This window comes from Bos taurus, chromosome 18, assembly GCF_002263795.3.
Source record: "Bos taurus isolate L1 Dominette 01449 registration number 42190680 breed Hereford chromosome 18, ARS-UCD2.0, whole genome shotgun sequence".
Taxonomy (NCBI): Eukaryota; Metazoa; Chordata; class Mammalia; order Artiodactyla; family Bovidae; genus Bos; species Bos taurus.
In genome coordinates this window covers 16,963,205-17,107,383 of record NC_037345.1, presented here as the reverse complement: position 1 = coordinate 17,107,383, position 144,179 = coordinate 16,963,205, and the positions used below count along the sequence as shown (strand labels likewise).

At 42.4% G+C, this 144,179-nt stretch overlaps 1 protein-coding gene, 1 long non-coding RNA gene and 1 pseudogene across 3 annotated transcripts; 1 reads left to right on the top strand and 2 right to left on the bottom strand.

Annotated features, from left to right (window-relative positions):
• Positions 1 to 23,943: 23,943 nt before the first annotated feature.
• Positions 23,944 to 24,358, bottom strand: LOC104974836 (ubiquitin-conjugating enzyme E2 variant 1-like; annotated as a pseudogene).
• A 56,553-nt stretch (positions 24,359 to 80,911) lies between these two features.
• LOC132342800 (uncharacterized) lies at positions 80,912 to 85,820 on the bottom strand. The gene is made up of 2 exons (XR_009491294.1): positions 85,667 to 85,820; positions 80,912 to 83,789 (listed from the first exon to the last, which is right to left on the bottom strand). It is a non-coding gene; the product is annotated as an uncharacterized lncRNA (long non-coding RNA).
• Positions 85,821 to 85,893: 73 nt separating this feature from the next.
• Positions 85,894 to 143,694, top strand: N4BP1 (NEDD4 binding protein 1). 2 transcript variants are annotated; one of them, XM_059876886.1, is made up of 8 exons: positions 85,894 to 86,279; positions 87,678 to 87,698; positions 122,099 to 123,792; positions 130,305 to 130,435; positions 131,991 to 132,087; positions 134,410 to 134,517; positions 136,450 to 136,557; positions 138,339 to 143,694. In XM_059876886.1, exons 1-8 carry the CDS (start codon positions 86,082 to 86,084, stop codon positions 138,694 to 138,696), a joined length of 2,715 nt encoding a protein of 904 aa, XP_059732869.1. In that variant the 5' UTR covers positions 85,894 to 86,081; the 3' UTR covers positions 138,697 to 143,694.
• Positions 143,695 to 144,179: the final 485 nt, after the last annotated feature.

Genomic DNA, 144,179 nt, shown 5'->3' with positions numbered 1-144,179 from the left:
CAGCGGAGCTGTTTCAAATCCTAAAAGATGATGCTATTAAAGTGCTGCACTCAATACACCAGCAAATTTGGAAAACTAAATAGTGGCCACAGGACTGGAAAAGGTCAGTTTTCATTTCAATCTTTGGAATCTGATCTTTGTTTGATAAGAAAGGACAATGCCAAAGAAAGTTCAAAACTACTGTACAATTGACCTGATTTCACATGCTAGCAAGGTAATGCTCAAAATCCTTCAAGGTAGGCTTCAACAGTATGTGAACCAAGAACTTCAAGATGTACAAGCTGGGTTTAGAAAAGCCAAGGAACCAGATATCAAATTGCCAACATCTGTTGGATCATAGGAAAAGCAAAGGTAGCATTTTGAAGCAATGCTTCTAAAACATCTGCTTCATTGACTATGTTAAAGCCTTTGACTGTGTGGATCACAACAAACTATGGGAAATTCTTTAAAAGTTGGAAATATCAGACCACCTTATCTGCCTCCTAAGAAACCTGTATGCAAGTAAAGAAGCAACAGTTAGAACCGGACATGGAACAACAAACTGGTTCCAGACTGGGAAAGGAGCACATTAAGGCTGTATATTGTTACCCTGTTTATTTAACTTATATGCAGAGTACATCATGTGAAATCCCAGTCTGGATGAATCACAAGCTGGAATTAAGATTGCCAGGGGAAATATCAACAACCTCATATATGCAGAAAACACCACCCTTATGGTAGAAAGCAAAGAGGAACTAAAGAGCCTCTTGATGACAGTGAAAGAGGAGAGTGGAAAAGCTGACTTAAAACTAAACATTCAAAACACTAAGATCATGGCATTCGGTCCCATCACTTCATGGAAAACAGATAGGGGAAAAAAAATGGAAACAGTGGCAGATTTTATTTTCTTGGACTCCAAAATCACTGCAGATGGTCATTGCAGCCATGAAATTAAAAGATGCTTGCTCCTTGGAAGAAAGGCTATGACAAACCTAGACACGTATTAAAAAGCAGAGATATCACTTTGCCAACAAAGATCCATTTAGTCAAAGCTATGGTTTTTCTAGTAGTCATGTTTGGATGTGAGAGTTGGACCGTAAAGAAGGTTGAGTGCTGAAGAATTGATGCTTTTGAACTGTGGTGCTGGAGAGGACTCGAGAGTCCCTTGGACAGCAAGGAGATCAAACCAGTTAATCTTAAAGGAAATTAATCCTGAATTGGAAGGACTGATGCTGAAGCTGAAGTTCCAATACTTTGGCCACCCAATGCGAAGAGTTGACTCATTGGAAAAGACCCTGATGCTGAGAAAGACTGAGGGCAGGAGGAGAAGGGGACGACAGAAGATGAGATGGTTGAACGGCATCACCGACTCAATGCACATGAGTTTGAGCAAACCCCAGGAGATAGTGAAAGAAAAGAAATCCTGATGTGCTGAAGTCCAGGAAGTCATGAAGAGTTAGACACAACTTAGCAACTGAACAATGAACAAGAGACGGTAAAATCCATGGTCTGCTGCACCAGACTCTGAACAACTGTGGTGAGCAGAGAGAACAGGCAGAGTAGGCAAAGCTGACCACCAGGCCCACTCAGAGAAACCACCCATAGGAGTCCACACGGCTGTGCACACACTGGGTCCTGGCTCTCCTCTGTCCTGGCACACACTAAGAGCATGCTTTCTGGCCTCCTTATGACCAGAGATCTTCCGTCCACAATGAGTGGAGTTCCCCCAGCCCTCAACCTGCAAGTGCCATGTGCCATAGTAGAAAAATAAAACTGGAGATTTGGCAGTTGTTTGTTTTGCAGAATAACCTAGTCCATTATGACTGACTTATCACCTAAGCTCACAGGTTGAGAACTTTCTACTTAGTAGAATGTTGACATTCAAAGAGGAATTGTGATATCATATCTGACAAGCCATGGCTTAGCTGCTTCTTAAATTATTTAGAACAAAAGTTAGACGGATGTTGCTGTTGGTTTGGTGGGAGACGTCCCTGCCTTTTGCACATCTTGTCACATGTGGAAAATGTTAATATGCATATGGCATCTGAAGGTAAACTAAAGGAAAACTGGGAATATCTATATAAGATTTGGTAAAAACTTCATTTTGTTTTTTTTTCTTTTTTTTAATCTGCCAATTTATTTTTTAATTTATTATTTAATTGGAAGATAATTGCTTTATAATGTTGGTTTCCACTGGACAACATGAATTAGCTATAAGTATAAACATGCCCCTTCCTCTTGAGCCTCCCTTCCCCCCATCCCACCCTCTAGGTCATCCCAGAGCGCCGAGCCGAGCTCCCCGTGTTATGTAGCAGCTTCCTACTGTGCTGTGCTGTGCTGTGCTTAGCAGCTCAGTCGTGTCCGACTCTTTGCAACCCTATGGATTGCAGCCCGCCAGGCTCCTCTGTCCATGGGAATTCTCCAGGCAAGAATACTGGAATGGGTTGCCATGGCATCCTCCAGGGGATCTTCCTGACCCAGGGATTGAACCCAGGTATCCCGCACTGCAGGCAGATTCTTTACACTCTAAGCCACCAGGGAAGCCCAAGAATACTAGAGTGGGTAGCCTATCCCTTCTCCAGGGTAACTTCCCAACCCAGGAATAGCTATTTATTTTTATTCACGGTAGTTGTATATGTTTCAATGCTACTCTCTCCATTTGTTCCACTTTCTCCTTCCCCCAGTGTGTCCACGAGTGCATGCTCTATGGCTGTGTCTCTATTGCTGCCCTGCAAATACCTTCATCTGCACTATTTTTCTAGATTCTATATATATGCATTAATATGTGATATTTGTTTTTCTGATTTACTTCACTGTACAATGGGCGATTTTATTTTCATAATGTTATATAATTATAATATGAGAAGATTTAGGGAACATGTTTATTATTAAATTTGACAAATCTTCCCTTTAAAATCTTTTTAAATATTTTAATAAAGAAACTTGGGCTTGATTCGGTAAATATAACTTTTCTGCATTATATTTTATGCTTGAAATGGCCACACACTATTCCTGATAAAGACTAGCTGATGATCATCTCTTCAAAGTCTCGTTATTCACCATGAGAAAACTTGTGTAACAAGTAAACAGGTAATGACGAAAAAACAGGTAACATTTTAAATTATCTTTACAATTCCAGATGGTTGAAATTATACTTCTCGAATCAAATGACTTTTGAATGTTGAAATGTCTTGTAATAATACAAATGGGTTTTTTTCCATCCAATGCAGCTTTTTCAACATCATTTTATTTCCAAAGTGATAAAACTTTCATTTGCAGAACACAAAACACGTGAATTGTTGAAGTTGTCACCCTGTATCTAGCATGGATACCACAGAGTGCATCAGAGTTCTGTCCACAGATGGACAGAAATATTCAAGATCCTTGATGTTTCCATGTCAGGGTTCCCACCAGGAGCTGTGCCCTCAGGGAAGCCCCATCTTAAACTCTTCATCGTCATTTCATTCTTCTTATAACAAAAGCCAGTCTCCTCCCTGCCCAGCTGACAAGGCCCTCCATTCTGGCCCGAGGACCTTCACACAAGCTCTCTGTTACCTCTGCCTAGAACACTCTTGCCCTGTTTTCTCCAGATAGCCCCTGTTGGTACATCTAATTGTTCAGAATCCCTTCTCTCACCCCCAATCACAATAAAGTCTCCCAGATGGAGCCTGGAATCTCAGTGGTCCATTAGACTAGCTTTATGTTTAGGTTTTAAATGAACTACAAGGAGATTGTCCACTCCCACTGGATTAGGGGAGCATCAGGGTGGAGATTTGGGGGGGATCTTTGAAATCATAAGAAGAAATTTCCTCCAAGCTGAAGGGTGGTGGTGGGCGAGTTCCATGTCCATCCTCTCATTTATCTAATTGAATGATCCATCCATTGGTCCATCCATCCAATATTGTAGCATTTTTTCAGTATATATTTAATGTGCACTTCCTGCATACCACATGCCACATTATTGACTTACTGCTTTCTATTTCAGTATCTTTTACTTTTCCTTTATGATCCATATTACAATTATAAATAGATATTTATTTAGGCATATTTGTTTCCCACTAGACTGTAAATTCCATAAGGCCAGAGAGTGTGTCTTTTCTTTATCTACTGCTGCTGCTGCTAAGTCACTTCAGTCGTGTCCAACTTTGTGCGACCCCATAGACGGCAGCCCACCAGGCTCCCCCGTCCCTGGGATTTTCCAGGCAAGAACACTGGAGTGGATTGCCCTTTCCTTCTCCAATGCATGAAAGTGAAAAGTGAAAGTGAAGTCGCTCAGTCGTGTCCGACTCTTAGCGACCCCATGGACTGCAGCCTACCAGGCTCCTCCGTCCATGGGATTTTCCAGGCAAGAGTACTGGAGTGGGGTGCCATTGCTTTCTCCATCTTTATCTACTGCTGTATACCAAAGCCTGACACAGTCCCTGTATCAACATATATTTGTTAAATGAATAAATGAATTCATCCAAGAATGCATTTGGCCATGGAAATTCTATATAGCAGAAAATCCACATAAAATAATCAGAGGGACTTCCCTGGTGGTTCAGGGGTTAAGAATTCGCCTTCCAGTGCAGGGGACTCTAGATGGATCCCTGGTCAGGGAACTAAGATCCCACGTACCATGGGGTAGCTACTGAGCCCACGTGCTCTGGAGTCTGCATGCCACAACAAAGATCCCTCATGATGCGACTAAGACCCAAAGTAGCCACATAAATAAATATTTTACAAATAATAATTAGAGAGTGAGATGAATGAGATCACATTTTAGAGAGCATTGGCTTACTTCCTCTTGTTAGTGACCTACTTCCCTAGCACCACTCTGCCCTCCCACCTTCCCTTGTCCACCATATCCCTTTCTGTTCCTAAATCTGCTTCTCTGGCATTCTGTTTCTCCATTCCCTGTGCCATTCACATCTGTCATCTGGTACCCAGCAAGTTCTCGTTAAATATATACTGAATACATACTAGGATCATTGGATGGATGGATCATTCAATAGATAGATGAGAGGATGGGCATATTACGCTCCACCCCTTAGCTTGGAGGAAATTTCTTCTTGTGATTTCAAAGATTCCTCCCCAAATCTCCAACCTGATGTTCCAGTGGAAGAGGACACCCTCCTTGTAGCTCATTTAAAACCTAATATGAGTCTGATCTGATGGGCCCATGACACTCCAGGCTCCATCTGGGCAACCCCTCCATTACTTCTAATGACCAGACTTGAAACAGAATTACTTCATTCTTCAGAGGAGCATGTGGGGAGTTTCTCGCTCTCTCAACAGCAAGCACATACTGCAAAGACATTCTGCTTCTATAAGTATGCTTTTCTAAATGTTAAAGGGTTAGAGCAATTTCCAAAGGTCTCTGCCGCAAAGGAGCCCTTTGATGATATTTAATTGAACTACTTTTTGCTTTGAGAAGTGAAGAAACTAAAATGTAAGGATTGGAAATGCTTCTTGGTTTTATGTCAAAATACAGGTTTATAGATAAAATAATGGAAAGAGAATTCTCTGTTACTAAAGTCAGGAAAATGAAGATAAACAGATCATCCAAGGAGAGCAAAGCATGTATGTGGTTTCTGTAGGTTGGTTAGAGGAAATCAATCTCTCCTTTTTTTAATTTTTATTGGAGTATAGTTGCTTTACAATGTTGTGTTAGTTTCTGCTCTGCAGCAAAGCAAATCAGCTACATGTATACAAATGTCCCATCTGTTTTGGATTTCCCTCCCACCTAGGTCACCACAGAGCACTGAGTAGAGTTCCCTATGCTATAGGGTTCTCATTAGTTATATATTTTATACATGATGTGGAATTTAGAAAACAACCTCCTTTAGATTCTGTTTTCAAACCCTTAACAACTACTGAAGGCACATTAGCTGAGCAAAATCACTAGAAATCTCTCTCCCTCTTTTGGCATTCAAAAGTGAACATTAAATATAAACATGTCTACAGCAAGTTTAAATATTAACTTCTTTCATAATATCCCTGTGGTGTTTCCAGAGTAAATTCCTTTGAATAGAGGAAACCGAATTTTGTAAAGGTCGAAGAGAGATTACCTAAGTGAAGCAAACTCTCTGAAAATGGGCAAATGATCCGTTTGTCATTTTGTATTTGTGAAAACGTTTGAATGACAATTTGCATATTTTAAACCAAGTCACATCACATCAAGGAGGCAGGAATTAAATCCTCGCTCCTGTTCGATGTATTCAGAATGTTCATGTAATTCTGAATTTGACATGATGTTCTTTGAAGACAAAGAGAACTGGGGGCTGCTGGATCAGTCTTCACAGTATGCTGAGAAGAGAAGGTGAGTGTGTGCACTGGATTTGGTTACAGCAGAGTGGAATTGGCTATGTACACAGAACCTGGAGACACCGTTCATTCAGACCACAATGCAGATGGCTCCCCCTAGCTTCTTCAGAGAACAACCCGCATTCTGTACTTGGCACAGGCTGTAGTTAGGCTACCTGGCATGAAAGTGTCCCCTTAAATTGAGAGGCACCCAAACCACAGGACCCCAAATCCCATTATGGGAGCCAGAGGGTAACCACAGTTCCCCTTCCCCACAGCTTGGCTCTGGACCAGGCTCAGTCAAAGTAAGCCAAAATAAACCAGAGCTCTTGCCCAGAACTCTAAATCTAAAAGCAGTAATACAAGAAGAAAGCAAAAACATTAATTTGAAAATAAATATGCACCCCAGTACTTATAGTAGCACTATTTACAATAGCCAAGTTATGGAAGCACCCTAAGTGTCTGTCAACGATGAATGGATGAAGAAGATGTGGTATACATATACAATGGAATACTTCTATTGCTGCTGCTGCTAGGTCACTTCAGTCGTGTCCGACTCTGTGCGACCCCACAGACGGCAGCCCACCAGGCTCCCACGTCCCTGGGATTCCCCAGGCAAGAACACTGGATTGGATTGCCATTTCCTTCTCCAATGCATGAAAGTGAAAAGTGAAAGTGAAGTTGCTCAGTCGTGTCCGACTCTTAGCGACCCCATGGACTGCAGCCTACCAGGCTCCTCTGTCCATGGGATTTTCCAGGCAAGAGTACTGGAGTGGGGTGCCATTGCCTTCTCCAACAATGGAATACTACTCGGCCATAAAAAAGAATGAAAATTTTTCCATTTGCAACAACATGGATGGATGTAGAGGGCATTATGCATAGTGAAATAGCAGACAGAGAAAGACATACTGTATGACATCACTCACATGTGGAATCTAATATAGAAAAAGCTAATGAATATAACAAAAAAGAGACTCACTGATACAGCAAACAAATTGGAGGCTACCAGTGGGAAGAGGGAAGAGTGGAGATGCAAATAGGGGTAGGAGATTAAGACGTATGAACTACTATGTATAAATAAGCTATAGGATATATTGTACAGTACAGGGAATATATCCAATATTTTACAATAATTACAAATGGAATGGACTTCCCTGCTGCCTCAGGGGTAAAGAATCCACTTGCCAAAGCAGGAGATGCAGGTTCGATCCCCAGGTCCGGAAGATCCCCTGAAGAAGGAAATGGCAACCCACACCAGTGTTCTTGCCTGGGAAATCCCATGGACAGAGCAGCCTTGTATGCAATAGTCCACAGGGTCACAAAAGAGTCAGACATGACTTAACAACTAAACGACAAATAAATAGAATATAACCTTTAAAATTATGAATCACCATTCTGTATACCTGAAACTTATTATATATCAGCAATACATTATTTTTAAGTATTAATTTATAAAAAAAATATCAATTTAAATAAATAAAAGTGGTCATACAAAAAATGCAGGCTAAGTGGAAATCATCAAAGACATTAGCAGTGGAGTTGAGAAGTCAATATTAATGGGTCGGGTGGGTTGGCACTGACCCCCTGCTCTAGGGTGGCCCCTGCCTGCATAACAAGGACACGTAGCAGGGCTGAGTCCAATCCAAAGCAAAGAAATAGAGGAAAGCAATAGAATGAGAAAAACTAGAGATCTCTTCAAGAAAATTAGAGATACCAAGGGAACATTTCATGTAAGGAATAGCATGATAAAGGACAGAAATGGTAAGAACCTAACAGAAGCAGAAGAGATTAAAAAGAGGTGGTAAGAATACACAGAAGAACTATACAAAAAAGTCTTAATGACCTAGATAATCATGATGGTGTGGTCACTCACCTAGAGCCAGACATGCTGGAGTGTGAAGTCAAATAGGCCTTAGGAAACATTACTACAAACAAAGCTAGCAGAGATGACAGAATTCCACCTGAGCTACTTAAAATCCTAAAAGATGATGCTTTTAAGTGCTGCATTCAATATGCCAGCAAATTTGGAAAACTCAGCAGTGGCCACTGGACTGGAAAACGTCAGTTTTCATTCGAATCCCAATGAAGGGCAATGCCAAATAATGTCCAAACCACTGTACAATTGCACTCACTTCACATGTTTATAAGTTTACACTCAAAATCCTTCAAGTTACACTTCAGCAGTATGTGAACTGAGATCTTCCAGATGTACAAGCTAGGTTTAGAAAAGGCAAAGGAACCAGAGATCAAATTGCCAGCATTCATTGGATCATAGGAAGGAAGGGAATCCCAGAAAAACACCTACTTTTGCTTTATTGACTATATTAAGACTTTTGGCTGTGTAGATCACAACAAACTGTGGAAAATTCTTAAAGAGATGGGAATACCAGACCACCTTACCTGTCTCCTGAGAAACCTGTATGCAAGTCAAGAAACAAGAGCTAGAACTGGACATGGAACAACTGACTAGTTCCAAATTGGGGAAGGAGTACAACAAAGCTGTATACTGTCATCCTGTTTATTTAACTTATATGCAGAGTACATCATGCAAAATGCCGGGCTGGATGAATCACAAACTGGAATTAGGATTCCCAGGAGAAATATCAACAATATTAGATATGCAGATGATACCACTCTAGTGGCAGAAAGCAAAGAACTAAAGAGCCTCTTGATAAAAGTGAAAGAGGAGAGTGAAAAAGCGGGCTCAAAATTCAATATTTGAAAAACAAGGATCATGGCATCCGGTCCCACCACTTCCATGGCAGATATTAATTGAAGGCAGAAAAGTAGAAGCAGTGACAGATTTTACTTTCTCGGGCTCCAAAATCACTATGAACAATGACTGCAGTCACTAAACTAAAAGATACCGCTCCTTGGAAGGAAAGCTATGACCAACCTAGACAGCATATTAAAAAGCAGGGGCATCACTTTGTCAACAAAGATTAGTATAGTCAAAGCTAGAGTTTTTCCAGTAGTCACATATGGAAGTGGGGGTTAGTCCATAAAGAAGGCTGAGTGCTAAAGAAGTGATATTAGAGAAAATTCTTAAGAATCCCCTGGACTGCAAGGAGATCAAACCAGTCAATCCTAAAGGAAATCAACTCTGAATACTCATTGGAAGGCCTGATACTGAAGCTCCAGTACTTTGGCCACCTGATAAGAAGAGCTGACTCATTGGAAAAGATGCCAATGGTAAAGAACCTGCCTGCCAATGCAGGAGACATAAGAGTCGCAAGTTTGATCCCTGAATCAGGAAGATCCCCTGGAGAAAGGGCATGGCAACCCACTCCAGTATTCTTGCCTGGAGAATTCCATGGACAGAGGGGCCTGGCAGGCTGTAGTCCATAGGGTCGCACAGAGTCGGACGCTACTGGAGCGACTTCACACGCACACACTGACGCTGTAAAAGAGTAAGGGCAGGAGAAAGGAGTGGCAGAGGATGAGATGGTTAGGTAGCATCACTGACTCAATGGACATGAATTTGAGCAAACTCTGGGAAATAGTGAAGAACAGAGGATCCTGGCAGGCTATAGTTCATGGGGTCACAAAGAGTTGGACAAGACTTAGGGACTGAACAATAACAACAACCACAGGGGCTGAATCCAGTCCACACTCTGCTCACCGGGCTGGTCCTCGAGAGGGCGGTGACAAAGCAGGCTCCTTTCTAACCCACACAGGTGAAGAGCAGAGGTCCTGACAGGTTCAGTGAAAAAGTGAAAATCACTCTGACTCTTTGTGACCCCACGGCCTATACAGTCCATGGAATGCTCCAGGCCAGAATAATGGAGTGGGTAGCCATTCCCTTCTCCAGGGGATCTTCCCAACCCAGGGATTGAACTCAGGTCTCCCTCATTGCAGGTGGATTCTTTACCGGCTGAGCCACAAGCGAAGCCCAAGAATACTGGAATGGGTAGCCTATCCCTTTTCCAGGGATCTTCCCGACCCAGGAATTGAACCAGGGTCTCCTGCATTGCAGGCAGATTCTTTACCAACTGAGCTATCAGAGAAGCCAGAGGAATAAGCAGTTTATTCCAGGGCATAACTCTGGCTGTGTTCTGAGTTACCCAGCTTCCCCTGTCTCTGGTCTCCAGTCTTCCTGTGGATCCCGCAAGCTCCTCATTACGTTTCCAGAGTTTCATTTTTCTCCTTAAGGTTGTAGGAGTCAGTCTCTGTTGTTTGCACATCTGGTGTCAGTCTAGCAGAATCCTGACCACACACCCTTCTTACCAATTTATCCCAACATGCTTTGTCACATACAAGTGCCTGGCAAAGGACAGACTTAATCAGGTGCATGAAATCAGAAGAGAAATAGGATGTTGGATGGGCTTATCACTCTGTTACTCAGATAATAGGAATTCCATATACTGAATTTTTTAATGTTTATTTCTGGAAGAGGGCATGGCAACCCACTCCAGTATTCTTGCCCGTAGAATCTCATGGACAAGGGAGCCTGGTAAGCTATGGTCCTTTGGGTTGCAAAGAGTCGGAGGCAACTGTAGTGACTGAGCACGCATGCATGCATTTATTTATTTGGCTGTACCAAGTCCTAGTTGCAGCAAAATGGAATTTTTAGCTGCAGCAAAGCAAACGCTTAGTTGTAGCACGTGGAGTCTGGTTCCCTGACCAGGAATTGAACCCAGGCCCCCTGTTTTGAGAGTTCAGAGTTTTAGCCACTGTAGTTTTTTAAACAGACAGCGATGTTAGAGAACATCTTTCCCAAATCGTTCATTTGGCAGATGAAATCCAGAGAAGGTAGGTGAGTTGTGGAAGGTCACCTAGCTAGTTAAGAGCAGCTTCTACAAGCCTGTCTTATCTTGGCTGCTCAACTGTATTATTTCTGTGGGCACCAGGATGTGGCTGGAGTTAAGTCTAAGACGGGCAGTCCTTCCACTCACCAAGCTGGGCCCAAACGCTCACAAGAGGCTTTGCTGAAATCAGTCTGCCTTCAAACTTTTAGTCCTGGACCAGAAAGCTGAAGGACAATGTTGTGAGACATTTTGAACATTAAAAAATTAAGATTTACAATATGGAGCTGCCTCCACATGTGATTCTCAGAAGAAACAACGAGGACCTAGAGGGAGAGTGGGAGATGTGCGCATGAGAGAGGCAGTGAGCCGCCATTCAGTCAGGTGTGCACCTTCTCTCCAGAACAGAAAGAACCTTTGTCCCACACGTGCTGCAAAAGGTGTGGGGGAGGAGCAGCACTGGAGAACGGAGGGGCTGGTCCAAGAAAGGTTTGGTTTCAAGCGCCTCATTAGTCCTCCGCTTGGTTCACAGGATGCAGGACCTCAAGGAAAGACAAAGCAAATCGCATTTTCTCAGTTACTGAGTGTGTGCTTGTTAGTGAGAAAATACAAAAATTCCTCCAACAGGAATCTCCCTGGCGGTCCAGGGGCTAAGACTCCAAGCTCCCAATGCAGGGGACCCGGGTTCGAGCCCTGGTCAGGGAATTAGATCCTACATGCCGCAATTTTAGTTCACATGCCGCAACAAAAAATCCCACATGCTGCAACTAAAACCCAGTGCAGCCTAAATAAATAATAAATATTCTTTAAAAAGTCATCAGGCAATGTTTCAACTGTTATACCTCATACAGCATTCTAAGACACAAAGGGTAGGACGGTTTAGCCCCATTACAGAGCTCTAGAAACGGAGGCCTGGACAGACCACAGAAGTCGCAGTCCCTCTCCCAGAGCTTCGTCCAATACACCAGGGGTCTCCAGTGCCCAGGCCAGCACCAGTCCAGCACCTGTTAGGAACCGGGCTGCACAGCAGGAAGTGAGCAGAAAGCGAGTGGGGAAGCTTCATCTGTGGCTCCCCATTGCTCACATTACCGTGCTCACATTACTGCCTGAGCCTTCCCCACCCACCCCCACCCCTAGTCTGTAGACAGATTGTCTTCCATGAAACTGGTCTCTGGTGCCAAACAGGTTGAGGACCACTGTAAGATCACAAAGTCCCTACAGTTCAGAGGTCAGCAAACTTCTCGGTAAAGAGCCAGATGGCAAATATTTTAGGCCGTGCAGGCTATACAGTCAATGCAACTCAACTTAAAAAAAAAAAAAAACTATTCAACTCTGACTGTGGTAAACATAACCTAATGTAAACATAACTAATAGGAGTGGGCATGGTCCAGTGGAGATTTATTTAAGGAAATAGTGACCCAGATCTGGCCATGGTCTTGCTTTGTTACAGCAGATCAGAGTGTGCCCTCTGATACCCACACATTTCCTCATCACAGACTCTAATGCAACTGCCAGCATTTTCAGAGAGTAATATCATCTCTCAGATCCAGAGGTGGTAATTACTGCCGTAAGAGGGAACATCTTTGGATTCTCGCAAACAATAGAAGGCAGAGAACAGTGTCAGAGGAAGGTAGACCTTCCGGGCATATCCTTGTTGCCGAAAGGATCTTCACTTTCCAGGAGGCCAAAAGTCCCTCTCGTTGCCCCCGGTGGGTCTCTCCATCATGTGCAACATCACAATTCGATGCACAGAATTAATGTGCAACAGCCCCTCTCTCTCAGGCAGCAGCATTTTTGCCTGAAAAACGGGGCGGCAGTCTCACCGTGACAGCATAAGAATAACTTGTCATCCTGGTAATGGCCTAACTGCATATAAGTGTCTGTCATAATGAAAATTGGTCTCTTCCATTTCAATTTATTTTGTCAACAATCCAAATGGAACCCGAATATATCTTCCAACACCACCGCACCCAGACCAAATAGGAAGAGAACTTTAAAAGGGACCTCATCATCATATGGCTAAATATTTACATTAAAAAAGAGTCTCTCTTCTGGAAGACATCCCAGCTCCACAGCTCTCGCCTGCCAGTACACCTGCAGTTTTTTGTAACTAATTAAGGAACTTCAGAAAACACATTCAAAAGGGCCTGAGCAAACAGATGCCCACTCCATTAATTAAACAAGCCGGAGCAATCACCAGGCTGTAATTGGAAAATGTGCTTCTTTCCCCCATTTTAAGGCAATCAGTTATTTGCAAATGTTTTCTGATAGTTTCTCAAAAGAGAAAGTGGGCTAGCAGCAGGTGCTGGCCTCCTCTAGCAGGGGGGCAGATGTTTGGGAAAGGTTAGAGGTAGGAGGCAGTCACCCAAGTTCACTAATTAGCTCTTCTGCCCCTTCCTCTCCCTCCAGAAGACTGTGCTAATGAGAAAAGGAAGTTTAAGTGCTAAAAAAAGAAAGCAAGCTTGCTAATGCTACTTAAAGGCACAAAAATGTTCCCATGCAGTGCGCTCTTCAGAGCTCTAATTGGGATGCACGCGGTCCAGTTTGGGCAGAAAGTAACCACACCCCAGCGGTCTTTCATTTAGCTGAGTTCTCAACGGTGTTGGGAGCAGGAGGAAGGTGAAGAATGTCACTGAGGGGAGGAGGAGGAAATACAAGTGTGGAGTCTCTCCTACTATCTCCTCCTTGGGTTCCAGACAATGTTTTAAGGGAGTACTGGTCTTAAGTAAAATTCCCTTAGTTGTGGGTTATCCTTCAGCATCTCAGTCAGGGCTTAGACATGCCATGGCTTGCAGGAGCCAGTTCAGGTTATTAAACTATTGTTCTCAGCAACAAACCCACCCATCTACACCGTCCTCCGTGGTGTGGGGCTTTGTTGCTGTTTTAGTCACTCAGTCTCCGACTTCCTGGACTCTAGCCCACCAGGCTCTTCTGTCTGTGGAATTTTCCAGGCAAGCATACTGGAGTTGGTTGCTATTTCCTACTCCAGGGGGTCTTCCCATGCCAGGGACTGAACCTAAGTCTCCTGCAGTACAGGTGGATTTTTACCACTGAGCCACTGGGGAAGCCCTGGTGTGAGGCTTCAATGCTACAAACTCATTTCTCCTTTCCCAGCTGGGTTCCTGTTATGTGCCACTGATGGAGGGCACTAAAGGGAGACTGGAAAGCTGCAGGACGATGAAAGGACTTTCTCTTTCCTGTTTTGCTGTTTCCTGTCGGCATCAACAAGAGAAGGCCTTTCCCCTCAGCAACAACAATCGGCCCCATTTCCCAGCTCCTTCTAGCCCTCCCAGATAAAAACTCACCACATCCTCTCCTCCCACACCAGCTGGTAGCCCTTCCTTCTCAGAGCTGTGAGTCCCAGTTCCATAGTGTCCCTCCTCCAGGCACCTAGGGTTCCAATAGCCCCACGTTCTTGTTTCTAAAGCCTTAAGAATAATTACTATCGTTTGATACTTCTTTTCATTCCCTTTTTGCCCTTTCAGTTCAGTTCAGCCACTCAGTCATGTCCGACTCTGCAACCCCATGAATCACAGCACACCAGGCCTCCCTGTCCATCACCAACTCCCGGAGTTCACTCAAACTCATGTCCATCGAGTCAGTGATACCATCCAGCCATCTCATCGTCTGTCGTCCCCTTTTCCTACTGCCCCCAACCCCTCCATCCCTTTAAAAGAGAGAATTTAAAATAGAGGAAGCTGGACTCCCTAGCGGCTCAATGGTTAAGACTCCCCCTTCCAATGCAGGAGGAGAATGTTCAATCCCTGGTCAGGGAACTAAGATCCCAGATGCCTCACAGCAAGGTCAATAATACTTTTTTAATAAATTAATTAAATTAAATAAAACAAAGAAAGCTAGTGAGGTTTTTTTTTTTTTTTTTCCATTTTGACTAATCCAATATTTGATACCAAAAGTAGTCCTATAAAGTTGATTCTCAGAGATGGGATCTGGGATTGGCTTAGTCATCATGTCCTTGGTCTTGAAAACAGTGCTGTGGTCCTTGAGAAGTCAGATATTAGTAATAGTTGCCTCTAGTGAGCAGTGACACCATGATTAATCACATTATCACCTGTAATTGACCATGATGGAGCACCCACTGAAGCAGTTGCCTTGGTGACAAAAGGGCTCCTGCCCTTGACTATTAGAGGAGTGATAATCACTCCAAAGACCCTACAGCAGGATAATTGCTTCTAACTACACTGGAGAGATTAGAAAGAAAATGATAAACTCGGGGCTTTAAATGCTCAGCTTAAGTTGTGGTCAGAGAACTAGAAAGCTTTGATGGTATCCCTAAAAGAAATTCTTATTTTTTGCAGCTGCAGGTCTCACCTCAATAAAAAGCAAACCCAAACTTAATTGTCTGAGTTGTAGAATTACAACTTGGTTTAATTCTCAGGTTCACCAAGTCTCATATGTAAAAGTTTAGGCATTGATTGGAAATGGGTGGGACCCTGGACTTAATACAGGGATATCTGGGCGGATCCAGATGAAGTTCAAAATCTTAAAACCCGAGGTCTTTCTGGGCCTCTTTTTCACTGAAAGGAGCAGCACTTCCTCCTATTTTTGGAGACTCAAAGGCCTTGTAATAACTTAACCTTGTCTTGTTTGGACACGCCTATTTTCCTTAAGACTCAATATTAGTTAACAACAAATTCCTACAAAACTTAGCGGCCTAAAGCAACAGTCAACTTTTATTACCTCTCACAGTTTCTGTGAGCAAGAAATTCAAGGAGCAGCTTAGCTGGGCAATTATGACTCAAGGCCTCTTAGGAAGTTGCCATCAAGATTTCAGTTGGGGCTTAAGCTGAGGGAAGGCTTGACTGCGTCTGGTGAACAGCTGGTGCTGGCTGTCAGCAGGAGGCTCAGCTCCTCGATAAATGGACCTCTTCACAGGGCTGCTTGAGTGTCCTCACAAGATGGTGGCTGGGTCTCCCAAAAGTGAGTGACCCACGACAGTACAGAGAAGACATGGCCCCATCCCCCAGCCACAGGGGATTGAACCAGGGTTAGACCCTGACTCATGCAGTGTCCTGGAGGGAAAAACTCTGCTAAGAGAGAGAAAATGGAGACAGTGGAGCCTCAGGAATTCGATCAGGACTATTTGGTGATCAGAGCCTAGTTCCTAAGGGTACACAGTGCAGGGATGACCTGAAGTAGCAGGGGCTTCTGAATTTATGCAAAAGCAACAGTCATCCAGAGGAGAAAAATATCTGCAGGGGCGTTAGGAGGGGAGGGACAGTGACTCAGGAGACCAAAAAGAATGATGTCAGTAATGGCAGGAATGGTAAAAGCAAATATTATGAGATGTTACATTACCTTAAGGTGGCATATCTGCAAATTCCAATGAAGGAGCCAAATAGAACCTCGCTGGTACAAAGGCCTCGGAACATTCCAGTTTGTGAACTATGCCTCACTCTGACTCTCTGACAGTTCTCAGGATACGTCCAAGTCTTATCTCTTTTTTGCCACATGTATCCTTTTGGTAAAATCTCATTCTGCAGCCATCTTTGTAAGGTCCTCATCACTATATCAAAGCATCCTAATGAGCCAGGGCTTTTAATCAAACAATGCGTCTGAGGGTTTACACAGCTCTTTCCAGCCCACTAGCACCAAATCCTCACAGTAGCTCAGAGTGGGAGGCAGCAGAGTGACCACTCCATCCCCCAGATGTGGAGACTGAGGCTCACAGAGGCTGAAAGAACTGATCGAGTTCACCCACCTAATAAGGTAAGTCAGGGCAGAGCTCAAATCCTATTCTACCTGCCAGCCCAGTGCTACCTACGAAAAGGAATAGCAGAAGAGACACCAAGCCACTGAGGACCCTCCATATGACAAGCACTGTGCTAGCAGGGTTGGAAACATGAGGAAACAACAACAAAGATTTCTGCCTCACTGAGCTTCCGTTCATATGTAGCCATGTGACGCACACTGTAGATGGAAGGTGAATTCCAGAAGCCCACCATGCAATCTGCCTCGTTTTACTGCAACTTCAGCACTTCAGGCCTTGTATATAACTGTTAAGTACACTCAGGGACTTCCCTGGTGGTCCAGTGGTTAAGAATCTCCTTCTAATTCAGGGGACATGGGGTCAATCCCTAGCTGGGCAGCTAAGATCCCACATGCCAGGGGGCAACTAAGCCTGCTCCAGCCAACTACAGAGCCCACGTGCTCTGGAGCCCACATGCTGAAACTAAAGCCCGATGCAGCCAAAAAGACAATAAATAAATATTTTTAAATAAATACACACACACACACACAGAGAGAGACGTATTTGTTTATACCTGTAATTGCTATAATTGCAAGATTCCATCATTATTATCCAGACAGTTTGGGCAATTCAAGCCAGGATCCACTTACTAGATTCAAAACTTCCAGCCCAGCTGCCTCATCCGAAGAGTGGGGATAACAATAGCACCTGCCTCACAGTTGGGTATGAAGATTCAACTAGTATAAATATGTAGGGTATTTTTATTATCTTTTTGGCTGCGCTGGGTCTATTAGCAGCATACAGGACCTTTGGTTCTCCTTTTGGCACGTGGGATCTTTAGTTGCGGCATATGGGATCTAGTTCCCAGACCAGGGATCAAACACAGGAGCCCTGCATTGGGAGTGCAGCATCTTAGCCACTGGACCAGCAAGGAAGCCCCTGTAAAGTATTTAGAATGGTATCTGGCATATAAATTTGTGCAATGTTAGTAGAATTAGTAGGATTGTGAGTATGATTATTAAAATTCTTACTATTGAAAGTTAAAATTGTGTTTTCCTCAAGGGGGCAAGGGAAGGAACTAGAAATGTAAACCCTAATTTAAGTCGGGCCCTGTCTATCACTTGCTGTGTGTCTTTAGGTGAGCCGCTTCACCTCTGTAAACTCCAGTCCACCTACCTACAAAATGGAGTGCAGTAACATCCATGACTTTTGGTCTGTTGTGAGAATTCACTGGTGTGTTGCACTTAGCACTGTGACTGGCACATATTCAACACTGAATAAGCAGTACCCACTGCTATAAGTACAACTGTACTCATCTCACATGCTAGTAGAGTAATGCTCAAAATTCTCCAAACTAGACTTCAATGTACGTGAACTGAAAACTTCCAGATGCTCAAGCTGGATTTAGAAAAGGCAGAGGAACCAGAGATCAGATTGCCAGCATCCACTGGATCATAAAAAAAGCAATGGAATTCCAGAAAAACATCTGCTTCTTTGACAATACAGAAGGCTTTGACTGTGTGGATCACAATAACCTGTGGGAAATTCTGAAAGAGATGGGAATACCAGACCACCTTACCTGCCTCCTGAGAAATCTGTATGCAGGTCAAGAAGCAACAGTTAGAACCAGACATGGAACAACAGACTGGTTCCAAATTAGGAAAGGAGTACGTCAAGGCTGTATATTGTTACCCTGCTTAATTAATTTATATCCAGAGTACATCACGCAAAATGCAGGGCTGGAAGAAGCACAAGCTGGAATCAAGATTGCTGAGAGAAATATCAATAACCTCAGATATGCAGATGACACCACCCTTATGACAGAAAATTAAGAGGAACTAAAGAGCCCCTTGGTGAAGGTGAAAGAGGAAAGTGAAAAAGTTGGCTTAAAACTGAACATTCAAAAAACTAATATTATGGTATCCTGTCCCATCACTTCATGGCAAATAGATGGGGAAACAATGGAAACAGTGACAGACTTTATTTTCTTGAGCTCCCAAATCACTGCAGATTGTGACTGTATCCATGAAATTAAAAGATGCCTGTTCCTTGGAAGAAAAAGTATGGAAAACCTAGACAGCAATATTAAAAAACAGAGGCATTACTTTGCCAACAAAGGTCCATCTAATCAAAACTGGTTTTTGCAATAATCACATATGGATGTGAGAATTGCACCATAAAGAAAGCTGAGCTCCAAAGAATTGATGCTTTTGAACTGTGGTATTGGAGAAGACTCTTGAGAGTCCCTTAGACAGCAAGGAGATCAAACCAGTCAATCCTAAAGGCAATCAGTCCTGAATACTCATTGGAAGGACTGATGCTGAAGCTGAAGCTCCAATACTTTGGCCACCTGATGTGAAGGACCAATTTATTGGAAAAGACCCTGATGCTGGGAAAGATTGAAGGCAGGAGGAGAGGGGGATGACAGAGGATGGGATGGTTGGATGGCATCACTAACTCGATGGCAATGAGTTTGAGTAAGCTCCAGGAGTTGGTGATGGACAAGGAAGCCTGACGTGCTGCAGTCCATGGGGTCGCAAAGAGTCGAAACTGAGCGACTGAGTGACTGAACTGAACTGACTGCCACCTAGCATCATTGTTGTCATTACCTCTGAACTTCAATGAGTGGCAGCAAAGCAAATTTAATTTTGAAAATATGCATATTTTATTAGGAAAATTAATAGTGTGGCCTATTATATAATTAGATATTTCCTATTTGACCCTAGTTCTGATATGACAACTGGGAGGAATGTTTGACCCATGGGTGCTATTCAACACAATTTTTAATTTAATTGACTAGTATGTTGTCTTGAATTAATTAATATTCAAGATCCATTTCCTCTTTGCATCCTCTTCTTCACTTGTCCAGGAAGGAAGGATCTCCAAGGACTGGATAGATCTGTGAACATTATTGGACTAAAGAGTGGAGACACTCCGTATTAGGTGGTGAGAGGGGTAAGGAGGCCAGCTCTGATACCCAGCCCCCTCCTCACCTCCTGCCACCTCACCTCCTCCTCAGCATCCCACATGGCACCAGCCCTGACACAGGACTAGGTCAGCCTGGTGCCAGGCACTGGAGACTAGTGTTTTCTTTTTTCACTGCCAGTCCCTCTTGCCAGTCTTCTGGCTCTGGATGGAGGGGATGGGTCAGCCTTTCTTCTTTATATTAAAAACTGATCAGGCTTCCCTGGTAGTACAGTGGTTGAGAATCTGCCTGCTGATGCAGGGGACATGGGTTCAATCCCTGTTCTGGGACGATCCCACATGCCTCGTGGTGACTACACTAGTGAGCCCACACGCAGCAGCTACTGAAGCCCATGCACCCAGGGTCCATGCTCCACAAGAGAAGCCACCAGAATGAGTAGCCCATGCATCACAGCTAGAGAGTAGTCCCTGCTTCCTGCAACTAGAGAAAGCCTGCACAAATCAATGAAGACCCAGTGCAGCCAAAAATAAATAAATAGTTTAAAAGAAAAGAATTAAGCCTTCAGTCTTCACACTGAGGGACCACAGAGGCAAAGCAAGACCCACACTGCCCTCCATTTCCACGGTGTCTGTGCGAAAGGGCTGGCCTGTGTTGTCCAGCTCAGCTTGCCAGAGTCCTCTGCATTGGGAGGTAGTGCCAGTTCCCATCTCATTGTTCATTTCCTCAGGGTTCCTGGTGGCTCTGACAGTAAGGAGTCTGCCTGCAATGCAGGCGACCTGAGTTCAATCCCTGGGTCGGGAAGATCCCCTGGAGAAGAAAATGACAACCCACTCCAGTATTCTTGCCTGGGAAATTCCATGGATGAGCCTGGTGGGCTACAGTCCATAGGGTCACAGAGTCAGACACAACTGAGTGACTTCACTTCCACTTCACTTTTCTGGGGGGGAAGGAGCAAGTGGAATTTGGGTTTTCTTGTCTTCTTGGCCAAACTTCACCTTCACACTATCTCTCATTAGGCTATATGACAGAATGAATAAACAGACGAATATTTATACATTTATCACAGTGCCGACCTCAGGTAGCGTATCCTCTGACTTCGGGGGCACACCAGGCACTCTCCAGTGCTCTCTTTTCACTTAGAGACAGAGAGGACCACAGGGTCCACGTGATGCAGCTACAAGAAAGTGGTGACTCTGGCTCCCTGAGTGTCTGTGTGGAGGAGCCCCTTCCAGCCCACACGGCCCAGGGTTGGTTATTAACACAGCATAGCTCAGACCATCCGGACTCTGTGGCTCAGGTGTGAAAGCAACATGGCTTAATTTCAAAGACATGCTGCACGTTGAGTATCAATAATCAGTATCAATCTCCTGAGAGTCAAAATGTCTAGTTTGTTTTAACTTCTTAACATATAGATATATGTATTTATTTGGCTGTGTTGGGTCTTAGTTGGGGCATGAGGGATCTTTCATCGTGGCGCTCGGGGGTCTCTCTAGTTGTGGGGCACAGGCTCCAGAGCGCGTGGCCTCAGTAGTTAAAGCAAGCAGGCTGACTTTCTCAGTGGCACGTGGAGATCTTGGTTCCCTGACCAGTGATCAAACTCTGCATTGGAAGGTGGGTTCTTAGCCACCAGGCCACCAGGGAAGTCCCAAGGCTGTCTTAATTTCTTAAATTACATTGTTCTAGGATCCTAGGGATCATGACTGCTGAAGAGATAGGTCCTAGCAATCAAAATATAGCAGTCAGGAGAGGGGGGGAAAAGTGGATATCACCAAAAAAAGAGAAGCAACATAATAAAAATTGTATTCTTGGAAGACATTTTTGTTGTAACATGAAGATATATTGGAGGAGGTAGTGACTTGAAGGGCGGAGAACAAATAAGGCTAGGAATAAGAAAGATACAGGGGGAAGAGGCCATAAAATGGTGGCACTATGAGAATCACGGAAGATGATGGGAAGGGGGCCCTGGAGACTCCAGGCAGCCACGTGAACTTTGACCTTCCCTTTGCCCGTAGTCCTAGTGTCCCCAAATTACTTAGCTTCTCTTTATCTTCGCTTTCCTTGCCATCCCCACAAATGTAAGCAAGCCTAACCATTTTAAGCAAAGCACCACCTTTCTCAGCTGATAAAAAAAAAAAAAAAAACAAACTTGTTACTCATCATAGATCCACCTAGTCTTGGATCCTATCTCCTCCTCTTTTATTAAAACATATATATTAGTGCACAGTTTTTTATTACATTAAAATCAAGTAATGGTCTGACAATAAAAAGATTGTTTATGGAATACTGTTATGTTCATCTTTACTTATAGGATGTTAAACCCTTAGAACTAAGGTTTTTTCCCAGAAAAAGATTCATGGAAACATCAATTGTTTTTCAGACTTGACAGTTGTTGCTTCAAAAGGTAATTTTACACAAATACTAAATTAAAAAAAAAAAAAAAACCCTTAGAACACAACGAATCACTTTTATTTCGATATGCATCCACATTTTAGAATTTCACGGTCCTAAACAGAAAATTGAAAAACACAGCAATTTACCAGGAATTTCAGGGATCTGCCATGCACACTGGGTTCTTTTTTCATCTATGCTGAGGACCATGAGAAGCAGCAGCACCAAAACGAAAAAGTATGCACTGAATTCAAGGCTCTTTTTGTTCCAGTTGTCAGATTCCAAACTAAACCCAAATGGATTGCAAGTATGACCATACAAGAGCACTGTTTAAAACATCTTCAATTTTTAAAAGCAAAAGCCATTACTGGAAAAGAAAACAATGCATTCAGAGGGATCATGTGTGCTTACGAGTGTCTTCTGTGGCCTTTCTTCCAGTTTAACCACCAAGGACTTTGAGAGCTGGCAGGTCTGAGTAACCCTGGTGACTATTCTTCTCACTTTATCAAAACCTGAGCTAGAAAAACCTGCATCAGCGGATGATGACAGCAGAGGGTGGCAGGGCTGAGAACCTAACATTCATTTCCCAGGCTGGTGGAGAGTAAATAAGTGTGGTTCCAAAATTAAATGAGGGAGGTCAGAGACTCTTTCCAACCTTACCTGATGGTGTCCATCCAAAGCAAGGAGGTGTCATGGAAAGTGTTGGGTGGCGACATTGCCAAAAGGGAACTTGAGGAGGAGGAAGGAAAAGTCATCACCCCTCATAAAAGTTGGGGGAGGAGATATGGAGAAAGCTAGCACAACTGAGAGACTTCCCTTTCACTTTTCACTTCCATGCTTTGGAGAAGGAAATGGCAACCCACTCCAGTGTTCTTGCCTGGAGAATCCCAGGGACAGGGGAGCCTGGTGGGCTGCCGTCTATGGGGTTGCACAGAGTCGGACATGACTGAAGCGACTTAGCAGCAGGAATTCCTGAAGGGAGCAGAGGGGGTAACAGTCTATGCTTTGCCCAAGGGTGATAGTACAGAGTGGGGAAAAGGATGATGGCTCAGAAGAAGGAGCATCATTTAAGACAAAGAAAGAAACCAGGGGTGCAGAAGAAGCACACACACACACCCAGCAGCAGTCACACAGGCTATGACCTGAAATCTTCACCTCTACTCTAACAAGCCACCCCAAGCTGGAGGGCTGTTGCAGGGAGGGAAGGAAGTAGGGGAAGGGAAGGGAGAGAAGGCAGAGACCCTAGGCCAGGTAATCAACAGCAAGGGGATTATGTGATGTGTCTTTTCACGGTTGAGTCAGATGTGCCTCACCAGTTATAATGAGAATCAGTGTAAATATACCTTCTTGATCCCAGAAGTTCAACTATGTGGAAAGTGGTTACACTTGACAGGATGATACTTTATAGCACAACTTCAGTTCAGTTCAGTTCAGTTCAGTCGCTCAGTCGTGTCCGACTCTTTGCGACCCCATGAATTGCAGCATGCCAGCTTAGGTATTTCAAATCAACAAAAAATTAGCATCATTTGCAGTAACTTAAGACAAACTGCCTTTGAATGGGGGTTTCCTTTCCAGTGGACTTCCCTGGTGGCTCAGATGGTAAAGAATCTGCCTGCAGTGCAGGAGACCCAGGTTCAATCCCTGGGTCGGGAAGATCCCTGGAAAGAAAATGGCAGCCCACTCCAGTATTCTTGCCTGGAGAATTCCATGGACAGAGGAATTCTTTCCAGTACTTTGAGGTCTGTAAGACTTATCTAGAAAATTTACTCCTATGGAAAATGTTTGCAACCCTATGAACTGTAGCCCACCAGGCTCTTCCGTCCATGGAATTTTCCAGGCAAGAATACTGGAATGGGTTGCCATTTCCTCCTTCATGGGTTGGGAATCTTCCCAACCCAGGGATCAAACCCGCATCTCTTGCACTCCTGCCTTGGCAGGTGGATTCTTTCCCACTAGCACCACTTGTGGAAAATGAAGACTGCTTCAATCAAATAGGGGTTATAGGGGAGGGCCTGTGGTTTTTCTTTTTGATTAATTGCTGTAACACTGTCCTTCAAGGGGCTGAGGGAGTTTCACATTTTCTTTAGACATCATTAGACGCTGAGGCTCTTGCAGGACAACTTTGATGCTCTATGAATTCTGCCATTTTGCTAGCAGGGATATGACTCTTGGGCCCACCACTCCATTAGAAATATTAACTCCATTCATATTTTTGCTATAAATCTTACAAAAGGGATAGTGCTTTGGGTATTTATGTACACATTCTATTTTAAGGCTGTATATTCACGTTTCATAGAGTCCGAGCTCATGGTGGCTGCCATCTTGCATTGCTGTTGCTCTCTCCTCCTCTTTACTGGAGATTCTGAGAGCTTTCAACTTTCTATTTTGACAGATTCTGCTAACAGAGGTGAATAATAGTAGGAAGGGAAAGCTCCCTTCTGAGAGGAAAAAAAATTTCCAACATAGAGAAATGCCTATCTTTTCCCTCAAACCATTTCTCCTGGTACCTGAGTGGGAATAATATATGGAGTCTGAATCATAGGTCCAGCTGACTTCAATAAAGACAGGAATACTTTTAGAATTGAAGCCACATGTTATAATGGTGGAGGAAAAGAGGGTAAGAAGTGACTCCCTCCTGACTTTGTGAAGCTTGCATATTTACCACCAGATTTAATTTACTGATACATGAGAAAGAAACTTCTATAATATCTCTTCAAAGTATTCTTATCTTCGGTTTTCAGTTATTCGTGGATAAGTCTAATTTTTATCAGTACCATGGGGCTTCCTACTTTCCCCACTCTTTATTGAAGACGGAAGTGAAATATATGAACTGACCTTTCATATCACACAGTTAATAGGAAGCAAAACAGCATAAACCCAGATCTCTCTGACTCTGAGCCTAAGCTCTTTCCACAGTACCACAGAGCTGCTCTGCCTAGCATTTTGATAAGCAAAGAACAGCACACCTGAGGTGAGCACAAAGTACCAAAAGCAGGGAAATCTCCTGGGGTTAGTGAGTAGCTTTTGTAAAGCTATAATCTATTATAAAAACAAAGGGAAAACTGCCCTAAATGAAATTCTTTCAGATATAAGTAAGAGAATTTCAACTCAAACTCTATTAAGCAAAAGGAAACTAATTACTCCAATGAACTGGTTAGTGTCGGGATTTGCCACCTTCATGCACATGTGAATCAAGGGACTTAATGCTCTGTCTTGCATCTTCTCTATCTTTATCTCTGTCTCTTTGTCCTTCACCTATCGGGCTGATTTCATTTGCTCCTACAGCAGTAAATCTTTCTCCATTAGGCAAAGGAAGATGGTCCTTAACAGTCCCAAATTTACATTCTCCCAGCCTAACACACTTAGACAAAAGAGCATCCCTTTGTCTCAGTATCTACATATCAGTCCCAAAGAAGACCATGATTGACATTATCTACCTCTGGAACAATCACTATTGCTGTGAAATGAGGTACCAAGACTGGCCAGCCAGGGTGGGTGAGTAGGAATGGAGTAAAGGGTAGAGAGGTATATTTCCATTAGAATGTAGTGGGGGGAGATGGTTTCCAAAAGAAAAAACATAAGAGCAGGAAAAACATCATATATTCACTCCAGGAGTCACTAAATATTTTTGAGCAAGGGAGTAACAAAATGAAACAAGAAATAAATAAATAAAAATAAACATGAATGCCCTGAACAGATGGGTTGGTGGGTAAAAAGAAGGAAGCTTTTAGAATAATCAGGAAGAGAGTAATGAAGGGCTTAGCCAGAGGAATGTGAAAGTGAAGTGAAGTGAAGTGAAGTCACTCAGTGTCCGACTCTTTGCGACCCCATGGACTGTAGCCTACCAGGCTCCTCCCTCCATGGGATTCTCCCGGCAAGAGTCCTGGAGTGGGTTGCCATTTCCTCCTCCAGGGGATCTTCCCGACCCAGGGATCGAGCCCAGGTCTCCCACATTGGAGGTGGACGCTTTAACCTCTGAGCCACCAGGGAAGCCCAACCAGAGGGATGGTAGTACACAATAAAAAATGTCAGCCCCATTTCTACTTCCAGTTGTGAGGGAATAACAGTCTAGACTAACCCCTCATCACAAACAATTGGGAAACTATACAAAATATATTTTCAGATATTGGACACAGGCAACAAAACACTGTGATCCCTGAGAGAAGGGAAATAAACAAGGTAAATTCCACCATCACCCTAACTTCCTGTCTGGAGTCAATTTCTGGATTGTGGTGAAGGGAAGGGGAACCTAAATAGAGAGAACAGAGGGTATTATTGAATTGAGGAGTCAAAGATCAGCATTTGAGGGAGCTGAGTTATCTAAAATTTGTAGGGCAGAATGTCAAAAAAGAGGAAACTATCACAAAATGAGGTCTAAATATCTGCACAGAGATTCCCTTGATTCTTTGTTCAAATAACAACCTATATATGGTGAAACTCGATAAAGCTGGGCAAAGGATAAACTCTGGGGAAAGAATAATCATTAAAGAGCTATAGGCTAAATAATTTGCAGAGCTCACTTTGGACCTGGAATCATTCAAGTTCTCACCAGCAATAGTGGAGAGACCTTACTGAATCACAGAATCTTTAGTAGAAGGCAAAAAAAAAAAAAAGGTGTCTTAGTAGTGGAGCTAAACTAACCCTGGAGGAAAGGTCAGTGTTAAGTCACCCTTAAATAGTTCAAAAACAAGCATCAAAACAATCAAGCTAACCTGGAGTAACTTAACTGCCTTCCAGAAAAAAGTCCAAAACTCTTTAAGAGATTACAGAAAATGCACCACTCAATGCATAATATGCAACATCTAGCATTCAATAAAAAATTACTAGACATCTGTAGAAATGTGATCCATAAAGAAAGAAAAAAATCAATAAAAACATATGTATAAATGACAAAAATTACATATTTAACAAGTTCCTAAAACAATTCTTGAAAATACATTCAGAGTGCTTAAGTAGTTAAAGAAAAACATTAACATGGTGAGAACTGAGTGGAAATTATAAAAAAAGAATCAAACGGACCTACCAAACATGAAAACTACAAATCACAATAAGAAAAACTTCACTGGATGGAAATAAGTGCATACTAGACACTGCAGAAGAAAAGAACTATGAAGTTGAAATCATAATAATAGAAACAGAAATGGTAAATATTAAAGGCTTTTTTCTCATTTTTAAAATTTCTTTAAAGGTAATTGTTTGAACCAAAAATAATAATATATTTGGGGATTTATAACATATATAGAGGTAAAATATCTGTGCAAAGAATGGGAGGAGGAGAGGGAAGTATAGCGTTGTAAGATTCTTACATTGTACATAAGTCTGCAATGTTACTTTTGTTCATTTAATTTTAAATACTAAAACAACCACATAAAAAATATCTAAGGGACATCCCTGGTGGTCCAGTGGAAGCCCAGGTTCAATCCCTTGTTAAGGAACAAGATTCCACACGTACAACTAAGAGTTTGCATGCCATAACTAAAGATTCCACATGCCACAAGTCTAAAAAGATCCCATGTGTGCGTGTGTGCATGCTAAGTCACTTCAGTCATGTCTTTGCAACTCTTTGCAACCTATGGAGGTAGCCCACCAGGCTCCTCTGTCCATGGGATTCTCCAGGCAAGAGTATTGGAATGGTTTGCCATTTCCCTCTGCAGCAGATCTTCCTGACCCAGTGATTGACCCCAGGTCTCCAGCACTGCAAGCAGATTATTTACCATCTGAGCTACCAGAGAAGCCCAAAAGATCCCACATGCTGCAACAAAGATCCAGGAAAGCCAAACGAATAAATAATTTTTTTTTAATATGTAAAAGATGTTTAGCTAATTAGCCAATACAGTGGAAGTGAGAAATAGATTTAAGGGCCTAGATCAAATAGATAGAGTTCCTGATGAGCTATGGCATGAGGTTCGTGACACTGTACAGGAGATAGGGATCAAAACTATTCCCATGGAAAAGAAATGCAAAAAAGCAAAATGGCTGTCTGGGGGGAGGCCTTACAAATAGCTATGAAAAGAAGAGAAGCGAAAAGCAAAGGAGAAAAGGAAAGATATAAACATCTGAATGCAGAGGTTCAAAGAATAGCAAGAAGAGATAAGAAAGCCTTCTTCACCGATCAATGCAAAGAAATAGAGGAAAACAACAGAATGGGAAAGACTAGGGATCTCTTCAAGAAAATCAGAAATACCAAAGGAAGATTTCATGCAAAGATGGGCTCGGTAAAGGACAGAAATGGTATGGACCTAAAAGAAGCAGAAGATATTAAGAAGAGATGGCAAGAATACACAGAAGAACTGTACAAAAAAGATCTTCATGACCCAGATAATCACGATGGTGTGATCACTGACCTAGAGCCAGACATCCTGGAATGTGAAGTCAAGGGGGCCTTAGAAAGTATCGCTACAAACAAAGCTAGTGGAGGTGATGGAATTCCAGTGGAGCTAGTCCAAATCCTGAAAAATGATGCTATGAAAGTGCTGCACTCAATATGCCAGCAAATTTGGAAAACACAGCAGTGGCCACAGGACTGGAAAAGGTCAGTTTTCATTCCAATCCCAAAGAAAGGCAATGCCAAAGAATGCTCAAACGACCACACAATTGCACTCATCCCACACGCTAGTAAAGTAATGCTTAAAATTCTCCAAGCCAGGCTTCAGCAATATGTGAACCGTGAACTTCCTGATGTTCAAGCTGGTTTTAGAAAAGGCAGAGGAACCAGAGATCAAATTGCCAACATCCGCTGGATCATGGAAAAAGCAAGAGAGTTCCAGAAAAAACATCTATTTCTGCTTTATTGACTATGCCAAAGCCTTTGACTGTGTGGATCACAATAAACTGTGGAAAATTCTGAAAGAGATGGGAATACCAGACCACTTAATCTGCCTCTTGAGAAATCTGTATGCAAGTCAGGAAGCAACAGTTAGAACTGGACATGGAACAACAGACTGGTTCCAAATAGGAAAAGGAGTACGTCAAGGCTGTATATTGTCACCCTGTTTATTTAACTTTTATGCAGAGTACATAATGAGAAACGCTGGATTGGAAGAAACACAAGCTGGAATCAAGATTGGCAGGAGAAATATCAATAACCTCAGATATGCAGATGACACAACCCTTATGGCAGAAAATGAAGAGGAACTAAAAAGCCTCTTGATGAAGGTGAAAGTCGAGAGTGAAAAAGTTGGCTTAAAGCTCAACATTCAGAAAACAAAGATCAAGGCATCCGGTCCCACTACTTCATGGGAAATAGATGGGGAAACAGTGGAAACAGTGTCAGACTTTATTTTTCTGGGCTCCAAAATCACTGCACATGGTGACTGCAGCCATGAAATTAAAAGACACTTACTCCTTGGAAGGAAAGTTATGACCAACCTAGATAGCATATTCAAAAGCAGACACATTACTTTGCCAACAAAGGTCTGTCTAGTCAAGGCTGTGGTTTTTCCAGTGGTCATGTATGGATGTGAGAGTTGGACTGTGAAGAAAGCTGAGCACCGAAGAATTGATGCTTTTGAAGTGTGGTGTTGGAGAAGACTCTTGAGAGTCCCTTGGACTGCAAGGAGATCCAACCAGTCCATTCTGAAGGAGATCAGCCCTGGGTGTTCTTTGGAAGGAATGATGCTAAAGCTGAAACTCCAGTACTCTGGCCACCTCATGCGAAGAGTTAACTCATTGGAAAGACTCTGATGCCGGGAGGGATTGGGGGCAAGAGGAGAAGTGGACGACAGAGGATGAGATGGCTGGATGGCATCACTGACTCGATGGATGTGAGTCTGAGTGAACTCTGGGAGTTGGTGATGGACAGGGAGGCCTGGCGTGCTGTGATTCATGGGGTCGAAAAGAGTCAGACATGACTGAGTGACTGATCTGATCTGATCTGAGAATAAAATGGAATGTTAGAAGACAATCCAAAAGAAGTTAAGAAAGGAGGGGAGAAGGAATAAAGAGTAGATGAGGGAAATAGAAAATAAATATCAAGCTGGTAGACTGAAATCCAGTTTTTTAAATTACTACATTAAATTGAAACAGTATAAGCATTTCAATTAAAGGCAGTTTGCCAAATTGGATTTAAAAAACAAAAACAAAGAAAAACATAATCCAACTATATGATGAATTCAAGAAACTCACTTTAAATACTAAAATACAAAGTGTAAGTGTAAAAAGTATAGTAAAATATATATAGTGTAAGCAATAATAATAATAAAAGTTAGAATGGCTTTGTTAATATCAAACAAAGTAAACATCAGATCAAAGACTATTCAGTTCAGTTCAGTTGCTCAGTCGTGTCCAACTCTTTGTGACCCCATGAATCGCAGCACGCCAGGCTCCCTGTCCATCACCAACTCCTGGAGTTCACTCAGACTCACATCCATTGAGTCAGTGATGCCATCCAGCCATCTCATTCTCTGTCGTCCACTTCTCCTCCTGCCCCCAATCCCTCCCCGCATCAGAGTCTTTTCCAGTGAGTCAACTCTTCACATGAGGTGGCCAAAGTACTGGAGTTTCAGCTTTAGCATCATTCCTTCCAAAGAAATCCCAGGGCTGATCTCCTTCAGAATGGACTGGTTGGATCTCCTTGCAGTCCAAGGGACTCTCAAGAGTCTTCTCCAACACCACACTTCAAAGGCATCAATTCTTCAGTGCTCAGCTTTCTTCACAGTCCAACTCTCACATCCATACATGACCACAGGAAAAACCATAGCCTTGACTAGACAGACTTTTGTTGGCAAAGTAACGTCTCTGCTTTTGAATATGCTATCTAGGTTGGCCATAACTTTTCTTCCAAGGAGTAAGCGTCTTTTAATTTCGTGGCTGCAGTCACCATCTGCAGTGATTTTGGAGCCCAGAAAAATAAAGTCTGACACTGTTTCCACTGTTTCCCCATCTATTTCCCATGAAATGTTGGGAACTTACCAGGGATTAAAAGGAATAGTTCATAATGATAGTCAATCTATCAAGAATATGTAACAATACTCAATTTAAGTACAAATTGATAATAGAGCTTCAAAATATATATAGCAATAACTAACAGAATTAAAAACAGAATAATCCATGATTACAACTGGGTATTTCAACACAGCTTTTCTCAGTAATTAATAGAACTGGACAGTAAATCAATAGGGCCACAGAACACTTAACACTTTCAATCAGCTTGACACAGTTGACATTTACAGGGGAAAACAATAGAATGGGGAAGACTAGAGATCTCTTCAAGGAAACTGGAGAGATCGAGGAAACAGTTCATGCAAAGATGGTCACAACAAAGGATAGAAATAACAAGGACCTAACAGAAGAGAAGAGATTAAAAAAGAGATGGCAAGAATACACATAAGAACTATACAAAAAAGATCTTCATGACCCAGATAAACACAATGGTGTGGTCACTCACGTAGAGACAGACATCCTGGAGTCTGAATTCAAGTGGGTCTTAGGAAACATTACTACGAACAAAGGTAGTGGAGGTGATGGAATTCCAGCTTAGCTATTTAAACCCTAAAAGATGATGCTATTAAAGCGCTGGACTCAATATGCCAGAAAACTTGGAAAATTCAGCAGTGGACACAAGACTGGAAAAGGTAAGTTTTCATTTCAATCTCAAAGAAGGGCAATGGCAAAGAATGTTCAAATTACCTCACAATTGTGTTCATTTCTCATGCTAGTAATGTTTAAAATCCTTCAAGCTAGCTAGGCTTCAGATTCATGAAACAGAACTTCCAGATGTACAAGCTGGGTTTAGAAAAAGCAGAAGAACCAGAGATCAAATTGCCAACATGTATTGGATCATAGAGAAAGCAAGGGAATTCCATAAAAATATCTACTTCTGCTTCTTTGACAACACCGAAGCCTTTGACTGTGTGGATCACAACAACCTGTGGGAAATTCTTAAAGAGATGGGACTACCAGACCACCTTACCTGTCTCCTGAGAAACCTGTATACAGGTCAAGAAGCAACAGAATCTTACATGGAACAACTGACTGGTTCAAAATTTGGAAAGGAGTATGACAAGACTGTATATTGTCACCCTGTGTATTTAATTTCTATGCAGACTTGTTGGTCAGTCACGTCCAACTCTGTGCGACTCCATGGACTGCAGTATGCCAGGCTTCCCAGTCTTTCACTATCTCCCAGAGTTTGTTCAAACTCACATCCTCTGAGTCAGTGATGCCATCCAACCATCTCATCCTCTGTCTCCCCTTTCTCCTCCTGCCTTCAATCTTTCCCAGCATCAGGATCTTTTCTAATGAATCAGCTCTTTGCATCAGGTGGCCAAAGTATAGGAGCTTTAGCTTCAGCATCAGTCCTTCCAATGAATGTTTAAGGTTGATTTCCTTTAAGATTAACTGGTTTGACTTCTGTGTGCAAAATGATGTCTCTGCTTTTTTAATATTCTATATAGATTTGTCATAGTTTTCCTTCCAAGAAGCAAGTGTCTTTTTAATTTCAAGGCTGTAGTCACTGTCCTCAGAGATTTGGGAGCCAAATAAAATAAAATCTACCACTGCATCCATGTTTTCCCTTTATATTTGCCATGAAGTGGTGGAACTGGATGCCAGTTTTTTGAATGTTAAGTTTTAAGCCAGCTTTTCACTCCCCTTTTTCACCCTCATCAAGAGAATCTTTGAGAATCTGGAGTGGTGGCTGTGCTGTGCTGGAGCAGCTGTGAGGAGATACCCCACATCCAAGGGCAAAGGAGAAGCCCCAGCAAGACAGTAGGAGGGGCAAAATCATGTTTAGAATCAAACCCCATACCTGCCAGAGACACTCAGAGGGCTCAAACAAACCTTGAGCACACCAGACCCAGAGACCACACAGAGACTAAGACAGAGCTGTATTTGTGCATCTCCTGTGGAGGTACGGGTCAGCAGTGGACTACCACAGGGTGGGGGCTCTGGGTGCAGCAGACCTGGGTATGGCATAAGCCCTCTTGGAGGAGGTCTCCATTAACCCCAACATAGAGCTGCCAAAACTTACACAGGACTGGGAAATAGACTCTTGGGGGGCACAAACAGAACCAGAACCCAGAATAAAGGAGCAATGACCCCACAAAAGACTGACCCAGACTTGCCCATGAGTGTCCAGGAGTCTCTGGTGGAGGCATAGGTCACTATGCCTATGTGCTGCAGCATGGTGGGGCACTGAGTGTAGCAGTGCGTGCTTGGGACCTTTTGAAGGTTGCCATTATCTTCATTACCTCCACCATAGTTTGGCCCCAGGTAAATAACAGGAAGGGAACACAGCCTCACCCATCAACAGAAAATTCGATTAAAGATTTACTGAACATCAGAACAAGAACTAGTTTCCCCCTCAGTTAGTCTCTCCCATAAAAAAGCTTCCATAAGCCTCTTATCCTTCTCCATCAGAGGGCAGAAAGACTGAAAACCACAATCACAGAAAACTAACCAATCTGATCACATGGACCACAGCCTTGTCTAACTCAATGAAACTATAAGCCATGCCATGTAGTGCCATCCAAGATGGACGGGTCATGGTGGAGAGTTCTGACAAAACGTGGTCCACTGGAGAAGGGAATGGCAAATCACTTCAGTATTCTTGCCTTGAGAACCCCATGAACAGAATGAAAAGGCAAAAAGATAGGACCCTGAAAGATGAACACCCCAGATCAGTAGGTGCCCAGTATGCTACTGGAGATCAGAGGAGAAATAACTCCAGAAAGACTGAAGAGACGAAGCCAAAGCAAAAACAACACCCAGCTGTGGATATGACTGGTGGTGGAAGTAAAGTCCAATGCTGTAAAGAGCAATATTGCATAGGAACCTGGAATGTTAGGTCCATTAATCAAGGCAAATTGGAAGCAGTCAAACAGATGTCAAGAGTGAATGTTGACATTTTAGGAATCAGCGAACTAAAATAGACTGCAATGGGTGAATTTAACTCAGCTGACCATTATATCTACTACTGTAGCCAAGAATCCCTTAGAAGAAATGAAGTAGCCATCATAATCAACAAAGAGTCTGAAATGCAGTACTTGGAGGCAATCTCAAAAATGACAGAACGATCTCTGTTCCTTTCCAGGCAAGCCATTCAGTATCACAGTAATCCAGGTCTACACCCCAACCAGTAATACTGAAGAAGCTGAAGTTGAATGGTTCTATGAAGACCTACAAGACCTTCTAGAACTAACACCCAAAAGGGATGTCCTTTTCATTATAGGGGACTGGAATGCAAAAGTAGGAAGTCAAGAGATACCTGGAGTAACAGGAAAATTTGGCCTTGGAGTACAGAATTAAGCAGGGCAAAGGCTAATAGAGTTTTGCCAACAGAACACACTGGTCATAGCAAACACCCTCTTCCAACAACACAAGAAAAGACTACACATGGACATCACCAGATGGTCAATACCAAAATCAGATTGATTATATTCTTTGCAGCCAAAGATGGAGAAGCTCTATACAGTCAGGAAAAACAAGACCAGGAGCTGACTCTGGCTCAGATCATGAACTTCTTATTGTCAAATTCAGACTTAAGTTGAAGAAGGTAGGGAAAACCACTAGATCATTCAGGTATGACTAAAATCAAATCCCTTACGATTATACAGCAAAAGTGACAAATATATTCAAGGGATTAGATCTGATAGACAGAGTGCCTGAAGACTATGGATGGAGGTTAATGACACTGTACAGGAGACAGGGATCAAGACCATCCCAAAGAAAAAGAAATGCAGGGAGGCCCTAAGATGGCAGAGAAATAGGACTAGGAGATCACTTTCTCCACCACAAATTCATCAAAAGATCAAGTGAACACTGAGAAAATTCCACAAAACATCTCTGAATGCTGACAGAAGACACCAGGCACCCAGAAAGGCAACCCATTCTCTTTGAAAGGAGGTAGGACAAAATATAAAAGATAAAAAGAGAGACTAAAGAGTTAGGTAGCAATACAGGCATACCTCAAGAAACAAGAAAAAAGTCAAATAAATAACCTAACTCTACACCTAAAGCAACTAGAAAAGTAAGAAATGAAGAACCCCAGGGTTAGTAGAAGGAAACAAATCTTAAAAATTAGGGCAGAAATAAATGCAAAAGAAACAAAGGAGACCATAGCAAAAATCAACAAAGCCAAAAGCTGGTTCTTTGAAAGGATAAATAAAATTGACAAACCATTAGCCAGACTCATCAAGAAACAAAGGGAGAAAAATCAAATCAATAAAACTAGAAATGAAAACGGAGAGATCACAACAGACAACACACAAATACAAAGGATCATAAGAGACTACTATCAGCAATTATATGCTAATAAAATGGACAACGTGGAAGAAATGGACAAATTCTTAGAAAAGTACAACTTTCCAAAACTGAACCAGGAAGAAATAGAAAATCTTAACAGACCCATCACAAGCACGGAAATTGAAACTGTAATCAGAAATCTTTCAGCAAACAAAAGCCCAGGTCCAGACGGCTTCACAGCTGAATTCTACCAAAAATTTAGAGAAGAGCCAACACATATCCTACTCAAACTCTTCCAGAAAATTGCAGAGGAAGGTAAACTTCCAAACTCATTCTATGAGGCCACCATCACCCTAATACCAAAACCAGACAAAGATGCCACAAAAAAAAGAAAACTACAGGCCAATATCACTGATGAACATAGATGCAAGAATCCTTAACAAAATTCTAGCAATCAGAATCCAACAACACATTAAAAAGATCATACACCATGACCAAGTGGGCTTTATCCCAAGGATGCAAGGATTCTTCAATATCCACAAATCAATCAATGTAATACACCACATCAACAAATTGAAAAATAAAAACCATATGATTATCTCAATAGATGCAGAGAAAGCCTTTGACAAAATTCAACATCCATTTATGATAAAAACTCTCCAGAAAGCAGGAATAGAAGGAACATACCTCAACATAATAAAAGCCATATATAACAAACCCACAGCAAACATTATCCTCAATGGTGAAAAACTGAAAGCATTTTCCCTAAAGTCAGGAACAAGACAAGAGTGCCCACTTTCACCACTACTATTCAACATAGTTTTGGAAGTTTTGGCCACAGCAATCAGAGCAGATAAAGAAATAAAAGGAATCCAGATTGGAAAAGAAAAAGTAAAACTCTCACTGTTTGCAGATGACATAATCCTCTACATAGAAAACCCTAAAGACTCCACCAGAAAATTACTAGAGCTAATCAATGACTATAGTAAAGTTGCAGGATATAAAAATCAACACACAGAAATCCCTTGCATTCCTATACACTAATAATGAGAAAACAGAAAGAGGAATTCAGGAAATAATCCCATTCACCATTGCAACTAAAAGAATAAAATACTTAGGAATATATCTACCTAAAGAAACTAAAGGCCTATATATAGAAAACTATAAACACTGGTGAAAGAAATCAAAGAGGACACTAATTGATGGAGAAATATACTATGTTCATGGATTGGAAGAATCAATATAGTGAAAATGAGTATACTACCCAAAGCAATCTATAGATTCAACGCAATCCCTATCAAGCTACCAACGGTATTTTTCACAGAGCTAGAACAAATAATTTCACAATTTGTATGGAAATACAAAAAAATTCAAATAGCCAAAGCAATCTTGAGAAAGAAGAATGGAACTGGAGGAATCAACCTGCCTGACTTCAAGCTCTACTACAAAGCCACAGTCATCAAGACAGTATGGTACTGACACAAAGACAGAATATAAATCAATGGAAGAAAATAGAAAGCCCAGAGATGAACCCATACACCTATGGATACCTTATCTTTGACAAAGGAGGCAAGAATATACAATGGAGAAAAGACAATCTCTTCAACAAGTGCTGCTGGGGAAACTGGTCAACTACTTGTAAAAGAATGAAATTAGAACACTTTCTAACACCATACACAAAAATAAACTCAAAATAGATTAAAGATCTAAACATAAGACCAGAAACTATAAAACCCTTAGAGGAGAACATAGGCAAAACACTCTCCTACATAAATCACAGCAGGATCCTCTATGACCCACCTCCCAGAATATTGTAAACAAAAGCAAAAATAAACAAATGGGACCTAGTTAAAATTAAAAGCTTCTGCACAACAAAAGAAACTATAAGCAAGGTGAAAAGACAGCCTTCAGAATGGGAGAAAATAATAGCAAATGAAGCAACTGACAAACAACTAATCTCAAAAATATACAAGCAACTCCTACAGCTCAATTCCAAAAAAATAAACGACCCAATCAATAAATGGGCCAAAGAACTAAATAGACATTTCTCCAAAGAAGACATACAGATGGCTAACAAACACATGAAAAGATGTTCAACATCACTCATTATCAGAGAAATGCAAATCAAAACCACTATGAGGTACCATTTCACGCCAGTCAGAATGGCTGCAATCCAAAAGTCTACAAGCAATAAATGCTTGAGAGGATGTGGAGAAAAGGGAACCCTCTTATACTGTTGGTGGGAATGCAAATTAGTACAGCCACTATGGAGAACAGTGTGGAGATTCCTTAAAAAACTGGAAATAGAACTGCCATACGACCCAGCAATCCCACTGCTGGGCATACACACCAAGGAAACCAGAATTGAAAGAGACACGTGTACCCCAATGTTCATCGCAGCACTGTTTATAATAGCCAGGACATGGAAGCAACCTAGATGTCCATCAGCAGATGAATGGATAAGAAAGCTGTGGTACATATACACAATGGAGTATTACTCAGCCATTAAAAAGAATACATTTGAATCAGTTCTAATGAGGTGGATGAAACTGGAACCGATTATACAGAGTGAAGTAAGCCAGAAAGAAAAACACCAATACAGTATACTAACACATATATATATGGAATTTAGAAAGATGGTAATGATAACCCTGTATGCGAGACAGCAAAAGAGACACAGATGTATAGAACAGTCTTTTGGACTCTGTGGGAGAGGGAGGCGGGGGAGATGATTTGGGAGAATGGCATTGAAACATGTATAATATCATATAAGAAACGAATCGCCAGTCCAGGTTTGATGCAGGATACAGGATGCTTGGGGCTGGTGCACTGGGATGACCCAGAGGGATGGTATGGGGAGGGAGGTAGGAGCGGGGTTCAGGATTGGGAACACGTGTATACCCGTGGCAGATTCATGCTGATGTATGGAAAAACCAATACAATATTGTAAAGTAATTAGCCTCTAAATAAATAAATTTAAATTTTAAAAAATAAATAAATAAAGAGTTAGGGATGGAGGCCTGTCCCGGGGAGGGAGTCGTGAAGGAGGAGAAGTTTCCAATCACCGGGAAACCCTCTCACCAGCAGGTCTGTGAGGAGTTTCAGAATCTCAGAAGGCAACATAACTGGGAGGGAAAAACAAAAATCCCACAGAATACGCGCTTAACTACAACTTCCAGTGGAGAAGTAGCCCAGACGCTCACGTCTGCCAGCAGCAAGCAGGGGCTGAACAGGGGCTGAACAGGGAAGCGCGGGCTGCATGCTTAGGGTAAGGACTGGGCCTGAATACCCTGAGGACAATCTGAGGGAGCTAATGTGAAATAGCAACCCGAACTGTGGGACAGCCAGAGAGAGAGGAGGAAAAAAAAGGAAAGAATTTTCCTGTGAAAAGCTCTAACCTAAGGCACTTCGGGGCCTGCTCACAGAACAAAGGACTGAGCAAATACCAGAGGAGAGCTAGCTGACTTTGGACTGGCCCCTCCCCCTGCAGGAGGCAGAGAGGCAGGCAGCGGCAGAACCGGAAGGCAAGGGGTCCTCTCCGCCCCAGAGATGGCATCCTCAACCAAACTGCGAGCAAGCTCCCAGTTGCTAACCAAGTCTTCTTGGGACCCTGGATGGTTGACATCTGCCAGGAGGGTCACAGTCAGAGATGAGCTTCCCAGAAGAGACACATGGCACAAGTGAGACAGCGCTCTTGCTGCGCACCAGGAAACCGAGCGGCCGGGACCCGGGAGGTGATAAGAGGCACTGCATGCCTGGGAGAGTGCGCTCACCAACCACCTGGTCGGATGAGCTGCTCGGACCTGGGAAGGGCACAAAACACAGACCCAACCGAGTCTGTGCCTTTGTGGAGTACCCAAGAACCTGAATCTCAGCAGTTTAGACCTGGGAAGTGCATGAAACACAGGGCCTGCTTTGGACAGTTCCCCTGCAGAGCAACCTGGAAGCCTGAGCAGTGTAGACCGGGAAAGCACACACATCATGAGCAGGGGCAAACCCAGTGTGGCCCAGACACTGCAAGCACTCCCCACACATGCCATGATATTAGTTTGCAGTGTTCCTCTCCCTACCCCTCCACAGCACAACTGAACAAGTGAGCCTAAATAAGTGACCACTTTTGTCCCCTTGTGTCAGGGTGGATATTAGACATTGAAGAGACTTGCGAAACAGAAGAAGCCAAAATAAACAAAGAAGAGGGAACCGCTTTAGAAGTGACAGGTGCAACAGATGAAAACCCTGTAATTAGCACTGACTACATTGTAAGGAGCCTATAGAGCTTGAGAAGAAGTATAAGCTGGAACAAGGAACTATCTGAAACTGAACTGACCTCACACTGTCCGCAACAGCTCAAGAGAAATTCCTGGGTTATATTTTGCTATTATCATTAAAAAAAATTTTTTTTAAGTTCTTTATTACTCCTTTAATTTTCATTTTTATAACCTACTATTACCTTTCCCAAAAAAAGACCCTATTTTTAAAGCAAATTTCATATATATATTTTTTATAATTATGTGATTTTGCTTTTTTTTTAATATTGTATTTTCAAGAGTCTAACCTCTACTGTAGATTTTTAATCTTTGCTTTGTGGTATTTGTTAGAATTCTGTACCTTTAAGAATCCAATCTTCAGTACCCATTTTTACTTAGGAGTGTGATTACTGGCTTGATTGCTCTCTCCCCTTTTGACTCTCCTTTTTCTCCCTCAGATCACCTCTATCTCCTCCCTCCCCCTTCTCTTTTCCACCTACCTCTGTGAATCTCTTTGGGTGTTCCGAGCTGTGAAGAACACTTAGGGAATGGATTGCTGGCTAGATTTGTCTCCTTTTGACTCGCCCTCTTCTCCTCCTATGATTTTTCCAGTGGTCATGTATGGATGCGAGAGTTGGACTGTGAAGAAAGCTGAGCGCTGAAGAATTGATGCTTTTGAACTGTGGTGTTGGAGAAGACTCTTGAGAGTCCCTTGGACTGCAAGGAGATCCAACCAGTCCATTCTAAAGGAGATAAGCCCTGGGTGTCCTTTGGAAGAAATGATGCTAAAGCTGAAACTCCAGTACTTTGGCCACCTCATGCGAAGAGTTGACTCATTGGAAAAGACTCTGATACTGGGAGGGATTGGGGGCAGGAGGAACAGGGGACGACAGAAGATGAGATGGCTGGCATCACTGACTCGATGGACGTGAGTTTGAGTGAACTCCGGGAGATGGTGATGTACAGGGAGGCCTGGCATGCTGCGATTCATGGGGTTGCAAAGAGTCAGACACGACTGAGTGACTGAACTGAACTGAACTTCTCCTCCTGGTAACCTCTATCTCCTTCATCCCTCTTCTCTTCTCTGTGTAACGCCGTGAACCTCTCTGAGTGTTCCAGACTGTGGAGAGTACACAGGGAATTGATTACTGGCCAGATTTCTCTCTCCCCTTTTGATTCCACCTCTTCTTCTCCTGGTCACCTCTATCTCCCTCCTCCCTCTTCTCTTCTCCATGTAACTCTGTGAAACTCTCTGGGTGTCCCTCACTGTGGAGAATCTTTTCACCATTAACCTAGATGTTTTATCATTGGTGCTGTATGAATGGAGAAGTCTTGAGGCTACTGTAAGAATAAGAATAAGACAGAGGCAGGAGGCTTACCTCCAAAACTTGAGAACATCAGAGAACTCCTGATTTCACGGAATATTAATCGAAAAGAGCTCATCCAAAAGCTTCCATACCTACACTGAAACCAAGCTCCAAGAGCCAAGAAGTTTCAGAGCAAGACATACCAAGCTAATTCTCCAACAACGCAGGAAGATAACCCTGAGCATTAAAATACAGGCGGCCAAAAGTCACACCAAAGACATACACACATAGACACCGCAAAACTCACTACTGGACACTTCATTGCACTCCAGAGAGAAGAGATCCAGCTCCACCCACCAGAACATTGACACAAGCTTCCCTAACCAGGAAATCTTGACAAGTCACTCATTCAACCCCACCCACAGGGAGGAACCTCCACAATAAAGAAGAACCACAAACTTCCAGCATATAGAAATGCCACCCCAAACACAGCAATCTAAACAAGATGAAAAGGCAGAGAAATATTCATCAGGTAAAGGAACATGATAAATGCCCACCAAATCTAACAAAAGAGGAGGAGATAGGGAGTCTACCTGAAAAAGAATTCAGAATAATGATATGAAAGATGATCCAAACCTTGAAAACAAAATGGAGTTACAGATAAATAGTCTGGAGACAAGGACTGAGAAGATGCAAGAAATGTTTAACAAGGACCTAGAAGAAATAAAAAAGAGAGTCAATCAATAATGAATAATGCAGTAATTGAGATCAAAAGCATTCTGGAGGGAACCAACAGAAGAATAACTGAGGCAGAAGATAGGATAAGTGAGGTGGAAGATAGAATGGTGGAAATAAATGGAGCAGAGAGAAAAAAAGAAAAAAGAATTAAATGAGCACAACCTCAGAGACTTCTGAGACAATGTTAAATGCCCCAACATTCGAATCATAGGAGTCCCAGAAGAAGAAGACAAAAAGAAAGGTCATGAGAAAATACTTGAGGAGATAATAGTTGAAAACTTCCCTAAAATGGGGAAGGAAATAGCCACCCAAGTCCAAGAAACCCAGAGAGTCCCAAACAGGATAAACACAAGGCAAAACACCCTAAGACACATTTTAATCAAATTAATGAAGATCAAACACAAAGAGCAAATTTTAAAAGCAGCAAGGGAAAAGCAACAAATAACACACAAGGGGATTCCCATAAGGATAACAGCTGATCTTTCAATAGAAACTCTTTAGTCCAGAAGGGAATGGCAGGACATACTTAAAGTGGTGAAAGAGAAAAACCTACAACCCAGATTACTATACCCAGCAAGGATCTCATTCAAATATTAAGGAGAAATCAAAAGCTTTACCAACAAGCAAAAGCTGAAAAAATTCAGCACCACCAAACCAGCTCTTCAACAGATGCTAAAGGATCTTCTCTAGACAGGAAACACAGAAAAGGTTTATAAACTCAAACCAAAAACAACAAAGTAAATGGCAACAGGATCATACTTATCAATAATTACCTTAAATGTAAATGGGTTGAATGCCCCAACCAAAAGACAAAGACTGGCTGAAAGGATACAAAAACAAGATCCCTATATATGCTGTCAACAAGAGTCCCACCTCAAACCAAGGGACACATACAGACTGAAAGTGAAGGGCTGGAAAAAGATACTTCATGCAAATGGAGACGGAAAGAAAGCAGGAGTAGCAATACTCATATCAGATAAAATAGACTTTGAAATAAAGGCTGTGAAGAGAGACAAAGGAGGACACTACATAATGATCAAAGGATCAATCCAAGAAGAAGATATAACAATTATAAATATATATGCACCCTACACAGAAGCATCATAATATGTAAGGCAAATGCTAAGAAGTATGAAAGGGGAAATTAACAGTAACACATTAATAGTGGGAGACCCCACTCACACCTATGGATAGATCAATTAAACAGAAAATTAGCAAGGAAACACAAACTTTAAATTATACAATGGACAAGTTAGACCTAATTGGTATCTGTAGGACATTTAACTCCAAAACAATGTATTTCACCTTTTTCCAAGTGCACACAAAACATTCTCCAGGATAGATCACATCCTGGGCCATAAATTTAGCCTTGGTAAATTCAAAAAATTGAAGTCATTTCAAGCTTCTTTTCTGATCACAATGCAGTAAGATTAGATGTCAACTACAGGGGAAAAAAAACTATTAAAAATACAAACATATGCAAGCTAAAAACATGCTTCTGAATATCCAACAAATCACAGAAGAAATCAAAGAATAAATCAAAATATGCATAGAAACGAATGAAAATGAAAACACAACAACCCAAAACCTATGGGATTCAGTAAAAACAGTGCTAAGGGGAAGGTTCATAGCAATACAAGCTTACCTCAAGAAACAAGAGAAAAATCAAATAAATAATCTAACCCTACACCTAAAGCAACTAGAAAAAGAAGAAATGAAGAACCCCAGGGATAGTAGAAGGAAAGAAATCATAAAAATTAGAGCAAAATAAATGAAAAAGAAACAAAGGAGACTATAGCAAAAATCAACAAAACTAAAAGCTGGTTCTTTGAGAAGATAAATAAAATAGACAAACCATTAGCCATACTCATCAAGAAAAAAAGGGAGAAGAATCAAATCAACAAAAGTAGAAATGAAAATGGAGAAATCACAACAGACAACACAGAAATACAAAGGATCATAAGAGACTACTATCAGCAACTATATGCCAATAAAATGGACAACTTAGAAGAAATGGACAAATTCTTAGAAAAGTATACATTTCAAAACTGAACCAGGAAGAAATAGAAAATCTTAATAGACCTATCACAACCACGGAAATCAAAACTATAATCAGAAACCTTCCAAAAATAAAAGCCCAGGACCAGATGGCTTCACAGCTGAATTCTACCAAAAATTTAGAGAAGAGCTAACACTATCCTACTCAAACTTTTCCAGAAAATTGCAGAGGAAGGTAAATTTCCAAACTTGTTCTATGAGGCCACCATCAGCCTAATACCAAAACCAGACAAAGATGTCAAAAAAAAGAAAACTATGGGCCAATATCACTGATGAACATAGATGCAAAAATCCTTAACAAAATTCTAGCAAACAGAATCCAACAACATATTAAAAAGGTCATACATCATGACTAAGTGGGCTTCATCCCAGGGATGCAAGATTTCTTCAATATTTGCAAATCAATCAAAGTAATACACCACAATAACAAATTGAAAGAGAAAAACCATATGATTATCTCAATAGATGCAGAGAAAACCTTGACAAAATTCAACATCCATTTATGATAAAAACCCTCCAGAAAACAGGAATAGAAGGAACATACCTCAACATAATAAAAGCTATATATGACAAACCCACAGCAAACATTATCCTCAATGGTGAAAAATTGAAAGCAATTCCCTTAAAGTCAGGAATGAGACAAGGGTGCCCACTCTCACCACTACTATTCAACATAGTTTTGGAAGTTTTGGCCACAGCAATCAGAGCAGAAAAAGAAATAAGAGGAATTCAGATTGGAAAAGAAGAAGTAAAACTCTCACTATTTGCAGATGACATGATCCTCTACATAGAAAACCCTAAAGACTCCACCAGAAAAATACTAGAGCTAATCAATGAATATAGTAAAGTTGCAGGATATAAAATTAACACACAGAAATCCCTTGTATTCCTATACACTAACAATGAGAAAACAGAAAGAGAAATTAAGGAAACAATTCCATTCACCATTGCAACAAAAAGAAAAAATACTTAGGAATATATCTACCTAAAGAAACAAAAGACCTATATATAGAAAACTATAAAACACTGATAAAGGAAATCAAAGAGGACACTAATAGATGGAGAAATATACAATGTTCATGGAAGAATCAATATAGTAAAAATGAGTATACTATCCAAAGCAATCTATAGATTCAACGCAATCCCTATCAAGCTACCAACAGTATTTTTCTCCAAACTAGAACAAAGAATTTCACAATTTGTAGGGAAATACAAAAAATCTTGAATAGCCAAAGCAATCTTGAGAAAGAAGAATGGAACTGGAGGAATCAACCTGCCTGACTTCAGACTATACTACAAAGCTACAGTCATCAAGACAGTATGGTACTGGCACAAAGACAGAAATATAGATCAATGGAACAAAATAGAAAGCCCAGAGATAAATCCATGCACCTATGGACAGCTTATCTTTGACAAAGGAGGCAAGAATATACAATGGAGAAAAGACAATCTCTTTAACAAGTGCTGCTGGGAAAACTGGTCAACCATCTGTAAAAGAATGAAATTAGAACACTTTCTAACACCATACACAAAAATAAACTCAAAATGGATTAAAGATCTAAACATAAGACCAGAAACTATAAAACTCCTAGAGGAAAACATAGGCAAAACACTCTCTGACATAAATCACAGCAGGATCCTCTATGGCCCACCTCCCAGAGTAATGGAAATAAAAGCAAAAATAAGCAAAGGGGACCTAATTAAACTTAAAAGCTTTTGCACAATGAAGAAAACTATAAGCAAGATAAAAAGATAGCCTTTAGAATGGGTGAAAATAATAGCAAATTAAGCAACTGACAAAGAATTAATCTCAAAAATATACAAGCAGCTCATGCAGCTTAATTTCAGAAAAATAAATGACCCAATCCAAAAATGGTCCAAAGAACTAAATAGACATTTCTCCAAAGAAGACATACAGATGGCTAACAAACACATGAAAAGATGCTCAACTTCACTCATTATCAGAGAAATGCAAATCAAAACCACAATGAGGTACCATTTCACACCAGTCAGAATGGCTGCTATCAAAGTCTACAAACAATAAATGCTGGAGAGGGTGCGGAGAAAAGGGAACCCTCTTACACTGTTGGTGGGAATGCATACTAGTACAGCCACTATGGAGAACAGTGTGGCGATTCCTTAAAAAACTGGAAATAGAACTACCATATGACCCAGCAATCCCACTGCTGGGCATACACACCAAGGAAAATAGAATTGAAAGAGACACACATACCCCACTGTTCATCACAGCACTGTTTACAAATAGCCAGGACATGGAAGCAACCTAGACGTCTATCAGCAGACAAATGGATAGGAAAGCTGTGGTACATATACAGAATGGACTGTTACTCAGCTATAAAAAAGAATGCATTTGAATCAGTTCTAATGAGGTGGATAAAACTGGAGCCTTTTATACAGAGTGAAGTAAGTCAGAAAGAAAAACACCAACACAGTATATTAATGCATATATATAGAATTTAGAAAGATGGTAATGATAACCCTATATGGGAGACAGCAAAAGAGACACAGAAGTAAAGAACATTCTTTTGGACTCTGTGGGAGAAGGCGAAGGTGGGATGATTTGAGAGAATAGCATTGAAACATGTATATTATCATATGTGAAATAGATCACCAGTCCAGGTTCAATGCATGAGACAGGGTGCTCAGGGCTGGTGCACTGGGATGACCCAGAGGGATGGGATGGGGAGGGAGGTGGGAGGGGGTTCAGGATGGGGAACACATGTATACCCAAGGCTGATTCATGTCAATGTATGGCAAAAAAAAAAACACTACAATATTGTAAAGCAATTATCCCTCAATTAAAATAAATTAATTTTGTAAAAAACTTTACATTCAGAAAACGAAGATCATGGCATCTGGCCTCATCACTTCATGGCAAATAGAAGGGGAAACAGTGAAAAGAGTGACAACTTTATTTTTGGAGGCTCCAAAATCACTGTAGATGGTGACTGTAGCCATGAAATTAAAAGATGCTTGCTCCTTGGAAGAAAAGTTATGACCAACCTAGACAGCATATTAAAAAGCAGAGACATCACTTTGCCAACAAAGGTCCATCTAGTCAAAGCTATGGCTTTTCCAGTAGTCAGGTATGGATGTGAGAGTTGGACTATAAAGAAAGCTGAGTGCTGAAGAATTGATGATTTTGAACTGTGGTGTTGGAGAAGACTCTTGAGAGTCCCTTCTACTGCAAGGACATCAAACCAATCAATCCTAAAGGAAATCAACCCTGGTTATTCATTGGAAGGACTGATGTTGAAGCTGAAGTGCCAATACTTTGGCCACCTGATGTGAAGAGCCGAATGACTGGAAAAGACACTAATGCTGGGAAAGATTGAAGGCAAAGGAGAAGAGAGTGGCAGAGGATGAGATGGTTAGATAGCATCAGTGACTCCGTGGACATGAATTTGAGCAAACTTTGAGAGATAGTGAAGGACAGGAAAGCATGGCATGCTGCAATCCATTGGGTCACAAAGAGTCAGGACTGAGCCACTGAACAACAATCACCCAACAGCTGTGGAATACAGTCTTTTCAAGGGTATATGGAATTTGCAACAAGATAACATGTACTAGTTTGAGCATTCTTTGGCATTGCCTTTCTTTGGGATTGGAATGAAAACTGACCTCTTCCAGTCCTGTGGCCACTGCTGAGTTTTCCAAATTTGCTGGCATACAATTGCACTCATCTCACACGCTAGTGTGAAAAAGTAATGCTCAAAATTCTCTAAGCCAGGCTTCAGCAATATGTGAACCGTGAACTTCCTGATGTTCAAGCTAGTTTTAGAAAAGGCAGAGGAACCAGAGATCAAATTGCCAACATCCGCTGGATCATCAAAAAAGCAAGAGAGTTCCAGAAAAGCATCTATTTCTGCTTTACTGACTATGCCAAAGCCTTTGACTGTGTGGATCACAATAAACTGTGGAAAATTCTGAAAGAGATGGGGATACCAGACCACCTGATCTGCCTCTTGAGAAATTTGTATGCAGGTCAGGAAGCAACAGTTAGAACTGGACATGGAACAACAGACTGATTTCAAATAGGAAAAGGAGTTCATCAAGGCTGCATATTGTCACCCTGTTTATTTAACTTATATGCAGAGTACATCATGAGAAACGCTGGACTGGAAGAAGCACAAACTGGAATCGAGATTGCCGGGAGAAATATCAATAACCTCAGATATGCAGATGACACCACCCTTATGGCAGAAAGTGAAGAGGAACTAAAAAGCCTCTTGATGAAAGTGAAAGTGGAGAGTGAAAAAGTTGGCTTAAAGCTCAACGTTCAGAAAACGAAGATCATGGCATCCAGTCCCATCACTTCATGGGAAATAGATGGGGAAACAGTGGAAACAGTGTCAGACTTTATTTTTCTGAGCTCCAAAATCACTGCAGGTGGTGACTGCAGCCATGAAATTAAAAGATGCTTACTCCTTGGAAGGAAAGTTATGACCAACCTAGATAGCATATTCAAAAGCAGAGACATTACTTTGCCAAAAAAGGTTCGTCTAGTCAAGGCTATGGTTTTTCCAGTGGTCATGTATGGATGTGAGAGTTGGACTGTGAAGAAAGCTGAGCGCCGAAGAATTGATGCCTTTGAAGTGTGGTGTTGGAGAAGACTCTTGAGAGTCCCTTGGACTGCAAGGAGATCCAACCAGTCCATTCTGAAGGAGATCAGCCCTGGGTGTTCTTTGGAAGGAATGATGCTAAAGCTGAAACTCCAGTACTTTGGCCACCTCATGCGAAGAGTTGACTCATTGGAAAAGACTCTGATGCTGGGAGGGATTGAGGGCAAGAGGAGAAGGGGACGGCAGAGGATGAGATGGCTGGATGGCATCACTGACTTGATGGACGTGAGTCTCAGTGAACTCAGGGAGTTGGTGATGAACAGGGAGGCCTGGCGTGCTGCAATTCATGGGGTCGCAGAGAGTCGGACACGACTGAGCAACTGATCTGATCTGATCTGAACATGTACTAGGGGCTATCCTGGTAGCTCAGCCGGTAAAGAATACACCTGCAATGCAAGAGACTCTGGTTCAATTCCTGGGTCAGGAAGATCTTCTGGAGAAGGGATAGGCTACCCACTCCAGTATTCTTGAGCTTTCCTGTTGTCTCAGATAGTGAAGAACCCACCTGCAATGAGGGAGACCTGGTTTTGATCCCTGGGTTTGGCAGATCCCCTGAAGGAAGGCATGGCAACCCACTCCAGTATTTCTGCCTGGAGAATCCCCATGGACAGAGAAGCCTGGTGGGTTACAGCCCATGAGGTCACAAAGAGTTGGACATGACTGAGCAACTAAGCACAGCACAAAAGCAACATGTACTAGGTCATAAAACAAATTTCACGAAGTTTAAATGTATTGACATTATACAAAATATGTTCTCTAATCACAATGAAATTAAATCAGAAATCAATAACAATATGTGGAAAATTCCCAAAATGTTTTAAAATTAAAGAACAGATTTCTCAATAACATATGAGTAAAAAAAGAAATAAAAATAGTAATAAAATTTTGGATCTAATGAAAATAAAACCACAACATATGAAAATGTGGAGGGTACAGCTAAGACAATACTGAGAAGGAAATTTATGGTTTTAAATGCTTTAAAGTTAACTATCTAAGATTCTACTTTAAGAATTTGGAACCCCACTTCTTATTTGCTACAGGACTTAAAAGACAAATGCATTAAAAAATTATAAATATATGTGATGGGTACACAATATACAAAGATATAATCTGTGACATTAATAATATATAAAGTAGCAGGCAAAACTGTAAGGAAGTAGTCTTTGTATGCAACTGAAATTAAATCTGTACCAATTTAAAATCGATTGTTATAAATTTAGGATGTTATTTGTAATCTCCACAGTAATTCAAAGAATGTATCTATAGAATATACACAAAGGAAATAAGAAAATCAAATGTTTCATTATAAAAAAAATAAACTAGGGGCTTCCTTGGTGGTTCAGTGGTTAACACACCATGCTTCCACTACAGGGGCACAAGTTTGATCCCTGGTCAGGGAATTAAGATCCCACATGCCATGCACTGTGGCCAGAAAACAGAAAAAAATAAAAAGCAAATAAACTAAACACAAAAGAAAACAATAATGAAAAAAAGAGGGATGGAAAGTCATAAGACATACAGAAAGCATAACAAAGTGGCAAAAGTAAGTCCTTTCCTATCAGCAATTACTTTAAATGTAGATGAATTACACTCCTCAGCCAAAAGTCATAGAATGAATAACTGATTGAAAAATGATCCAATTACATGATATCTACAAGAGACTCACTTTAGACATAATGAATACATAGAATGAAGGTAAAAAAGATAGAAAAAGATAATTCATACAAATAATAACTAAAGGAGAATAGTGATGACCACATTAATATCAGACAAAATAGACTTTAAGTCTAAATATTGTTACAAGAATCAAGGAAGGACATCATTTACAGATAAAAGGGTCAATTTCCCAAGAAGATATAACAATTACCAAATATAAGAGCTCAAAAATATAGGAAGCAAATGTTCAGTTCAAATGAACTGAAAGGAGAAATAGACATTCTACAATAGAAGAGATTTCAATACCCCCACTTTTAATAATGGATTTAACAGCTGACAGAAAATGAAAAAAGAAATAGAGGACTTAATCAGCACTATAAACCAATGGAACCTAATAGTCATATACAGAATACTCCACCCAATAGTGGAAGAATATATATTTTTCTCAAGTATACATGGAGCATTCTCCACAATAGATAATATATTATGGCCAAAAAGTCTTAAAATTTAAAAGATTGAAATACTACCAGATATTTTTACCAATTACAGAGGAATGAATCTAGAAATCAATAGCAAAGAAAAAACCAAACAATTCACAAATATGTGGAAATTAAATAACACATTCTTGATGGCACCCCACTCCAGTACTCTTGCCTGGAAAATCCCATGGACGGAGGAGCCTGAAAGGCTGCAGTCCATGAGGTCGCGAAGAGTCAGACATGACTGAGCAACTTCCCTTTCACTTTTCACTTTCATGCATTGGAGAAGGAAACGGCAACCCACTCCAGTGTTCTTGCCTGGAGAATCCCAGGGATGGGGGAGGCTGGTGGGTTGCTGTCTATGGGATCACAGAGTCAGACATGACTGAAGGGACTTAGCAGTAGCAAACAACCAATGGCCTAAAGAGGAAATCAAAAGGCAAATTAGAAAATATCTCAATTCAAATGAAAGTGAAAACACAACATACCAAAACACAGGATGTGATGAAACCAGTGCTAAGGGGAATCTTTATGGCTGTACAAAAGACAAAAGGATCTCAAATCAAGAACACAAGTTATACCTTGAGGAATGAATAAAGAAAAGAGCAAATTAAGCCAAAAGAAGCAGAAAGGAAATAATAAGGATAAACAATACCGAGATAAATAAAATAGAGAACAGGAAAACAACAAGAAAATTAATGGTACCAAAAGCTGGTTCTTCAAAAATATCAACAAAATTGACAACTCTTTAGCTAGATTAAACAGAAACAAAGAGAGAGGTCTCAAATTACTAAAATCATAAGTAAAAATGGAGTCATTACTATCAATTCTACAGAAACAAAAAGGACTATAAAAGAGTAACATGAAAAATTGTATACCAGGGAATTCCCTGGTGGTCCAGTAGTTAGGGGAGCCTGGCAGGCTACACCCATAGGGTCGCACAGAGTCAGACACGACTGAAGCAACTTAGTACACTCATACACCAGTAGTTCACACTCCATGCTCTTACTGCAGAGGGCTTGGGTTTGATCCCTAATCAGGGAACTAAGATCCCACACGCCACACAGTATGACGAAAAAGCAAAAAACTGTATATCAAGGAAATGAATAATCTCAATGTAAAGGACAAAGGCCTAGCAACACACGCACTACCAAAGCTGAATATTAAAGAACAAGAAAATCTAAACAGATCTACACCTACTAAGGAACCTGAATGTATAATTTAAAACTTGAAGGCGATGGCACCCCACTCCAGTACTCTTGCCTGGAAAACCCCATGGACGGAGGGTCCTGGTGGTCTGCAGTCCATGGGGTCGCTAGGAGTCGGACACGACTGAGAGACTTCACTTTATTTTTTCATTTTCATGCATTGGAGAAGGAAATGGCAACCCACTCCAGTGTTCTTGCCTGGAGAATCCCAGGGACAGGGGAGCCTGGTAGGCTGCTGTCTATGGGGTCGCACAGAGTCAGACACAACTGAAGGCACTTAGCAGCAGCAGAAGCAGCAAATAAAACCCCTGAGCCAAGTGGCTTTAATGGTGAGTTCTATGAAATATTTAAAGAACTAACAACTGTTTTCAAATTCTACCAAAAAATTTAACAGAAGGGAACACTTCCTCAATCATTCTATGAGGCCAGCATTACCATGATATCAAAGCCAAAGACACTACCAGAAAAAATAAATAAATAGTATCTTTTATAAATACTGATATAAAAATCCTCCGCAATACGTAAACCGTGAACTTCCAGTTGTTCAAGCTGGTTTTAGAAAAGGCAGAGGAACCAGAGACCAAATTGCCAACATCCGCTGGATCATCAAAAAAGCAAGAGAGTTCAAGAAAAACATCTATCTCTGCTTTATTAACTATGCCAAAGCTTGTGACTGTGTGGATCACAATAAACTGTGAAAAATACTGAAAGAGATGGGAATACTAGACCACCTGACCTGCCTCTTGAGAAATTTGTATGCAGGTCAGGAAGCAACAGTTAGAACTGGACATGGAACAAAAGACTGGTTCCAAATAGGAAAAGGAGTACGTCAAGGCTATATATTGTCACCCTGCTTATTTAACTTATATGCAGAGTACATCATGAGAAACGCTGGGCTGGAAGAAGCACAAGCTGGAATCAAGATTGCTGGGAGAAATACCAGTAACCTCAGATATGCAGATGACATCACCCTTATGGCAGAAAGTGAAGAGGAACTAAAAAGCCTCTTGATGAAAGTGAAAGAGGAGAGTGAAAAAGTTGGCTTAAAGCTCAACATTCAGAAAACGAAGATCATGGCATCTGGTCCCATCACTTCATGGGAAATAGATGGGGAAACAGTGGAAACAGTGTCAGACTTTATTTTTGGGGGCTCTAAAATCACTGCAGATGGTGACTGCAGCCATGAAATTAAAAGACAATTACTCCTTGGAAGGAAAGTTATGACCAACCTAGATAGCATATTCAAAAGCAGAGACATTACTTTGCCAACAAAGGTCCGTCTAGTCAAGGCTATGGTTTTTCCAGTAGTCATGTATGGATGTGAGAGTTGGACTGTGAAGAAAGCTGAGCACCGAAGAATTGATGCTTTTGAAGTGTGGTGTTGGAGAAGACTCTTGAGAGTCCCTTGGACTGCAAGGAGATCCAACCAGTCCATTCTGAAGGAGATCAGCCCTGGGTGTTCTTTGGAAGGAATGATGCTAAAGCTGAAACTCCAGGACTTTGGCCACCTCATGCAAAGAGCTGACTCATTGGAAAAGACTCTGATGCTGGGAGGGATTGGGGGCAGGAGGAGAAGGGGATGACAGAGGATGAGATGGCTGGATGGCATCACTGACTCGATGGACGTGAGTCTGAGTGAACTCTGGGCGTTGGTGATGGACAGGGAGGCCTGGCATGCTGTGATTCATGGGGTCACAAAGAGTTGGACACAACTGAGTGACTGAAATGAATTGAACTGAAAAATCCTCAACAAAACACTAGCAAACCAAATTCATCAACATGTTAAAATGATTAGAAAAAATTATATAACATGACCAAGTGGGATTTATTCCTGAAATGCATAGATGGTTTAACATATGCAAAACAATGAATGAAGTGGGGAAACTATCACACAACAATCCTCTCAATAGTGACAGATAAAGCATTTGGCAAATCCAGTACCCTTGTATGGAAAAAAAAATAATTCAGCAAACTCAGAATAGAAGAAAATTACCTCAGTATCAAAAAGGTCATATACATACAGCTAATGTCATATGCAGAGTACATCATGAGAAACGCTGGGCTGGAAGAAGCACAAGCTGGAATCAAGATGGCTGAGAGAAATATCAATAACCTCAGATATGCAGATGATACAACTCTTATGGCAGAAAGTGAAGAGGAACTAAAAAGCCTCTTGATGAAAGTGAAAGAGGAGAGTGAAAAAGTTGGCTTAAAGCTCAACATTCAGAAAACGAAGATCATGGCATCTGGTCCCATCACTTCATGGGAAATAGATGGGGAAACAGTGGAAACAGTGTCAGACTTTATTTTTGGGGGGCTCCAAAATCACTGCAGATGGTGACTGCAGCCATGAAATTAAAAGATGCTTACTCCTTAGAAGGAAAGTTATGACCAACCTAGATAGCATATTCAAAAGCAGAGACATTACTTTGCCAACAAAGGTCTGTCTAGTCAAGGCTATGGTTTTTCCAGTGGTCATGTATGGATGTGAGAGTTGGACTGTGAAGAAAACTGAGCACTGAATAATTGATGCTTTTGAAGTGTGGTGTTGGAGAAGACTCTTGAGAGTCCCTTGGACTGCAAGGAGATCCAACCAGTCCATTCTGAAGGAGATCAGCCCTGGGTGTTCTTTGGAAGGAATGATGCTAAAGCTGAAACTCCAGGACTTTGGCCACCTCATGCAAAGAGTTGACTCATTGGAAAAGACTCTGATGCTGGGAGGGATTGGGGGCAGGAGGAGAAGGGGACGACAGAGGATGAGATGGCTGGATGGCATCACCGACTTGATGAACGTGAGTTTGAGTAAACTCCAGGAGTTGGTGATGGACAGGGAGGCCTGGCATGCTGCAATTCATGGGGTCGCAGAGAGTCGGACATGACTGAGCAACTGAACTGAACTGAATGTCATACTCAATGGTGAAGGATGAAAAGATTTTCCTCTAAGATACAGAAACAAAGCAAAGATTCCCACTTTCATAGCTTCTATTCAAAATAGTATTGGAAATACTATAGAAGTATTGGAAATATTAACCAGAGCAATCACATAAGGAAATGAAATACAAGGCATCTAAAGGAAGTAGGGGAAAAGTACATTTATCTCTGTTCACAGATGACATAATCTTATAGTTCAGTTCAGTTCAGTTCAGTCGCACAGTCGTGTCCGACTCTTTGTGACCCCATGAATCACAGCACGCCAGGCCTCCCTGTCCATCACCAACGCCCAGAGTTCACTCAGACTCACGTCCATCGAGTCAGTGATGCCATCCAGCCATCTCATCCTCTGTCATCCCCTTCTCCTCCTGCCCCCAATCCCTCCCAGCATCAGAGTCTTTTCCAATGAGTCAACTCTTTGCATGAGGTGGCCAAAGTCCTGGAGTTTCAGCTTTAGCATCATTCCTTCCAAAGAACACCCAGGGCTGATCTCCTTCAGAATGGACTGGTTGGATCTCCTTGCAGTCCAAGGGACTCTCAAGAGTCTTCTCCAACACCACACTTCAAAAGCATCAATTCTTCGGTGCTCAGCTTTCTTCACAGTCCAACTCTCACATCCATACATGACTACTGGAAAAACCATAGCCTTGACTAGACGGACCTTTGTTGGCAAAGTAATGTCTCTGCTTTTGAATATGCTATCTAGGTTGGTCATAACTTTCCTTCTAAGGAGTAATTGTCTTTTAATTTCATGGCTGCAGTCACCATCTGCAGTGATTTTAGAGCCCCCAAAAATAAAGTCTGACACTGTTTCCACTGTTTCCCCATCTATTTCCCATGAAGTGATGGGACCAGATGCCATGATCTTCGTTTTCTGAATGTTGAGCTTTAAGCCAACTTTTTCACTCTCCTCTTTCACTTTCATCAAGAGGCTTTTTAGTTCCTCTTCACTTTCTGCCATAAGGGTGATGTCATCTGCATATCTGAGGTTACTGGTATTTCTCCCAGCAATCTTGATTCCAGCTTGTGCTTCTTCCAGCCCAGCGTTTCTCATGATGTACTCTGCATATAAGTTAAATAAGCAGGGTGACAATATATAGCCTTGACGTACTCCTTTTCCTATTTGGAACCAGTCTTTTGTTCCATGTCCAGTTCTAACTGTTGCTTCCTGACCTGCATACAAATTTCTCAAGAGGCAGGTCAGGTGGTCTGGTTTTCCCATCTCTTGAAGAATTTTCCATAGTTTGTTGTTATCCACACAGTCAAAGGCTTTGGCATAGTCAATAAAGCAGAAATAGATGTTTTTCTGGAACTCTCTTGCTTTTTCTAGAAAATTCTAAATATTACGCACTAATACTACTTCTAAATATTACTAATACCTAATACTTAATATTACGCTGTTTGAACTTATACACAGATTCAACAGAGCTGCAGGACACAAAATCAATATACAAAATCAGTTGCATTTCTATAGACTAACAATGGGCAATATGAAAGGAAAATTAATAAAACAATCTCTTTTAAAATAGCACCAAAATGGTTGCCCAGCTAGCTCAGTCGGTAGAGCATGAGACTCTTAAAATAGCACCAAAAAGAATAAAATAACTAGGAATAAACTTAACAAAAAAGGTGAATTATTTACACACTGAAAACTACAAAACACTGCTGAAAGAAATTAAATATTTAAACAAATGAAAATGCATGTTCAAAGATTGGAAAACTTAATATTGTTAAAATATCCTTACCACCCAAAGAAATCTACAGATTCAATGCAAAGTCTATCAAAATCTTAACAATTTTTTTGCAAAAACGGAAATGTCTATCCAAAATCTCAAGGAACTCCAAGTAGTCAAAACAATCTTTTAAAATTCTTTAAAAAAAGAATAAAGTTATAAACCTCACACTTCCTGATTGCAATACATATTACAACTATAGTATTCAAAACTGTAGTACTGGCATAATAGCAGACCAACAGAATATAACAGAGATCCCAGAAATAAACCCTCATATGTGTGGTCAAATTAATTTCAAAAAGGGAGCCAGGACTACACAATGGGGAAATAACTGCATCTTCAATAAATGGTCCTGAGAAATCCAAATATCCACATGCAAAAGAACAACGATGGACGCGTCCGTACCTTACACAATAGACAAAAATGAACTCAATGTGAATCAAACTTTAAGAGCTAAAACTATAAAACCCCTATTAGAGTTTTTACATAAGAGTAAAGTGTCATGACATTTGGCAATGATTTCTTGGCTATAAGCACTGACAACAAAAGAAAAAATACATATGGTGGACTTCATCAAAATTAAAAACTTTGTGCATCAGAGGGCACTACCCACAGAGTGGAAAAGCAACTCATGGAATGAGAGGAAATATGTGCAAATCATATACCTTATAAGAGGTTAGAACCCAGAACACATAAAGAAGTACAACTCAAAAACAACCACAAAATATCCCACTAAAAATTGGAGAAAGGAGACTTCCAGTGTTCATGAAAAACTTCAATTAATTTCAGTGCTAATTGAAAAATTAGCATCTCTCTTTGGATCCATAAAAGAGGTGGGTTCAAAGCTAAACTCTGTCCCCAAAATTAGAGAGATAGGCAGATAAAAAGAATCAAAGTGTACTGCAGCAGAAACTCACAAACGGAAACTGTGGTGAGAACCAGTGTGAAGAAGTGCAGGGACAGGAACAAAAACCTTTGCTATAATTAGTTAATTGCTAGAGACTTGGTGTGGACAACTCTAGAGTTAAAAACTTCAGGGGGATCCAGTCACAGGGGGGCTCCCACACTTGTGAGTTTTACCTCCAGGAGAACCACCAGGTTCTTACAGTAAATAATGGAGAGAAATTCTTTCATGCTTCCAGCAGGGGATGCCTTAATAAAACCTTCCCTCAGGAGAAACAAGTTAGCCGGAGTTGAACCTGCTGGGGTTTAGCAGAGCTCAAGGGACCTGGAGGAAGAGAAACACCCAACTCCAGACCATTTGAGCCATTCTTTCCCAAATAAGGGGTGAAGATGGTGGGGAGAATTCAGAAACATTTGTGAATTCATAGTCCAGGTACTGGAGAAGGCAATGGCACCCCAATCCAGTACTCTTGCTTGGAAAATCCCATGGGCGGAGGAGCCTGGTAGACCGCAGTCTGTGGGGTCGCTAAGAGTCAGACATGACCGAGCGACTTCACTTTCACTTTTCACTTTCATGCTTTGGAGAAGGAAATGGCAACCCACTCCACTGTTCTTGCCTGGAGAATCCCAGGGATGGGGGAGCCTGGTGGGCTGCAGTCTATGGGGTCGCACAGAGTCGGACACGACTGAAGTGACTTAGCAGCAGCAGTCCAGGTACATAGTCTCACTAAAACACTGGAACATAATTGTAGGACTACAGAATGTTTTCCCTCCTCCTCTCATACCTTACCACCGTATTACTAAAGACCTACCACAGCAGTTTTTTTATGCAGTACATCATGTCTGGCCATCAAGAAAAGGTTAAGGTATACTCAAAGGTAAAATACACAATTTGAAGAGACAGTGCAAGTATGATAACCAGACATAACAGGGTTGTCAGATAATTTTAATCAACTATAACTAATATGCTAAGGGCTATAATTGATAAAGTAGACAGCATGCAAGAAAAGATGGGCATGTAAACAAAAAGACGAAAATTCTAAGAAAAAATATTTTAAATGCTAGATACTAAAAACACTAACAGAAACTAACAAAAATGCCTTTGGTGGGCTGGATCCAGATGAGGTAAGAATCTCTGAGCTTGAGGATATATCAATAGAAATCCTCAAAACTGAAAAGTAAAGAGAACAAAGATTGAAAAGAACAGAATATCCAGGGACTGTGGGACAACTACAAAAGTTGTAGCATGACATGTAATGAGAATACCAGAAGAAGGAGAAAGAGAAAAAAAGAACAAAAGAAATATTTGAAAGAACAGTAATTGAGACTTTCTTAAAATTAGTGTCAGACAGCAAACCATAGATCCAGAGAGCTCTGAGAACACCAAACAGGGTACATGCCCAAAACAAAAACAACAAACAAAAAACTACACATGAGTATATCATTTTCAAACTACAGAAAATCAAAGAAAGAACCTAGGGTGAGGGGGAATCTTACCTTATGAAGATAATCATAACATCCAACTTCTCAGAAAGCAGGCAACCAAGAAAAGAGTGAAGTGAAATACTAAGTGTTGACAGAAAAAAAAAAAAAATCTAGACCTAGAATTTTGTACACTGCAAAACTATTCTTCAAAAGTGAAGGGAAAATAAAGACTTTCTCAGACAAACAAAAATTAAGAGGATTTGTTGACAGTCAACATGCTTTCCAAGAAATATTAAAAGAAATTCTCTTGAGAAAAAGGAAATACTATATGTCAGAAACTCAAATCTGCATAAAGTAAGAAAGAACATCAAAAAAGGGATTAGTGAAGGTAATTTTTAAATCATTTTTCTTATTTAATTGATTTATGAAAAAAATTCAAAATAATAATAGCAAAAATGCATTCAATTATGGATGCTTACATATATTTAACATATACATACTATGTATGCTTAGTCACAAGTGAAATGAATGAAAGCAATAATACAAGGAAGGGAAGGGGGAAATTAAGATTAATTTATTATTATTTTAAGTACTTACACTACCTGTGAGGTGATAAATTGTTATTTGAAAGTAAAGTTGGATTGACTATAAATGTATATTGCAAACTCTAGGGTAATCACTACAAATTATTGAAAAATAAGTATAACTAATATGCTAAGAAAGCAGAATCACATGATCATCTCAACAGATGCACAAAAACTATTTGATGAAATTCAATATCCATTTATGATATTAAAAAAAACTCAACAAACTGAGTACAGATGGAATGAACGTGCCTTAACATATTAAAGGCCAATATGATAAGCCCATAGCTAACATCACACTCAATAATGAAAATGTTCAAAATGTTACCTCTAAAATCAAGAATAAAATGGGGTTGCCCACTCTCACCACTTTTATTCAACATAGTACTGTAAGTCCTAGCCAGAACAAGTAGGCTATAAAAAATAAAAATAAATAAATAAAAGGCATCAAAATGAAAAAGGAAGAAATTAAACTGTCTTTATTTGCAGATGATATGACACAGAAAACCCTAAAGACTTCACTTAAAAATTGTTGGAGTTAATAAATGAATTCAGTAAAGTTGCATGATACAAAATTAATATTAAAAAATCAGTTGTCTTTCTATATACTAACAACAAACCATCAGAAAGAGGAATTAAGAAAATAATCCCATTTATAATTTCATCAAAGAATAAATATTTGGAATAAATTTAATCAAGGATGTGAAAGACCTATACACTGAAAACTGTAAGACATTAATAAAAGAAACTGAAGAAGACACAATAAATAGAAAAATATTCTATGTTCATGAATTGGAAGAATTAATATTGATAAAATGTCCATACCACCCAAAGCAATCTACAGTCAATGCAATCCCTATCAAAATTCCAAGGGCATTTTTCACACACACAAAAAAAATCCCCAAATGCATGAGAAAACCATAAAAGACCCTGAATAGACAAAGCAATCTATAGAAAGCAGAACAAACCTGAAAGTATCACACAGCCTGATTTCAAAACTATATTACAAAGCTATACTAATCAAAACAGTGTGGTACTCGCATAAAAGTAGTCACACAAATCAGTGAAATAAAATAGAGAGCCCAGAAATAAACTCACGCATATATGGTCAACAAATTTATGACCAAGGGGCCAAGAACAACAATAGGGGGAAATAGTCTATGCAGTAAATGATGTTAAAAAAAAAAAAAAAAAACTAGATACCCACATGCAAAAGAGTGTAATTGGACTCTTATAATACACAAAAAGTAATCCAAAATAATTTAAAGCCTTAAATGTAAGACCTGAAACCACAAAACTCCTAGAAGAATACAGGGGAAAATCTCCTTGATATGGGTCTTATCAATGATTTATTGGATATGGCACCAAATGCACAGCAAACAAAAGCAAAAATAAACAAGTGGAACTACATCAAAGTAAAAAGTTCCTGTAAACAAAAGAAACAATCAACAAAACAAAAAGGCAACCACACATAATTCACAAAAAATTAACCTGAAATAGATCATTAGCTCTAAAAGAAGACGTGGATAATTTTGAAATAAGTTGGCAAAATTTGTTTCAATAGGATACAAAATGCACAAATCTTAAAAAAAAAAAAGATAAAATTAAACTTCATCAAAATTAAAAACTCCTCCAGGGTTATGCAAAAATTCCTTAGATGTGCCTTCACTTTCCATTTCTGAAGTTCTTTGGAATTACTTGAGATTAACCCACCCAGAATGTCTAAGTCTCAGCCCTGTGCACTTGATGTGAAATTTGAGGCTGACATTTGCACTGTAACAGATGGCAATAAATTTTAAGGAAGTTAATAATACAGGCAAGGACTGCCGTTTAATTGGTTGCTTTGAAAAGAATGAATAATCCTTTTGGAATTTGTACATATAGTCATCCATGCTTAAATTTATTTTCTTCGCAAATGAATTTGTCTACTGGTGGGTCTTTGAGGTCTTCCTCACATCTTATAGCTGGAAAGAGGGAAGCAAGGAGTTGCTGCAGGCAGGAAAAGACCCCAGAAGAAAGACGAAAAGAAGAGTGGAGACAGAGGATGGGGAAAGAGCAAATAAGTGTGATGAGACCCTTCATCACCTAACAGACCAGCAGGGGATCCACAAGGGGAAAAGGGGAAAGATGAAAATCAGTACAGGACCCCAGGCACATGGCCAAGAGGTGGGGTTCTCCCTGACTCCTGCTTATAAATGACAAGCATGTGTGCCCTGGTCTAAGGACTGAGAAAAACGAGGGACCCTTCTCAGTCACAAGTCAGAACTCCTTGTGGACTTTGAGAATGGGAACTGTCAGCCTGCTTACCACAGTGCTAGGCAAGTAGGGCTGTGAAACTCACTACTATTCTGCAAATTCTTGGACGTTAAAACAGACAAGGAGGGCTTCCCTGGTTGTCCAGTGTCTAAGACTTTGCACTCCCAATGCAGGGGGCCAGAGTTTGATCCCTGGTCAGAGAACTAGATCCCACATGCTGCACTAGAGAGTCCATATACCACAATGAAGAGAGAAGATCCCACATGTTTCAACTAAGACCTGGTACAGCCAAATAAATAAAAATAAAAATAGACAAGGTCCCTGCCCTCAGAGACAGTCAAGCAGGGAAAGACAGATACACAAACCCGCCAAGATAAGATCACAAAATCAGCACAAGTGCTAGGAGAAAAAGAAGAGGATGTTTCTATTTTGATTCACAGTGTCAGATGTTGCAAAGGTAGGGCCCCAGCAGGGAAGGAGCCTACCCTGCTGACCCAGGACTCATCTTTGGTCCCTCTCCTCTGCAGCCAAGATGTCTGGGCCAAGGCACTTCCTAGCTGGCATTACTGACCGGGAGAGAGTCAGGGGGACAGATGGCTCCCTCCCACACAGTGCCGTGAAACACTTACAGCAAAGGGGACTTGGCCAGAGGAAGACTGGGGACCAGGGCATGTTGTGTGACAAAATAAATAGCCTTCCCGCTTCTTAAACACCACAAGAAAATGTGAAAATAAAATCTTGAGAATCCACTTGGCAAAAGAAAAGAAATATTTTCACTCCTGCTCTTCTAAAGATATTTTTTTAAATGAAAGTGCAAGCCACAGAGTGAGAGAAAATACAGTATATATATTTGAAAAAGGATTAGTGTCCAGATAATGTTTTAAAGATCATGGCATCTGGTCCCATCACTTCATGGGAAATAGATGGGGCGACAGTGGAAACAGTGTCAGACTTTATTTTTTGGGGCTCCAGAATCACTGCAGATGGTGATTGCAGCCATGAAATTAAAAGACGCTTACTCCTTGGAAGGAAAGTTATGACCAACCTAGATAGCATATTGAAAAGCAGAGACATTACTTTGCCAACAAAGGTCCGTCTAGTCAAGGCTATGGTTTTTCCAGTGGTCATGTATGGATAAGGAGTTGGACTGTGAAGAAAGCTGAGTGCCGAAGAATGGATGCTTTTGAACTGCGGTGTTGGAGAAGACTCTTGAGAATCCCTTGGACTGCAAGGAGATCCAACCAGTCCATTCTAAAGGAGATCAGTTCTGGGTGTTCATTGGAAGGACTGATGCTAAAGCTGAAACTCCAATACTTTGGCCATCTGATACGAAGAGCTGACTCATTGGAAAAGACCCTGATGCTGGGAAAGATTGAGGGCAGGAGGAGAAGGGGACGACAGAGGATGAGATGGTTGGATGGCATCACCAACTGACTCAATGGACATGGGTTTGGGTGGACTCCGGGAGTTGGTGATGGACAGGGAGGCCTGGCATGCTGCGATTCATGGGGTCGCAGAGAGACAGACACGACAGAGTGACTGAACTGAATATTTTTTAAAATTCCTACAACTCAATAAAAAAACAATGCCCAATAAAAACTGAGCCCAAAAAAAAAAAAAATGTGAGTAGACACACCACAAAAGAAGACATAAAAATAACCAATAAGCCCACAAAAAGATACTCAGTATCATTAGTCATCAAGAAAGTCCAAATTAAAATCAAAGATATCAGTGCACATTCAATAAAATAGCTAATACTAAAAAGACTGGGGACTTCTGAACTTCCCCTGGCAGGGGATGGGCAGGGCGGGGGGCCGGGGTGCTGGGGCCGGGGGGCGGGGAGAGGTGGAGGTAGGGGCAGGGTCAATTCCTGGTCTGGGAACTAAGATGTCTGGCCATGCCAGTGCAGCATGGCCAAAACCAAATAAATAAAAGCAGGGCGGAATGGGGGGAGGGAAGACCGACATTACGCATCAACAGTATGGATATGGAGCAACCCAAGATTCTTATACATTGCTAATGGAAATGCAAAAAAATCTCCTTGGAATGTAGTTTGGCATTTTCCTTAAAGGCTACCTGTTATCATATGTCTCCTCGGTACCTACCTAAGAGAAATGGAAGTGCGTGCCCACGCAAAATCTTAAACAAGGAATGTTCATGACAGCTTCACTCATATTGTCTAAAAACCGGAAACAACCTAAATGCCTACCAAGAAATAAATGAATAAACAAATTAGAAAAATACAACGGAATCCAGTCAGAAACAAAATGAACACACAGGATCTATATGAGTCTCAAAACATGCTGGGAGAGGAAAGCCAGCCATGAAAGATTACGTTATGCAGGATTCTCCTTACAGAAGCTCTAAAAATGGCAAATCACACCTTCAGTAGCGGAAAGGAGATCCGTGAACACAAGGAGGTGTGGGGTGATGTCAGTGTTCTATATCTGAGTATGGTGGCAGTGAACGCCTGGGTGTAAACAGCGGCCAACGCCCATGGAACTGCACACAGAGAAGGGATGCATGTTATTGTACAAATACTATACCTCAATAAAGCTGGCTTTAAAAATATCTCAGGCCTGGAGACTTAAAGCATGACGCCACTGAAATAAGGAAGTCAGGAGAATTTCCTTGCTGAGATAAGAGACTTGAAACTTGCCTCTGGCCCTACCTTCTCCTGCCAGCTCCACCCTCTGCTGGCCTTTTCTCCCAATGAGTCCAGATTTTCCAGACACCCAGACAGAGGAGTGTCTCATCCATATGATAGTCCTGCAGCCAATTCTCTAACAGTCCAGTGGTTAGGACTCTGTACTTTCACAACTGAGGGCATGGGTTCAATCCCTGGAGTTAAAGTCATATAATTCCAGTGGCACAGCCAAAAAAAAGAAAAAAAAAATAGTCTTGCAAATATGTAAAGAAAGGAAAATACTAGGTTGTAACAAGACCTAGAGTGAGGAACCAAAAGCCCCTCAGCATTAACCACCCACCACCCACCCCAAGCTGGGCAGCCTTAGTCAAGGAAGGCACTTGACTCTGTGGCCCTTGGCTTCTCGTCTGTAAAAGCCCTGGTGACTTGGAGAGGGCAGCTTGCTGGAGTGACGAGGCTGGAGCTGGACCAAGGGGACTGAGAAGGGAGGTGCAGGAGAGCACAGTGCTCTGTGTTCCCATCTCATCCAGCTTAACCACAGAACTCACGGTTCTTAATTCAGGGGATTAATACCGATGAATCCAGTCAAGAAAACAGGCCTGGGACCTCTGTGATGGGCCAGTGGCTAAGACTGTTCGCTCCCAATGCAGGGGGCTGGGGTTTGATCCCTGGTCAGAGAATTGGATTCCACATGCTTCAGTTAAGACCTGGCACAATCAAATAAATTAAATAAATAAGTCAATTCTTTTAAAAAATAAAGAAAACAGACCTGTGGGCCCTTTGTCAATTGTGAAGAGCCTAGTGGCTCGAATGGTACAGAATCTGCTTGCAATGCGGGAGATCCAAGTTCAGTCTCTGGGTCAGGAAGATTCCCTGGAGACGGGAATGATGACCTGCTACAGTATTCTTGCCTGGAGAATCCTGTGGACAGAGGAGCCTGGTGGGCTGCAGTCCATGGGGTCCCAAAGAGTCAGACATGACTAAGCGACTAGCACAAGCAATTGTAAGAGATTGGCATTTTGCCCCACTCCTCCTGCATTTTCTCTTAGCTTATTTCCTCAACGGATCTTGACAGGACAGTTTTCTCCTCCCTCGATGCATGTGCCTGCACATGGAGCAGGCACCTTATTTCACAGGAATTCCCTTTCTAACACTCCAAGTCCTTTTCTTTGGCCCTGTTTCCTCTTTTCTGTATAATCCAGTCTATGGTGGAATTGGCAGTTTGAAGCAGCTTCGATACATTCATTGTATTCAATCATTTTAATATTCAATTTCATTCAGACCCATAAGCAGAGATGTAGCCCTTTGTGGGGGAGGGCACAACTTGACACTAAGCCTCTCAAACAGCCAGTCCTCAGCTCAGCGTTTCCCCGGCGGCAGTCATGTGAATATACCTTCCTTATCCTGCTGAACTGCTATTGCATATTCCCTTGTATTGCACTTAGTCGCTCAGTCCTTTGCGACGCCATGGACTGCAGCACGCCAGGCTTCCCTGTCCTTTACCATCTCCCAGAGCTTGCTCAAACTTGTCCATTGAGTTGGTGATACCATCCAACCATCTCATCCTCTGTTGTCCCCTTCTCCTCCTGCCTTCAATCTTTCCCAGCATCAGGGTCTTTTCTAATGAGTCAGCTCTTCGCATCAGGTGGCCAAAGTATGGAGCTTCAACATTAGCATCAGTCCTTCCAAAGAATATTCAGGGTTGATTTCCTTTAGCATTCACTGGTTTGATCTCCTTGCAGTCCAAAGGACTCTCAAGAGTCTTCTCCAACACCACACTTCAAAAGCATCAACTCTTTGGCATTCAGCCTTCTTTAGGGTCCAACTCTCACATCCATACATGACCACTGGAAAAACCATAGCTTTGACTAGATGGACATTTGTTGGCAAAGGAATGGCTCTACTTTGTAATATGCTGTCTAGGTTTGTCATAGCTTTTCTTCCAAGGAGTAAGCATCTTTTAATTTCATGGCTATAGTCACTATCTGCACTGATTTTGGAGCCCAAGAAAATAAAGTCTGCCACTGTTTCCATGGTTTCCCCATTTATTTGCCATGAAGTGATGGGACCAGATGCCATGAACTTAGTTTTCTGAATGCTGAGTTTTAAGCCAATTTTTTCACTCTCCTCTTTCACCTTCATCAAGAGGCTCTTTAGTTCCTCTTTGCTTTCTGCCATAAGGGTGGTCAGTCAGTTCAGTCACTCAGTCATGTACAACTCTTTGCGACCCCCATGAACTGCAGCACGCCAGGCCTCCCTGTCCACCACCAACTCCCGGAGTTCGCTCAAACTCATGTCCATCGAGTCGGTGATGCCATCCAGCCATCTCATCCTCTGTCATCCCCTTCTCCTCCTGCCCCCAATCCCTCCCAGCATCAGAGTCTTTTCCAGTGAGTCAACTCTTCGCATGAGGTGGCCAAAGTATTGGAGTTTCAGCTTTAGTATCAATCCTTCCAAAGAACACCCAGGACTGATCTCCTTTAGAATAGACTGGCTGGATTTCCTTGCAGTCCAAGGGACTCTCAAGAGTCTTCTCCAACACCACAATTCAAAAGCATCAATTGTTCGGCGCTCAGATTTCTTCACAGTCCAACTCTCACATCCATACATGACCACTGGAAAAACCATAGCCTTGACTAGATGGGTGGTATCATCTGCATATCTGAGGTTATTGATATTTTTCCTGGCAATCTTGATTCCAGCTTGTGCTTCATCCAGCCTTGCATTTTGCATGATGTACTCTGCATATAAGTTAAATAGGCAGGATGACAAGATACAGCTTTGACATACTCCTTTCCCAATTTCGAACCAGTCCATTGTTCCATAAACAGTTCTAACTGTTGTTTTTTGACCTGCATACAGATTTCTCAGGAGGCAGTTAAGGTGGTCTGGTATTCCCATCTCTTGAAGAATTTTCCACAGTTTGTTGTGATCCACACAGTCAAAGGTTTTAGTGTAGTTAATGAAGCAGAAGCAGATGTTTTTCTGGAATTCTCTTGCTTTTTCTGTGATCCAACGGAGGTTAGCAATTGAATCTCTGGTTCCTCTGCCTTTTCTAAATCCAGCTTAAACATCTGGAAGTTCTTGGTTCACGTACTGTGGAAGCCTAGCTTGGAGAATTTTGAGCATTGCTTTGCTGGCATGTGAAATAAGTGCAATTGTGTGGTAGTTTGAACACTCTTTGGCACTACCTTTCTTTGGGATTGGAATGAAAACTGACCTTTTCCAGTCCTGCAGCCACTGCTAGAACAAAGTGAAGTTGCTCAGTCACGTCTCAGTCCTTGCAACCCCATGGACTGTAGCCCACCAGGCTCCTCTATCCATGGGATTTTCCAGGCAAGAATACTGGAGTGGGTTGCCACTTCCTTCTCCAGGGGATCTTCCCAACCCAGGAATCAAACCCCAGTCTCCCACATTGCAAGCAGGCTCTTTACTGTCTGAGCCACCAAATTTGCTGATATATTGAATGCAGCACTTTTACATCATCATCTTTTAGGATGAGAAATAGCTCAGCTGGAATGCTATCACCTCCACTAGCTTTGTTCATAGTGGTGCTTCATAAGACCCACTTGACTTTGGACTCCAACTAACCTAATTTTCTTTAAATCAACTTCATATCAATTTATTATTTTTTAAATATCGATTTATTTGACCACACCAGGTCTTAGTTGCAGCATGCAAGGATCTTTAGTTGCAGCATGTATGATTTAATTCTCTGACCAGGAGTCAAACCCAGGCCATCTGCCTTGGGAGCACAGAGTCTTAGCCATTTGGACAGAGAAGTCTCCAGTTTATTAGTTTTTAACTTAGTGTACTCTAAACAATAATAACCACGAAATCATGGGTATATGTGTTAATAACACATTTTCTCATTTTTCAAATAGAGCTTACACTGTACATGCTCTGTCTAGACTGAGGTTTTTGCTTTGGGGGCTTATATTAGTCTGCTAGGGCTGCCATAACCAATTACCACAGCCTGGAAGGCTTAAACAACAGACGTGCATTTCCTCACAGTTCTGTAAGTCTGAGATCAAGTTGTTGGCAGTGCTGATTTCTCCCGAGGCCTCTCGCCTTGGTGTGTGGATGCCGCCTTCCTGTGGAACAGGGAGAGATTCTATGAGGTCAACAGCTCAAATAGTATTACCCACTGTCCTACAAACTCAGAAAGATTAGGTGAATGACTTGCCTGCGACTCCCTGGGTAGGAGAGAAGGGCACGCATGCCAGAACCCAGGTCTCTGACTCCTGGCCCAGTGCTCATGGTATGGCTCCAGTAAATAGAATAGCACAGGTCTAACAACAGTCTAAAATGTGGGGGTCTACACCGGAAAGGCCTCCTTCTCTTGCTACAGAGGGAATATATCAAAAACTGTTAGAACTGGGGACTTCCCTAGGGGTCCAGAGGCTAAGATTCCATGCTACCACTGCAGGGGGCCAGGGTTCAATCCCTGGCCAGAGAACTTGATCCCACATGTCTCAGCTAAAGATCATGTGTGACAACTGAAGGAAAAAAAAAAAAAAAAAAAGATCCTGCATGCTGCAAAGAAGATTGAAGATCCTGTGTGCCACAACCAAGACCCCACACAAATAAATACATAAGCATTCAAAAAAAACAAACAAACAACTGTAAGAATTGTTTGCTCTGGAGCCAGGCTACCCTGAGTTCCCTCCTAGATCCGCCCTTCACCTCTCAGGCAGCCTGAGCAAATCGCTTCATCCCTCTTCATCTCTGCTCCCGCAGCCCTGCAACATTACCTGCTGCAACAGTACCTGCTTCAAATAAGCTAATCCATGAGGAGGACTTGGCGCAGAGTATGAGGTATAGGAAAGGCTCAGTAGGATGTAGCTAACAACTATCCTGTTATCACAGACCGACTTCATTCTCCCCAGTGGCATTCTGAGCGGTAATGCCAGGCTCTTGCCACAGGGTGGCACTCTTGTCTCTGGCCTCCGTTCTTTCCTGAGTCACAGTTAAAGCTTCATTTCTCAAAATGCCAGATTGGGCAAGGATGAAAGACACACAGAAAAAGATGAAAAAGTCTGGGTACTACAGCCAAAAGTGAAGAATCTGCTCACATCAAAAATGAAGAAACTGCTTCATTCATTTATCTCTGCTGGCTCTTACAACTATGTTCCCAAAATTGGCTGGTCCCCAAGCTTCAGAAAAGGCTGAAGGAGCTGGTAAAACTAGATGGTCCAGCCATCCCCGCCAAACACACACACCCCGTGGTGAGGGGTCAGGAGTCTGGCCTGGAAGGAGTCTGAGGGAAAAGGGTGACTGAAAGGGTGGCTGAAAAGGGCGACTGAAAGACTGCCGCAGAGCAGACTCTCAGACTTTTCTTCTTCTTTTTTCCTTTTAATATTTATCTTTATTTATTTATTTGGCTGCACCAGGTTGAGTCTTAGCCATGGCACATGGATCTTTGTTGTGCCATGCAAGATCTTCCTTGTGGAATCTTTAGCTGCGGCATATGACTTAGTTCAGCATGCAGGATCTATTCCTTGACCAGGGACCGGACTCAGGTCCCCTACATCCGGAGCAGGTCCCCACTGGACCAGGAGGGAAGCCCCTCTCACAAACATTAATGCATATGCAAATCTCCTGGGGACCTTGCTAAAATGCAGGTTCTGATTCAGCTAGTCTGGGAATGGGGACCTGGAATTCTGCATTTCTAACAAGCCCATCAGTGACAGACTATTTTCCTGGGCTCCAAAGTCACTGCAGATAGTGACTGCAGCCATGAAATTAAAAGACACTTGCTCCTTGGAAGAAAAGCAATGACAAATCTAGACAGCATATTAAAAAGCAGAGCCATTCCTTTGCCAACAAAGGTCCATCTAGTCAAAGCTATGGTTTTTCCAATAGTCATGTATGCATGTGAGAGTTGGACCCTAAAGAAGGCTGAGTGCTGAGGAATTGATGCTTTTGAACTGTGATGTTGGAGAAAACTCTTGAGAGTCCCTTGGACTTCAGGGAGATCAAACCAGTCCATCCTAAAGGAGATCAGTCCTGAATATTCTTTGGAAGGACTGATGCTGATGCTGAAACTCCAATACTTTGGCCTCCTGATGTGAAGAGCTGACTCATTAGAAAAGACCCTGATGCTGGGAAAGATTGAGGGCAGGAGGAGAAGGGGATGACAGAGGATGAGATGGTTGGATGGCATCACCAACTCAATGGACATGAGTTTGAGCAAGCGTCGGGAGACGCAGAAGGACAGGGAGGCCTCGTGTGCTGCAGTCCACGGGGTCGTAAAGAGTCAGACACGACTGAGCAACTGAACAACAACAAGCTCTCAGGGAATGCCTACGTTGCTGGTCCTTGCACTGCTGAACCTTGAGTACCAAGACCCTAAAGGACCTGGCCCTTTGCCTGGAGAAGAGAGCAGCATACACTCTGAGCACTTACTGTGTGTAAGCTCTTGATGGGTACTGATTCTTCAAGGCCTCACAGTAGCACCATGCAATCAGTACTACTGTCCCTCCATTATGGATGAGAAACAAAAATGGTAACTCTCCCAGAGTCATAACAGCTAATTAGCCCCAGATCCGAGGCTCGCAATACACTTTTGCTAAAGCAAAGTTTAAACATGGCCCAGCTTTCCTCCTTCACTTGCCAGGACAAACAGGAGAGGCCACAGAGGCAGCAGAGCAGTGAAGAGCATGGATTCCGGAGCCAAACTCCCCAGACTCACAACCTCAGCTCTACCACTTAGGAGCTGGGTGGCTTTGCCAGGCGGCCTGACCTCTCTGTGCCTCATTTTCTTCATTTCAAAACTGAGGCTAACGATAGCACCTATTTCGGGGAGTTGTTACAAGGACAAAGTGAGGCGCTTGAATAAGGTGCTGAGCAGGCACCCGGGACGTGATCAGGGCTCAATGTTGCCTGTGCCCAGGTGGTTCCTCCAAAGCTGAGAGAACAGCAGGGACAACAGTCTCCACTTCAGGTCTTTAGGAGCTCACAGTTCAGTGGGAGCAGTGGAAGAAAGTGCTAGTGGAAGGGCCATCAGAGCACTCATGGAGTGACCCCATGTGGCACTGAAAGAGGTGGCACCCCAGCACGTCTGCGAGCAGTGTATATGAATTCACTTGTGTGCATCCTCCCCCTACAAAAACCTGTAATACCTTGGGTGACTCCATCCACCACCCCACCCAGCTGATCTCTGGCAGCTTTGGCCTGCAGTGGCTTAAAGCAGGATTCGATTCCTGGCCAGAGATTGAAGTCAGGCCAAGGCAGGGAGAGCACTGCATCCTAACCACGAGAACACCAGGATCTACGGCCACGGACAAGACCATGACCCATCAGCTGTGTAGAGATGAATTTCCACGTAGAGATGGAAAGTAGTGAAACAAGTGTTTATTAGGAGGAAAAAGCGTACCCGTGGGTAGACTCACAGGGGTGGGCTCAGAGAAAGAGACTTGCCGCACCCTTGTGATAGTTTGAATCACTTGTATGGGCATTTCTTCCAGTTTCCTCTGGCCAATCATCTTGCTTTGCCTGGTTCTGAGCCTGTATTTGGTCTATCCCTGGTGGTTCAGACTGTAAGGAATCTGCCCACAATGCAGAAGACCCAGGTTCGATTCCTGGTTCGGGAAGATCTCCTGGAGAAGGGAATAGCAACCCACTCCAGTATTCTTGCCTGGAGAATCCCAAGGACAGAGGAGCCTGATGGACTATACAATCCATGGGGTCGCAAAGAGTCAGACACAACTGAGCGACTAACACACGCAGGCTCCTCCCATGTGTGCGTGGGCATCTCTTGGCCAAGACGGATTCTAGGAAAGAGGCCTATGAGTAGATTGGCATCAACTACTATGGGGTGGCACCTCCTCCCTTTTTGATCTTCAAGGAGCCTTTCTGCACTTTTGTGGTCAGGAAGGTCTCCTTGACTTTGAGAATGAAGAATATGTGGTCTTTTACCTCTTATCTGGGCAGGGCTGAGCTTTTCCTCCCTCCTGCTATTTTAGACAATCTGTCCACAGGGGATGAATTCTGGTGCGCAGCCTAGGACCCATCTAGTTCCTGCCTCACAACAAGCCCAGAGAGAGCCTGAGATGGGGCCTGTGAATCTGCAGGAGCCTCTGTGGCATAAGCCTCTCATGGTGTGGGGTGACTGCACCGTGTGAAGACACTTGGTTTGGACCACAAGGTCCCTAAAGGCACAGCTGATACCCTATATCACGTGATCCATTCCAGTACTGGAGGAAAACCAACCTGGGATTTACTGAGGGAAGGGATCAAGGCTTGAACGTGGGCCTGTCCATTTTCAAGGGTGAGTCTAAACAGTACATTTTATTCTGATGTCATGGTTTAAACTCTGGGTAAGCTGAATGGGCTCCTTTGGGTTATTAGTTTCTTGTGTCTTCAAGAAACTGGAAATAACCTTAACGCCCATCGGCAGGGGAGTGGTGAGTGCAACCATTGTACAGTGAGCAACTCTGAGCAGCTAACAAAGGCAAGGAGGTGCGGCATTATTTATTATACAATAGCCAAGATGTGGAAACCACTCAGGTGTCCATGGATGAATGGATAAAGGAGATGTGAATTTGTATGTACACAATGGAACACTATTCAGTCATTAAAAAAAAAGAAGGAAATCCTGCCATTTGACGTGGGTGGACCTTGAGGGTATTAGGCTAAGGGAAGTAAGTCAGAAGGACAAACATCATATGATCTCACTTATATGTGAAATCTAACACAGAAACAAAAACCACACCCATATCTGCAGAGCAGGGAGTGGGAGGGTGGAAAATACAGGCAGAGGGGGTTAAAAGGTACAAACTTCCAGTTATAAAATAGATGTCGTGGGGATATGGGGCTTCCCTGGTAGCTCAGACAGTATCTGCCTGTAATGCGGAATTCCCGGGTTTGATTACTGGGTCAGGAAGATCCCCTGGAGAAGGGAATGGCAACCCACTCCAGTTTTCTTGTCTGGAGAATCCCAGGTGGGCTACAGTCCTTGGGGTCAAAAAGAATCAGCACAACTGAACATTTAACGCTTTCACTTTTCACAGGGGTATAATGTACAGCATGGCAACTCTAGTTAATACTGTACTGAACATATATGAAAGTTGCTAAGAGAATTAATATTAAAAGTCTTCATCACAAGAAATCTCTATAAGGTGACGGATGTTAACTAGACTTATTGTAACTAACTTACAGACTTATTGTAGTTAATGTATACAGATGTTGAATCATTATGTTGTACACCTGAAGCTAATATAATATGTTGGTTATACCTTAATTTAAAATTTTTCATTATTAATTAATTTTAAAAAGGAATGAAGGGCCTTGCTGTTCTGATTTACAAAGATCTCCAAGACATAGTGTCCCAGGACAATAACAAGATGCAGATTGGTATGTATAGTTTGTTATTCTTTGTGCAAAAAGGAAAGGAATAGGGTGTATTTGTATTTACTCCTGTGTGCTTTAAAAAGGAAAGATTTATATGAAACTGACAGCAATGCTTACCCATGGTGAGGGGTCACTAGACAACAGGGGACAAGGGCAAGAGAGAATCCTTCCACAGAATGCTTCTTTTTAAAAATTGTGGTTTAAAAAAAAACACATATTAAAAAATAAATACATAAAAAGGAATAGATAAAAAAACACATATAAAATTCACCATCTTAAAATTTCCAAGCACAGTGGTTAGGACTGTTAAGTGTATTGACATTGCTTTGCAATGTGCTGAATACGTTTTAGTATTAATGCTTCAGAAAATTGCTGACGGCTTCCCTGGTGGCTCAGTGGTTAAAATCCTCCTGCCAGTGCAGGCGGCATGGGTTCGATCCCCGGTCTCGGAAGACCCCACAAGCCTTGGAGCAAGTAAGCCTGAGTGCCACAACTACTGAGCCTGAGCTCTAGAGCCCCAGGAGCTGCAGCCACTGAGGCCCATGCACCCTAGAGCCCGTGCTCCGCAACAAACGAGAAGCCCGCACACCACAACTAGTGAGCAGCCTGAGTAGGCCTCTCACTGCAACCAGAGAAAAGCCGGTGCAGCACTGAAAACTCAGCACGGCCATAGACACACAAATAAATAAATCTTTTAAAACATTGTTGAACCACATACCTGTATTGCCTGTTTTAAAAACTAACTTTAAAATCATTATACCCAAATAATATGAATAAAGAAAATCACTGTATTGGGACAAGTTGAGGGAAAAGAACATGTGCCTTGAAATTAAAATGAACTGAATTCCAAGCGTCCCCCTGCCATTTACTGGTCTGGGGCAAATCAAGTAATCCTCTAAGCTTTAGATCTCCTCTTTCTTTAAAATGTACAGAAAGAAGGTGCCCACATAAAGGGCAGTTGTTGTTTAGTTACTAAGCCGTGTCAGACTCTTTTGTGACCCCGTGGACTGCAGCCCACCAGGCTCCTCTGTCCATGGGGAATCTCTAAGCAAGAATATTGAAGTGGGTTGACATTTCCTTCTCCAGGGGATCTTCCCCACACAGGAGTCAAACACGCATCTCCTGCACTGACAGGCGGATTCTTTATCACCGAGCCACCTGGGAAGCCCCTTCAAAGGGCAGTGGTGAGTTTTAAATGAAAATTCTCATAATGTCCTGGTGTACTACCTCGTAGGAAGTTTCCCATCCACAATCAGTTATTTTTTCACCATACCTGGAAGAAGCCTGGACAAAGAGGTGCCTTTCAGGCCAGTGCAGTGGTGTGCAAACTTTGGAGGACACTGCAAAGAATCATTGCAGGGGTGACTTCCGGGACCCAAACCCACTGCCCCATAATCTACGGGTGAGACCAGAACACTCCAATTCTAACGTCCGCTGCCCCCCACCCTCATTCCATCGAAATGCCAAACCCTCCCATCCCCACCACAACTCAGACCAAAGCGAGAGAACGCCTAAGGTGGAAAGCCCGTGCTCCTGGGGGCATCCCGGCCTACAGCTGCAAAACCTAACTGGACTTTGAGCTGTTTGCTCAAGTTACCACTAAGTGGAGGTGGTGGGGTGCTGGGGGTGGGGTTGGGGGGAGGGGGGCAAGAGGTGGGAGGCCCAGGCGGACTGAAATGGAGATGTCACTCTGGATGCAGAGAAGTTCCAGCCTGCTAGCTGAGGCTGCTAAGAAAGAGAGCTTTGGGGAACGATTTCAGTGCGTGTTGCTGGGGTGGGGGAGGGGTGGAGAGGGGGGTTGCCGTTTCTGTAATGCATCGCCTTCCTCTCCACTTAAAGTAGCAAAAAGAATGCACTGTCCCAATTAAATTCATTCATCATCCACTTACTGAGCTTCTGGTGGATGTGGTGGGGAACAGACCCAGTGCCCCCTTGCTTGCCTGCGGGTGCCAGGTGTAAGCGTTTATGTCAGAGAAAAGTACGGCGGGACGGGGCTGCTGCTGCTGCTGCTGCCGCCCACTTTTCTTCGGTTCCCTCCGAGGCCCGTCCCGCCGTGGGAGGCTTTTTTGCCTATCACCCGGATCTGTTTACTTTGCATTCCCTTTCGGCCTTGCCACCTGCTCCCAAAAGATCTGCGCCTCGGAATTTCCCTGGGATTTTCATCCTCTGCCTCCGCAGGAAGGGCGCTCGAAATTGGCGGTTGCACTGCGCCATAGAGACAGCAGGTGGCGCCCTGGGCTTTAGAAGACCTTGAGTACCAGCCTTTCCTAGAGAGAGCAGAGTTGCCCGGTGCGGAGGGACCTTATAAAGGAAGCCAGTGTGCATGTGAACCGTGAAGTCGGTTCCCGTTACACCGTCTCCTGGTCTAAGCTCTAGAGCTGGCAGTAGAGGGAAAGAAGGAGGCGTCGGCTGGAAGGGCGCCAACCTCCTCATTGCAGAAAAGGGGAACTCAGCACAGGGCAGGGAGGCTCAGCTGGGCCCCCAAGAGGAAGGGCAGAGCCCAGATTCCAGTTCTGGAGCTGGCTATACGACCCACCGACTGGGCTCAAAGATTTCCACTATTCGCCCATCTCTGCTTACCGGAAGGTGTGCTGGGTTCTGAACTAAGATGAGCATTTCCCACATCCAGCCCTTTACATCCCTCTTCGTGATTCTGGCCGTTATCTCCACATCACCCAAGTTATTATCTGGTTATCATCCGTCTTAAAATCAACTCACTTTTTAAAGTTAAATATAATTATACAGGAAACATTTTATTGCTATAATAACTAGAAGCCCAATATTTCTTGCCAAAACAGGACTGTAAAAATAAATACTTAACAATTATGATTACTTAGAGGTCTGGCTGTTCCCCAATGAAAATTTTTTGCCATAGCAGCAGCATCATGTTTTCCACACTTTAGGAAAAACTGAGATTCCAGCACAAGCTCTCCCAGGAATTCTGAATGAGAGGAGACAGAAGTAGGGATGGGGGAGAAGGAGGCAGGGGGAGCTGGAGAGAGAGGAAGCTACACTTTTTACCCGGATGCAAAACAAAGAGAGCCTTGATGGATAGCCCATGTCCTTCCTGCAGTGCACACATATTTCCAGAAACTGCAAGTTATTTTTTACTCTGGAAAGCTGGAGGAAAAGGGTGGAGGCCTGGCTTCCTGTGAGCCTGCCCCACCCTGGAGTTCTTATGGAAAGCAAGATAACATCTCAGGGTAAGGAGATCCTTAGAGTCGCCCAGCCAGAGTGTTAGAGTGGAATGAAGGCAGGCCTCCACCCTTCTGCTTCTGCAGAGAAGTCTCCAATATTCCAGACCTGCTCTGCCAGTTCTGTCTCTATCCCTTCCTCATGATGGAAACCAGACAAGTTCCTTCACCTAACTAAGTCTCAGATTCCTCATCTGTAAAATGGGCATGATGCCTGATTCTTAGAGTTGTTTGTGGGGGCTAAATAGAATTGTTTGTGTAGAGTCAGCCAATCAACAATTTCCAGAACACCTACTATTTTAAGTGCTGAGTGCACAGCTCAGTTCCTCATGTAGGGTTAAGCATGCAAGAAGTATTTGGAAAAATAGCATATATAATATACACATAAGTTTGTGTAGTGTATCTTCCACACCACCGCAATTTCGGCCAATCCCCTCCTCATATGTGGTCTGCATCCTCTGAGCGCCCCTCAGCACTCCCTCATGGTGGTGACAGCATCCTCCCTTCCACTACGGAGACATCAACTTCCCTCTCCTTCTCCAGGAAGACAAGCAGAGCCCACTTTAGTCATCGCTGCCTCCTCCCTCCCACCCTGTAGAACACCCTGAACATTACAGGCACTCATGTGAAGTTTGTTGTCTGAAATTCCACTGCCCATATAGCTCAGACCAGAGGTCCCACAGAGCAAACACCTTTTGTTGGGCCATTTTGTTCCGAAAGCCTAATCAGCCAGGTGTTAAACCTGATTAAGGTTGAGCACCCAGAGGCTCCCCATCCAACCCCCAACTTGGTGGCCTCCCCAGCACTTGAACCCTACAGCCCCTCCTACCTCCCACTTCCCGGGCTCAACCATGCCTCCCACAAATGGAAAATCTAATTACCAGCACGCTGAAGCCCTTGCCTCTGTGATTTGGAGACCTCATTTATCAAGGAATATTGATCATTCTCCGAAGACTTTCCATCTCATGTAAAATAAAATCCAACATCCTTCCCCGGTTCACTTGGCCCCCCATGCACCAGCCACCGCCCACCTTCTCTTCTCACCTTTACTCCCCAGCTTCAGGCACACGGGTCTTCTTGTTGCTCTGCAAACACACTAACCACTATCTCTGTCTAGAAGATAGATATCTGAAGCTCTTCTCCAGATGTCCCCATGGCACCCCCATCCATATTTCTGCTCAAATGTCAGCCTCTCCAAGAGGCCTTCCCTGTCCAGCCTGTGTGTTGTTGTTCTGTCACCAAGTCGTGTCCAACTCTTTGCGACCCCATGAACTGCAACACGCCAGTCTTCCCTGTCCTTCGCTTTCTCCCTGAGTTTGCTCAAACTCATGTCCATTGAGTCGGTGATGCCATCCAACCATCTCATCCTCTGTTGTCCCCTTCTCCTCCTGCCTTCGATCTTTCCCACCATCAGGGTCTTTTCCAATGAGTGGGTTCTTCACATCAGATGGCCAAAGTAGTGGAGCTTCAGCTTCAGCATCAGTCCTTCCAATGAATATTCAGGACTGATTTCCTTTAGGATTGACTGATTTGATCTCATTGCTATCCAAGGGACTCTCAAGAGTATTCTTTAGCATCACAGTTCAAAAGTATCAATTCTTTGGCACTCAGCCTTCTTTATGGTCCAAATCTCACATCCGTACATGACTACTAAAAAACCGTAGCTGTGTAAATAGCACAAACACAGCTTCTCCTTTGCAGAATCCTTGTCACTGTCGGGAAACTCTTTTTCTCCATTTTTTATACTTCCATGTGGAGGGAGACCAGCAGACTATCTCTCTTGGCTTGTCGCCCTACCCGTCACTCCCTGTTCCCCACGGAAGGATTGAGTTGCCTGACGGATGAGTTTGGGGGAAGACACTGAGGAGGCCCGGCTCTGCCCCCTTCTTGGGGAGCCAGCCTTTCTGCAGGAAGCAAGCCCTCTTCTCTGGTCTCAGTCTCACAAAAGAGGCTTCCCACCTGCCCTGGATGGAGGGAGAAGAAGAGTAGGCTCAAGGGTATCCAGCCGCGCCAGCCACTGGACTCTGTAGTTCATGAGTAAAGCAACATCTAGACATAGCCTTCAGTCAACATTGCTAGTTATAAGCTTAAGTATCTATTGCTTTTATGTTGACCTGCCAATTGGTTGGATTTAGATGTGTTTGTTTTACCTATCACTGCACAACAAATCACCCCAAACTCAGGAGCTTAAATTAAGAATGTACTATTTTTCATGAGTCTGTGGGTTGACCAGATAGTTCTTTTGCTTCCCAGGTTGTCAGTTGGAATGATGGACCAGCTGGTAAGTCCAAAATGGCCTCACTTGCATGGTTGGTATTTGGCACTAGCCACTAGCTGGGAACTCATCTGGAGCTGTCTGCTGGGCCTGGAAGCGGGGCTGTGGGGGAGGGTCTTGGCTTTCCTCCATATAGCTGCTTGGGCTTCCTCTCAGCATGGTAACCAAGTTCTAAGAAGGGCTGTTCCACAAGCAAGTGTTCAAATAGGAAGGAAGTAGAAGTCGACAATCTTTTTTTTTTTTTTACGTATTTATTTGTTTTTAGTTTTGGTTACACTGTGTCTTTGTGGCTCTAAGCGGGCTTTCTCTAGTTGCAGTGAGTAGGGGCTCTTCTTTGTTGCAGTGCTTGAGCTTCCTATTGTGGTGGCTTCTCTTGTTGCGGTGCATGGGCTTAGTTGTCCCACAGCATGTGGAATCTTCCTGGCCCAGGGATCAAACCTGTGCCCCCTTCATTTGCAGGCAGATTCCTATCCACTGCGTCACCAAGGAAGTCTGCCAACACTCTTAAGAACTGGTCCTAGAAGCCCTGGATTATCACTCCTACTGAATTCTATGGGTCAGTGCAGTCACAGAGCCAGCCCAGAGTCTTGATGTGAAGAGCAGTCTATACATACAGTGAGGGAAGAGCCAGAATTGAAGACTGCTTACCACAGATGGGAGATGGAATATTGAGCCCGCCAAACTCCTACAGTTACTTCCCCACACAGTATCATTCAATAATTCATTCATTCATTGTCTCTTCCCTTCTACTAAGTTCATGAGAGCAGACATGTTGCTTTGTTGATTGCTGTAATCCCAGGACTCAGAACAATGCCTGACACATTGTAGGAGCTCAGTAAATATTTGCGGAATGAATGAATTAAACAGTCATTCAACTGCCCTCACCAACTACAGGAAGTTGAACAGGCCAATAAGAATTCACGAAAGAAGTGCGATTTAAGCTTGTATTTAAAGGCAGGTAGTCCTGGCAAGAACATGTTCTACAGACAGGTTGAAGAGATGCAATGATAGGAGCTGAGTTGCTCAGCCACTTGCCTGGTGGACACATGACTGACCAGAACTCTCTTGAACTCTGCTGTTCCACATTTGATACAGACAGGAGACCAAATTAAAAGGAACTCAGCGAGCTTTCATTACACTCGATGTGTGTGTGTGTGTGTGTGTGTCCCACAGGGAGTATGCAGAAGGCAGGAGGAGATGGAATCTGAATTTCCATTAGCTCAGCCCCAGAGACAGGGCTTTCCCTGAACTTGTTGTATAGCCCAGTCATTCTCATTAGAGGTACTTATGGGATTAGCACTCCCCCCGACCCCCCAACACACACACCCTTCCTCAGGCAATATATCTGGAGACACTTTTGTTGTGGTCACAAGTGAGGTGGGATGGTGCTACTGGCATCCAGTGAGTGAGGCCAGGGATGCTACCAAACATCTAGTAATTCAAAGGATAGGCCCCCGCAACAAAGAATTAACTGCCCCAAATATTGACTGTGTCATTGTTGAGAAACCCTGCTGTAAAGAATGATGGGAAAATACTGTGAATTAGGAGCATCTGGGAGCTGGCAGGCAATATTTGTAGTAGCATATGGTCCAGAAATTGTGTTCCCACTTAAGATGACTGAGTTTTATAAATAACTCCTCCTCAATATTGTAGCAGTTGTAGCACATTAAATTGATGTTAAGGGAGCTTCAATAGCATAGAAAATAAAAATGCAAAGGAGTTATAGAGGCAGAAAAGTACATGATGAGAAGTGGCAGAAGCAGGAAAGAGCCCCTTGCACTTTAAAAAAATATTTATTTTTATCTATTTATTGGAAGGATTGATGCTGAAGCTGAAGCTTTGGCCACCTGATGCGATGAACTGACTCATTGGAAAAGACCCTGATGCTGGGAAAGACTGAAGGCAGGAGAAGGGGACAACAGAGGATGAGATGGTTGGATGGCATCACCGACTCAGTGGACATGAGTTTGGGCAAGCTCTGGGAGTTGGTGATGGACAAGGAAGACTGGTGTGCTGCAGTCCATGGGGTTGCAAAGAGTCAGACATGACTGAGCAACTGAACTGAACTGATTTATTTATTTGGTTGCACTGGGTCTTAGATTTGGCACAGGGGATCTTCGATCTTTATTGTGGCACTTGGAATCTTTTGGGAACTTCCCTTGTGGCTCAGCCAGTAAAGAATCTGCCTGCAATGCGGGAGACCTGGGTTCGATCCCTGGGTTGGGAAGATCCCCTGGAGAAGGAAAAGGCTACCCACTCCAGTATCCTGGGCTGGACAATTCCATGGACTGTATAACCCATGGGGTCGCAAAGAGTTGGACACGACTGAGCGAGCTTCACTTCACTTTGGAATCCTCTGGCTTTGGCATACAAACTCTCAGTTGCGGCATGTGGGATCTAGTTCCATGATCAGGGATCAAACACAGGCCCCTGCATTGGGAACTGGAGTCTTAGCCCCTGGACAACCAGGGAAGTCCTGAAATCCTTTCATTTTAATGCCAAGATTCCACCACCAAAATCCCACTCAAATTCCCCTTCTCTGTCTCCATTCCAGTGTTCCTGGTCCAAGCCACTGTCATCTCCCTCCTAAACCCATGGCTTCCCCGCTGGCTCAGCGATAAGGAATCCGCTTGGCAATGCAGGAGCCACAGGAGACATGGGTTTGATCCCTAGGAAGATCCCCTGGAGGAGGGCATTGGCAACCCACTCCAGTATTCTTGCCTGGAGAATCCCATGGACAGAGGAGCCTGGTGGGCTACAGTCCATGGGGTCACAAAGAGTTGGATGCAACTGAATGACTCAGCGACTAAGCACAGCATAGCACAGCCTTATTTTACCTGTGGGTGCCCCCTGCCTCACAGCACACTCCAGCCATGAAGGGCTACTCACCATTCCTGGACTACCTCCAGCTCAATCCAGTCTCAAGTCACTGCCCCCAAGAAACTGAAGGTCTGATGACACCTGGAGATGGGCATGGGTCAATCATGTCACACAAATACATGTAAAAACTGGTCCTAGTGCTGTGAGAGGGCCACAGTGACCCGGGAGCCTGGGACCAGGGGACTTGACTCATCAGAGAGACCAGTGAATGAATTATGGAACAAATCACTCCAGAACTGAGATCTGATGGATGGGCAGGAGTTAACTTGGTGGGAAAAAATGCTGGAGGAAGTAATGGCTTGTGCAAATACCCCCAGGAAGTGTAAGCTAGGCCAAGTGGAGAGAGGAGCAGAGGAGCAAGCAGATGGATCTTGCAAGTGCTGCAAATCAAGGTAAAAAATTTGAATTTCACTCTGAGCATATTGCAAAGCTCTTGTAAGGTCTTAAGCATGAGATTAACTGACGAAATTTGCTATTCGAGAAGAGAACTCTAGACACAGCATCAATACTTGTAAATAATTTCTCCCAATCTTATAACAGTCATCACTCCTGAAATTTAGAGACAGGCCAGGAAGAATTGTGAAGGAGACCCTACAACTGTCAATGGGAGAGATGACATGACTTGAACTAGCAACAAGGGAAATCAGAAACATTGAACAATTTGCCAATGTATTAAAAGTTGTGTGTGGCTAAGCACAGTTGTATTCCTGTTTCTTACTCTCAAGTCCTGGGTGTTATTACACCAAAGTAAAGAACCCAGCAAGACCTGTCATCTTGAGTCTGTTTATCAGATTAGTGGGTGAACCAAGCAATATGACAGGTGTAAGTCTGTCTATTTTGACAGCATCCCGACGTAAGAAGGATCAAAACATTAGGGGGTTGGTGGGCTTCCCTAGTAGCTCAGACAGTAGAGAATCTGCCTGCAATGCAGAGACCCAAGTTCAATCCTTGGGTTGGGATGATCCCCTGGAGAAGGGAATGGCATCCCACTTCAATATTCTTGCTTGGAGAATTCCATGGACAGGGGAGCCTGGCAGGCTACAGTCAGTGGGGTCACAAAGAATCAGACATGACTGAGCAACTAACACACACACATGAGATTCTATTGTCTTCTCATGCTTACTGTCAAAGTGAAAAATATTTACAACCTAAAAGCTGAGGGTTAAGTTTCATTTGGCAGGAATATTTAGGACAGGCAGCATCTCAAGTAGCCCTGAGAGAACTGCTCTGAGGAGGCGAAGGCAGGAACCAAGTTATATAGAAGTTCTGCAACAAAGGGCAGGTAATGTGAACATCAAAAGATTGTTAATTAAAGGAAGATGCAAGAGTCGAGGCTCACTGGAATCATTTCTTTGACATGCACCTCACCTATCTGGGGTCAGTATCCTGTTTTCACATCCTGAATTTCCTCAGGGCTCACTGTAGGTCTGATGGCTTCTAGGTGCCAAGTATTCTTTCCTTCTTGAGTTCCCTCAGGGCTCACCATCAGTGGTGGCTGCAATCACTGAAGACGGTGATATCCTTGTCTACTGATATGGCAGGAAATACTTCATTTCTCATTACTTTTGCATAAGGGCAGAAAAGGGGGCCCATTGCACATAACAGCACACAGTACAGAGTCAGACTGCCTAGATTCAAATGCCTATTCCTACCACTTCACTTACCAGCTCTGTGGAACATTCCAGAATCTCTCTAGCTTTTCTTTCCTCATCTTTAAAATAAGCACGATAAAAATAGCAACCACTGCTGGAGTTTTTGGAAACCAATAAACACTCTTTCTGCCCCTCTTGCGTTCAGAACTGAGAAATAAAAGCAGGTGTCAGGTAGAGATCAAAGAGTCGTCTTTACTACTGACAAAGCTGGACTGGAGGATGTGGCTGAGGTGACAATACTTCACCCAGTCACTGACATAGTGAGCAACCACAGACAGCAGACACACCCTCTCTGGGAGCAGAGATCCTTCTCGGAAAGTTGGCCATTGGTGGGGTCTGACAAGTTCTGCTCCTGCCCTGGTGGAGCATGGGCAAGCGGCACTGCGTCTGTTCTTCCACAGTCAACCCTGCTGGAGAAAAGTGGAATACACTGCCTCCCCTCCCATGATAACGTGGCAAAGGGCAAGAAGTGATTCCCTCAACACCCTCTCATTGGTTGCTATGGAAACTAGAGAAAAACTGCTACAGCATCTGTAATGTAGAATAGAGACTCCATGAAGGTCTCTTCCCTGGTGCCAGTTGTCATGGGTGAGAGAAACCAGCCAGGTAGTCGAGGCTGACCAAGAGATGGAAGTTGTGGTTCAGAAACTGCAGGAAGCAAGGGAGTTTCTTAAAAGGGGATTTCTCTCTCTCCTTGTTCCCTATACTCAGGAAACCTTGAGAGTTCCCTAAAGGGAAATGCTGACCAGGATGGGAACTGGCAAGTCTTCTAACCAGGGGAAAAAAAAAAAAACCAAAGCTGTATCTCTGCTGATACACGAACTGAATGACTTCTGAACGGAGTCCAAATGCCCAACTTTCTTTTATGGTTGTGTGTATGCACTACTTAAGCTGTTTCAGGGTGAGTTTTGGTGGGGGAAAGGGAAGAAGCTGTAGTATGCTTTTCAAAGCAGTGTCTCTCTCAGTCCTAACAAGCAATTAAGACTCACCAGCAGGGAAGTCATTGGGAGCAAACAGGAACCACCCGGGGAAAGCCCTTTCAGATCACTGAACAATAGCAACTCCATTTAAGGTGAGGACACTGAGAAGACAGGAAATAACACGCTGTGCTGACTCCAGCTCTGAGTGCAGTCTATTTGGGAGGCCACTGCTCTCCACCTGACCTGCCTCAGCCAATCTCAGGTCATCCACCTGATGGATGAAGGTGGCGGGCTGTGCGGATACCTAGGGAAAGCCCAGGGGAGCAGGAAGTTGTGCGTCTGTTAAGCCTAGTGGCTCTCCTCCCTGTGCTGAGTCATCCTTCGGTGGGGTACCAGGGGGCCACACCTGTCTGAACTTCTGAGGCATATGGAAAACCCCAGCAGCCAGGATTCTTGAGAGGTTTTACCTTGGGTAATCCCTCTCACCAAGATCTTTCCCCTTTGGCCTTTCCAACGGCAACATGTTTAGATCCCCTTCTTTCTCCTCAAGGGGTAATCCATACAGAGCAAGGGGGCCCCCAGGCTCACTAATTCAATATGGCTGCATAATCCACACAAAGCTTTTCTGTGAAAATAGAGCCCTAAATATATTGCTAATTTAACAATAATAATAGCTAATAATGCATGCTCACTTAGGTACTATATTGATTTTCGTAACAGCAGGAAGTACTGTTGCTATGCACATTGACAGATGAGAAAATGTGGGGTTAGACAAGCAATACGCTCACAGTCCCGAAGTCTCTATTATATGACAACATTTAGGACAGAGAAAGGAAACCACTTTATCTTCCACCTGGGAGCAACCCAGGTATCTAAAGCCCAAGAGGGTTTAGAGTGTCCTTGCCCACGTCCCACATTAAAAAATCACACAGGAGCCCCTAATCCCCCAGGTCTTGTACCTCTCCTTATAACACTTCCTCCTCCCCTCCCAAAAGAAAACACTGTTTTGACTTTTCCTTAATCATTCCTTTTTCAATTCTCCATACACATTATCCCCCATTTTCTTCTCTTCCTGTTACCATTTTTACTGAAATAACAACGGAAAGAGGGAAAACAAAGGAAGCGGGGAGGAGGGGGAAGGAGAGGAGGAGGGAGGAAGAGAGAACCATCTATCAACTCATGAGAAGCTGGATAACTCAATTTGCTAGAGCCCTAGGTTGGGCTTCAAAATGTCTGAAAGCAAGCCAAATCCCTAGCGTGACACTGGGTCAGTCTCCCGTACTGTCTCGGGGCTCCAATTTCCCCATCTGAGAAACCATTAATTCACCAGCCACCAGGCCACTCAAAAGCCTCAGTGCTCTCACCAAAGACCACCCGGGGCCCTCTCGAGCGCCATCCTTATGCCAACAACAAACATGGCGACTGAGCGTGACGTCCACTTCTATCGCCTCCGCCCCCACGCCCACCCCCACCCCCAGGGGGTGGCGACTCTCAATGACGGCGGCGGGCGGGGCGCATGCGCGGCGGCGGGGCCCGGCCCGCGGCGGCGGCGGCGGCGGCGGCGGCGGCGGCGAAGGGGCTATCTGCCCTCAGTTGCCCAGTTGCGGCGGCCGCAGCGGGATGGTGTAGCTGGCCTTTCGGCCAGGCGGCGGGGCGCGGGCCGGGGCTAGGCGGCCGAAACGGCCGACGCCGCCTGACGGGCTCGGGTGCAGCGGCAGCACGCTGAGGGGGCGTCGCCGCCGCCGGCCCCCGGCGCCGCCGCGGGAGGCCGCGCCCGCCATGGCGGCCCGGGCCGTGCTGGACGAGTTCACGGCGCCGGCCGAGAAGGCGGCGCTGCTGGAGAGGAGCCGGGGCCGCATCGAGGGCCTCTTCGGCGTGAGCCTGGCCGTGCTCGGCGCGCTCGGAGCTGAGGAACCGCTGCCCGCGCGCATCTGGCTGCAGCTCCGCGGGGCGCAGGAGGCGGTGCACAGCGCCAAGGTGAGTCCGGCCGCCGCCCCCGCGAGATCGCCTTCCCGGGCCCGGCCCCCTGCCGCGCGCGCGGCCTTGGATTAATCGGGGGTCCCTTGGGCGCCCCACCCACTTCTTCCCCGCGCGACCGTAGCCAGGCGCTGTTCTGAGAGCGCCGTTCCGAGCTTCGGCTCTCGAACCATGTGACCTTGGCTAGCGGTTTCATCCCAGGCGCCTCAGTTTCCCTGTGTGTAAACTGGCGTTGACGAAAGCACCTGACTCGAGGGGCTGTGGCGAGGATTCGCCTAGGCGATGTGCAGAGGCTGGCCCGGAGTGAAGGCGTCGAGAGTGTTGCCTGTTGTTCAGCCCGCGGGCTGGTGCGTAGGGCCTGCTGGCTGGGCGCGCGACCTCCGGGCCCACCACCTCAGCCACTTTTCTCTTCCCAGGCCTCCGCTACAGGGATTCTGACCCTTCGAGGGATGTCAGTCCCTTTGAGAATCTGACAAAACCATCGTAGTAGTGCAGTACTCAGAGAACATCAAAAAGAGAAGGGAATGTTTAATAATGGTGCTAAAAATAGCATGATTCCTCGTATTTTGTGTGCCACTAACATTTGTCGAATGGTTATAGCACATCAGACGTTATGTGTAATACCTCAGAAGGATTATCAGTTGCAGCCCTTAAAAAAAAAATCCAGTGAGGTAGATTTTATTATCTTCCTGTCTGTAACAGCTGGGGAAACTGAAACTTTCGGAGAGGTGACTCACCTTCTCTCTAAATCAGCATTTCAGACTTATACCTACTTTAGACATCTTCAGCTACTCCCTTCCCTCCGCAAGCCAAAATACTGCAAGAGTACATCCTCCCCTCACCCTTACCCCACCCCCACCAGCCAAGTTTCTCCAGTTTTTCCCATCAAGTAAGTGGGAGAGTCACAACTCGGACAGAGGCAGTTTGTTTCCAGAGACCTTGTTCTTGATACCATCTTCGAAATGATGAGCACTGGGGGTGGGGGGATCCTTTGTTCATATCCTCCTTCAGAAATTTCACAATGCCCTTGAAGAATCTGATTAGCTGTAACTCTTGACTTTTCTTAGCTTAAAGAAAAAAACAAAAACAAAAACCTGGTTGCTTGCTTTTAATGTGTTTAGAGAAGATAGGACGTTTAACTGTGTGATTCTTCTCCAAGCTTAAAGCAGTGCAGATGTTGAATCAAGTTTACTTTGCTGTTCTTGATTTTTTTTAAATTACTTTACTGATTTCAGACAGCTGGTTTAACTTGTTCCCAGTCCTCTCCTGATTTTCTCCTCCAGCTACTCAGTTTCTTCCCACTCACCAGGGCTGAAAAGTTTGACATGACTAAGTCCTATAATGACTTCTGAAGTCTCTTCCATGCATTCATTCCTTTCTTTTCCATTACTTTTGCAGCAATTAAGACCTTCTTTCTTGGTATGTGCCCTTTCTATTTCATTGCCTTCCCTCTCTCCCCGCTACAACTTGCATGAGACTAATCTTCCCACAAGAAGTCTCCTATTGCCTAGCTCATTTCACTCTAAACTTTTCTGATTTACAAAACACTTATTAATCCAAGCCTACTTAATTTTTGCAGTTTTCTGCCTTAGCATCTCTCAGCTTAAAACTCAGCTGTAGTTTGACTGCTACACTGCTTTTATTGTGTACTCTGCCTGCTCCAAGTTCAGCTTCACTCATGGCTCACTGGAAAGTACTGCTTTTGCTCTGCAGAAAAACCCTGCCAGACCCTCCCAGCTCCAGTCCTCTTGCCTGTCCCTGCTGTGCAACTCAGCATAAGCTAATTGGAAAAGGTGTGTCTTACCTTATCTTGGGTATGTGTCACCTGCCCGTTTATCTTTGTTATATGTGTTGTGCATAATCCAGCCTTCCCACTTGTAAGAAATACTTTTTTTTTTCCCCCTTGAGAGTTATGGGTAAGAGTTGAATGCCGTTCTGAAAGGCTTTGTTCTCGTTAATTCGTTTTGGAGTTTGCTTTACCTTCTTTTGAGAAGAGAAGATTTGATTTTTAAAAAATTTACTTCATTTCTAAAAACTAAGAACGAGGGACTTCCCTGGCGTCTCAGTAGTTAGCACTGTGTGTCCACTGCAGGCAGGGGCATGGGCTCATTCCTTGCCAGGGAGCTAAGATACTGCATGTTATGCAGTGCAGCCAAAAAAATTTAAGAATAGGAGAACAAACTTCAACATCTACAATATTTTAAGTTAAGCTGTGGAGGAAAAAATTTAGGGGAAGGCAGATTCAGGGGAAGGACTTTTTGAAGCTTTTTTAGCTGATATGTGTATGTGCTTAGTTCTGTCTGTCTCTTTGAGACTGTATGGACTGTAGTCTACCAGGCTCCTCTGTCCATGGGATTCTCCAGGCAAGAATACTGGAGTGGGTTGCCATTTCCTTCTCCTTGGGGCTTTTCCCGACCCAGGGCTTAGAACCCATGTCTCCTGCATCTCCTTGCATTTGCAAGCAGATTTTTTTTTTTACCACTGAGCCACCAGGGAAGTAGAGTCTCTGATTAATTGCAACTTTCTGGGTCTCATCAAATGGTTCATGTTGTTTTCCTGCTTTAAAAATGTTAGTTCACTACTCTTCAGCAAATGCTCAGGTAGAGGAGAATGTGGAGGTTTAGTTAGGGCTCCATGAAGAGGTGAGGTGTGGCCTCTGGTAGAAAGTGATAATGTTCTGGGAAGTTTTTTTTTTTTTAATAAAGGCACATGCTCTAGGAGTGACCACTTTTGTCAAAGGGGAATTTGTTGGAGGAAGTAGCACTTGAGCTGGTCTTTGAAGAACCAGGACATTCCCAGGTAGAAATGGTTACATGCAAGGACCTAGAAGCCAGAAAAACATGGAGTGTTTGGTTAGGAAGTGTCAAGGTGAGAGGTGAACCCTCCAGGGACCCAAATGCAGGCCAGTTGGGCCTTATCAGTAGGGAGTCAGTGAGGATTTAGGGAAAGGAAGGATTTGCTTGAAACTCTGTATTTGAAGACAGTTAAGACCCAACTGTGGAGGGAACATTGTTCCAATTTAGAACTAGGCATGAATAGGTGAGGAGGTTTCACTAGGACTGGCAACTAAGTGTATGTAGGGACTGAGGGAGAGATTTGAAGCCCCAGTGCAGAAAGGATGGATGGCAGATACATTGTTTGATCTGTAGGTTGGTGGGATCAGCTTTCCCATACTTAAAACTTCGGTGCCAAGAAGTATGTTAGGTTGCCTCTTGACCTCAAGGAACCCACAGCCTAATAAGCCTAATATGGGAGATAAAGTTGGAAACATTATTAAAGAGTTGATGTGCAGTGTGTTACATTAATAGGGGAAAGGAAGGGTTGCTCTGCCCAAGGCGGTGAGGCGTCAGATTTACATTTCTAAGCATTGCCTGCATCGTCAATGTTTGTACCACTTGTTTTATGCTGCTTAGTACCACTTGCTGGTGGACAAGTGTTTAGCAGCTTTTATAGCAGTGTGACAGTACTACAGGGGCTAGAGAAGCAGTGTCTGAAAGTGAGAGGGAAACCAGAAGGGGCATTGTGCATAAGGGACCAGTGGGAGGGGACTGAGGTCCAAGGTGGCAGACATCATGGAAACAAAGGAGATTGACTTTCAGAGAGGAAGTGGAGGCACCGATATGAGCTGCCCAATTTACAAAGAAATCAAAGATGCAAAGCAGGGATGGGATCCTTGGAGTCTGGCATTGGTGGGGAGAGATGAGGCTGAAGAGATCTCAGCTCCCGAGAGTGCAAAGAGTTAGATCCTTCCTTTAGATCAAAGAGCCCCTGGGACCAGGTGAGGAGACTGCATGGGGAAGTGGCTGGTTGGTAGGAAGGAACTGGTGAACCAGGGTGCTCGTGCACAGTGTGGGCCTGGTGATGTCTGATCTGCTCACCCAAAGGAAGCCAGATGTCTGCATTTCATAATGGGAAGTCTGTTTTAAGAGACAACTAATCTATGTTTTGAAAACCATACATGCTGTGAATTACAGCTCAATAAAAGTTCTACACCACTATATTTTTAAAGTACATATTCTGAAAAATAAAAATAAAAATCAATCTTGGATAACATGTCAGTGGACCAGGTTCAGCTTTTGGATTACATTTTTAGGACCTCTGCTTTAGATAGTAGGAGACAAGATGAATAAAGATACACATTTTTTTCCATTTGAGAAAGAGGGCATTTGAAGGCTTAGACTTCACTTTCATTTTTCACTTTCATGCATTGGAGGAGGAAATGGCAGCTCACTCCAGTGTTCTTGCCTGGAGAATCCCAGGGACAGAGGAGCCTGGTGGGCTGCCGTCTATGGGGTCCCACAGAGTCGGACACGACTGAAGTGACTTAGCAGCGGCAGCAGCAGTACTGCCTTAGTAAAATAGGGTGCCAGTTTACACCCAAAGAGGGAGGGTAAGAACCTGAAGGCAGTGCAGTAAGTTAGCGTGGATGCAGTGGGACTGTTGGAAGTGCATTGGAAAGGAACAAAAAAGTACTGCAATTGAAGTAAGGACCAGGGAAAATTAGATGGTTTGAATTTATCGTATCACTTGATCTAGAAATTCTCAAGTAGGTGATGATTTCTGGCACTCAGAATGTTGATGAAGCCAGCACATAAAGACTGCAGGAGTCTAAGGTGCAATTGAGGAAGGCTAAATGGGGCCCAGGAGAAGGCAATGGCACCCCACTCCAGTACTCTTGCCTGGAAAATCCCATGGACGGAGGAGCCTGGTGGGCTGCAGTCCATGGTGTCGCTAAGAGTCAGACACGACTGAGCGACTTCACTTTCACTTTTCACTTTCATGTATTGGAGAAGGAAATGGCAACCCACTCCTGTGTTCTTGCCTGGAGAATCCCAGGGCCGGGGGAGCCTGGTGGGCTGCCGTCTATCGGGTCGCACAGAGTCGGACACAACTGAAGTGACTTAGCATAGCATAGCAAATGGGGGCCCAAGAAGTGTTTCTGAATGATCATCTAGGACAGTCCAAGAATAATGTAAGACTTATCTTCTACTATCAGTGGACTAATAGCTTGAGACATTCAGACCAGAAAGGGGGGAGGTGAAGGCAGAAAGGACATAAAGAACTGTAAGAATCAAGGAAGGGACGGGACCTTCGACTGAGTCCCCTCCTAGACTCAGGGGATCCTGCAGGCAGAGGACAAGTTCAGTCAATGTCGAAGAATTCTAGAGGTGGTCGTTAGAGAGGCAGCTCAGAGATCAGAATCTTGGATATGGAAGATTTCTGAGGATGATTCTGAGGACCAAGGGGTGGTGCCTCAGTGGCCACGGGTAAAGCGAAAGCATTCTTTTTAACTTAGAGAAAGAAATGAAAGGCTAAAGGATGATAGAGTGTGACATCTAGAGAGAATGCAGTGCTGAGGTCACTGAGGTCCATAGCAGGGAGTTGGGTGCTAGAGTTAGTTCGTGAGCTTAGGAGCCTGTCCTGGAGGTTAACACAGCAGTGATTGGAAGTAAACAGCATGGCTGCTTGTTGTATGACTTCTCCATGAGCCTTTATGGTACTGAATTTGCTACCTACAGCTGCCCATCAGTTGGTGTTATTTTAGGCATTACTTCATGGCAATGAATAGCCACCATGAAGCATAGCCAGTGACCTACCAAAACCATCAATCTGGAGGACTTATAAGGAGGGTAATTTGGAGGACTTATCAATCTTAAACACTGAAATTATTACTCAATACACCTGAGAAGCTGTGGTAAAATAAGCTTAACATCCAACCTGCTTTTAATTTGGGAGGAAAAAAAGAGAGAGTCTTATGAAGAGTTGGTGATTGTCTTCACCTGAGTTTTTGCTCACATATTTGTGGAGTAAGAGAGGAGAAAGATAAGGGTAAAGAAAATGCAATTCCAGTAGAAGTGGTGTATATTACTTCACTGACTTCAGAGCGTTAAAATGCACCCTGTGTTGTTTAATTTCCTTTTTTGTTAGAAGAATTTGGTATCTGGTTTCATGAACAGATTCTTGAACAGTAGATTTGTTCATGGAGGAAATAATCCATAGATGTAATAGTGGGTATGACAGATTTTGTTTCGATTTTACCAGAAAAGGAGGCCTTTTTGCATTTCCTGGAATGATAATTTTTAACTGACTATGGTTGTGAAAATCATCTTCTTAAGAAAAAGTGATTTGTTCATTCTCTTTTTAATGGTTAATATTTTGGGGTTATACCAGAATGTTGAAATAAGGGATACTCTCACTGCTCGTACTAGGGTCAAAGTGATTGCTTATGACTGTAGTTTCCTCTTCCTGATTTGTTTACCAGCTAGAGTATTGTAGGGTTTTAATTAAATCAGGGATATTTTGTTCGGTGAAGTTAGAAATCTTGCATTTCAAAAACAGTTATGGGGGAAGATCCTTACAGTAATTAAAGATCTGCTTTTTAAAAAATCAGTTATGTCTTATGGAAACAACATAGGAAAATCCTTTTGTTTAAAGAAACCAAATTATTTCTCTTTTTTTGGCTGCACTGGGTCTTGGTTACTTTGTATGCGCTTTCTCTAGTTGCAGTGAGTGGTGGCTTCTCTTCCTTGTCGCTGTGATGTGCCGGCTTCTCATTGCGGTGGCTTCTCTTGTGGAATACAGACTCTGGGTGCTCAGGCTTCAGTATTTGTGACTCGCTGGCTTAGTGGTGCACAGGCTTAGTTGCTTCTTGGCATGTGGAATCTTCCCAGACCAGGGATCAAACCTGTGTCCTCTGCCTTGGAGGAGATTCCTATCCACTGCACCACCAGGGAAGTCCAGAATAATTTCTTTTGTTAATTTAAGAGTTTCCTTTCAACTTAGAGAAAATTGTGTTCAGTTTTAGTGCTAATAGAATTAGTTACCTTAATTGATGAGTAAGAGCTGTGTGGATTCACATCTGAATTTTCTGTGTAAAAGTCAGTTGTGATTATGGCACCTTTTCTTCGAAGCTGTCTACCAGTCACCTAGGATCCATATCCATTCTTGAACCTGCGTGTTTAGTTCACAATGTGTTTCATTATTAACCCTATTTTTAGGGCATTTTTAAAATTAAGATAGTTTAGGTTAATGCTGATGGTATTATCTCTAATAGGCTGATAGATAGATCAAGATTTGGCTGAAGTGACAGAAATCTATACAAAATGGTTTAGTTTTCTTTCACACAACAAGAAACCTTAAACAATAGTTCAAGCTGAGTAGTAGTTAGGAGCTATCAGGGTCAAGGCCTCTGCAGTTCTTTTGGCCTTTCCCTTATGGTCACAAAATAACTGTGCAGCTCCAGCCACCACGTCTCTGTTTCAAGAAGGAAGAAAGAAGACACAATAGCTTTCAACAACAGCCCAGCAGACTTTTCCTTATGTCTTTTAGCCAGGATGATGTCATATGGCCAATATGGAAAAGGAGCTAGGAAATGTTCAGTTTTAACTAGATACATTACTGCCCTGAACAAAATCTGGATTCTGTTGTTAAAGAAGCAGAACATGGATAGTGGTAGACAATAGGAAGGACTGCTGCATCATGTCATCTACTTCTTAAAATATGCCCTGAATCCCCAATGTGTTTTTTAGTTTTGTTTTCATGAATAGGAATTTTTTAAGTGAGCACTTTAGTTTCATTTTTTTTAAGTGTAATTTCTAAAGATACAAAGTGAGCACACATCAAACATTTATTTAACTTGTCTGTGAGGTAGCTAGCTGCATAGGAGAACTGGTTCAAGAATCAGAAGATATGATCAGAGGTACTGAAAAAAGAATGTTGGAATAAGACTGCTAGACTGGATACAAAACTTGTTCATATCGTACAGGATAGTGAAACTGTGATTTTGGAGGTTATCTCAGAAATCATCTGTGCCTTTATTGGACAAAAATCTGCAAGTTAATGTGTTCTTGCTTTTTTCAATATGATAGTATGTCAAAAAAACACATACTCCTAGAGCATACATACATGGGCAAACTTTTTCCATAAAGAGCCAGATAATAAATTTTCAGACTTTGTGAACCAGACAGGGTCTCTGTCTCATATTTTTCTTTGTTTTTGCTTTTTACAACCCTTTAAAAGTTAGAAACAATTCTTTGGGCCTGTACAAAAATACTTTGAAGTCTGGATTTACACTGTCCAATATGTGGCCGTTACCACATCTGGCTGTTTAATGAATGAAGTTAAATATTCATTTCCTCATTGTATTTCAGGTGCTCAATGGCCATACATAGCTAGTGGAATACCGATGTGGACAGTGCAGGTACAGAACATATGTCACTACAGGAAGTTCTGTTGGATGGTGCTGCTCCAGCTATTAAATGACCCTTGACTGGACAGAACTGCTAGATAGTTCTCTAGTATGACATTGAAAGAGCTTGCAGCTATTCTTTTATCTTAATTCCAGAGTTTCTGTAATTTGTGTTATTTGTGCCCCTTTTAGTCATAAATAGCCTCAAGGATTACTTTTAATCACACACGTGAATGCATATACTTACAGACTAGCCTGATTGTATGTAGAGTATGGCAGGAGATATTGGCAACAGCTAAGACTAGAGAATTATCCTCTCTGGAAATTTCATAAGGAACCTTAGGTTGCCTTTTCAGTAGCCGAGTACTTATCATTTGTTTTTGTTTTTAATTGCCCCTTTTGGCTCTTCTGTTTTAAAACTAGGAAGCAAACCTTACCAAAAAAAAAAAATCAAGAAAATCGTTTCTGCGTATTTCACCTGTAGCATTTATACATTTGGATGAATTCTTCTCTCCTCAAGATTCCCAAAATATGCTAGAATTTCTGGCTTACCAGGAAGGGATTTTTGTTTTTATATTGCATGTATGCCACAGTCCTTGTGTTTTAATGGTAACCTTGCCATACCTGATTAAATGAAATTTATTCTTAAATATGACCTTGTAGTTATGGCCTGGGTTGCATGATGAATTTGTCTGATTTTGCCCTAGTAGAAGGAAGGACAGATTCTTCACAGTCCTGTGCAAATAACTACATTGCCATGAAAGGTGAGGAGACTCAGTAAAAGTGGACCAAGTTTCCCTTTTGATTTGACACAGTTAATAAATGTTCGCAATTTAAGAAATTCCGAGTGCCCCAAAGAAAGGAATGGTTTTAGCATCCTTATGAGGTGAAAGAGAAATCTCTGTGATTGATTGCCTAGTGACCTTTGCGAAACAGCAAAGATAGTTTAGGTGTAGAAGACTTTCAGAGTGGTGTGCTACGAAGTCACAGAAAGAACAAATTACTCAGACATTCAGTAACATGCATGAATCTCCGAAATATTGTGCCAAATGAGAACAGTCTCACACAAAACAAGTGCATACTAATTCTACATGTGTGACGTACTAGGCAAGGCAAGACTTAATTGTGTAATTATGGTGGGAAAAAATCAGACTAATTAGAGCAGAACAACTGGAAAAAGACATTAAATACAGACTGGGTATTAGATGATACTAAGGAATTATTATTCATTTTGTTGGGTACAATAATGACATTGTGCTTATATTAAAAAGAAAACATGTAGTGTGTGTGTTTAAACTATGCTTGGCGTCTCTCACTTGGAAATTAGCCATGTATCCAAAGAATGTCCATTAGGGAACCATTTACTGTTAGTCCAACCAGGGACTTAAAGTTAAGTAAGGATATTGGAAAGTATGCTTAAACTGACAAGTACTGAGCAACATATAACTTCTGATATATATAAAAAAGTTATAATTCAGTGTAGTTGAATATGTACATTTTTCTTGTGCATAATCAGTCTTTTCATGAAAGGAAAACCTTAAAAAGAAAATCTTATGCATGCATTGTACTCTGCACTGTAAAATCAGAGAAAGGACATCTGTTTTTAAGTTAGCATTAAAATGATCAAATCAGATAGATTTGTATAAGGATTTTTTTTTAGCCATGCCGTATGACCTGGATTATCTTAGTTTTCTTCCAGGGACTGAACCCAGACCGTGGCAGTGAAAGTGCTGAGTCCTAATCACTGGACCACCAGGGTTTGTTTTTCTTAAACATGAATTTATATTCTAAAAACAAATGCCTTTGGAGTTTCAGCTTCTGTGCATTTTAGGTTGTTTTTGTCGTTAAGAAGTTAACTCATTATAAGTTCAGATGTTTAGTTTCTTTATTTTCTAGGAGTAATATAGATTTATGTGAAAGCTTGTTGTTTTCTATAAACCAACTTGAACAGAAGTTCTTTAGGAATCTTTATTATCTACTTTATTAATAACTCCTGGAGATAGGAATATATTTCACATTCACACCATGAAGAAATAAGTGCTTTTTCTCGTTTCAGTTCAGTTCAGTCGCTAAGTCGTGTCTGACTCTTTGCGACCCCATGAATCGCAGCATGCCAGGCCTCCCTGTCCATCACCTACTCCCGGAGTTCGCTCAGACTCACGTCCATCGAGTCAGTGATGCCATCCAGCTATCTCATCCTCTGTCGTCCCCTTCTCCTCCTGCCTCCAATCCCTCCCAGCATCAGAGTCTTTTCCAATGAGTCAGCTCTTTGCATGAGGTGGCCAAAGTACTGGAGTTTCAGCTTTAGCATCATTCCTTCCAAAGAACACCCAGGGCTGATCTCCTTCAGAATGGACTGGTTGGATCTCCTTGCAGTCCAAGGGACTCTCAAGAGTCTTCTCCAACACCACAGTTCAAAAGCATCAACTCTTTGGCGCTCAGCCTTCTTCACAGTCCAACTCTCACATCCATACGTGACCAATGGAAAAACCATAGCCTTGACTAGACAAACCTTTGTTGGCAAAGTAATGTCTCTGCTTTTGAATATGCTATCTAGGTTGGACATAACTTTTCTTCCAAGGAGTAAGCGTCTTTTAATTTCATGGCTGCAGTCACCATCTGCAGTGATTTTGGAGCCCAAAAAAATAAAGTCTGACACTGTTTACTGTTTCCCCATCTATTTCCCATGAAGTGATGGGACCAGATGCCATGATCTTCGTTTTCTGAATCTTGAGCTTTAAGCCAACTTTTTGACTCTCCTCTTTCACTTCCATCAAGAGGCTTTTGAGTTCCTCTTCACTTTCTGACATAAGGGTGGTGTCATCTGCATATCTGAGGTTATTGATATTTCTCCCGGCAATCTTGATTCCAGCTTGTTTAGAGACACAGAAAACTTTTAGCTTTGGTTCCCTGATCTTAGCCACAGGTCGCAAAGTAATCCAAAACCACAAAACTGGTGCAGGTTTCATAAGAGCTATTCTGTCAGTGGGCCTGAAACATGTTCTTGCACAAACAGAAGAACAAAAAGCTAAAACCAGATATTCCTGTAGTCTGTCATGCCACAAAAAGTGGCTCCCTGTTACCTCCTGACAGGTTGCCACATGATCAGATTGTAAAATCAGATTCCTACAGACTAGATTCATGTGTGAAACTGAATAGGTAGAAATGCCCAGGGGATAGTCTGCAGCCTGACAGTATTAAAGGCTAGAGATGGACATTTGGAGTTACTGCCAGAGAAGTAAAAGTTATCTTTGGAACATAAAAGAGCCTATTAGAGTATAATTGAGGGAGAGGCCCAAGACAGAACCTTATGTAATATCTGCATTTAAGGTACAGTAGGGAAAGGCAGCAAAGGATTTGGGGGGATAGTCAGAATGATAGGCTTTAGTCATTCAGGAAAGTGGTTTCAGTTTGAATGGGGGCAGAATCCAGATTTCAAGGGGTTGATGGGGAATGGGGTTTGGGATACTTTTTCAGAAAGTGTGAAGAGGAAAAGACAGAGTGGTTCTATGTATGCACAGTTGGGCTGAAGGAAGTGGGTTTTTTTTAGGATCAAGGAGACCCACGCTGGTTTGTAGACAGAGGGACATGGGTGGGTAGATGAAGGGGGAGTGATGAATCAAGGTCTAAGAAAATGGCATGACTTTGAAGGAGAAAAAAGGAGAAGGGTTTATGAAAGGTAGAATGTTTAGATGAAAGCAGAGAGGCAGTCAAAGGAATTCATACATTCCCGGCTCATTTACTAAGAGTAAGGAGAGTGACAGAAATGACATTGGAGACCCAAAGAGCTTACTTGGTTAAGAGTGAAGATTAAATTGCTCAGGAGAACTGACAGTTTTGGAAGCTGTAGCATTTGAGAGACTTACAGTTGTAATGGGGGTGAGCACTAGGGTGAATGTGGCTCCTAGCACTGTCCCTAGAACTACACTCAGAGTGAGCATGCAAGGAAGTCTTTGCAGGGCAATTCAGGTGCTCCTCCTGGGGAAGAACTTGTAGACATTTCAGAAATCAAATTGAGAAGAAAGATGGAACGGAAAGCAAATGTTGGAAATGCACTGGGAAAAATGGTTAAAATGGTTATTTTAATTCTCTAGCAGTATTATTAATGTTGCTCATCAGATAGAGACATGTTATCTTAACAGGTTAAAATGTTACCTTAACCTGTTACAGATTTGTCAGTCAGTTCAGTTGTTCAGTCGTGTTTGGACTCTTTGCTACCCATGGATTGTAGCACACCAGGCTTCCCTGTCCATCACCACTTTGCAGAGCTTGATTAAACTCATGTCCATCGAGTCCTGATGCCATCCAACCATCTCATCCTCTCTCGTCCCCTTCTCCTCCTGCCTTCAATCTTTCCCAGCATCAGGGTCTTTTCCAGTGAGTCAGCTCTTCATATCAGGTGGCCGAAGTATTGGAGCCTCAGCTTCAGCATCAGTCCTTCTAATGAATATTCAGGATTGATTTCCTTTAGGATTGACTGGTTTGATCTCCTTGCAGTCCGAGGGACTCTTGAGTCTTCTCCAACACCATAGTTCAAAAGCATCAGTTCTTCAGTGCTAAGCTTTCTTTATGGTCCAACTCTCACATCCATACATGACTACTGGAAAAACCATAGCTTTGGCTAACTAGATGGACTGCGCTGTCTAGGTTTGTCATAGCTTTTCTTCCACGGAGCAAGTATCTTTTAATTTCATGGCTGCAGTCACCATCTGCAATGATTTTGGAGCCCAAGAAAATAAAGTCTCACTGTTTCCATTATTTCCCCAATTGTTTGCCATAAAGTGATGGGACTGGATGCCATGATCCTAGTTTTTTGAGTTGAGTTTTAAGGCGACTTTTTCACTCCTCTTTAACTTTCATCAAGAGGCTCTTTAGTTCCTCTTTGCTTTCTGCCGTAAGGGTGGTGTCATCTGCATATCTGAGGTTATTGATGATTCTCCCGGCAATCTTGATTCCAGCTTGTGCTTCTTCCACCCCGGCATTTTGCATGATGTACTCTGCATATAGGTTGAATAAGCAGGGTGACAGTATACAGCCTTGACGTACACCTTTCCCAGTTTTGAGCCAGTCCATTGTGCATGTCCAGTTCTAACTTGTTTCTGGACCTGTGTGCAGATTTCTCAGGAGGCAGGTAAAGTAGTCTGGTATTCCTATCTCTTTAAGAGTTTTCCACAGTTTGTTGTGATGCACACAGTCAGAAGCTTTGGCGTAGTCAATAAAGCAGAAGTAGATGTTTTTCTGGAACTCTCTTGCTTTTTCAGTGATCCAGCAGATCAGTTTGATCTCTGGCAATTTGATCTCTGGTTCCTCTGCCTTTTCTAAATCCAGCTTGGACATCTGGAAGTTCGCGGTTAACATACTGTTGAAGCCTCGCTTGGAGAATTGTGAGCATTACTTTGCTAGCGTGTGAGATGAATGCAGTTGTGTGGTAGTTTGAACATTCTTTGGCATTGACTTTCTTTGGGATTGGAATGAAAACTAAACTTTTCCAGTCCTGTGACCACTGCTGAGTTTTCCAAATTTGTTGGCATACTGAGTACAGCACTTTAACAGCATCATCTTTTAGGACTTGAAATACCTCAGCTAGAATTCCATCTAGCTTTGTTTGTAATGATGCTTCCTAAGGCCCACTTGACTACAGACTCCAGGATATCTGGCTCTAGATGAGTGATCACACCATCTTGGTGATCACACCGTCTTGGTTATCTGGGTCATTAAGATCTTTTTTTGTATAGTTCTTCTGTGTATTCTTGCCACCTTTTCTTAATGTCTTCTGCTTCTGTTAGGTTCATACCGTTTCTGTCCTTTATTGTGCCCATCTTTGCATGAAATGTTCCCTTGGTATCTCTGCTTTTCTTGAAGAGATCTCTAGTCTTTCCCATTCTATTGTTTTCCTCTATTTCTTTGCATCGATCACTCAGGAAGGCTTTCTTATCTCTCCTTGCTATTTTTTGGAACTGTGCATTCAGATGGGTATAGCTTTCCTTTCTCTTTTGCTTTTACCTTCTCTTCTTTTCTCAGCTGTTTGTAAGGCCTCCTCAGACAACCATTTTGCCTCTTTGCATTTCTTTTTCTTGGGGTCTTGATCACTGCCTCCTGTACGGTGTCACGAACCTCTGTCCACAGTTCTTCAAGCACTCTATCAGATCTAATCCCTTGAATCTATTTGTCACTTTCACTGTATAATTATATGGGATTTGATTTAGCTCATACCTGAATGGTCTGATGTTTTTCCCTGCTTTCTTCAGTTTAAGTCTGAATTTTGCAATAAGGAGTTTATGATCTGAGCCACAATCAGCTCCTGGTCTTATGTTTGCTGACTGTATAGGGCTTCTCCATCTTCGACTGCAAAGAATATAATCAGTCTGATTTTGATATTGACCATCTGGTGGTGTCCATGTGTAGAATTGTCTCTTGTGTTGTTAGAAGAAAGTGAAAGTCAGTCAGTCGTGTCCAACTTTTTGTGACCCCATGGACTATACAGTCCATGGAATTTTCCAGGCCAGAATGCTGAAATAGTTTGCCATTCCCTTCTCCAGTGGACCACATTTTGTCAGAACTCTCCATCATGACCCATTAGAGATTTGTACGTATTTATATTAAATGTTTGTTTTCCTCAAGGCATTTTAATGCTTCTAATTTACATATATTCTGTAGGAATCATGTGTCAGTGTCTAAAAATATTACTCTTCCTCCCTTCTTTTCTCTTACAGATAACATACAGCACCATTTATGCAGGAGCATCCTGAGTTACAAGAAATCTTTAGAATCCTTAAGTGTACAGCCAAAGTAGAGAACTGCTGATTAGAACGATTTTAGAGCTCTGCCTGTAGTATATTAAAGCTTCGTTGCCTGCATAGTTTCTCCTTCCTCACTGATGTGTGGTTGACTTGTGTATCTTCTGTTATATTGTGCCAGGGTACAGTTACACTCCTGGCACCTGCCAGAGTGTGTCAGCTCTGCACTCATGACAGATGATCCCACGTTGCTACGTTTTTCAACCGTTGTGTCTTCCTTATTTTTGCACCTGTGCTGTCAGTTATTCGCTGTTGCATGCTCTGCAGGTAGCACCCTATGCTGTTCCTTTTATACTTTTATTCAACCGTATGTGATTTGGGAGACAAGCTGATAAAAGTCCTTCAAGTGTGTGCCCATAATAAGAGATGGTAGCTGGTGAACAGTGGTGCCAAGAACCCTTTCCCCAGGGCACACATACTCTGGAACAGCCACTTTGATCCTTTCTGTTTTTAGCTGTTGTGAGTAGCAGGGGTTGCCAGGAGCTTCTCCGATCCATGAATTGTTATGATCGAGTTAAGAAGAACTGAACTTGTAGAAAGTAGAATAATAGAAATCCATTTTGCCATATGCAAGGGAAGTTACTATTGTATATATTATTATATTATATACTCTTCCTCCCCCCCCTTTTCCTTAAAAGCCTGAGTAAAGTAAAACAGTATTAACACTACAGGATGGAAGAAAACAGTTTTTGACTAACACTGAGATGTTCGGATGCCAAATACAGTCAAATGGAAATGATGACTGCTTGAATCCACAGAGTCTTTCTTATCAATACAGCTGATGGCCAAACGTCTAGAATGTGATAACACTGTATGCCTGTATACATTATTTCTCACTCCTGGAGTATAAAAATCAATTGTTGCTACTTAGTAATTTCCCAAGAGTAAATTATTTATGAAAAAAAAATTGAGTCTGAATCTCAAGGATAACTACTCATTCCTCTTGGGAAACACCCAAACAGAAAGGAGTTTTGGGTAGGTGAAGCTATCACATTAGCTCCTAGCACAGTTCTTCCTCAAGCCTATGCAGTTAGTCTTGCATTAATAGTTTTGGTTATTTGGGGATAATGTCAGACAGCTCTACTTGTATTGGCATGTCTCTGCCAGCCTTCCTAGCGCTTACACAACAGGAGCCCTCCTGAGGCCCTCTGTAATCTTGTCATACAGCATCTGAGCATGTTATACATCCACTTTTAAATTTTTTAAATAAAATTAGGAAGAAGGGAGGGTAATAAAATAATATTTGCACATGGGTAAAATAAATCAGATATTACTGAAAGTTTTTATGGTGAAGAATAGCAGTCCCTTTGTTTCTTCCCTACTCCCAACTTCCTAATGGCATCTACTGTTTTTAGCTATTTGCTCTGATGTTTACCTAAATAATTATGAATAATATACTGCTATTTCTTATAAGTATTGGACATTATTCACTTTCTTTAAGAAAAATGATGGAAGCAAAAACCAGATCCATTTGCTCAGTTGCTCTGGTCTGAATATTTGTGTCTCCTCAAAATTAATGAATGTTGAAATTCTAATGCCCGCTGTGATGATAGGAGAGTGGCTTTTGGCGGGTGATTGGGTCATGAGGACAGAACCCCCATGGATGAGATTAATACCATTAGACAATAGGCCTGAGAGAGCTCCACTGCCCTTCGCCACATGAGGACACGAAGTCCACAGTCTGAAAGAGGGCCCTCACCTGACCGTGGTGGCGCCCTGATGTTGGACTTCCAGCCTCCTCCAGAACTGAGAGAAATAGATTTCCGTTGTTTATAAGCCACCCAATCTGTGGTATTTGTTACAGCAGCTCAAACAGACTAAGACACCAACTTTTTTTTTCTTTTTTTTTTTTTCACTTAAAGCAAGCTTATATAATTATGATATATGAATACTACTCATTGCAAGGGCAAGTTCTATATATATTACATTATGTTCTCTTTCTGATTTAGCCTTTTTCTTAGGATTTTTATCTGTCCCTTTCTCATCTACTTAGGAAATTTGCTTTAAGCGCATCTCTAATAGTTTATAAATATTCCTTTATAGCAACTATTCTTTGAGTCTCTTTTTCCAGGAGAACACCCCTAGAGCCCTTTTCCCTCCTCCAGTCAGCTGGTTGCACATCTTATCTGCTGCACGGCTGTAATCTGTGGACTTCTATTCTACTCTTGGATGGAATTTACTAATTACTCCATCTCCCATGTTTTTGGTGGCCTTCATCTTAAAATAGTTTCTCAAGAAAAGAATCTGTGGGAGTAATTTTTTCAGCCTGTAGCATGCTAGAAATGTTTTTATTCTGCTTTATATTTGGTATGTAATGTGGACATTATAGACTGAAAATCATTTTTCCTTAGAGTTTTGAATGCACTGTTAACCTTTTCCCCCTGATTTTCCAGAATTGCTATTGAGAATTTGACATTCTGATGGTCATTCTCTTATGCATGTCCTGTTCCCACCCTGCACCCAGGGTTTTTCTCTAGTGAACCTTTAAAAACTCATCATGTTTGGATACTCTTTGGACCCTTTCAAAGTGGGGTTTGGGTGCATTGGCTTCCAAACAAGACTTAATGTAATTTTTTGACTAATTTTGCCTGGGGTCTTCTATAGTTCCGTTCAAGGAAATGATTTGTGTTATTTCTTTATTAAGTGTCACCCTGTCTTTTTGGAATGCCAGTTGTTCAGATTTAGGATATCCTTGATAGACCTTTAAAGTTTCTTTTCTCTCATTTTTTTCTGATACTTTTGGAGGGTTCTCTTCCACTTTGCCTTTCAGTTCTTCTATTGACTCTGTTAATATTTTGACCATTACACTCTTTTTAAAAACATTTGACTATTTAATTGGCTGCACTGGGTTTTCTCTGACACACAGGCTCTAGGCGCACAGGCTCAGTAGCTGCAGCATGTGGGCTCTCCAGTCGTGACACAGGTTTAGTTGCCCCTCAGCATGTGGGGTCTTAGTTCCCCCACCAGGGATCAACCCACGTCCCCTGCTTTAGAAGGTGGATTCTTAACCACTAGACCACCAGGAAAGTCCCTGGCCATCATATTCTTAATTTGCTAATGCTCTTATTCTGATTATTTTTCTTTTCTTTTTTTTTGAAAACATTTGATTCCTGTTTTGTGAATTATCATCTTACATCTGTTTGAAAGCACTAATTAAAATTTTGTTGAAGTTTTCTTTTCTACCCTGAATTACCTACTTTCTCTCCATTTTGTGTTCTACTGTATTGGTTTCAGTCTTCATGTTTGCCAAACTTTCTTCTGACAGGTTTTTTGTTTTTTAATATTTAATATTAAATCTGAAAAACCGATTGGAAGCTTTGTGTCTGGGCAGAATCTGTTGATAAGCGGCCTTTTTAGATCAAGTAGAGAATCAGCCCTTGTTTAAGAGGGTATTTGTTTTAGAAGTCTGTTATCTGGAGAAGAAACTTCTCTCCAGGTTGATTCACTGTTGCTGAGTGGATGTAACCAACTTTTTCTTATCCAGTAGCTGCATAGTAGTCTCAGCATATTTGACGCCTGTGAATTCAACCTTACTTATGCTAAATAGGCAGCAGCATTTACATATTAGCAGACAGCAGGGAGCAACTCCAGTTCTGAGTAAGACTCCACCCTGCCACTCATACTGATACAGTGATAAAACTTGGACAAAATGCACTGAGCAGCTGCTTGAGAACTCTGAAAAGTAAACAGCAGGCAGAGCAGGAAAGAAGACCATGGTTCACAGTACAACCAAACCATTGGTGAGTGTACCAGTTTTACCCCTCTGTCATGCCTCAGCCTGGACTCAGTACAGCCTAACCTGGAAGCGGAAATGGGCACTAGGGCACAAAAAGAGCACCAGGAGAAGCCCTCCAGTTTGAACTCAAGGGACAGTAAATGGAGTATCTATGATATGTGAAGGTCTATATCATAGATACTCCAATGTTTTTCTTCATTCTATTGGATACCAGGTTCTGAACATCCATGATGGTGGCAGTAGCTTGCAGAAGCCAGAACTCTGGGGGAGGAGAACCTTCCCCTCTGATTGGTGGGGTTGTCGTCCTGAGAGGATAGGGCCAGTCCTGTTGCTTTTTCTCCCTCTCTGTCCTTTGGCTGGACCCAGGCACAGTTGCAGAAGTGCAACCAAATGGGGTAACCAAAGCCCTAGCTTTCTGACTGGAAGACTGAAAAGAGGAGCCCAGGGAACCAGAAAGCACTAGAAAGATGGCAGAGAGGGAGGAGCTCAGAAAAATGACTCCCTAATAGTTGTTTGTGATCTCCCAGGCTCATCCCCAAGCTACACACATGCGTGGGTGGATCTACTCCCTGTCAGCACAGCAAAGACTTTCGAGTACTGAACTAATAGGAAAACCACCAGCCAGGTCCCCGATTGGCCACTGGGTACCACACCTGTGGGACAGATACAAATAGCACTGCAAAGGCTTTAAAAAATGAACTGATATTGGAACCACAGCTCACAGAAGACTGGGTACCTCTTGCAGCCTGAGTCTAACTAGATTGAATACCTGCTAGAACAGAAGTACTGACTTCCATCACAGATTTATTTAAATGAGCTAGAACTCAGTATTGAAAATGGATACAATACAAAATTACTTGGCATATGAAGAACCACGAAAATGTCAGCTCTCATGAGAAAAGTGGAGAAGGCAATGGGAACCCACTTCAGTACTCTTGCCTGGAAAATCCCATGGACGAAGGAGCCTGGTAGGCTGCAGTCCATGGAGTTGCAAAGAGTCGGACACGACTGAGCAACTTCACTTTCACTTTTCACTTTCATGCATTGGAGAAGGAAATGGCAACCCACTCCAGTGTTCTTGCCTGGAGAATCCCAGGGACAAGGGAGCCTGGTGGGCTGCCGTCTATGAGGTCACACAGAGTTGGACATGACTGAAGCGACTTAGCAACAGCAGCAGCATGAGAAAAGACAGAGGACATCAGTGCCAAGACAACACAGGTGTTGAAATTATTTAACAAAGAATTTAAAACATGTATTATAAAAATGCTTCAACAGGCTAATCACAAGTACTCTTAAAGCTATTAGAAAAATAGTTTCAGCAAAGAAGTAGAAGACATAAAGAAGAACCAAATGAAAAGGTTAGAACTGAAAGCTACAATAACCTAAATAGCACCTCTCTGGATGAACTTAGATTTTAAGTGGAGATGACAGAGGAGTTCAGTGAACTTTGTAATCTGAACAAGATGAGTAGAGGACAAAGTGTGGTTCTAAAAAAAATATTTGGAGAAATAATAGCTGAACACTTCCCAAATTTGGCAGAAGATGTAAACATAATGATTCAAGAAGTTGTGAATGCAAGCATAATAAACTCAAAGAATTCCACACCCAGACATGCCATAACCACACTGCTGAAAACTGAAGACATATTAAAAATCAAAAAAGCATCGAGACAAAAAAGTTCAGGGAACAACTATAGTGAGTAAATGATCAGAAACCAAGGAGGCCAGAGAAGTAGCACATTATTATTTAAGTGGTGAAAGAAAAGGACCAAGAATTCTCTGTTCAGTGAAATTATTCTTTGAGAATGAAAGTAAAATAAAACATGATAAAGCATTCTTGGCTGAGGAAAAAACTAAGAAATCATTGCCAGTAGCCTGCTACAAAAGAATTGCTAAAGGAAGCTTTTCAGACAGAAATGATAACACTGTATCTGGTAAATATAATAGATTACTGTCTCCCCTTGAGTTCTTTGAGTTAGTGGTTGAAAGTGAAATTTATGACATTGTCTGATAGGATTTCAGCTTTATACTTGTGTAATTTATGAGATAGCTATAACATACAAGAGAACAAGGAGGGTAGACCAAGGGTAAAGGAACTCATATGATGAGTTCCTGTAGGAGTTTGAGTTAGGGAGGTGACAGAGTGATGGCATGGAGAAGTCAATGCTGTTAAAAGAAGATTTTGATTACTTACATTTTCCAAGAAAAGAGAGCGTGTCTCCCTCTTGCTAGGCATTTTTGGTTGCTGCTGTTGTTCAGTTGCTAAGCTGTGTCTGACTCTTTGCGACTCCATGCAACTCCAGCATGCCAGTCTTCCCTGTCCTTCACTATCTCCTGGACTTTACTCAAACTCATGTCCATTGAGTTGGTGATGCCATTAAACCATCTCATCCTCTGTGGTCACTCTCTCCTCCTGCCTTCAGTCTCTCCCAGCATCAGGGGTTTTTTTTCCCTATTGAGTCAGCTTTTCACATCAAGTGGCCAAAGTATTGGAGCTTCAGCTTCAGCATCAGTCCTTCCAATGAATATTTGGGATTGATTTCCTTTAGGATTGACTGGTTTGATCTCCTTGCAGTCCAAGGGACTGTCAAGAGTCTTCTCCAACACCACAGTTCTAAAGCATCAATTTGTTGGCACTCAGCTTTTATGGTCCAACTCTCATATCCATACACGACTAGTGGAAAAACCGAAGCTTTGGCTATATGGACCTTAGTCAACAAAGTGATGTCTCTGCTTTTTAATACAGTGTCTAGGTTTGTCATAGCCTTTCTTCCAAGGAGCAAGTATCTTTTAATTTCATTACCGCAGTCACCATTCTCAGTGATTTTGGAGCCCAGGAAAATAAAATCCATCACTGTTTCCACTTTTTCCCCATCTATTTGCCATGAAATGATGGGACCGTATGCCATGATCTTTGTTTTTTTGAATGTTGAGTTTTAAGCCAGCTTTTTCCACCCTTATAAGAGGCTCTTGAGTTCCTCTTCACTTTCTGCCATTAGAGTGGTATCATTTATATCTGAGGTTGTTGATATTTCTCCTGGCAATCTTGATTCCAGCTTGTGAGCCATCCAGCCCAGCATTTCACATGATGTACTCTGCATGTAAGTTAAATAAGCAGGGTGACAATATCCAGGAGACAGAATCCCAGGTGCCACAGCGGTAAAGAACCTGCCTGCCAATGTAGGAGATGCAGGTTTGATCCCTGGGTCAAAAAGATCCTCTGGAGAAGGAAATGGCAACCCACTTCTGTATTCTTGCCTGGGAAGTCCCATGGACAGAGGAACCTGGCAGGCTACAGCTCATGGAGTCACAGAGTTGGTACAACCACGCAACTGAGCACACATGCGGAAGCAGGAGTGAGGGGAAGACACAGCAGGACTGGCGAGTCTGGATAACTCCTCTTGGCTTTGGGGCATAGCAGCTGTCCTTAGTTGTTTGGTACCTGGCCTTGGATTGTTACAAGGCTTGGTATATGAATTAGATAAGGAAAATGGGCCTGTGTATGTGAAAAGGAAGCTCTAAGCAGGCTGCCCACAACTCCAAGGAATCAACTAACCCTGGCTGGAGGTGGGGGAATCTCTCCCCATGTCTGAAAGGCCTCCCAAGATGTCAAAACACATAGAGATACAGGAAATAAAAAACAGTATGGGTGTAAGGCTTATACATTCTTCTTGAAGTGGTAGAATGTTGATTTTAAGTGGACTGTGAAAATTAAGTGTATATTGTAGTTGACATAACTATTATAAAAACTATGTAAAGAGATACAGTAAAAAAGAATGCAATAAATTAAATTGTAGTACTAAAAAATGTTTGTATAAGGCACAAGAAGTCCAGAGAGGGGAAAAGGAATTAAAAATAGAGAATAGGCTGAAAAAAAACTAATGGTAGGCTTAAATCCAAACTTACCAATAATTTCATTAAAATTAAATAGTCTAAACATACCAATTTAAAAAGAGATTGTCAGAATGGATTTAAAAAACAACCAAATTATGTGGTGTCTTGGATAAACTTGTTTCATTGATACAGGTGAGTTAAAATTAAAAGGAAAGTAAAATATACTGTGTAAACATTAATCAAAAGAAAGCTGGAGTGGCAATACACAGATAAAATATTCAGGCAAAATACCCTTCAGAGTGAAGAGTCAGTTCACTGAGAATACATAGCAGTGCTAAATGTGTATATTCCTAATAATATAACTGCAAAATAAAGATGAAAAACTGGTAGAACTGAAAGGAGAAATTGACATATTCACAGTTATAGTTGGAGGCTTCAACATGTTTCTCAACAAATGATAAAACCAATAGACGGAAAATCAGCAAGAATATAGGAGAACGCAACACCGTTAACCAGCAAGGTTCTAATCAGTGTTTATAGAGCATTCTGCCCAGCAACAGCACAGTACATGTTCTTTTCAAGGCCTACAGAATGTATATCAAGATAGACCTAACCTGGGCATAAAACAACTAACAAATTTGAAAGAACCAAATCATATGGAGTCTGTTCTCTGATCACAAAGGAATCAAACTAGAATAACAGAAAGATAATGAGAAAATATCCAGATACTTAAAAACTCAATAACAGACCTCTAAATATTGGATATGGAGAAGGCAATGGCACCCCACTCCAGTACTCTTGCCTGGAAATCCCATGGACGGAGGAGCCTGGTGGGCTGCAGTCCATGGGGTTGCACAGAGTCGGACACGACTGAAGTGACTTAGCAGCAGCAGCAAATATTGAATAATTTGAAGAGAAATTTTAAAATACATTGAACTGAAGAGAAAATGAAAATAATATATATCAAAATTTGTGAGAGGTAGCTAAAGTGAAAGTCGGTCAGTCGTGTCCCATGCTTTGCGACCCCATGGATTGTAGCCTGCCAGGTTCCTCTGTCCATGGAATTCTCCAGTCCAGATTACTGGAGGGGGTAGCCACTCCCTTCTCCAGAGGATCTTCCCAACCCAGGGATCAAACCCAGGTCTCCTGCATTGCAGGCAGATTCTGTACCTTCTGAGCCACCAGGGAATCCCAAAGAGAAAGTCTGTTTCCACCCAGTTTCAAACCGGGGACCTTTCATGTGAGGCAAATGTGATAACCACTGCACTATGGAAACAAGGTCTGTGTAGCTAAAGCAATGATGAAGGAAATACAACACATGATTAGAAAAGAAGAAAAGTCTCAAATCAGTAATCTTAACTTTCACCTCTAGGAACTGGAAAAAGATGAGTAGAATAAACCCAAAGTAAGCAAATGGAATGAAATAAAGAGTGGAGATCAATGAAGTTGAAAATAATAGATAAACTTGATTAAATAACAAGCTTGTTCTTGGGGGAAAAATCAATGAAACTGACAGACTTCAGCAATACCGAAGAAGACGTAAATTACTGATAGCAAAATGTCAACTACAGTCCCTGCAAACATCAGAGATAAGGAAATCCTATAACTTTACATGCATAAATTTGACAACTTAGATGAAATCAGCCAATTCCTAAAAAAGTATAAACTACCATAACTTACCCAATATGATAATAGATCATTTGAATAGACTTACAGCTATTAGGGAAATTGAATTAGTAATATAAAAATTCTCATAAAAAACATTACTGGGCCCAAGTTGTAGCAGAGAAATCTGCAAGGTGTTTTTAAGAGTTAACATCAACTCTATGCAATCTTGTGCAGAAAATACAAGGGGAGTGAAGACTCCTATATTCATTTGCAGTCTGTGTTTTCTCAATACCCAAACAAAGGTGGTACAAAATAATAGCAAGCAGAATCCATCAACCTACAAAAGAATTATACATCAGTGACCCAATGGTGATTATCCCATGATGCAAGGCTGGTTCAGTATTGAAAAATCAGTTAATGCAATCTATCATGCTAACAGGCTGAAAAAGTAAATCAGGACATGATTACATTGGTGCATTTAGTAAAGCATTTAACAAGTTTCAACACTTGAGTTTCATGTTCATACTCATAGCCAAGTAGGAATATAGGATACCATTATATCTACTACTGTGGGCAAGAATCCCTTAGCAGAAAAGGAGTAGCCTACCTAGTCAACAGGAGAGTCCAAAATGCAGTACTTGGGTACAAATCTCAAAAGTGACAGAATAATCTCGGTTCATTTCTAAGGCAAACCATTCATCACAGTAATCCAAGTCTATTCCCCAACCACTAATGCCGAGGAAGCTGAAGTTGACTAGTTCTATAAATACCTACAAGACCTCCTAGAACTAACACTAAAAAAAGATGTCCTTTTCATATCATAGGGAATTGGAATGCAAAAATAGGAAGTCAAGAGATACCAGGCCTTGGAGTACAAAATGCAGCAGGGCAAAAGCTAACAGAGTTTTGTCAAGAGAACACATTGGTTGTAGCAAAAACCCTTTCCCAGCAACACAGGAGATCCTTTTAGAGATGACTTCACCATCACCAAATAGTCAGTACTGAAATCAGATTGATTATGTTCTTTGTAGCCAAAGATGAAAAAGTTTTATACAGTCAGCTAAAACAAGACATGGAGCTGACTGTGGCTCAGCTCATCAGCTCCTTACTGCAAAATTCAGGCTTAAATTGAAGAAAGTGGTGAAAGCTACTAGGCCACTCAGCCTAAAACAAATCCTTTATGATTATACAGTAGCTGTTCAGTTGCTAAGTGATGTCTGACTTTTTGCAACCCCATGAACTGCGGCACACAAGGCTTCTCTGTCCTTCACTGTCTCCCTGAGTTTGCTCAAACTCATATCCATTGAGTTGGTGATGCCAACCAACCATTTCATCTTCTGTCACTCCCTTCTCCTCTTGCACTCAGTCTTTCCCAGAATCAGGATCTTTTCCAATGAGTCATCTCTTCGCATCAGGTGTCCATAGTATTAGAGCTTCAGCTTCAGCATCAGTCTTTCCTGTAAATATTCAGGGTTGATTTTCTTTGGGATTGACTGGTTTGGTCACCTTGCTGTCCAAGGGACTGTCGAGAGTATTCTCCAGCACCACAATTCAAAGGCATCAGTTCCTTGGCACTCAACCTTCCTTACAGTCCAGCTCTCAAATCTGTACATGACTACTGGAAAAACCATAGCTTTGACTACACAGGTCTTTGTTGGCAGAGTGATGTCTCTGCTTTTTAATACACTATCTAAGTTTGTCAAGAGAAGTTGCTCAGTCGTGTGCGACTATTTGCAATCCCATGGACTGTAGTTTACCAGGCTCCTCTGTCCATGGAATTTTCCAGGCAAAAGTAGTGGAGTGGCTTGCCATTTCCTTCTCCAGGGAAACTTCCCGACCCAGAGATTGAACCTGGGTCTCCCACATGGCAGGCAGACGCTTTACCCACTGAGCTACCAGGGAAGCCACCAGGTTTGTCATAGCTTTTCTTCCAAGGAACAAGCGTCTTTTAATTTTGTGGCTGCAGTCACTGTTGGCAGTCATTTTGGAGCCCAAGAAAATGAAAGCTGTTACTGTTTTCTCTTTTCCCCAATATGTTTGCCATGAAGTGATGGGACTAGATGACATGACCTAGTTTTTTGAATGTTGAGTTTTAAGCCAGCTTTTGCACACTCATCTTTTACCTTCATCAAGAGGCTCTTTAGTTCCTCCTCACTTTCTACCATTAATGTGGTATCATCTCTGTATCTGAGGTTGTTGATCTTTCTCCCAGCAATCTTGATTCCAGTTTGTGCTTCATTCAGTCCTGCATTTGCATGATGTATCTACATAGAAGTTAAGTAAGCAGGGTGACAATATACAGTCTTGATGTACTCCTCTCGATTTTGAATGAATTCATTGTTCCATGTCCAGTTCTAACTGTTGCTTTTTGACCTGCATACAGGTTTCTCAGGAGGCAGGTAAGGTGGTTTGGTATTCCCATCTCTTTCAGAATTTTCCACAGTTTGTTGCAATCCACAGAGTCAAAGACTGTAGCATAGTCAGTGAGGCGAAAGTAGATTTTGTTTGGAATTTCCTTGCTTTTTCTGTGATCCAGTGGTATTGGGAGTTTGATCTGCTTACCCTGCCTTTTCTAAATCCAACTCGTACATCTGGAAGTTCTTGGTTCATGTATTGTTGAAGCCTAGCTTGAAGGATTTTGAGCATTACCTTCTAGCATGTGGAATGAGCACAGTTGTGCGGTAGTTTGAACAATCTTTGGCATTGTCCTTCTTTGGGATTTGAATGAAAGCTGACCTTTTCTAGTCCTGTGGCCACTGCGGAGTTTTCCAAATTTTTTGATATATTGAGTGCAGCACATTAACAGCATCATCTTTTGGGATTAGAAATAGCTCAGCTGGAATTCCATCATCTCCATGAGCTTTGTTCTTTGTGAGGCTTCCTAAGGCCCACTTGACTTCACATTCCAGGATGTCTGGCTCTAGGTGAGTGATCACACCATTGTGGTTATCTGGTTCGTTAAGATCTTTTTTGTACAGTTTCTTCTGTGTATTCTTGCCACCTTTTCTTAATGTCTTTTGCCTTTCTCAGGTCCTTGCCGTATTTCTGTCCTTTATCGTGCTGATCTTTGCATGAACTGTTTCCTGAGTATCTCCAGTTTTCTTGAAGAGATCTCTAGTCTTTCCCATTCTATTGTTTCCCTCTATTTCTTTGCTTTGTTCACGGAAGTCTTTTTTTATCTCTTTTTGCTATTCTCTGGAACTCTGCATTCAATTGAGTATATCTTTCCCTTTCTCCTTTGCCTTTCACTTTTCTTCTTTTCTCAACTATTTGTAAGGCCTCCTTAGAAAACCACTTGACCTTCTTGCATTTCTTTTTCTTGGGATGGTTTTAGTCACCACCTCCTGTACAGTGGTACAAACCTCCATCCATAATTCTTCAGCACTCTGTCTACCACGTCTAGTCCCTTGAATCTATTTGTTACCTCCACCGAATAATCATAAGGGATTTGATTTAGGCCATACCTGAATGGCCTAGTGGTATTCCCTACTTCTTCAATTTGAGCCTAAATTTTGCAATAGGGAGCTGATAATCTGAGCCACAATCAACTCCAGGTCTTATTTTTGCTGACTGTATAGAGCTTCTCCATCTTTGGCTGCAAAAAATATAATCAGTCTGATTTTGGTATTGATCATCTGGTGATGTCCATGTGTAGAATCGTCTCTTGTGTTATTGGAAGAGGGTGTTTGCTATGACCGGTGCGTTCTGTTGGCAAAACTGTTAGCCTTTGACCTGCTTCATTTTGTAACTCCAAGGCCAAATATGCCTGTTATTCCAGGTGTCTCTTGACTTCCTACTTTTGTATTCCAGTCCTCCATGATGAAAAGGATATCTTTTTTTTTTGGTGCTAGATCTAGGAGGTCTTGTAGGTCTCAGAGAATTGTTCAACTTCAGCTTCTTTGGCATTACTGGTTAGGGGATAGACTTGGATTACTGTGATGTTGAATGGTTTCCATTGGAAATGAACTGAGATCATTCTGTTGTTTTTGAGATTGCATCCAGGAACTGGATTTTGGACTCTTTTGTTGATTATAAGAGTTAGTTCATTTCTTCTAAGTGATTCTTATGCACAGTAATAGATATAATAGTTATCTGAATTAAATTTGCTCATTCCTGTCCATTTTAGTTCACTGATTCATAAAATATTGATGTTCACTCTTGCCGTATTCTGTTTGACCACTTCCAATTTACCTTGATTCATGGACCTAACATTCTAGGTTCTTTACATCAAACTTTTACTTTCACCACCAAACACATCCACAGCTGGGCATTGTCATCGCTTTGGCTCAGCCTCTTAATTGTTTTTGGAGCTGTTTTCTTGCTCTTCCCCAGCAGGTTCGTCCAGTAGCATATTGGACACCTACCAACCTGGGGAGTTCATCTTTCAGTGTCGTATCTTTTTGCCTTTTCATGCTCTTCATAGGGTTTTAAGGCAAGAATACTGAAGTGGTTGCCATTTCCTTCTCCAGTGGACCACGTTTTATCAGGCCCTGACTAGCAGGGACATGCCTTTTAGCTACTCCACGTAGCTAGATGGCATGCCTGGCACACTGGTTGTCCCACTGCCTTATTGAGTGTGTAAACCTTCACTGGCCATTCAGTGTTGGTCAGTGTGCCACCTAGGGGCCGAGGCAGAGGCCCTGCTGGAGTCGCTGGGAAGGGATCCTGAGAAGGCTGGAGCCAATATTGGAGGACGCCCAGGAGCAGAGGGCTCCCCAGCCCCACAACTGCTGCTGGCCACCTTGGGCCATTCTGCTCCCCAGCAGCAGAGGGCACCTCACCTCTTCACTGCCGCTCGCTGCTTTAGGACCAATCTGCTGCCCAGGAGCAGATGGCACCACAGATTATACAGTGGAGGTGATGAATAGATTCAACGGATTAGGTCTAGTAGACAGAGTGCCTGAGAACTATGGACAGAGGTTTGTAGCATTATACAGGAGGTGATGACTAAAACTGTCCCCAAGAAAAAGAAGAGGTGGCAAGAATACACAGAGAAACTGTACAAGAAAGGTCTTAATGACTAGGATAACCATGATGGTGTGGTTGGTCAGATAGAGCCAGACCTGGAGTATGACATCAAGAGGGCCTTAGGAAGCATAATTACAAACAAAGCTAGTGGAGATAATGGAATTCCAGATGAGCTATTTCTAATCCAAAAAGATTCTGTTAAATTGCTGCACTCAACATACCAGCAAATTTGGAAAACTCAGCAGTGGCCACAGAAATGGAAAAGGACAGTTTTCATTCCAATCCCAAAGAAGGGCAATGCCAAAGAATGTTCTATTGTAGAGTTGCGCTCACTTCGCATGCTAGTAAGGTTATGCTCAAAATCCTTCAAGCTAGGCTTCAACAATACATGAACTGAGAACTTCCAGATGTATAGGCTGGATTTAGAAAAGGCAGAGGAGTCAGAGATCAAATTACCAACATTCGCTGGATCATAGAGAAAGCAAGGGAATTGCAGAGAAACATCTGCTTCATTGACTCCCCTAAAGTTTTTGACTCTGTGTATCACAACAAACTGTAGAAAATTCTGAAAGAGATGGAATCCCAGATCACCTTACCTGCCTCCTTTGAAACTTGATGCAGGTCAAGAAGCAACAGTTAGAACCCTACATGGAACAACTGACTGGTTCCAAATTGGGAAAGATATACAACAAAGCTGTAATTATTACCCTGCTTATTTAACTTCTATGCAGAGTATATCACACAACATGCTGGGCTGGATGAACCACAAGGTGGAATCACTATTGCTGGGAGAAATATCAGCAACCTCGCATATGCAGATGGTACTACTCTAATGGCAGAAAGTGAAGAGAAACTGAAGTGCCTCCTGATGAGGGCAAAAGAGGAGAGTGAAAAAACTGGTTTAAAACTCAACATTCAGAAAAATAAGATGATACCATCTGGTCCCAGCACTTCATGGCAAATAGATGGGGTGAAAAGTACAAATAGTGACAGATTTTACTTTCTTAGGCTCCAAAATCACTGTGGATGGTGACTACAGCCATGGAATTAAAAGGCACTTGATCGTTGGAAGGAAAGCTATGACAAATGTAGACAGTGTTTTAAAAAGCAGGGACATCACTTTGCCAACACAAGTCCCTCTAGTCAAAGCTGTGGTTTTTCCAGTAGTCGCGTACGGAACACCATAAAGAAGGCTGAGTGCCGAAGAATTGACACTTTTGAATTGTGGTGCTGGAGAAGACTCTTGAGAGTCCCTTGGACTGCAAGGAGATCAAATCAGTCAATCCTAAAGGAAATCAACCCTGAATTCTCATTGGAAGGTCTGATGCTGAAGCTCCAGTATTTTGGCCACCTGCTTCAAAGAGCTGACATTGGAAAAGACCCTGACTATAGGAAAGATTGAAGGCAAAAGGAGAAGAGGACGGCAGAGAATGAAATGGTTAAATGGCATCACCAGCTCAATGGACGTGAATTTATGCAAACTGGAAGACAGTGAAGGACAGGGAAGCCTGGTGTGCTGCAGTCCATGGGATCAAAGAGTGTCAGACACAACTTAGCAACTGAACAGCAACAGTCCTTAATATGATAAAGAATATGTACAAAAATCTAACTTAGTGGTGAAAGACTGCATGTTTTCTTTATAGATTGTGATCAAAAGAAGCACGCCACCTCTCATTACTGCTCTTTGGCACAGCGCTGAAAGTTCTAGCTAGGACAGCAAGGTAGGAAAGTAAAAGGCATATAGATGAGAAAAAAAAAAAAATCTAAATGATGTAACTGTCTAACTGGAAAACCCCAGGGAATATAGAAAACTCCTGGAATTAGAAATCGGATCAGCAGGGTCACAGGATATATGGTCCTGTTTATTAGCAGTGAACACATAGCAACCAAAATTAAAATGCAGTGCCATGTTCAGTTACTCAAAAACATGAAAAGCTTGGGTGTAAACCTCACAAAACATGTATAGGACTTGTATGCTCAAAACTATGAAACACTGATGAAAGAAAGCAAAGATCTAGAGAAATGAAGAGACAGCATGTTCATGCAAGAGTCTACAGATGTAATTTATCCTCAAAGTGCAAATTGAACATAATTGCTAAATAAGATTAAGTTAAAATTTGATATGGAAAGGCAAAGGAAGTAGAATAGCTGAAAATAACTTTTAAAAGAAGAAAAATGTGGGAGCAGTCACTACCCAATTTGAAGACATTGTATAATTACAGTAGTTGATACTGTGTGGTATTGGTGCGATGTTGGTGAAGGGATAAATTCATAAGTTGATGGAACAGAATTGGGAACCCAGAAATAGCCCCACACAAGTATGGCCAGCTGATATTTGACGAACACACAAAAGCAACTTAACAGAGAAAAGATAGTCTTCTCAGGAAATGATGCTAGAGCAGCTAGATATCCACAACCAAAAACATGAACCTTGGCTTAAACCTTGCATTTGATACTAAAATTAACTCTAAATGGATTCTGGATTTAAATGTAAAACTTTCAGATGCTAACACACAAGAAGTCTTTGGGACCTAAGGCTTGGTAATGGAAAAAACCAATAAACGGACTTCATTAATATGAAAAATGTTTCCCGTCACAAAAGATCCTGTTAAGAGGATGAAACACAAGCTATAGGAGAGAAAAATGCCAGCCTCGTACTTCACAAAATATTCATGTCTAGAATACATGAAGAACTTTCAAAGTTCAATAGTAAAATCTACACAGTCCATTTTTAGAAAGTGAACTAAAAGAAATGAGCAAACACTTCACCCAAGAGGGACTATAGATGGTAAACAGAATATGCAAAATGTTCAACATCACTTGCCACTAGGGAAATGGCAAAGACCATGATGAGATACACTGCACTCTTACTGGTTTGGTCTAGTTGCTAAGTTGTGTCCGACTCTTTGGGACCCCATGGACTGTAGACTGCCAGGCTCCTCTGTCCATGGGATTCTCCAGGTGAGAATACTGGAGTGGGTTGCCATGCCCTCCTCAAGGGAATCTTCCCGATCCAGGGATCGAACCCAGCTTGCCTGCGTTGCAGGCAGATTCTTTACTAACTGAACTACATGGGAAAAACTCTTACTAGCATTTTTAAAACAAAAGCTAGTGGCAATATCAAATTCTGGGAAGGATGCAGAGAAAGTGGATCTTTTATACATTGCTAATAGGAACATAAAATGGTTTAGTCGTTCTGGAACATACTTTGGCAGTTCCTTGTAAAACTAAACATGTACTTACCATACCACCCAACAGTTGCACTCCTGGGCGTTATTTCAGAGAAATGAAAATGTAGGTCCACATTAAAACCTGTACATGATTGTTCAGAGCATCTTTATTTGTAATAGCCCCAAATAGGAGTAACTGAAATGTCCCTCAATAGACAGATGATTAGAAAACTAGTTAAGAGGACTTCCCTGGTGGTCCGTTAGTTAAGAATCTGCCTTGCAATGCAGGGGAGGTCAACAGAGCAGCTAAGCCCTGCATACGCCAACTAGAAGAGTCTGTGTGCCGCCTGAAGCAAAAGATCCCACGTGACATGACGATCCCATGTCCCACGGCTGAGACTCGATGCAACCAAGTAAATAATCCATGTTGTAGAGTAGTACTCAGTGGTAACAAGAAATGAACTGGTGGTACATGCACCAACTTGGATGGATTTTAAAGTGTTACATTGAGTGAAAAAAGCCAGTCTCAAAAGTCACATATGGTGTAAGTCTTTATATAACGTTCTCAAAATCACAGATTAATGGTTGCCAAGGGTAGGGATAGTAGATGGAAGTACAGTAAAGTGTGATTATGAAAGGATAACATGAAGGAAATCTTTGTAGTGATAATTCTGTATCTTGATTGAAGTGGTGTTTTCATGAAATCTATACTTGTGAATTAAAAGACGCTTATTCCTTGGAGGAAAAGCTGTGACAAACCTAGACAGTGGATTAAAAAGCAGAGACATTACTTAGCTGACAAAGGTCCGTATAGTCAAAGCTATGGTTTTTCTACTAGTCGTGTATGGATATGAGAGTTGGACCATAAAGACGGCTGAGTGCCAAAGAATTGATGCTTTCAAACTGTGGTGTTGGAGAAGACTCTTGACAGTCCCTTGGACTGCAAGGAGATCAAACCTAAAGGAAGTCAGTCTCAAATATTCATTGGAAGGACTGATGCTGAAGCTGAAGCTCCAATACTTTGGCCACCTGATGTGAAGAGCTGACCCAATAGGGGGAAAAACCCTGATGCTGGGAAAGGTTAAAGGCAGGAGGAGAAGGTGATGACAGGGGATGAGATGGTTAAATGACGTCACTGACTCAATGGACATGAGTTTGAGCAAACTCTGGGAGATAGTGAAGGACAGGGAAGCCTGGCGTGCTGCAGTCTATGGGATTGCAAAGAGTCAGACATAACTGAGTGACTGAACAGCAATACTTGTGATAAAATGGCATAGAACTATATGCACTCACTGTATAAATGTAAATGTCCTGGTTTTGATTTTGTACTGCAGTTATTAATATGTATTATGTAATAATTGGAGAAAACTGGGTAAAGAGTACACAGAACTTGTATGTACTATCTTTACAACTTCCTCTGCAATTTCAAAATAAAGTTATCTTTGCAATTTCAAAATAAAAACTTCAGACCACAGTCTACGTGCAACATAAGTTCAAACAAGTGATAGTAAAATGTTGCCCATTTGGAAATCTTAAAAAGACGCTCACATTAATATTTAACACTGCTTGTACATCTAGGGAAAAAGGACAGTTGATAACTGTATTTTGTGTTTAACACAATTACCATGGTACAAAAGTCAGTTCAGTCACTTAGTTGTGTCCGACTCCTTGCAACCTCATGGACTTCAGGACGCCAGGCCTCCCTGTCCATCGCCAACTCCCGGGGTTTACTCAAACTCATGTCCATTGAGTCGGTCATGCCATCCAACCATCTCATCTTCTGTCGTCCCCTTCTCCTCCCGCCTTCAATCTTTCCCAGCATCAGAGTCTTTTCCAAGGAGTCAGCTCTTCACATCAGGTAGCCAAAGTAGTGGAGCTTCAGCTTCAGCATCAGTCCTTCCAATGAATATTCAGGACTGATCTCCTTTAGGATGGACTGGTTTGATCTCCTTGCAGTCCAAGGGACTCTCAAGAATCTTCTCCAGCGCCACACTTCAAAAGCATCAATACTTCAGCACTCAGCTTTCTTTATAGTCCAGCTCTCACAAAAGTAGCTCTAATAAATTGTTCTTTTTTTTTTTTAAGGCTCCTCTGTCCAGCATCAGCTATTTTTATTCTTTACTAACAAGCCCACAAATATTCCAGGCTTATCCAAAGGAGCCTAAGGAAGTACAGAACTCACGACTGAACATTATACTACTTGGGTCGAGCTTTTCCCCTTGTTGTTTCCCTTGTATTCCTTATGTTTCATCTCCTCATCAGGAATTTTGTATTCTAATTGTTTAAGCATGGAATATGTACACATTTGTATATAAATTATAGGAGAAGTTATGTGGCCGTGGTAACACGTATACATGGTAGGTGCCGGTTTGTAAAGCCTCATAACTACATAGATTGAACTTTTAAATGGCATCATTTTGGATAACACCAATCTAATTTTAGTTTAAAGTTTAGATTGGGTATCCCCAGGCTGTCTGTCCAGAAAGCTTTCACTGGTAATTTAAAGTAACAGTGTTTTTACTGTTTGGAAAGCACTTATGACACCCTGTTGTTAGAACTTTACATTCATTATTAAATTGAATTTCTTCACAGACCTCTGAAATTGCACTAGTCTCTCTCTCTCTCTTTCTTTCATAGTTGCAGAAACCAGGCTGAGAGGGGTTAGGTAACTTGAGCAAGGTCACCAGTTGTATGGCTGCAATTTGAGCCTGGGAACTGACTCCAGTGCCCAAGTTACTAACAACTGTGTTCCACTGTGGGTCTGAGGGCTCACATGTTTACTTGATTCACACTTCTCCCTCCACTGGCAACCAAATTGCTCAAGAATCCAGTTCCCTTTCTTACCTCGTACAGGCCTCTTTCAGTACCAGATTTCACTAGAAACTATAGCTTTATATCTGAGAATGGTGGTACTAGTCAGCATTCTCTGGTTCTTTATATTTAGATCTACATCTAATAATGACAGAAAACAGACATAAAATTACATAGGGTATATACATTGTTCCAGCCAGCTAGAAAAATTTTTGTTGTTAAACTGATCTTGTTTTAAATGCCTTCAAAAATCAGTCTGTTTTATCTGGAAACAATAGTCGCAAAGAAAAAGCCAAGGTTTGTTTTAGAGTAAATCCTTTGACTTAACTCCTTTCTGAATTATGTCATAGTAGTAATAAATGACAGCTTGTAGCAAGCAAAGATGTTTATTCTTTATAGGCGTAAATAAATCCAGTCTTGGTCATTATCAACTGTGCAGCTGGGCAAACTCCTAAAGATTGCATTGCAAGATACACTATTGAAAATGTTACAAATACCTGCCTTTTACGCTTAAATGCAGAGTTTTCAGTTCCTCTGAAAACAATTAAACAGCTTATATCTTTTATTTTAAAAACATGGTATTTTTTTCAAAGATATTAGCAGGCTTTTGACTTTTGTAAGGTTTGGTATTTGTATTTTGTATGTAACATAATATGTGCTGTAAAGTGGTTTTATAAATTGATCTAATTTCTTATCTTCTCTTTACAGGAATATATTAAAGGAATCTGTGAACCTGAACTAGAAGAAAGAGAATGTTATCCCAAGGCCATGCACTGCATTTTTGTTGGGGCACAGAGCCTGTTTCTGAAGAGCTTGATTCAGGACACCTGTGCCGATCTCTGCATTCTCGACATCGGTCTCCTTGGCATCAGGGGAAGTGCCGAAGCTGTGGTCATGGCTCGGAGTCACATTCAGCAGTTTGTAAAGCTCTTTGAGAATAATGAGAACCTACCCAACAGCCAGAAAGAATCAGAGGTAAAAAGGGAATTTAAACAATTCGTTGAAGCCCGTGCAGACAGTTACACAATGGATTTGTTAATTTTACCCACTTCCTTGAAAAAAGAACTCTTGGCACTCACCCAAGGTGAGGAGAATCTATTTGAAACAGGAGATGATGATGTTGTTGAAATTAGAGATTCTGCACAAGCAGAGTTTACACAGAATGCTGCCACAGGGCTGACTATTTCCAGAGATGAAATTGTTTTGCAGGAAGATGCAAGAAATAAAGCGGGGACTCCCGTTTCTGAGCTCACAAAACAAATGGACACAGTCTTTTCTAGTTCACAAGATGTACTTTTTGTTCCAATAAATGGTGTAACCCCAGATGAAGAGGCACTTTCCAAAGACAGAGTTTGTCACAAGAGGAGGTTTTCTGATTCTGAAGAAAGGCATACCAAGAAACAGTTTTCTTTGGAAAATGTTGAAGAGGGAGAGCTTCTACATGATGGTAAGACATTAGCTGGAAGTGTAATCATTGACGTCTCTGATTCTTCTACTGAGGCCGAAAATTTAAGTCCAGACGTAAAAGACACTACTGAGGAAATGGAGTACAACATTCTCGTGAACTTTTTTAAAACCATGGGCTATTCCCAAGAAATTGTTGAAAAGGTCATTAGGGAGTATGGGCCATCTACTGAACCGTTATTACTCTTGGAGGAAATTGAAAAAGAAAATAAAAGATTCCAAGGAGACAGAGAACTTTCACCTGGTACTGTGTATCCAGAGACCAGCAGAACCAAAAATAAAGGTGTCTGTAGCAGCATAAATGAGCTTACAGCAGATTCCACTCCAAAGAAAACACAAACTCACACACAGCAAAATATGGTGGAAAATTTTTCTCAGTTACCATTCAGAGTTGAATCAAAACCATGTACCTCAAATTGCAAAATTAATACTTTCAGAACAGTGCCAGTAGAACAGAAACAAGAAATCTGGAGTTCAAATCAGAACTACATTTGTAACATAGACCTTGAGACCGATGGCCCTGTACCCGCTGTTGTCCCTTCAAGTCCCAAAGAAGTTGTCAGTTTTGTTTCAAGAGGAGCTTCAAGTCACCAGCCCAGAATTCCGGTTTTTCCTGAAAATGGTTTGCAGCAGCAAGCAGAACCTTTGCTTCCAAATAGTATGAAGTCTGCCTGTGAAAACCGCTCCAGGTGTTGTAGCTCTCCTCAGTCTAAGCCCGGCTGTCCACCCCTTTCTCCACCGATGCCGCTCTCCCAGCTGTTACCTTCAGTTACTGATGCTAGGTTGGCGGGACCTTCTGAGCATATTGATTGCTCAGTTACGGGGGTTCAAAGATTTCGAGATACTCTGAAAGTGCCCTACAAGCTGGAATTAAAAAATGAACCAGGGAGGACGGATTTGAAGCACATTGTTATAGATGGAAGCAATGTTGCGATTACGTAAGTCCACTCTCTTCAAATTATAGCTTTCAATAGGGCTCTTAGCCGTGTCTCAGAATTGCAGTGTTTATAGGAACTATCCTGTGTGTAGTTGACCCCATTCTCTGGCATTGTAGACTCTTTCTTCACTCTGCTGAGCCTATATTTCTGAGGACAGGGAATGATAGAAAATTTGGCTTTTCACATTGCATTTCCCAGTGATAAGCAGTATAGAGACTTAAATCCTCAGGTTCTTAATGCTGTCTTAACACCACTGGGTTCTGAATACAAGGATGAAGCTTAAAACAAAAATGAGATTTCTTTTTCTTTTTCTGTACAACATGCCAGGTCTTTACCCTAGAATGTGCAGTGATAATAGGCATGATGTACTTCTGTTATACTTTTGTTGATAAGAGTGACAGCAGTTTCCTTTCAAAGGAATTCTTCAGTTTGTGTTTCTTTATGGGCCTCTGCTCTTACTGAAAGTTTGTATAGTTAAAGAAGTTAAATGATCATTTCTATTTAGCCTGTCTTAGAACTCTAAGGGGCAGTTTGATATAAGGAGAATGTAGGGGTCAGAGTCAGAGTTTCCGCCCACTGGGAACCAGCTGTTTGACCTCAGATGGGTTTCAGCCTGCTTGGTTTCACTTGATACAAGTTTTTGCCCTGAGATAAAGGACATCTTTATCATGCTGTTTCAACAACTGCTAGGTAAAAATCTCTCTCTGGTTTTCAAAACCAGTCACTCTACTGATTTTGAAGATGTCTTTAGTTCAGTTCAGTTCAGTCGCTCAGTCGTGTCTGACTCTTTGTGACCCCACGAACCACAGCACGCCAGGCCTCCCTGTCCATCACCAACTCCTGGAGCTTACTCAAGCTCATGTCTATTGAGTTGGTGATGCCATTCAACCATCTCATACTCTGTCGTTCCCTTCTCCCCCACCTTCAATCTCTCCCAGCATCAGGGTCTTTTCAAATGAGTCAGCTCTTCACATCAGGTGGTCAAAGTATTGGAGTTTCAGCTTCAACATCAGTCCTTCGAATGAACACTCAGGACTGATCTCCTTTAGGATGGACTGGTTGGATCTTTTTGTAGTCCAAGGGATTAGCATTTTAAGTAGCTGCAATTCAAGAAAAGGGGCACCTGGACATGGAATGAAGGAGAAGTTGAAATACAGTTGGCCCTCTAATGATGTGGGGTTGGGAGCCGTTGACCCCCTGCATGGTCAGAATTAACTTTATTGTCAGCCCTCCATAAAGCTGTTCTGTATCTTTTAGTACTGTAGTATTTACTCTTGAAAAAAGGTCCATGTTTAAGTGGACCCTGTGTTCAAACTTGTGTTGTTTAAGGGTCATATGTACTTTCCTGAATTGCTGGATGCTTGTATGACCTCTTTCCTAGGAGTTCTAAAACATCAATTAATCCCCTGATTTTTCAGGAATACTTGATAAAATTGAAAAATGAATTGAAAACTATTATTAAATTATGCATTTATTACATACTTGTTATTTTTTGTTACAATTTTCAGAGAAATTCACAAGAAGATGATATGATGAATTCCACACATGTTGGAATTCACATTCATTTGAGATTCGCGTGTGCCGTCTCCTAGCTTCAGTGATTATCAGCTCAGGCCTGTCTCGTTCTGTCCTTTCACTTTGTTTCATCTGTGCCCCACCTGCTGCCTTTCACCCATTTTGAAGGAATTTTCAGATATCTCATTTCCATCTATAAATATTTTAATATTTTAGTATCTTTTTTTTAAATATAAAGATTCTCTTGATTTTTATTTTTTGAATGGTGCTGTTCTTTGCTTTCAAAAATAAGAAAAAATGCCAGCACTTCACATGTAAAAGTGAATATAGGCAGTAAAAATATGTAATCTGGTTGTCTTCATTTCCAAATAATGCTGTTTATTGCCATCTCACTTTGTCTTTTGGCAGTTCTTTTGGGGGGAACCCAGCAAATGGCCCACAGCTGTATGGCATTATCTAAGTAAAAATGTAAAGTACAATTTCAATTACTCACAGCCCAAGCCCTACAGCAGTTCCTCATTGTTACAATTTCTTGAGCCTAATGATGATATAAAATTTAGGTCACGATTATGAGTAATATTAATCCTTTTTCATTTTTCTGTATGTGGAGAGATTTCCCAAATTGGTGTTCAAAGACTAAGAAATGCAAATTAAGATAGAATGAACAATGATAATGATACTTTTAAAAAGCCTTTTTGTAGTAACTAGTGTACTTCTCAGAGGAGTTACTGTTGAAATTTATAGTCACACTGGCTGTACAGAACAGGATGTTTTTGCATATCTGGTCCCTCCTACTTTGCCCATAATGCCCCCAAGCCATTGTGACACCCCAAAACACTGTTACATAATTCCTAACCTCGTTCAGTACAGTGCCATTTCTTTTGAAAACCACTGGATTAGTGCACTAAGGGAAACTACAGGCTGATTGAGAGGATTTTAATTTACTTTGAATTCATAGATGTCTCAATTAAAAGCAACTCTTTTACAAAGGATATATTATCCTAGGCAGACAGACTTATACTTAATTTGATGGAGATTGATCTCAAAATGTCAGTAATTAAAATTAACTCTTATTCTGGGAAGAAACTGTTTAATGGGTACAGGGGTTTTTTTTTGGAGTGATGGAAATGTTTTGGAACAAGATACAAATGGTCACACAACATTGTGAATATACTAAATTCACTTTAAAATGATTATTTTACATTGTGTGAATTTCACCTCAATTTCTTTGAGTCAGAAAAAAAATTATCATTCTAAATCAGCTGCTTCAGTTTAAATGGGAATTACAGACTATAAATTCCATAAAAGTGATTCATGTGTATTCGGCTCACTGAACTATCCCCAAGGTCCATGGTGCCTGGCACATAGTAACCACTCGGTGACAATGTGTTGAATGAATGAATGAATTAAAGACTTAATGAAGATTAGGATTATTTAAATGACTTTTCACCACCTATTTATAGCTTGGTCTTCCAGTTGCTGTAGTAAATCAATTTGGATTACATTTCAACAAATATTTGGAATCTTAAAACTGAAACACTTGTTATATATCAGGTACTGACTTTATCTTTGAAAACATAACCTTTACACCAGTTTTGTGAGGTAAAAATTATCTGTAATATACATAACATGAAATGGCTTGAAAGTCTTGTCCAAGATTATGCAGCTACAAAATTTTGACCCATGATACAGTTCTCGAGCCATCGTACACCCCACCTCTTCCCACAGAAGTTGAGATTAAATTTTTAGACCTTAGAGCCATTGGATACATTACTCCTGAGTTGCTTAAGCACTGCTGAGTAAACCTCACTAGCTTGACCCAGCTAGTTGGGGAAGTAGTTAAAAAGCAAACTTGAGTATTTGAGCAATAGGTTTGAACCCTTTGTTAAAGCCACTCAAGCCCACTCATCCCTGGGTTTCTGCAAAGCCTCATTTATTTGCCAGGCCAGTGTGATGTCTGCAGTTTCTAACACACCGTGAGAAATTCCGAAATACCCCATTTAATGCTGCTGATTATGCATATCTCTACTTGGTTTTTCCCCTTTGTCACCGTGAATGAGTCAAACGATGAGTAAATGGAAATTGTATGTGGTGTATGGCTAGACATCACCGCAGTGGCCAGATAACATTTGGTCTCTGTCAGTCTGAAACTTCAGCAAAGAGCACCTGACTTATCTGAATAGATCATTTTCCATGTAGATGAGGTTTGTCCGTTCACTTGCCTATATATTGTAACCATTTTTTCATGGTAGTCATATATCAGGGTTCCATGGCTCTTGTTATTAAATGGAGGCTACAGGAAAGAATTCCTCTTTCCTGGGTAACTCAGAAAGGGTTTTTCTCTGTTTCCACACACTGCCCTGCCTGGCTCTGTGATGGCCCTGCATTTTAATCTGTTTTATCAGGTATTTATCACCCATCTCCTCTCTGCTTTGAATCCTTTTCTTTCTAGTTGAGTGTCTGCTACAATACAGAAGAGGAAGACAACACAATGGTGTAACTTGTCTCCAAGTATATGGAAACAGAAGTTTAAATCTCCCTTGAGAGCCTGCACATCTGGCTTCTCAGGCTTAATATCTGTTAATTCTCTATTTGCATCTGGGAGCCCCAGAGCTTTGGCCTTCACCAGGGTAGAGAGGTATTATTATATGTGTACCCTTTGTCTCTGAGTCAAAAAAGACATTTGGTCTGTGTTTACCTGTCAGCAAGTTGCTTTTCTGTGATTACAGAGAGGCTAGGAGACAGCACATTTTTTGCTTGATTATGATATGAAAATAAAAGTGGGACCTTATTATTTTAAATTCAATAATTTGGCTCTACTTGATTTTATTTCTGTTGTTTTGTCTTCTGAATTAGTCCATATGTTCTTTACCAGAAGTTTGAACTGCTATTTATTCCTGAATCAGCTCTAGAAATTTTTCAGGGTATTAAAAATGTTTTGCTCTAATCACTGAGGATAACTAACCCTTTGAATTTTTTTTTTTTTTTTCATTTATTTTTTAATCTGTGCTGATAGGCTTTGCTGCGCAGGCTTTTCTCTAGCTGTGGACAGCAGGGGCTGCTCTCTAGTTGCAGTGTGCAGGCTTCTCGTCGTGGTAGCTTTTCTTGTTGCGTAGAGCACAGGCTCTCGAGCACACAGGCTTCAACAGTTTTGGCACATGGGCTCAGTAGTTGCGGCTTCCAGGCTCTAGAGCACAGGGTCAAGAGCCTAGTTGCCCCTAGGCTTGTGGGATCTTCCCAGACCAGTGATCAAACCCGTGTCTTCTGCTTCGTCAGGTGGATTCTTTACCACTTAGCCACCAGGGAAGCCCCTGGAATTTTGTTTTCGTGCTAATGTTTCTAGAAATTCCACTTTCCCCCTCTAAGCTTGGGAGGCGTTCCAGGGCAGTAGAATTTTATCTACTGTCATTTCCCTCCTTTTCTTGAAAAGCTTTAGTCGCTTGATCGTGTCTAACTCGTCGTGACCCTGTGGATTGTAGCCCACCAGACTCCTCTGTCCATGAAATTCTCCATGCAAGAATACTGGAGTGATAGCTATCCCTTCTCCAGGGATCTTCCTGTCCCAGGGATTAAACCCAGGTCTCTTGCATTGCAGGTAGATTCTTTACCATCTGAACCACCAGGACCCAAAGGAATGGACTGAGACTTTATTTCCACTTAGTTTCTGCTGTTGCTGTCAACAGAAACATTTAAGGAAAAGAGGAAAAAGAGTTCATATACATTTGTGTCTGATGAATTAGCTAAGAAGGCACTTAATAAGCTTTTTTAGTGCATGTCTCTCAAGACTAAGACCCTCTGTACAAAAACTACCTGCCTCAAGCCGATTTTCCAGTAACAAGTGTCATATTGCTACATTCCTGCCATATTTAAATGCTTTTAGATAAACAAGCCACTGCTAAGTTATTTCATCAAGAATGGGTTTGTTTACTTGTGTACATTTCCTGGAGTGGAGCTGATGCCTGTGGAGTCTGATTTATGATTGACTGAGAAGAGTGGGTTTTAGCCTCTAAAAGGAGGCATTTCTGAGCCACTCTTCTGGATGTTAGATGCTTGTTACAGGTCCAGCCCATTCTTGCTCCATGAAAACGTAGATTTAGCTGGGGACCATACCACTGGGGCTAGTTGAAAGGGTTAAAACCTCTGCTTTTCCTTAACTGCTGGAGAATAATTTTAAAATATTTTTCTTCATTTGTTTTGAAATTGGTTTTGGGGTGGGGAAACAGTTTTTAATCCTCTGTACCATGAGTTACAAAGTAAGGGCCCGATCTGGCCACCATGTTCTGGTAAACATGGAACGTAGCTCCAGCCCCTCTCTTAGAGTTGGCAGTTCTGTGGTGCGGCATGTCTGGCGCTCACTCATGTTCAGTACTGTCCCTTATTTAATTACTTTCCCCTTGCTGTCTGCTTCCATCACGAGAATCACGTGCCATGGCCCCCAGGTAGTTCCATGTGAGCCTTGCCATCAGCTCGTTTCCTGGAAGCTGTAAACTGAGTTGGCTTCCCAGTTGTCCAGAGAGGGGATGCAGCCCTCCTGGATGGAGGCAGATGTATTTGAAACCCCTGGAAGCTGTGGTGGTGAGAACATGTCATGGGATCGTTCTGATCATAGCTGCTTCTGCTGCGGCCACAAATTCCTTCTAACATTCATCAAAGATTCTTGGAGGCCAGTGGACTAGGACTCTCTAGAATGGGCTCTTCATCTAAAACCAAACATAAAAGGTGTAGTAAACAAGTATAGCCCCGAAGCTCAAACTGCCCTCTACCACAGAAGCACACTCAAATCAACTAAATAAAATAAAACCGAAATCACAAAGCTATTGAGTCACATCTCCTGTCGTGGTTTCTCTTGGCTTTGCAAAGCAGCAAACTATTAAAGGAAATATTGTCCTAATTGTTTTTGTTGTTTGTAGATTTTACTTTTTCACTTTATCCTGGTAAAACTTAACATGCTTTAAACATGCTTTCAACTGAAATAAATTTTACTTATTTTCATATAGCCATGGTCTGAAAAAGTTCTTTTCTTGTCGTGGAATTGCAATTGCGGTTGAATATTTTTGGAAGCTCGGCAACAGAAACATCACTGTATTTGTTCCACAGTGGAGAACAAGGCGGGATCCTAATGTCACAGGTGAGGCAAACTGATTTTTCCAGGTTACTAATAATTAGGTAATCAGTTGGCTCTTAATTGCAACACACACTACTTAGAATAGTGCCATGTGCCATAGGCAGCAGCTTTAAAAACAAAACTAAATTTGTTGCATCCAGTTTAAAAAAAAAATCAGTTGAAGAGAGTTTTATAGCATAAGACATACTTGGGGGAGGGATGGAAAGTTTAATAGATGTTTATATAAAAAGTTATGTTAGTCTTCATTATATATCACAAAAATTTTCTTTGACTTTCTAAAAAGTTGATTAAATATGTCTTTCTACGAGGCTAGGTTTCTTCCTCTTTAAATAGTATTTTTGAAAATGATCATTTGATAAATTTGGAACCCTCCCATAGGATGTCTTTTTAACAGTTTGTTTAATAGCTTAATATAAGTCATTTATGTTCACTGTGTGGTACTGCATGGCTGACCTGCAGGCCACACACGAAAGATTTGAACTTATTGTGGATCCTGAAATATCCAGAGAAAGTTAAGGTTTTTCTTTTCTTGGGTCTTAATAGGAAGATTGGTGAAAGGGCTGTGCCAAGCAGCTTGATGCATCAGACTACCTGGAAATAAAGGTAGACTGGGAGGAGGAAGGGTGAGAACAGGACCCACCCAGCACATTCAGCAGGAAGTAATACAACTTAGTCGCTGTTGAGGTAGAAATGGTAAAAGGACACTTCCCAGGTATCCCAACTTCCCTCCTCAGGGGAAGTGTATTTGTCCTAGCAGAGGGTCCTTGAGAATGAGGCAGAACTACTCATTTCAGTCATTTTGCAGTAGGATCCCTGAAAGAGTCTTGTAAGCCTTATGTGCTTGCATTTCTAGAGCCATAAAGCACTGTGTTAGGACATTTCAGCCTAAGTCAGTGGTGAGTACCATCGTAGGGAATGCAGTAGTGGGAATCTCAGACCCTGAGCCTGTAGCTGCTATTTTGCCTATTACTCATTTGTGGCTTTGGCCCTCTTTTATTCTCTGTCATGACCCACTCCCATGAAAATCAGTAAATATTTGTACCAATAACAGAGAAGAGATTAGATAGGGTAGCAATCAGAGGGAGATTTGACAGACTCTTGGAATAGGGACCAAGCAGACCTTTCTTGTGATCAGGACAGAACAGTCTGTCTGCCTCTCTGGCATCCCTCTTCTATTCCAACCCCTGCCCTCTCTCAGGGACTTGGCCCTCACTCTCTTTGTCCTCTGTTGCTTGTAATGTAGCGGAGAAAAAGTTCTTAATAGTAAGATCCTTTATGTATAGGTTTATGGTTTATTCTTCTTACAAAGCAGATAAGTTGAACATTTTTAAGTTTAAAAAATAGCTAAAGTCAATTTTTACATTACATTTGTTTTGGAATATGTCTTCCTTGATTTTCCCCCCTTCCCAGTAAGTTCATAAAATGCAATCTTTGTGAGTCAATAGAAAAAAAGTTACCCACAAGTCTCCAAGTGAAACATTTGGGATGCTTTCATTTATTCAAACATCTGGGTAGATAGCCTTTTTCTGAATGTGTATTCAACTTATTCCATAAACAGAACAGCACTTCTTAACCCAGCTCCAGGAGCTTGGAATATTATCTTTAACTCCTGCACGGATGGTCTTTGGAGAAAGAATTGCTTCTCATGATGACAGGTATGAAAGGCTGTTTTCCTTTCTAAAGTGGGTGTGGGGTGGTGAGGAGCCAGCCACCTGCTCCACCAGACAGTTCATCAGGCACCTGAATCTACTTCTTAAAAGGACATGCTTGACCCGAGTTTGAGAATTTTAACATTCATAGTCTTTAAGGTTATACTAATACACTCAGGGACATTACCAAAGAAGCTATTGAGTTAAAAAACTTTTTTAATAAAACATGGCTGAGAATCTGTAAGTAAAAAGCCCATATTGAGTTGTAGTCTTTTTAAATACTTCCTAGAAGTAATGTTTGTCTTGTCTTAGTGTGGCAGCCTCAAGAGTGCTTTTTACACTTCCTCTGTCTCCTCCTGGTTATATCTGGCTGGTGACTTAGTCTGTCATTGTGATGCCTGAGCCCTCAGTATTTCTTCCATATAATAGAAGATGGTCTCAGCTGCCCCTCATGTTAAAGGAATAAGCTGTGTTTCTTAGGTTGGTACACTGCTCAGAGAGCAGGTGCTGAGACGAGTGTCTGGGAACTGAAGTGCTGGCCTCCTGCTCTTTACTCTCCTGCCCTCACCCTTTTTCCATCTGACCTCCAGCACTTACAGCTCCCTGGTGCTTTTGCCTCATTGTTCTACCACAGTGCTCCCTCACGTTGAAGACAGTGCTTAGCTTGTAACCCAAGGTAGTGAATGATGGTCAGATGGGTGAGAGATGAAAAGAGGAGCTTGGCAGGGGAAGAGAACTTGGAGTGAACAGACATTCAGCAAAAGGTCCAAAGGGCCTCCTCACTGACAACCCCTTGCCCTTCACCAGGCTGGTATGAGAGAGCAGATCTGGGGAGAATCCGAGATGGCATGAAAGAATGCAGGAGGAAGCACCTGGGGGTAGGGGCGTAGGTGAGAAAGTATTGGGAGATTGGGGTGGAGGGACTACCCTTGCTCCAGAGATCTGGGCAGGGACCCTGGAGAGCTCACGTGAAAAGGCAGGTTGGACTGCCAGGCTCACGAAGCGCCTTCAGATGGTTTTAACGCAGCAGCTTCCTTCTCACACCTACAGAATTTGAATGCATACACAAGTATGTCAACTATGTTTTCACTTAATTTATATGGCTCTCTGGGTTTTTAGCGGATGTGAACATGTGTCCTGATTCACAGTACACGCCCAGAAGCTTTACTGCCTATTTTCGTTAATACTTGTGGACAAACATTACTCCTCACTGTTCATGCCAATTAGAAATAATTTAAGATACTCATGCTAAATCATATTTACTTATCAAGGTTCCTAAGATTTCTGAAACTAATGAGGCTTTTTTGATCTCCTTTTAAGTACCCCCTACTGATAATAAAAGCAGTTGTTTTGCACCTTTAATTCAGTGATTTCACTTATTTTATTGTTTCATTATCTGCATTGCCTCAGACAAATGTGGTCATCCTGACTAGGGGATGAAACTCATATTGTCCTCACAGATCTCTCATTGAGAGGGTTTGAACACGAATAATCTCGAATAATGAAATAGAATTCTCTGTAATGTTTACTTGTTACACTTTTGATCACCATATGAAAGTGAAAAGTGAAAGTGAAGTCACTCAGTCGTGTCTGACTCTTTGCGACCCCGTGGACTGTAGCCCACCAAGCTCCTCCGTCCATGGGCTTCTCCAGGAAGGCATACTGGAATGGGTTGCCATTTCCTTCTCCAGGGGATCTTCCCAACCCAGGGATCGAACCCAGGTCTCCCACATTGCAGGTAGACGCTTTAACCTCTGAGCCACCAGGGAAGCCCATATGATCACCATATATCTTCTCATAATTTGCATTTGCATGGATCTATAACTTGGACTAAACCTAATGGCAGTTCTGGACATCTCTTTAAGTCAGGGCAGAAAATGTGCATTAGGCTAAAAAAAAAAATGGAAGGCTGACTGTGGCAAGGCTAATCTTAGAACCAAAGTACCATAGCTTAGCAACTGAAAACTGAATAGTGATTTCACAGGCATCAATTCTGATTCATTCCTTCTCTAGTCCTCATGCATTATCATATTACCACTCTATTGATAATACAACTTGTCTAGAAAAATGTATAAATTATGCTTAAGATTATTTTTTAAAAAGATTTTATGAAAACCAGGCCTTCATTTATAATCATTCTAGTAATTTCAGGTGTTCAGTATTTCAAGTTGATGTTCACTTGACAGGGGCTTAACTTTTCTGCATCCCAGCCTTGGTTAAATTGTTTTATTTTTCTGTGAAGAGGAAATGCTTTTGTTTTTTATAGTAAAGCTACTCTGAACCAGGGCTGCCTGCTTGCCTGTTTTAACCACTCTTATATTACCATAGGTTTCTACTACACTTAGCGGACAAAACTGGTGGCATAATTGTAACAAATGATAACTTCAGAGAATTTGTGACCGAGTCAGTCTCCTGGAGAGAAATAATTACAAAAAGGTAATACTTTTTTCTTTGTCTTTGGTCAGAGATGTTTTTTGTTGTTTACTGTTTGTTTTTTGTCCACCTTGGAAGCAGTTCAGGAGACCAAAGGTATCATAAGACTGTGCTTCCAATCCACAGGGTAGCTGGCCCCTGTCAGGAAGCGGGAGGACTGAGCACAGAGCAGCAACACCAGCAAGTGATGTGTGAACGTGCTCTGGTGCCCACAGGTGTCTTCTGTAGACCAGTGTCCCCTGGCAAGAGGTGTATCTTTGTGGTCCAGTTAGCTCTGTTAACTGTGTGATGGAGCAGAAATGACTACCTAGTTTGACTATGGCCTGATGCCGAGGGACACTTGAGCAAGTCATTGGGCCTCCCCCAGGCTTTACTCAACAGTGAAATATGAAGGCTAAGTTTGATAACAGCTGTGATTTCAGCAAGAGGATAGTCCCAAAATCAGTATGCTGACTGGGTTTTCACTTTGGGGAAAGGAAAGAATATTTCTAGTTTTTAATATCTGATACTTTTCTTGAGCATTTTACCATCAAAGTTTAGTCATCTGAATTGAAAGCACATTGAATATCCAAAATAACAAAGTTTTCTGTTTGTGATGACACCCTGAGTGTGTTCAGCTACATTAAGATCAGTGAGCACAGGCTTCCAGGACTTTCTGTAAACAAGCATCATCTGACAAGTACTTACCAAAAACCAGTAGTCTTATGGTAGTGCCAGGGATGAGTCATAAATGCCGGAAATCTAAAAGACATACCTTGAGATTGTGTATAACTGGTATATAACCAGTGTAACTACATACTTACCTGTCTAGGGGGTTTCATGGTTGCCTCTTGTCTGATATTTATGTTTTTTGAATCATTAGAGGGTTTTAGAATATGATACCCAGGTGAAAGTTAGTTACTATATGCATTTGACCCATATGCTGTTAAGAAACTTTGGTGATAGCTGAAGTGAGAATTGGTCTTTGACCTTCTGGGCACAGTTAACAAGCCATTAATCTTCTAGCACATGTTTCTGTTGGATTTGTGCCCTGAGCTCATTGTCAGTATTTATCAGACACTCATCTGTGTATGCATAGAAGGTTTAAGTGCAGTGAAGAATCAGTCACACACCAGCCCATTGCCTTCAGAAGTCATAAAGCAAGGCAGAAACCAAGATCCAGGCAGCAAATCAGGCATTTGGACTTTTTTTAAAACATTTTTCTAGACTTGATAAATCATATTCAACTGACCTTCAGTATTTCTTCATACACTAATTCCTTTTTTAAAAGAACATCAGTAGGTTTGCTCATGAGCTCATTTATTGAAAAATTAAACCTTTGTTGAGCACCCATTGTATCCTAAGGTGACAGTCTTTCCATCTTGTTTTTCAAAGTTATATTGAACATTATATTAGGAAAAGAAGCTGCTTCCCAAGCCCAGATAAAAATCTGAAAGTCTTGGTAAGAAATAAGAGGGCCAGTAGGTAAAAGTTTCTTACTCTGTTGTATTTGTATCCAAAAGAGAAAGTGGTTTCACTGGGGTGTGTTTGGTTTTCTTTGCTTTAGTGGTTAAGTGAAAGTCTCAGTCACGTCCAGCTCTTTGTGACCCCATGCACTATACATATACAGTCCATGGAATTCTCCAGGCCAGAATACTGGAGTGGGTAGCTTTTCCCTTCTCCAGGGGATCTTCCCAGCCCAGGGATCAAACCCAGGTCTCCCACGTTGCAGGCAGATGCTTCACTAGCTGAGCCACAAGGGAAGCCCAAGAATACTGACAGAAGGGAATACTGATAGAAGAACACCCCAAGAAGGGATGGGCAGCCTATCCCTTCTCTAGGGGTCTTCCCGACTCAGGAATTGAACCAGGCTCTCTTGCGTTGCAGATGGATTCGGTTAAGCAGTCTTTTAATTTACTTTTTTCTCCCACACTGTAATTATTCTCCCTGTTGTAGATTGCTCCAGTATACCTTTGTGGGGGACATATTTATGGTTCCTGATGACCCTCTGGGAAGAAGTGGACCTCGATTAGAAGAATTTCTTCGGAAGGAAGTCTTCCTTAGGTATTTGTTTCCTTTTCCAGATTGTCTTGTGTTTACAAATTTGTTTCAGTTGTTTGTGCTTCAAGTGCAAGTGCACTCTCTCCCTGAGTATTATAAATGGTATTTTATTTTAAAAACTAGCCGTAAATTTAGTGCTGGTGAAATACAGGTGGAATGTCTTCCAGAGACCAAATCTTCATTTGTGGTCCATTTGGTTTTAATCCCAGAAGAGAGGATGGAGAGCCAGACTTTCTGTAGGCCAAAGAAGACAGAGCAGATTTTGCTAGTGGTCACTTACTAGTGAATGCTAATTAGGTTCTTTGTGTGTGTGAGAGTATCTTTTTCAGTTCATTTTGCCAAGTCATTTACTTTGAATGTTTTATGCTTATATGAATTTATTTACTATTCAGGAATCACTACCTGGGAAACTGTTGCTATCTACCTCACTGAGTAGAGAAGCAAGTATTCTATGTTTGTCTGAAATTAATTTGATAGCTTAGGTTTTCTTTCTTGTAGATTGGGTTTTTTTGTTTGTGTTTAAAGACGTGTTTCCATTTTCAGAATTCTCAAGAATGGACATTGTCCATTCTTAAGTGGACAGATCGTATTCCCCAGTGATAGGCCTTTTCTCTTTTTAAAAAGTGAAATAAGCTACATTTCTGTGTATTTCTCAGCTGAAAGGGGTGTAAGCTCAAAGAAGTGAGAGACAGCTCCCCCAGCGTTTCAAGACAGTGAGACTTCAGAGCTGATCCTCTCCGTTTATGACAGGGCCTTTGGGGGATTCTGGGTTTGGATTGGAAAGGGCAGGTGGCTCACACAGAAGTGTCTTCAGCACACGAGACTGGCATGATTTCCACTCCCAGGTCTTGTGAATCATTTCTCTTTTGAGCCTTTGTGTTGTATTACACACTCCGTTCCCAAAGGTCCTGCTTCTCTACCTACCTCCACCAAGAGAATGGTAGCCATTTTAAACACCTGCTGAATGGCCATACATCTTATTTTTTCTTCCAAAGTCTTAACTTGGAAATTCTCTGCTAGGCTTTAAGACCTCAGGCCTGTGTGCAAGCATCAGGGTCCATGGGTCAAACTTAATGGAAGGAGAGTTCTGTCTCCTTCTCCAGCCTCAGCAGCCTGGCAGCAGGGTCAGTCTTGCCTACTCACATAAGACCCATTGAATACAAAGTTAGTCATTGCACCCTCTGCCGCACCGCTCCGCCCCACCCTGCCTCCAACGGAGGGACTGAGCTTTTGAAGTTGGGAAAAGTGTTAGGCAGCCCCATTTCTCTACTGCAAGCAGAATCAGGTGGGGGGCTTTTTAATGGTAGAGATGCCCTAGACACACTCATGTGCATTCAAGTTGTGGACACCAACATCTCACTCAGACTTGAGGGGCTGGGGAGGCAGCCTCTCTGCCCAAAGATCCCCATCAGCCTGGCCCCACAGAGAATCTGAATCTGCAAGAGAGTATGGTCCTGCGTCCAGATCTTTTGAAAGCTTCCTGGTACACCCTGGTTCAGAGCCAAGCAGCTGGATGGGGTCAGTCCTCACAGCAGCAGGCCAGGAAATGGAGTGGCTCATAAAGAGCCAGCATTCCCTGTCATGACTGGGCTGGAATTGGTGTTAGCGGCATCCCCACAGGCCTGTCTGTGGGTGGTTGCCCTCCCTGCCATGGCTGCAGTCTTCTCTTGCCTTCAGAGGCCAGGGAGTAGCTCCTTGAGTTTTGGAGTCAGAAGCAGATATTTTTAGACAGATTTCTTGTTTGTCTCCTAACCTAGCTCACCAGGGCTTGCTTCCATTCACAGAGATATGCAGCCCCTACTCAACGCCCTGCCAAATGTGGGCATGTTTGACCCCAGCTTCAGAGTCCCTGGCGCCCAGGCAGCCAGCACCAGCCACCAGCCTCCGACCCGGATTCAGGGCACCCCACCCAGCCACTGGCTTCCTCAGCAACCCCGCTTCCCACTTTTGCCCAACCTTTCTAACATCCAGCAGAATCTGCCCATGCCAGCACAGAGATCTCCTGCAGAAACCAACGAGCTGAGGGAAGCCCTTCTGAAGATCTTCCCTGACTCGGAGCAAAAACTGAAAATCGACCAGATCTTGGCAGCTCATCCATACATGAAAGACCTGAACGCACTCTCCGCCATGGTATTGGACTGAAGGCTGTTGGGAACTGGGGCTCTGGGCTGAAGACACACACTCAAGCTAGTATCTGCATGTGCCAGCAGGAAGTGACATAATGTGAAAAAACCAATTTCCCAGTGGAAATGCTGTTGTAGTGTATAGGAGAAAAAAAAACACAGATGTTTTGTGTATAAAAAAAATCTGGGTTTTCAAAACCAGCTTTTTTATATATATACATTATGCTGCTATTACGGATTTAACATTTTCTGTAAAAGGAAAGTCTACATTTTCTGCCTGTTCAGAACTGTTTAATAGCAGTTACTCTTGAGTGCACTTACATTTTTATGTTTTTTAAACTATTTTCCTTAATGCTGAAAATATTGACAAATGGATATGATTAGCCTTTCTTAAAAAAAAAAAAAAGTTGCTTTCTTAGGGAAAGCAAGAACTCTTAAAGTATATTTTCTTGAGATGACTATGTCACGTCCACTGACATGAAGTGTGCTCACCCTCCTAGCCTCCTCTACCCTCGCCCCTGGAATTAGAGTCCGTGTGAGTTAATTTTGCTCCTCTGGGGTCTTTGATTGGAGCCATTTGTGAGAGTGGACAGGTGATGCCACTAGATGGCACCTTGTGCCTAGCCACTGTTAATGACCAGGGCAGAGCTAGACGCACGGAGTATCCGGCTGGGAGAACCTTGAGAGCCCACGTAGTCCAGCCCTTCCTCCCTTCCCACCTGGCAGAAGAGGGAACTGAGGCTCCAAGTGCCCTCTGTCTGGACGCGCCCAAGTCCACAGCTGTGAACTGGATCCCTCGTGCATGGCTGGGACACGCAGCACTCAGTCCCTGACTGGCTCTAGAAGTCCCATCTCAGCTTCTGAAGATGCTAGTGGGACGTGAGGAAGTTCAGTGAAGAGCGTCATTATTACAGTAGTTTGGTGTCCACAGCCTTGGGAGATGCCCCATGTGAAGTTTGTGCAGCTTTGCCAAAAAACTGGTTTTCTATTCTCAAGAATGACCCAAGCCAATAAATAGCATTAGTAGCTTCTGTGGGGGCCCAGAGCCCTGTATTTATTTTTCCTGTGTTAATCTCTTTAGTGTTCTCCTAAGCTGCCCTTCCTATGGGTCTGTCTCAGAATTGATATCTTAGTATTGTGTTTTCAGTGTTGCCTAAATTCTGTGTCAGTGAAAATTCTTTTTCTGGATAATTAACTGTTAACATCTTTCTTGTTCTCTGGACCTTCAAAGGGCTTTGTATTTAATACTTGCTCTTTTCCCAGGCTGCTCACGATCAGTTTCACATCTGCCTTGTAGATCACATCTCTTGTGGCCCCCAGAAACAATTCCAGAGGACTCAGTGCCAGTTCGTTCTTCATGGTGAAGGGACTTAGTTGGCCATGAGCAGACCTGGCTGGCTCCCCCCAGTGCTCCCTCTAGGCATGTATGATCCTGCATCCCTCCAGGGATGAGTCCAGAGTCCTCAGGTGGCCAGATTTGGACTTCAGTCACTTTTTCTCTTGGATGCCTTTAAGATGCATTCTGGTGTGGAGCTGGTCGTCAGCTGGGGGTAGGATACCCAAGTCATCCAGCTGTGCACGTGGAGGACAGAAGGCAACTTCAGTCACAGTCCCTGTGCCTCAGCTTCACAAATGATGGTTTTAAAAAACAACAGCAGAGGTGTGAGGCCTGGGTCCCCCTCACAGTGACTTTACCTTCCAGGTCAAGTGGCCGTGCCAATCCAGCACTGCTGCTGTTCAGAGAAGGACCCGAGGGGCATGCCTTGATTGCCAGGACTTACCCACTGGTCTTCCTGGGAGCGGGGCTGAGGTGCCACTGATACTGGGTAGAGCTAGCTAGGCCTAGAGGTCAGGAGTTTTCTAGGCTCTAGAAGTGACCTGACCTTTGAATTACATAAGCCTCTGTGATCTTAGTATTGTCTCTGAGAGCTCCACCAGCCCTTTCCTCTTTCTTGGGTGCAGGAAGGAAGAGTGCGGAAGGTAAGTGGGAGGAGTTTCAGAAAAGCATTACTTACTTACCTTGATAAATTATAACATGAAACAGAATCCACAGTTCTTTCTGAAATCTGTCAAGTATAGTTAAATTTAATATTTTAAAGCTCTGTTCTCAAACCATTATTTCAAGAAGTCATGACTTGTTCTCAGACTCCTCTTAATACTAGGCTCAGTGTTGATACTCCCGGTCTACCTCCCCTGGTAGGTTTTTGGAACCACCTTGGGGACTGTCTGTAGCAGTGTTTCCTGTAACTCCTCCAGGTGACTCTGCATCCTGTATTCCATGGCATTTCTGTGAAGCAGGAGGCAGGGCAGAGGGTGCCACCCTCCTTCAGTAGACTCGGAGAAGTTGTCCGGAAAAGAATAAGTAGGCAGTGATGCTGAATGATTTCTGGGCCTACATTCTTCCCCACACCCCAGACTGCCACCTGGGAGCAGAAAGACTGGTTTGGTCTTTCTGTCAAGTAGCCAGTGTTTGAGACCCTACAGTCCGGTGGCTAGAAAAACAGTAAGAAGGCTCGGCCGTCCTGGATGAAGGGTCAGCATTGTTCTGGCAGGCTTAGCAGCGTGTGGCTGTCACCAGGGACTCCGCTGACCTGTTGTAGCTTTTGGTGTCAGTGAGAGGAGGGATAATCTTGCTTTATTGCTTAGGCTTATTGTGGCATTTGTGGAATATGATCCACACATAGAATCCATGATGCTCTGAACCCCCACCCCCACTGAGTCTCATGCCCTTCCCCCCACCATGGCAAATGGCACTGGGCCCCCTGGAGTTGGGCCTTGGCACCACTCCCACCTCAGGCCCAGCCTGCCTCCCACACATGTCTGAGACACAGCCTTCCTTAAGGAATTTCTCCCCACCTCTACCTCCCCAGCAACCCTCTACGTCCCCACCTGTCCTCTTCCATCCTGTGTCCCTTAGCCCATCTCCTCTCATCTCCCAGCTATAGTTTGTTTGGTTAGTTACTCTGACTACCCCATTTCTTCGTTATCTACCTCTCTCATTATTCCCTACATATTTCACATCCTGAGATTAAAACAACCTGATTTCCCTAAGGATCTCTGTTCATTGCTACCTTCGTTCCCCTTCCCACTTTTCACTTCTGTGTCTGCAAACTTGGCCTCCACCCCATCACATGGGATGAATCGAGGGAAGTCATTGGAGACCAGTCAGTTTCCAAATTCGGAAACCCTTTTCCCAATCCTGAATCTGCATGTCCACATTCAGTAACCATAGCATGACGTTGTTGACCCTTCAGTTCAGTTCAGTTCAGTCACTCAGTCCTGTCTGATTCTTTGCGACCCCATGAATCGCAGCACACCAGGCCTCCCTGTCCATCACCAACTCCCAGAGTTCATTCAAACTCATGTCCATCGAGTCGGTGATGCCCTCCAGCCATCTCATCCTCTGTCGTCCCCTTCTCCTCCTGCCCCCAATCCCTTCTAGCATCAGGGTCTTTTCCAATGAGTCAACTCTTCGTATGAGGTGGCCAAAGTACTGGAGTATCAGCTTTAGCATCATTCCTTCCAAAGAACACCCAGGACTGATCTCCTTTAGAATGGACTGGTTGGATCTCCTTGCAGTCCAAGGGATTCTCAAGAGTCTTCTCCAACACCACAGTTCAAAAGCATCAATTCTTCGGTGCTCAGCTTTCTTTACAGTCCAACTCTCACATCCATACATGACCACAGGAAAAACCATAGCCTTGACTAGATGGACCTTTGTTGACGAAGTAATGTCTCTGCTTTTGAATATGCTATCTAGGTTGGTCATCAGTTTCCTTCCAAGGAGTAGTTCAGTTCAGTCACTCAGTCGTGTCCGACTCTTTGCATCTGTTGACCCTTACTTTCCCTATTTTCTGAGATTTCCCTCACTCCTAAACAGTCTTCATTCCTTTTCCTTCTTTGACCTAAAGGCCAGTTCAGCAGAAAGACCAGCTCAATAGGTGGTTTCCAAACTTCAGACCAGCTATGGGACGCATGATGAGGAGGGCAGTTCTTAATACAGATGACTGGGCACTACCCAGAGGTTTATTTAGTAGCTCTGGCGCAAAGCGTGGAAATCTGCCATTTCAGCAAATTCCCTGGATGGTTCCCACACAGGTGGTCCATGGACCACATTTTGAGACACACTCACCCTTAGAGATCAGCACACTTCCTTGACTCGAACCACCCCCTCTTTGCTGAAGTGACTCCCAGCTCCAGCCCTGCCCCTTATGAGTGCATATTTAGGTCTACCTAGAAGCCCTGAGACATCCCCAGACCCACTGCCCCCCAGACCCTCTGCCTGCATCTGTTCTCTTGTCTTTTCCCACCTACTCTGCCACAAGGTCCCCGCATCCACCGTTGTCCCTTTTTGGCCATTGCCCCCCACCCCGCATCTTGTGCTTATGGCCTCCCTGTGGGCATCAGCCTCTGACCTGTCAGCCCACCTCACAGCTTTCCCGCCTCTAACTACCCCCTTGAGACTGCACAGCTGCTAGATTTATCTTCTGAAGATACGCTTCTGCACACCCCTGTTCTTGCAGTGACCAGTGGCTCTCTTGACCAGAGTATCAAGTTTAGACCTTCCTGAGCTTAGTATCCTTGGCAGTCTACCTCCCAGTCGTACATGATGGCCCACTCTGTATAGCCCATCTGTCCACTCACTGCAGCCGCACAATTTCCTCAGTTACCTGTGGGCTCCCACTCCGAGTGAATCTCTTCTCTGCTAAAAATGCCCTTTCTCCCAGATGGCTTCCCCCTCAAAGGCCCGGCCCTGGGTCCTCTGTACCCTTGCCTAAAGCTTCTGAGCAGAAGCAGCCTCATGGTGTCTTGTGACCCCACAGCACTTGTCTTGCTTTCGGCACTTGCCGCTCTGGTTGGTGTCGCTGCGGCTGATTGTGTGCTCTGTCTTACCTCTCTTTCTAGACTGTGAGCTCCTCGTGGGCAGGGCTTTCTGTGTTCACTCTCTGTGTTTCCCACGGCACCTAGCGCAGTGCCTTGCACTTAATAGGTGCTCAATAAAGTCTGCTCAATTGAACTGGAGGATGGTGCCTTCTTGACAGCGGCATCTAGCAGCCAGCAAGGCCTTCAAGTATCAGATTCTCTGCAGTTGCTCCCTGGAACCCACTACTCTTCATTTTTCCTTCTTGTCAAGTCTCTAACACCACCAGGTCCGGGAATGGGCACCTGCCCCCTGCTGAGCCAAGCAGTGTGCTCTGACTTGCTGCCCACACGGTGGCCAATCTAGGCCAGTCAGAGTACGCCTTGTGATTGCCCCCTCTGGTGGTGGGGGCTAAGATGTGTCATGCTCAGATCTGATGTAGGCTGTTTTCTGCCGTGGGTGGGAGGCAGGGTGGAGAGAAGCGGAAGCATGACAGTGTGATTCCTGTTGTCATGGAAACATGATGGCACTCACACTCTTCCCCAGAAGCCTGTTACCCTGACACGCTTCACTTTTTCTTTATGTTGGGTTTATATCCCTTGAAATCAAAGACTCTTAAGTGAAATACATATCAGTGTCCA

Coding starts and splice junctions, on each gene's coding strand:
- N4BP1 (XM_059876886.1), top strand. CDS start 86,082: ATGGCGGCCCGGGCCGTGCTGGACGAGTTCACGGCGCCGGCCGAGAAG. Junction 86,280..87,677: donor AGGCGGTGCACAGCGCCAAG/GTGAGTCCGGCC, acceptor TTACTTTTGCAG/CAATTAAGACCTTCTTTCTT. Junction 132,088..134,409: donor ATTGCTTCTCATGATGACAG/GTATGAAAGGCT, acceptor ATATTACCATAG/GTTTCTACTACACTTAGCGG.